This window comes from Nycticebus coucang, chromosome 7 (genome assembly GCF_027406575.1).
Source record: "Nycticebus coucang isolate mNycCou1 chromosome 7, mNycCou1.pri, whole genome shotgun sequence".
Lineage (NCBI taxonomy): Eukaryota > Metazoa > Chordata > Mammalia > Primates > Lorisidae > Nycticebus > Nycticebus coucang.
The window spans coordinates 8,608,405-8,752,583 of NC_069786.1; the positions used below are offsets into that span (position 1 = coordinate 8,608,405).

General features: G+C 42.4%; 1 protein-coding gene and 1 non-coding gene across 12 annotated transcripts; one reads left to right on the forward strand and one right to left on the reverse strand.

Moving 5' to 3' along the window:
* The first annotated feature begins 4,041 nt into the window (after window positions 1-4,041).
* Window positions 4,042-95,224, forward strand: SAP130 (Sin3A associated protein 130). 11 transcript variants are annotated; one of them, XM_053596797.1, is made up of 21 exons: window positions 4,042-4,215; window positions 5,857-5,974; window positions 15,121-15,356; window positions 16,257-16,415; window positions 17,596-17,707; window positions 19,564-19,688; window positions 21,542-21,666; window positions 38,672-38,819; window positions 38,976-39,063; window positions 39,257-39,361; window positions 42,731-42,872; window positions 47,788-47,909; window positions 49,737-50,039; window positions 51,539-51,716; window positions 68,853-68,957; window positions 81,403-81,761; window positions 87,806-88,054; window positions 88,460-88,585; window positions 91,148-91,251; window positions 93,933-94,046; window positions 94,298-95,224. In XM_053596797.1, the coding sequence occupies exons 2-21, from the start codon at window positions 5,863-5,865 to the stop codon at window positions 94,454-94,456; spliced, it is 3,171 nt and encodes a 1,056-aa protein (XP_053452772.1). In that variant the 5' UTR covers window positions 4,042-4,215; window positions 5,857-5,862; the 3' UTR covers window positions 94,457-95,224. The 11 variants fall into 11 exon arrangements, with proteins under 11 accessions (XP_053452772.1, XP_053452774.1, XP_053452773.1 ...); XM_053596799.1 differs by having other exon boundaries at window positions 4,077-4,215; window positions 51,542-51,716; XM_053596798.1 differs by having other exon boundaries at window positions 4,077-4,215; window positions 38,675-38,819.
* On the reverse strand, window positions 37,172-37,274 carry LOC128591007 (U6 spliceosomal RNA). Its single transcript, XR_008381460.1, has one exon. It is a non-coding gene; the product is annotated as a U6 spliceosomal RNA (small nuclear RNA).
* Window positions 95,225-144,179: the final 48,955 nt, after the last annotated feature.

A 144,179-nucleotide genomic window follows, 5' to 3' on the forward strand; every position in this document is an offset into this window, starting at 1 on the left:
CCAGCAGTCTCTGGCCAGGAGAAGGACTCCACGCAGAGGCAGGGAGGGCTATGGAAGGCATGCGGCTACCAGAGTCCCTGACCAGAGGAGCGGCCAGTGTGGAGGCAGGGAGGGTACAGGCCAGAGGACGCGGGGTTGCACGTGCCCATAGCTTAGTGGTTAGGGTGCTGGCCATAGGCTGGAGGTGCTGGCCATAGGTTGGAACCCAGCCCGGGCCTTCTAAACAACAACGATAACTACAACAACAATAGCTGGGCATTGTGGTGGGCACCTGTAGTCCCAGTTACTTGGGAGGCTGACATAAAAGAATTGCTTAAGCCCAAGAGTTTGAGGTTGCTGTGATGCCAAGGCACTCTACTAAGGGTGACATAGTGAGAATCTGTCTCAAAAAACCCCCTATGAGCACCGAGCCCCATGCCACAGTTTTTGTTTCTTCTGGGATATCTTCATCTTCTGCACAACCTCTTCTTCTGGTTTAGGAACAATTTGGTCCATATCAGTAAGGGTCATCTCCGTGTGATCAGGAGAGCTTGTGTATGGGTTAATCCAATCATGAGCTCTGTAAGTGTGGCATTGCTTTTTTCACCCAGATATGCTCAATGACCCTAGAGTATCTACTTTTAAACCATTAAGCTGAACATTGCTCTCTGAATTTTTAAGCATATGCAGCAAAAATTCAGCACTTGTTTTGGCAATTGACCCCGGACCCAGCTCCACTGTTTGGTCTGAACCCACCTACCAACTCTGCCACTATAACATCAGAATGGTACACTTCATTTCTGTAAAGTGACATCTTTCAGATATTTGGCCCTTTTCATGTATGCATACGCTTGATAACCTGGACAGTTTCACAGGTGTTCTTCAAATGAGCATGAAAATTTGAACCTCATGATGTGCATAATTTTGTGGAGGTTTCTGGGTTAAGTGAATAGCCAACCATTTTCAGATCACTTCAGGCTGCTTTTTCTCTAGAAAATTTGATTTTCTTTAGGAAATCAACCAGCAGATATGGTACCTGTTCATATCTTTGCTTAATGCATGTAAAGTATCTTGGGTGGACAGCATCATTTTTGAGAACCTAGAATACTGGCTGTGCAGTGGCTGACACTTGTAATCTCAGTACTTGGGGAGGCCAAGATGGGAGGATTGCTTGAGCTCAGGAGTTTGAGACCAACCTGAATCCATCACTACTAAAAATAAAAAAATTAGCTGTATTGGATGGGGCACCTGCATTCCCAGCTACCTGGGAGGCTGAGGGAAGATTGCTTGGCCCCTGGAGTTTGAGGTTTCTGTGTGCTAGGCAGACACCATGGCACTTTAGCCTCAGTGACAGAGTAAGATTATCTCAAAAAAAAAAAAAAAAAAAAAAGAAAGAAAAGAAAAGAAAGAAAAAGAACCCATAATACTAATAAGCTCTTGAATCTGGCAAAGGACTAGAATACTTGAGGAATGTGGAAGGTTTAGCCTAGGCAGGGCACAAGTGTGTCATCAGCACACTAAGCTCAGTGGATGAGCATTCTAAACCCTAGCAAGACAAAGATGAGTCAAGCATCTGCTTTCCTTTAGGTGTCCACTATGTGAAGGAATGGAGACATGGAGGAATAAAGCAGCAGTGTCTGTCTCTAGTAAATAAAGAAAACTCAATTTCACTCATGCACTATGGATGTATTTGCGATTACATGTAGCAAACATTTATTAAATGCTTTCTGTATATAAACCCCTACTGAAAGGAGATACAAAGATGAGTATTTTTTCTCTCCACCTGCTCCAGGATGATACAGGTAGACACAGATCAGTCATATAATAGAGGTAGGAGGAAGTTCCATGGAAGCATGCTAGAGGGTTGGGGAAGGAGAGGAATTCGAGGAAGGCTTCTTGGAAGAGAGAAATGATTTTCTTTCCAGTGAGGCATTATAGACTTGACAGAAATCTGTTAGATAATTGCTGAGGATCAAAGTCCTATAGAAGGAACTCATGTCAGAACAAAACTGTAGAAGCCAAAACTGGGCAGAGAACTGGTAAATAACTGTTGTTGATAGAGTATCCAGTTTTTAAAGAAGAAGAAAGGACTAAATTATTAAGGCCTTTGACTACGGGCTTAGGGATTTGGAATATATTCTGAAGTTACATTGGATCATTGTGGATGGGAAGAGCAGACTTAGATTCGTGACTCAGAAAAAGAACTCTGTGGAGGGCAGATTGGAGGTAAGAAGAGATTTGAGTGGAGGCAGCATTGAGCCACTACTATGGAAGTGATTGGAAGGGAGGTACAGAGGTACTTATCAATGTATTATGGTGGCTTTGAGCAATAGAAGAGTGTGAAACCACAATTAGGAAGGCAGAAAGGTTGGTGATATCACTAACCAAACGCATGAATCAAAAGGAATACAGAGGTAAAGCAAATCAATAAAGTTGTTCAATGTTAAGTTTGAGGGACTTGTAAGACATTTATGTGGATTGGTTCGGCAGGAACTGGAACCATAGGTGTACAACTCAGAGGTTAGTGTGTAGTTAACATTTTCGAGGACAGTATTTGAAACTATCCTGTGAGTACATGAAACCATTTAAGAAGGTAGTATAGCATTAAAAGATCACTGGGGCCTTTGAGAATGCTGTATTTATGACAAAGAGGAGGAATACAACCAGAAGAGAGCTTTTAAAGGAGGAATTACTATAGGTCAGTAAGCTAAGGAAGATGAGATCTAAGCAAGGACGGCAGGGTTTTGAGTGGAGTAGGTACTGGCAACTTTGGGGTGCAGGCTGAGAAGAGTGGCAAGAGAAGAAGCCTACAAGGAATGGAGACTGTCTAGAAGAGGAGGCCAAAGTATGTCAGTTACTTGAAAAAGTTTGAGAACGAAGGGAAGAATGTGAGAAACCAAAGGGGCTTGAAGAAGGAGAAGTATTTGAAACTTACCTTTGTAGCCAGGACTCTTTTTTTTTGTAGAGACAGAGTCTCACTTTATCGCCCTCGGTAGAGTGCCGTGGCATCACACAGCTCACAGCAACCTCCAAATCCTTGGGCTTAGGCAATTCTCTTGACTCAGCCTCCCAAGTAGCTGGGACTACAGGCGCCCGCCACAACGCCCGGCTATTTTGTTGTTGTTGTTGCAGTTTGGCCGGGGCTGGGTTTGAACCCGCCACCCTCGGCACATGGGGCCGGCGCCCCACCCGCTGAGCCACAGGCGCCGCCCCTGTAGCCAAGACTCTTAACCAAGCTGTCGTCTTACACAGGTATTTGAGTTTCAGTTTGTTTCTAAATTCATCACAAATACCAGACCTAAATAAGTGAAGAGGGGAACGTAATTCCTCATCAGCTGCAAGTTTTGCCAAGCAGATTTGGCTAAGACTTCTACAGGTGTATAAACTCCAACCCTTAACCCCAAAGAAAACTAACCCCTTTTGCTTTCTTATAATCCAGAAAACTTAAGCAGGTGTGCTTAGCTGCCTGCCAGAGCTGGGTGTCCGGGGCCCCTTTCCGAGCCGGCCTAATTTAAGGGGCGGGTGGGGACTCCAGGGCAGGCCCGGCGCAATCCCGACAGGGCCGCTCGCGCGCAGCGCGCCTGATTCACCCACCGTGTTGAGGCTTGCAGATCGTGGCCTTAGATGGTGACCAAGTCCGACACGCAGCGCGGGGAAACCGGCACAGTCAGGACACAGTCGGCCCCGCCGCTGCCCTGCCGGGCTGCCGCACTCGGCCTCCATTACTCTTTCCCGCGCTGCACCGCTCCTCCTCGCCTGGGGAAAATGAAACCTAGTTCCCTCAGGCTGAGGGAAACTGTGGGTTCCACTATCTTCTCTCTTTGCAAAGAGAAAAGGCACAATCTACTCTGGACAGTAAAGGGGTGTGTTGCCCCAGCCCGGTCCCCTAGAGGCCCCGCCCCGGCACTCTCCACCTCTTTTTCGGCCCGCCCTCCTGGCACCCAGGACTACATTTCCCAGAGGTCTCCGCTGTGCTGGGGGGCGGATCCATCCACTCTCCCGCGCACGACGAGAAGCGAGTGGCTATCCCTGAGAAGGGCGGGGCCTACTCCAGCCAATAGACGGGAGGCTCGTTACGGCGGCGGAAGCAGCGGCGCTGAAGTGAGGGGTGGGGGGCAGAGTGCTAGCGCCCCGGCGGCGGCTGCGGGTCCGGAACCCGAGGACGTCGCACCACAGGCTGAGAGCGCACGGGAAAGAGCTCGAGGCGGCGCGGCGGCCACTCGGCGTAGCACCCAGGTAATGGCGGGACAGGCACCCGGGAGGGGAGGGGAGGAGACGAGGGGGCGGGGCGGCCGAGCCGGGCTGCAGCGTTCGTCCCGCTGCGCGTCCCCGGGGAAGGGCAGGGGTGCCAGTCTCCTGCGGCTCGGACCCCGGCTCTTTCGCGAGCTGGGCACGGCGGTTAAGCCGGCGACAGGGGCCGGGTGTCCTATGGCTAGGAAGGGAGAGGCATCGGGAGGGGTGGGCTGACCCGGGCGTGGGGGCGTGGCAGACGTGGGCCTTGGCGGGGAAGCGGAGCGGCCGGGGGAGCGCGGGCGGGCGGGTGGCCCAGGGAGCTTGGCTCTTGAGCAGTTTAAAGTGACTCTCCACATCCGGGCCCTGCGCCCGCCGCTTTCAGACCCTGACCGAGGCGGGGCCTCCCAGCTCCCCGCCCCCCTCACCGGGAGCGCCTGTCTTTCTCTACCATTGGCTCAGCCTCGAGGGGTTTGGGCTGCCCCGGCGAGCCTCGCGCCTTATTGGCTGGCGATCGGCGGGAGGGTGGGGCGGGCCCAGAACGCGCAGGTTGCTGTGGATTGGTTCTGGGTCTCCAGTGACGCGCCGGGCGTGGGGCCAATGGGCGGGCGGGGGAGGCAGGGGCAGGTTCGGGGGAAGAGGTCTGTGAGCAGATCCACGGCCGGGCGACTGGAGCGAGGCTGGCTAGCAGGGCTGGACAGCGGTGGGCCCAGGACGCCGTCCAGCTCGATTCTTCTCCACGTCCTCGGAGCTCAGCACTGCCACAGAGATGGGCCCTCCGCGGCACCCCCAGGCGGGAGAGATGGAAGCGGGAGGTGCGGGTGGCGGGCGGCGGCCACAGGTAAAGAGGCACGGTGCCTGTCTGGTCGTGGGGGGGTCCCCAAAACGCTTACCCCACCTCTGAGACAGAGTCTCAGACACCGAAGTGTCTGGAAACCTCTGTCTACTGATCTCAGCGGGGAGTTCGGGGTCGTGTGGGATTATGGACGATTCGGGGGAGATAGCAGAGCTTGGCCCATGAGGGAAAAGTCTGGGACGCTTTTAGGGAAGATGGAGATTTAGGGTCCCTCTGGCTCTTCGGGGATCTGTGAAAGAGAGGGAAAAAAGGAAATCCGTAAATGGAGGCCTCTGCAGAAAAGGATGTGAGATTCACTTTGCATTAGGTCTTGATGTAAGATCTGATCCTTTCTTGGGGCTGGGCATCTCCCCTCTAAAGGTTCCTTTGACATACTAATCACAGTTCTGTTCACTTTGGTGTGAGGTTTTTGAATCTTTCAAAGAGACAGGACATTTTCCATAAAACTTTACACAGAAATGCATATGCATCATGGCAATACCTATCATGTATCTTTTGTACAGAATTCAGTGTTGATTTTTTTAGCATAGCAATCCACAAGTATTTATGGGGAGTCATAGTATTCTCCAGCACCATGTTGACAATGTTATTGTTCATTGAGCTGATGCACCTAAAAAACTTACGTAGTTTGGATAATGTCTGCATTTACATTGATCACAAGTTATTAGATAAATGATGCTGCAATTGTTTTTCCAGAGGGACATGTCATAGATACTAAAGATGCTTTAATTTCTCAAAATTGTTTATAATCTCAGAATTTGGTAATAACCATGTGGCTGTTTGTACTGCAGGTGGAAATGAGTTCTCAACAGTTTCCTCGATTAGGAGCCCCTTCCACTGGGTTGAGCCAAGCCCCTTCTCAAATTGCAAACAGTGGTTCTGCAGGGTTGATAAACCCAGCTGCTACAGGTAAAATAGTAATATTCTTCTATATTTCTTTCTGCTTGAAGAATTTAGCCAGTTTTCAGACTTAAATTAGTAAATTCTTTCTAGGATTTTAGTAAATACTAGTTTATTGGATAGAAATTGAGTTACTATTCTAATTTAAACAAGTCTTTTTCCCTCCTGTATTAACCACTTCATTTACTTATACTATAATACTCATATAACTTATAGCAGCGGTTCTCAACCTGTGGGTCGTGATCCCTTTGTAACAATGAAAATACATCCTGGCATTAGGAAGGTTGAGAACAACTGACTTAAGTAAAGCATGCTTATAAGAAGTATTTTTTTTTGGGGGGGGGGCAGTTTTTGGTCGGGGCTGGGTTTGAACCCGCCACCTCCAGTATATGGGGCCAGCGCTCTACCCCTTTGAATAAGAAGTATTTTTGAAATGCATTAATGTGTTCTTGTTTGATTAATGCCCAGGGTTATGGTATAGTAGATTGTTATGAGAAATCCCAAAGGTGCATCTAGGAAAAGAAGTTTTTAAAAAGTACATGTAGTTGTTCTTTGGTATCCATGGGAGACTGGTTCCCGGACCCTTGTTGGATACCAAACTCCACTGATGCTCAAGCCCCTTATAAGAAATGGTGTATTTGCATATAAGCTATGCACATCCTCTGGTATACTTTAAATCATCTTTAGATAACTTATTTACCTGTTACAGTGTAAGTGCTATGTAAAGATGTCATTGCACTGTATTGCTAAAGGAATAATGACAAGGACAAAAGACTACATATTCAGTATGGAGGCAGCCATCTTTTTTTCCCAAATACTTTCCATCCATAATTGATCGAATCCACAGATGCACAACCCAGGGATATGGAGAGTCAACTATACACACATATGTGCAATTTGATTTTTAGTCTTATACCTTTTGAATGCTGTATATCAATGGTTCTCAGTGGGGGATGGTTTTTGTCTCCAGGGGAATATTTGACAATGTCTAGAGACATCTTTGGTTGTCACAGCTAGAGAGTGTTATTAGCATTTGATAGGTGGAGGGTAGGGATGCTGCCGAACATCCTATAAGATCTGGGAAACCCTCTCATCCTAAAGAGGTATCCAGCCAGCAGTGCTGAAGTTGAGTAAGTTCTTCAAATACTCCCTTCCCCTCCACCCCGCCCCATGGCATTGCAAAGTGAAATAAACTCATTTTTCTTCACCAGTTGATCCTTGTGTTCCTTGTGGTAAATGGCACCACTATCTAATCATCATTCAAACTAGTTGCTGAGGCATCATTGATTGTTCTTTGTCTCTTTGACCCTTGTCTAATATTTCAGCCTATTTCTTTTTTTGTTTGTTCGTTTTTTGAGACGGAGTCTCACTTTGTCGCCCCCAGTAGAGTGCTATGGCATCATAGCTCACAGCAACCTCAAACTCTTGGGCTCAAATGATTCTCTTTCCTTCCCAGAGTAGCTGGGACTACAGGTGTCTGCCACAATGCCCAGATATTTTTAGAGATAGAGTCTCATACTAGCTCAAATTGGTCTTGAACTCGTGAGCTGAGGTTATCCACCCACCTCAGCCTCCCAGAGTGTTGGGATTACAGGTGTGAACCACCTCTCCTGGCCTTTTTTTTTTTTTTTTTTTTTGTCCGCGAGACTCTGTAACCCTGGGTAGAATGCCATGGCTCATAGCTCATGCAACCTCAGACTCTTGGGCTTGAGCAATCCCCTTGCCTCAGCCTCCTGAGTAGCTGGGACTACAGGCATGTGTTGCTATGCCTAGCTAGTTTATTTAGTTTTTCTGTTTTTAGTAGAGATGGTGTCTCTTGTTCACTCTGGTCTTGAACTCCTGAGGTCAAGCAGTCCGCCCACCTGGGCCTCATAGAGTGCTAGGATTACAGGCATGGTGTGGCCCAGCCTCATTTCTTATTGCTTTATCTTGCTCCCACTAATTTAGTTTTTGTTAAAAATTTATTTTAATTCTTTTGAGACTTGAAGTTACTTTAAGCTGCTTTAATGCTTCCTGCCTGATGATATATCCTCGGGTTTTCTGAATGAATGATGAAAAGTTCTCGGTTTTCATGGCCGTGGGACTTTGCACATTCTTTTCCTTTCGCCACAGTTTTCCTTCTTTTCTTTCAACTTGGTTATTCAGCTATTTCTTGTTCTTCTTGAGTTTTCATCTTAGATGTTATTTTCTTCTGGATACCTTTCCTGACTCTGTCTTCCATGAGAATTCAGGTGGAGAATCCAGACACAAATTGTCAATTGATTTTTTTATTTTTGGAGACAATCTATGTTACCCTGGGCAGAGTGCTGTGGCATCACAGCTTACAGCAACCTCAAACTCTTGGGCTTACGCTATTCTCTTGCCTTGGCCTCCTAAGTAGCTGGGACTACAGGCCCCCACCCAACACCCGGCTATTTTTTGGTTGCAGTTGTCATTGTTGTTTGGCAGGCCCGGACTAGATTCGAACCTGCCGGCTCCGGTGCATGTGGCAGGCGCCGAGCCTCTCAATTGATTTTTAAGAAGTGATTAAGTAATTGGGAACTTTTCAATAAAGTAGTGCTGGAACAGCAGAATATCCATATGGGGGAAAAACAAACTTCGAACTTGACCTTCTCCATAAATAGAGATTAACTGAAAATGTGTCATAGACCTAAATCTAAAATTTAAAATTTCTAAAAGAAAATAAGAAGTTATGTGCAACTTTGGAGTGAAATTGCTTAGTTCACAAAATAAACTAATCATAAAAGAAGCAATCGATATTATGTACTTAATCAAAATTTTGTATGACTTTTAATAAAAAACACCATTAAAATAGAAGGGCAGCCACAAATTCAGAAAACATGTACAATCAATGTATCCATAAAGGACTTATATTCTGAAAGTATAAAGAACTCCTATTTAATTCAGTATTAGAAAGATGCCTGATTTTTTTTTTTTTTTATTTCCACAAAAAGACATCAAAAACTTTTCTTTTTTTGAGACAGAGTCTCACTATGTCACCCTTGGTAGAGTGCTGTGGTGTCACAACTCACAGCAACCTCTAACTCTTTGGCTTAAGTGATTTTCTTGCTAGCCCAGCCTCCCAAGTAGCTGGGACTACAGGCGCCACCACATCGCCTGGCTAGTTTTTGTTGTAGTTGTCGTTGTTCTTCAGCAGGCCTGGACACAATGGCCCGTGCCCTACCCACTGAGCTATGGGTGCCAAGCCCAACCTGATTATTTGTGAATGGACAAAATATTTGAATGGACGCGTCACCAAAACTATATGAATGCCAAGTAAGTGCATGAAAAAATGTTCAATATTATTAATCCTCAGGGCAGTATAAATTAAAACCACTGTTAGAAACTACTACATATCCACTGGAAAGACTAAATTTATAAAGACTGACAATACCGAGTATTGGTATGATTGTGTAGCAAATAGAACTCATACAAAACGGTCTAGCCACTTTAGGAAGCAGTTTGAAAATATCTTTTGTTGTTATTATTGTTGTTGTATGAGATAGAATCTCACTCTGTTGCCCTGAGTAGAGTGCCATGCCATCATAGCTCACAGCAACCTCAAACTCTTGGGCTTGAATGATCCTCTTGCCTCAGCCTCCCAAGTAGCTGGGAGGACAGGTGTCTGCCACAACAAAAGCTATTTTTAGAGATGAGGGGGAGTCTTACTCTTGCTAAGGCTGGTCTTGAACTCCTGAGCTCAGGCAGTCCACCTGCCTTGGCCTCCCAAAGTGCTAGGATTACAAGTGTGCGCCATCATGCCCAGCCTGAAAATATCTTATAAAATTAAATATACACATACCACACAACTGATCAGTCTTATTCCTTAGGTATTTATCTTGGATAAATGAAAATGTATACGTTAGTAAAAATATATCTAATTTTACACAAAGAATTAGTGAATTGTATATATTGATTGTGCCTCAGTAAAGCTAATTGATTAAAAATGGACAAAGGAACACAGACTTCACAAAAGAAGATACATGAATGGCCTATAATCACATAAAAAAATGTTCAACGTTGCTATTCATCATGAAATGCTAATTAAAACCACAATGATATGCACACTATGCACCCATTCCAATGGCTGTATGTATATCAAACAGTGGTGAGGGTGAGGAGTGTCTAGAGCTCCCATACACTGCTGGCGGCAACTTTGGAAAGTACTTAGGCAAAGTTAAACGTGTCCTTGCCATTCAACCCAACCATTCCACTCTTTGCTGTTGCTGAGGATGTTTGTAAAAAATTATTGGACTTTCTACTCTTAGAATAGCCATATTACTGCATATAAATTATACTTCAGTAACGTTTTATAAATCAGAATTTTTTAAATTCTGAAGGGGAAATGGGCTTAGTAAGCTTCTACCTATTGGGTGCATTATAGGGGTATATGGCACACCTCCTGTGTAAAGGACCCAAATACAACTTGGACTTTCCTTAGCAAAAGCAAACAATGTAACCTAATCATATGTACCCTTATATTAATCCAAAATAGAAAATATTCTGAATGACCTAGGAGAAAAGCCAGTATGTAACAAAAAAAGAAAATATATATCATCTTTTTACCCAGCATTTTTCCTCGTAGGAATTTTTTTCTGAAGAGATCACTGGATGAGGTTGTTGATAATAGCAAAATTTTTGAGATAACCTAAAAGTCCATCAATAATATAGTGGTTAAAAAAAAGCTATAGTACATGTATGCAGTAGAATCTGATTTAGCTTTTAAAAATGATACAGTATTGGGTGGCACCTTTGGCTCAGTGGGTAGGGCACCAGCCCCATATACTGAGGGTGGCGGGTTCAAACCCAGCCCCGGCCAAATTGCAAGAAAAAAAAAAAAAGATACAGTATTTCATATTATTCAGTAGTTCCACTCCTAGGAATATATTCAATAGAAATGGTACATGTGTTCACCAGAAGACATGTACAGGAATATTACTAGGACTACTCAACATAGCAAAAAGTTGAAAACTATTTAACATGCCTTTTAACCGTAAAATGGATACCTTGTGCTTTATTCATACAATGTCATCATATATCCAGAATTGAGAATGAAAGAGCTACAGCTATGTGTGGTAATATGGTAAATCTCATACCTGTAAGTGAAAGAAACAGGATACAATAGATATAAATTCGTTATGAGTCTGTTTATGTGAAGTACAAAAACAGGCAACGCTTGTCTATAGTGTTATGTGTCAGGCTGTTTGGCTTGTTTGGAGGACCAGTGAGGTTTTGTATCTTGAGCTGGGTGCTGGTTACTCAGTTTGTGAAAATCCACTGAGCTGCACAATTAACATTTGTGCGCTTAATTTATGAAGATTATACATTTTTTTTTTTTTTGAGACAGAGTCTCACTATGTCACCCTTGGTAGAGCGCTGTGGTGTCACAGCTCACAGCAACTGTAAACTCTTGGGCTTAAGCAATTCTCTTGCCTCAGCCTCAATGCCCGCCACAATGCCCAGCTATTTTTTGGGACTACAGGGCGCCCGCCACAATGCCCAGCTATTTTTTCTTTTTTTTTTTTTTGTCATTGTTGTTTAGCAGACCCTGGCCAGGTTCGAACCCACCAGCCCCGGTGCATGTAGCCAGTGCCCTAACCACTGAGCCATGGGCATCAAGCCAATGAAGGTTATACTTTAATAGAAAAAGTTAAATGAATAAAAACCCATCCAGGGCTGTGCCTGTGGCTCAAAGGAGTAGGGCGCTGGCCCCATATGCCGGAGGTAGTGGATTCAACCCAGCCCTGGCTAAAAACTGCAAAAAAAAAAAACCCATCCAAGATTTTAAAAAGGTAAGAAGTATCTGGAAGTTTTGCCAAAATATTAACTGTTGGTACCTTTGAGGGATAGATTTTGGGACAACTTTATAATTTTCCAAATAACTTAAATTCCCTACATAAGTAAATATTATCTTTATGTTCAGAAAAATAAGAATGTTCATAGGATTTTGGAAAAATGATGGATGAGTACAAGTTAATATTTTCACAGATGCTTCCATTATTAGTATTGATTCTTTGATTTTTTGTTTGTTTCGGTTCTGGGTTCTGAAAGAAGGCACAATTTATTCAGCCAGATTATTTTACAACATTGTTTCCATTGTCAGCTGTCAGCTTAACACTTAATATAGTTTTAAAAAGTCAACAATTATCTGCAAAATTACATGTATATTTTAATGTCTAAAAAATATATTGCATATATAAAGCAGTAAAGTCTGCACAAGGGAAAGATGGGTTATTCTTTCCAGTATTAACTTAATTTTTAAATAGGTTGTGTGTTCTGTTGATTCAGACTTCCAAAAGAAAAAAAACATGCACTATAAAGTATCTTCCATCTCTTTCCCTCAGTTTTGAAAAATTATATGTCATGGAGTTAGGAACTGTACTTTAATATATCTTTCGTTTTTGTTTTTTCCTTTTAAGACAATGGCTTACTCTGTCTCTGGAGGCTAGAGTGCAGTGGTATCATCATAGCTTATTGTAACCTCATACTCCTGGGCTCAAGTGATCCTTTTGCCTCACTCTCTCAAAGTAGTTGGGACTATAGATGTGTACTACCACGCCCAGCTAATTTTTCTTTTCTTGTAGAGATGGGATCATGTATTGCTGAGGCTGGTCTTGAACTCCTGGCCTCAAGCCGTCCTCCCACCTCAACTTTCCAAAGTGCTAGGATGATGTGCATGAGCCACCCTGCACCTGGCCAAAGTATCTTTTTTGTTTGTGTTTGTTTTTGTTTTTTGAGACAGAGTCTCACTTTGTCACCCCGGCTAGAGTGTTGTGGTATCATTGTTCACAGCAACCTCAAACTCATGGGCTCAAGCAATCCTCTTGCCTTAGTCTCCCTGGTAGCTGGGACTACAGGCACCCACCACAACACCTGGCTACTTTTTAGAGACGTGGTCTTGCTCTTGCTCAGTCTGGTCTCAAACTTGTGAGCTGAAGTAATCCACGTGCCTTGGCCTCCCCGAGTGCTAGGATTATAGGTGTGAGCCACTGTGCCCAGCCCAAAATATCTTTTTTTTTTTAGGGACAGAGTCTTAGTTTGTTGCCCTCGGTAGGGTGCAGTGGTGTCACAGCTCACAGCAACTTCCAGTTCTTGGGCGTAGGCGATTCTCTTGCCTCAGCCTCCCAAGTAGCTGGGACTACAGGCGCCCTCCACACGCCTGGCTATTTTTTGTTGCATTTTGGCCAGGGTTGGGTTCGAACCTGCCACCCTCGGTATATGGGGCCGGTGCCTATTCACTGAGCCACAGGCGCCACCCCCAAAATATCTTTTTAATGCTATGTTTTTATAACTTTTTAGGAAAATACTTTATTTTATTTATGTATTTATTTATTTATTTTGAGACAGAGTCTCACTATGTCGCCCTCAGTAGAGTGCCATGGTGTCACATCTCACAGCAACCTCAAACTCTTGGGCTTAAGCAATTCTCTTGCCTCAGCCTCCCAAGTAGCTGGGACTATAGGCACCCACCACAACGCCCGGCTATTTTTGTTGCAGTTGTTTAACAGGCCCAGGCCAGGTTCGAACCTGCCACCCTTGGTGTATGTGGCTGGCACCATAACCACTGTGCTATGGGCGCTGAGCCTTTATTTATTCTTGAGACAGAGTTTCACTCTGTGCCCTGGGTAGAGTGCCCTGGCACCATAGCTCAAAGCTACCGCAAACTCCTGGGTTCAAGCAATCCTCTTGCCTCAGCCTCCCTAGTAGCTGGGAACACAGGCACCTGCCACAGCACCCTTCTGCTTTTCCTACTTTTATTTTATTTTATTTTTTTTACTATTTTTTTCTTGAGACTGAGGCTCAACTTTGTCATCCTTGGGAGAGTGCTATAGTGGCATAGTTCACAGCCTTCCCAAACTCTAGGGCCTCAAGTGATCCTTTTGCCGCAGTTTTTCATTTTTAGTAGAGAGAGGGTCTTGCGCTTGCTTGGGGTGGTCTTGAACTCGTGAGCTCAGGCAATCCACCCATCTCAGCCTCCTAAAGTGCTAGAATTATAGGCGTGAGCCACTGCACCCAGCCTAGTTTTTCTATTTTTAGTAGATAGAAAGGGTCTTGCTCTTCCTCAGGCTGATGTCAAACTCCTGAGCTCAAGCAGTCCACCCGCCTTGGCCTCCCGGAGTGCTAGGATTATAGGCGTGAGCCATGGTGCCTGACCTGGGAAAACATTTTTTTTTTTTTTTTTTGCAGTTTTTGGCCGGGGCTGGGTTTGAACCTGCCACCTCCAACATATGGGGCCGGCACCCTACCCCTTTGAGCCACAGGTACCACCCGGGAAAACATTTTAAATAAAATAGTATTATGTCTTATATTGTACTTTCAGCTATTTCAACTCTTTTTTTTTTTTTTTTGGAGACAGAGTCTTACTATGTCACTCACCATAGAGTGCCATGGCGTCATAGCTCACAGCAACTTCAAACTCTTGGGCTTAAGCAATTTTCTTGCCTCAGCCTCCCAAGCAGCTGGAACTCCACTGCCTGCCACAGTGCCCGGCTGTTTTTTTGTTGTAGTTGTCATTGTTGTTTGGCAAACCCAGGCTGGCTTTGAACCCACCAGCTCCTGTGTATGTGGCTGGTGCCCTATTCAATGAGGTATGGGCGCCAAGCCAGCTTATTTTATTTTATTTTTATTTTTGAGACAGAGTCTCATTCTGTAGCCCTGGGTAGAGTGCCCTGGTATCATCATAGCTCACAGCAACTTCAATCTCTTGTGCTTAAGCCATCCTCTTGCCTCAGCCTCCCGAGTATGTGGGTCTGTAGGTGCCTTCCATGATATCTGGCTATTTTTTCTATTTTTAGTAGATTTAAGGGGTCTCATTCTTGTCAGCCTCGTCTTGAACTCATGAGCTTAAGCAGTCCACCCACCTTGGCCTTGTAGGGTGCTAGGATTACAGGCATGAGCCAGCACTCCTGGCCTATTTCAGCTCATTTTAGATAGCTACCAGGCTCTTTGTTCATGAGGATGGAAAAACAACAATATTCAGAATAAATCCTTTGTTCCACAGTTGTGGGTCTGAAGTCCCTCAGGAGAATTCAGTGTCCAAATCCTTGTCAATCAGTTAATCCTAAAAGTTAATCTCAGGTGCCACTCTTGTCTGTGCTGCTATGTTAACATTGGGAGACTGTGATATACCATCTCACCCTTTATGTCTTTCCTAGTCAATGATGAATCTGGTCGAGATTCTGAAGTGAATGCCAGGGAGCACATGGGTTCTAGCAGCTCCCTCCAGTCCCGAGAGGAGAAGCAAGAGCCTGTTGTGGTGAGGCCCTATCCACAGGTACAGATGCTGCCTACACACCATACTGTCCCTTCAGCCACACCTGTTGCAGTGACAGCCCCGCCAGCACACCTGACGCCAGCAGTGCCACTTTCATTTTCGGAGGGACTTATGAAGGTAATGGGGAGGTTTAAAATTCCACACTGAACCACAGCTCAAGGCTGGCTAGTATTTGTAACAATTTTCACAAAATGATAGGCCGTATCCTAGGACCATACTTAATTTTTTCATTTTGACCTGTGAGTTTATCTCCTTTGTGTAACTCCAAGATCTGCTGTTCGGTAGTGCATAGTGTTATGCTGCTGAGCAGTTGGCAGCATAGGATATTTTCAGATACCCATTATGACATTAATATTCAACTTATGAAAAATAAAAATAAAAAATATATAATAAATATTCAACTTATGGACATGCTAAGTTAGTTTCTATCTTGAAGTAGCACTAATCTCCAATGTTTATTTTAATAACTGAATAATTTGGGGCTATCGAAGAATATCACCTATGTATTATATTGTGGTTATGTTTCAGTTACTGAGAGTTTTGTTTACTTCTACCCAAACTTGAGAAGGAAGCATCATTTAGAAGAAAGGGCATAGGCTGTGTGCCATTCAGCATTGTTTTTTATTCCTAGTTACACTTTTACTGTGTGTGTGGCTTTGAGCAAGTCACTTAGCTTCGCTTTGAACATTTTCTCATCTGTGAAGTGGGAATGCTAATACTTCTATGAAAAGGTTATGATGCTAATAGATAAAGTATATAAAGCTTATGGCATCTTTCCTGGCACTTACTGGGTTTGATTTGTGTATTGTTAATTTTTTTTAGATTCATTTATTTAAAAAATGATTTTCATTAAATCATAACTTTGTACATTGATGCATTTATGGGGTTCAGGGTACTACTTCGATATACAATGTGAAATGTTTACATTGAACTAAGTAACACATCCATCACAATTACCTGATTTGTGTGTTCTGAATTGTAGAGTGAGTGACATGTCTCATGTTTTTCTTTTTGCAGCCGCCCCCGAAGCCCACCATGCCTAGCCGTCCCATTGCTCCTGCTCCACCTTCTACCTTGTCACTTCCCCCCAAAGTTCCAGGGCAGGTTACTGTCACCATGGAGAGTAACATCCCTCAAGCTTCAGCCATTCCTGTGGCAACAATCAGTGGACAACAGGTTTTTTTCCTCTTAATTTGCTGACTTTCAAACTGAGATGCCAAACTAGTGATCATTATTTATTGAAGCCAGTAGTACATTAGGTACTGTACTAAAAAAACTAAACTATCATTTTTATCTACAAGGGGAAGATTGTAGGTTTGAGAGAGAATAGCGGTCTCTCAATAGTGTTCACAGTGGTCCATCACACTGGAATTCATTGAGCGTCTGCTGTATCCAGACGCTACCCTCAGCATGAGTTAGAACTCAGAATACTGAGTGCTCCATGCTCTTGAGGACTCTGAGCCCAGTTTATCTTTGGTTTTAGGTAGACAACTGTGATGGGTTGAGAACTTCCTAGCAGTAGTGGTGGACTTTGCTTCTCTGTGTTTTCTCCATGGAGAGCAGATGTGTACTTCTTGGGATGCTGCTGGGTTCTCTAAGCAGCTATCTAGTTGTGAACATTGATTTTCTAGTCTCTAGTTTTTACTTAAATTTTAGTTTTGAAAATTTGCAGTCCTTCACTATGTGTATTTGATTTATGAAATATTTTAAATTCTTTACCTATGTAAAAAGCAAAATCTCAAAACTCTTTTCCTTCATGTTTTCGAGAAAATTTGACGTTCTAAAAAGGTGCACTGTGTTATATTCTTTCTGTCATATTGCAAACAACTTCCAGAAGTACAGGAACCCCTACCTGAGAAGCGCTGATTCAGAGGGCTGGGAGAATACGAGGAAGGGATATTTCAGGGGTGAGCTGAAGGACTAATAGGGGATACCCTGGGGGATGCTAACTGACATTGACTTAGAAATCCTGTATAGCTTAAAGGATGGCTGGATGCAGCGGCATGTGAAGGAAATAATGAGCATGGGGAAAAATAAGCATTTAGTCATGTCAGAGAAAAGTACGAAAGGCTAATAGTGCAGGCGAGAATTTCTAAAAGCAGACCCAAAATGTCTTGTGTTACTAGGATGTAGAGGCTAAGTGGGCCTGGAGCAGTCACTGCTCATATGCCTGTTGGCATGACCCATTATACAGTATGCTGTATAAAAAAACTAAAGCTAAATAGCCTTAGCCTTTTCCCTTGAGGTACTCACTATCTAAAAGGAACAACTTGACCCACATTTTGAGGCAACTACTTTCCTAGAGGCAACAGCTAAGACTAAGCACAAAAAATACCCTTATATTCTGTTTCATCAGGGACATCCCAGTAACCTGCATCACATCATGACCACAAACGTGCAGATGTCTATCATCCGCAGCAATGCTCCTGGGCCCCCTCTGCACATTGGAGCTTCTCATTTACCTCGAGGTAAAGATTGCACGTTTTGTTCAGACTCTCAAAATGTAATTGTTTACATGGATGGAGCTGGAATATATTCTTCTTAGTAAAGTATCTCAAGGATGGAAGAAAAAGTATCCAATGTACTCAGCCCTACTATGAAACTAATTTATGGCTTTCATATGAAAGCTATAGCCCAGTTAGAACCTAAGAATATGGGATAGGCGGGGAGAGAGGAGAGGGAGGGAGGAAGATGGGCAGAGAGAAGGTGATTGGTGGGATTACACCTGCAGTGCATCTTACAAGGGCACATGTGAAACTTAGTAAATGTAGAATATAAATGTCTTAACACAATATAACTAAGAAAATGCCAGGAAGGCTGTGTTAACCAGTGTGATGAAAATATGTCAGATGGTCTATAAAACCAGTGTATGGTGCCCCATGATCACATTAATGTACACAGCTATGATTTAATGGAAAAAAAAAGTAATGGCAGATATACATTTGGGGGAAGATATGGTAAAACAGAATGTATTCAGAATCAGCTTATGAAAGTTCCAGAACAACCTATAGACCTGTGAACCAAATGAACCTATTTTCTTTAAAAAGAAAAAAAAAAATTCAGGACAGTAGAAATAAACTTAGAGTAATACACGTTCTTAGCATGGTCTAAAATGTGCTTATTATAGTTGCATTATAACAAGTGTATGTGTCAACTTAAAGCAATTCAAATTTTTAGTATGATCTAAAAATTATATGGAGGAACTCCTTAAAGCTTTAATAGTCTAAACATCATCTTGATTTTTAATAAATCACAAATATTAATACTGAATAATCTAGTGATAATGGTTACTTATTTTTTTTTTTAACTTACATAGCAATAAGATTTTTGTTTTTTGTGAGACAGGGACTCACTGTATTGCCCAGGCTGGACTGAAACTCCTAGGCTCAAGTGATTGTCCTGCCTTAGCCTCCTGAGTAGTTGAAACTATAGGTGTGTACCACTGCACTCAACTAACAATAATTTATTTTTATAATTAGTTCTAATAGGTTGTAAGGTAATAAATTTAATGAGCTTTGACCAGAGATTGTTACTGGAGAATATGAAACAATTGAAGATTGTTGGTGAAATCAGGTTAACAAACAAAACCAGGTTTACTTGGCCATAGCATAATTCAGTGGTTCCCAAAGTGTGGACCCTTTTAGGGGATCTACAGGGTAAAAATTATTTCCATACAAAATATTCCTTGACACAGTGTTAACCTCTGCACTGACGGTGCAAAGGCAGTGTTGACTAAAGTGCCTGAGCCCTGGCTGGAACCGAGGCAGCAACTCCACGCTGTGCTGCTCGTTGTGTGCTTCCCCAGCACCCGCATGCAGTTAAAAAAAAAACAAGAACAGCTGGTTTCATTGAACACTGTCTTTGAAGAATCAATATAAATGATTAATGTTATTAAATCTCTTAAATACATCTTTTCTTAATTTCCTATGTGATGAAATGAGAAGTCTACATAACATACTTGAACTGAATACTGACATTTTATCTGAATTTTAGAGATTATTTTGATTACTTTCCTAGGGAATATAATTGTGAGCCCACCGAGCACGATGGCTCATGCTGTATTCCCAGCACTTGGGAGGCTGAGGTGGATGGATTGCCTGAGCTCACAGGTTCAAGACCAGCCTGAGCAAGAGCAAGACCCCATCTCAAAAAAAAAAAAAAAAATAGCCGGACGTTGTGGCGGGCACCTGTAGTCCCAGCTACGTGGGAGGCTGAAGCGAGAGAATTGCTTGAGCCCAAGAGTTTGAGGTTGCTGTGAGCAGTGACGCCACGGCACGGAGACTCTGTTACCAAAAAAAAAAAAAAAAATAACACTTTTTTTCAGGTGCAGCAGCTGCTGCTGTGATGTCAAGTTCTAAAGTAACCACAGTCCTGAGGCCTACTTCGCAGCTGCCAAATGCTGCTACAGCTCAACCAGCAGTTCAGCACATCATTCACCAACCAATTCAGGTAAGTCAAGCGTGGGGGCACTCAGCAAGTATGAAGTACCTGATCAGTTATTCATTCTGCCAAGCACTAGGAGAGTCCTGGACCTCAGGGGCTTTCACTGTTACCAAGACATTAGAAATTTGAGAGATACCCAACACTGTATGGCAGATTGTAAGAATGTGGAGGAGTAGTGAGGGAAAGCTTTGTGTTAGGGTGAAGGTGGTAATGAGGATTCAGAAAATAGAACGTGACCAATGACAAGGAAGAGCGTGGTGGTTGTAGACAGTGATTAGTAAGGGCTAGCTGGGACTGAAAAGGATTTTAATTTGTATGGGGTTGGTCTGTGAACCCCTAAAAGGTGTATGTACTTTATGCATATATATCTATGCTTTTCCAGGAAGTTGGTCCATGCCTTTTAACTTTAATTGAAGGAAGTGTATGATCTAAGTAATACTGAAGTATTAGTAGGAAATAATTGTGGTAGCTGCAAACTGAGGACTGTAGGATATGGAGTATAAACTTGATTTTGTTGACAGAGTTCCTGAGGGAGTTTTTTTTGTTTGTTTGTTTTTACCATGGTGTCTTTGTGTATGATTGAAGAGATGTCTTTTTTTTTTTTAATTTTTATTTATTTATTTTTTTGAGACAGAGCTTCAAGCTGTCACGCTGGGCAGAGTGCTGTGGCATCACAGCTCACAGCAACCTCAAATTATTGGGCTCAAGCGATTCTCTTGCCTCAGCCTCCCAAGTAGTTGGGACTACAGGCGCCCGCCACAGTGCCCAGCTATTTTTTGGTTGCAGCTGTCATTTTTTGGTTCATTTGGCATGCCCGGCCTGGATTCGAACCCACCAGCTCCTGCGTATGTGGCTGGTGCAGCCAGAGATGTCTAAAAGATAAGATTAATCTAGCTTAATAATATACAGAGGTCAGAGGTCAGACAGGTAATATGTGTGATGCAGCTGATTTAAGATAATAAAGAATCTTGATTAGGACACTGGGTAATACATGTGCAGCCCACGGCTTTCCAGCTAAATAAAGACCTCACTGGCCAACAGAACATAGTAGGAGGCTGATGGGCCCCAAGAAGTATATATGACAACTCCCTAGTGAAGAAGATGGTGTAGTAAACCTAATGAGACGCACGGCTGTGTAGAGCAAGAACTGCAGGTAAGGGCTGCAGGCGAAGAGCAAGGACGAGGAGTGGGCAGAGCTTAGTGACTCCACCGCATCTCTCAGGGTCAAGAAAGAGAGAAGAATCAGAAAAACTCAGGTGATTGGACAAGCGGATGAAGCCCAGTGTGGGGCTCGTTTGTCAGGTGAAGATTGCACATCCAGATATAGCGATAGGTGCTCTCCGTCCACATGCAAACATCCAGAAAGCATCCGGCACCCCGACTCCTGAATCAGGAACGAGCACTGGGACCCTGTGTATTTACCTTTTGTTATAGATGGCTTGAGAGCCAGCAGCTGTATTCAGTAGCTGAGTAGGCCCTCTGCGGAAGGCACTGGGGTGTGTGGTCTTATAAATATGTGCAGCAGGACCAACGGCAGGTCTTTAGGAGCTCTAGGTCTCTGAAGGGTCAGATCTCAGGTTGTACTAATAGAAGGCTGGAATTTTGACTTCCAATGATATTTGCAAAGGAAGGATGCATGTACTATCCTACAAAAATAGAATTTTTTAATAATTCTAACTTGCAGTCTTAGAGATTCCTATCTAAAAAGAGAATTCTTTAATAAGAATGGTGAGAATTCAATTTGGGCAGAAAAATACTTATCTAGGGGCCTGAGGTTCAAATTATACTATTAGTGTTGGCTAACTATATTTTATTTTGCTTCTTACTTAAATGAAATATTCTTTCTTTTCATTTGATAGTCTCGTCCACCTGTGACCACCTCCAATGCCATCCCTCCTGCCGTGGTGGCAACTGTCTCAGCCACCAGAGCTCAATCTCCAGTCATTACCACGACAGCAGCACATGCTACCGACTCAGCACTGAGGTATATTTGGGGATATGAAGATTGAGCCATCTTGCCACCTTCCCTCCCTTTTTCCTTTCCTTCTTTCATTTGTTCATTTAACTCAGTATTTGTTGAGTGCTTTTTAATAAGCCTATGTAGGCTCGGCGCCTAAAACTCAGTGGTTAGGGCGCCAGCCACATACACCAAGGCTGGCAGGTTCGACCCTGGCCCAGGCCTGCTAAACAACAATGATAAGTACAACAACAAAAAATAATTGAGCATTGTGGCAGGCATCTGTAGTCTCAACTACTTGGGAGGCTGAGGCAAGAGAATCACTTAAGTCCAAGAGTTAGAGGTTGCTATGAGCTGTGACACCAGGACACTCTACTGAGGGTGACATAGTGAAACTCTGTCTCAAATAAATAAATTAAATTAAATAAAAATAATGAACTATGTAGTGTTGTACATACTGCAGCTAAAGCAATGAACAAAGAAAGAAATTCTCATCCTCATAGAGCTTCTATTTTTAGGGGCTGGAGACAAAAATCTATAAATACATATATGTAGCTATTTATATATTGATTGATTGAGATAGCGTGTCACTGTGTTGCCCAGGCTGGACTACAGTGGCATCATCATAGCTAATTGCAACCTTAAACTCCTGGGCTCAAGTGATCCTCTTTCCTCAGCCTCCTACATAGCTGAGACTAGAAGTGTCTGCCACCATGCTTTCCTAATTCTTTGTAGAGACAAGGTCTTGCTGTGTGGTTTAGGTTGGTCTTGAATTTCTGAGTTCAAGTGTTCCCCCCACTTCGTTCTCCCAAACTACTGGAATTACCGGTGCAATTCACCACCTAACTATGTAGCTTTTTAGATGGTAAAAAGTGCTTTGGAGGAAAATTAGGGTAAAGAATTGGGAGTAACAGGATGGGTGGTATAGGGGGCTTACTACTTCATACATTTGGATAAAAAATTCAAAGATGTAAGGAAATGAATGACCTATATGGTTATCAGGGAGAAGAGCATTGTGAGCAGTGGAGAGAGTAAGTACAAAGACTGTGAGACAGGTGTATGTTCGCCACCTGTAAGGAGCAGCAAGGAGACCAGTAGTAGGAAAGTGGCAAGAAATTACTTGAGGAGGTGGCATAGTCTGCAGGTCATGTAGGCTCTTAGGAACCACTCTGAGGACTTGGGTTTTGCTGGGGTGTGATGGGAAGCTGTAACAGTTTTTCGAGTAGAACAGTGACATGATTAGAAGTTCCATTTTGATCAGCCTGGTTGCTTGATAGAATAGTCTATGGGAGGCAGAGTTGAAAGTGGAGAGGTTGTGTGTAAGGGGCTAGCCAGAATTTAGGAGAGATAATAAGGGAGATGGAAACACATGGTTGGATTCTGGGAAGATTTTGAAGATAGAGTTAAGAAAATTTCTAAGGAATTATGTGGGGGTATAAGCAAAGGAGAGGAGTCAGGATTATGCTAGTGGTAGTTGGTTTGTGTGCGTAGCAAGGTAGAGAATAGTGGGAGGTTTTGGTTTTAGGAATTTTTTTTTTTTTTTTGTAGAGACAGAGTCTCACTGTACCACCTTTGGGTAGAGTGCCGTGGCGTCACACGGCTCACAGCAACCTCTAACTCTTGGGCTTACGCGATTCTCTTGCCTCAGCCTCCCGAGCAGCTGGGACTACAGGCGTCTGCCACAACGCCCAGCTATTTTTTTTTTTTGTTAGTTTGGCTGGGGCTGGGTTTGAACCCACCACCCTCGGCATATGGGGCCAGTGCCCTACTCACTGAGCCACAGGCGCTGCCCAGTTTTAGGAATTTTTAAGGTGACAACTTCTGAGCACCCAAGTGGAAGAGGGAGATAGGTTGGTAAATGAGTCTGGAGTCCAGGACAGATCTGAAAGATATAATCCAGAGACAGTGTGGAAGGGGATGAGGGTTCTGAGAGAGAAGATGGCTCCCACTGGAGAGGGTGGAGGGGATAGGGTTCTCAGTGGAGAGCCAAGATCCATTATGGCAGGAAAGGAAAGGATATCTTCAGAGAAGAGGTTAGAGGATATGGGGTTTTGCTAAAAATTGCCAGTCCAGTGAATACAGAGAAAATGTTAAGTGTTTGTAAGGAGGCTTACTGTAGTACAATTAAGAGATTTACAGAGCCATACAGGGATAAAGTCTGTTTGGTGAGGAATCATCTTGGAGGCTTTTACTAAGTAATTAGGGATGAAAACATGAGGTGTTTGTCCTCATGATCCAACCCATATGGTGGTGACAGCAGGAGTGAAGAGCCTGTGGCTTTGGGGCCACATGTGGCCTTCTGGATCCTTGAGTATGGCTTTTTGACCAAATCCACATTTTACGGAAGAAATCCTTTTTAATAAAGGTATTTGTTCTGGACTGGGCACCTATAGCTCAGCGGCTAGGGCACAAGCCACACACAACAGAGCTGGTGGGTTTGAATCCAGCCCAGGCCTGCTAAACAACAATGACATCTCCAACTAAAAAATAGCCAGGCGTTGTGGCGGGCGCCCGTAGTCGCAGCTACTTGGGAGGCTGAGGCAAGAGAATCGCCTAAGCCCAAGAGTTTGAGGTTGCTGTGAGCTATGACACCATGGCACTCTACCGAGGGCAACATGGTGAAACTCTGTCTCAAAAAAAAAAAAAAGTATTCATTCTGTGAAGTTTGGATTTGGATGGGCCCCCTAGGTGGGGATGTCAGGAAAGGGACCATTGGTAATAATGCAAACAAGAAGTGACTTGTTGAATAAAAGCAACGGTAGTAGGCCTGGAGAGTGAAGCTGGTAGAAACCAGAGGCCACCCCTTGGATTTGATTATCATTGTGGAGAGGGAAGACTCTGAGGTGCCTCTTTGGTTTCTTCCTTGCTTGACCTTGTAAATGAAAAGGAAATAAGAAGTAGAAGGCTGAATTTTGGGATGCTGGGTTAACCTCTGGAACAACTGAGTGACTATTATCAGTAGGTGGTTGAAGAGATGACTGTGCTGGAGGTAACGGGTTTAGGAGCGATCAACATGTGGGCCACAGTTAAAGCTTTGAAATAGCTTGATTCTGTCCAAGGGCAATAGAGAGAAAAGAGGGTCTAAAACAGAACTCTGAGGAAAGTAACATTTAAATGAAGAATGGTGCCTAAGACTTGACTTTAACTGTTAGCTCTATCAACTAGCAAATTTCTCTGCTCCTTTGCCCCTTACGTTCCTCTTCAATAAAATGGGAATACTTTGTAGTAATTTTATATATTATCTGAGGCATAGACAATTGCCCAACATAAAATGTGTTTTGCTTATTTCAAGTTTATATTAACTTTTAAAAGTTACTATAAAGAGCTTTTTTTTTTTCTTTTTTTTTAAGAGACAGAGTCTCACTTTATCGCTTTATCTCCTTGGGTAGAGTGCCGTGGTCACAGCTCACAGCAACCTCCAACTCCTGGGCTTAGGCGATTCTCTTGCCTCAGTCTACCAAGTAGCTGGGACTACAGGCGCCCATCACAACGCCCGGCTATTTGTTGTTGTTGCAGTTTTGCCAGGGCCGGGTTCAATCCCGCCACCCCCAGTATATGGGGCCGGCACCCTACTCACTCAGCTGCAGGTACCACCTTTTTTTTTGAGACAGAGTCTCACTTTATTGCCCTTGGTAGAGTTTCGTGGTCAGAGCTCACAGCAACTTCCATCTCCTGGGCTCAGGCAATTCTCTTGCCTCAGCCTCCCGGGTAGCTGGTAGTATAGGTGCCCACCACAACGCCCAGCTATTTTTTGTTCGAACCTGCCACCCTCGGTATATGGGGCTGGCGCCCTACCCACTGAGCCACAGGCTCTGCCCCCAAAAGTTACTATATTTTTAAGGTATTATGAAAATCAAAAGCTATATGGATTTATAGTGGTCCCTCAGTATCCTTGGGAATGGGCTCCAGGAACTCCCATGGATACCCAGATACGTAGGTGCTCAGGGACTTTATATGAAATGGTGTAGCATTTGCACATGCCCCCCATCCTCCTGCTGCCTTAAATCTTCTCTAGATTACTTACAAAACCTGACATAGTGCCTGCACATTGCTGCTTTACTGTGGTTTCAGTGTAGTACTTAGTGTTCACACAGCTCAAGGTTTGCTTTTTGGAACTTTGTGAAATTTTTTTTCTAAGCATTTTTTTTTTTTTTTTCCAGAAGTAGATTTGAAGTGGTATCAAAACAATTGGATTTCACTTCTTGAATGGTGCAGATACATATATGGAAAGTTGAGATGATCTTTCTATGTTCCAGTCATGTAGAGTTAATTTTATGCAAATATCACTCTGTACTCCCATATCTTTTGTGAAGAGAAAACTAGACAAGAGCCCCTAATTTCATAGTCTCCCAATAGCATCAATTATCATCATAATAACGGCTGACATTTTTATTTATTTATTTTTTTATTGTTGGGGATTCATTGAGGGTACAATAAGCCAGGTTAGACTGATTGCAATTGTTAGGTAAAGTCCTTCTTGCAATCATGTCTTGCGGAAATGGGTGTAAGTGAACTTTTTTTTTTTTTTTGGTTTTTGGCCAGGGCTGGGTTTGAACCCGCCACCTCCGGCATATGGGACCGGCGCCCTCCTCCTTGAGCCACAGGCACCGCCCTTTTCTAAGCATTTTTAATCTAGTTTTGGTTGAACCCATGGATATGGAACACACAGATGCAGGGGGCTGATTATACAATGAAAACTAGAGTTACGATTTTTTAAAAATCACTTTATCAAAATATCTTTTCCATTGTATTGAATGTTTTAATTAAAAATTGCTTTTGATATCAGTGTGATTTCTTGTGACAAGAAAGTGAAACACAGACTTTCTTGGGACAAGATTCAGTGTAGTAAAGATAGTTGTATCTTTTTGCTGGTATTTCTGAATGAAATTCAATACCCTTACTTTCTAAGATTTTATGCAGCCACACTTTGCTTAACAATGAGGATATGTTCTGAGAATTGCATAATTAGGCGATTTTGACTTTGTGCAAAGATCATAGAGTGTACTTAAACCTACCTGGTGTAGCCTAGGGAATATGGTATGGCCTCTTGCTCCTAGGCTACAAACCCGTACAGTGTACTACCATATTGAATACTGTGCGCAGTTGTAACATAATAAATATTTATGTGTGTAACTACATCTAAACATAGAAAAGAGAGAGCAAAAATGTGGTATAAAAGATTAAAATAATGGTATGTGGCCAGGCGCAGTGGCTTACACCTGTAATCCTAGCACTCTGGGAGGCCGAGGGCGGTGGATTGCTTGAGCGCATGCATTCTACTAAAAATAGAGAAAAAAACAAACAAACTGAGGCAAAGTTGGAGGCTGGTATGAGCTGCAACACCGCAACACTCTACCCAGGACAACAGCTTGAGACTCTGTTTCAGAAAATAAATAAATAATAAAATAAAATGACGGTATGCCTTACAGGCCACTTACTACGAATTGAACGTGCTGGGCTGGAAATTGCTCTAGGTGAGTCAGTGAGTGAGTGGTAAGTGAATGCAAAAGCCTAGGACATTACTATACACTACTGTAGACTTTCTGAACTTAACACACTTAGGCTCACTGAATTGACTTTTAAATTAAAGTAATTATGCTATGACTTCATTAGGTGATAGGAATTTAACTCTGGAATAATCTATGGGACCACCATTTTATGTGCGATCTGTCATTGACTATAATGTCATTATTCAGTACATGACTGTGTTTGTGTATTTTTTCTTCACACTGAAAAATTTATTTTCTAAAGACATTTATATAACAACTTGCCTTTTTTATCCTGTAATATACAAAAAATACTTTGAGAGTAACAATTTAAAGTCATATATGTCCACTTCTCATAAATTAACCCCTTATTTTCTTTAGATTACTGCTCAAAATAAAATTACTGAGTGGACTAACTTCACAGCTTTTTCTCTGTTTAGATCTTGCTAAACAGATTAGGAATGTATTCAAAAATTACATAAAATGATTCTTTTTTTTTTTTTTTTTTTTTGTGGTTTTTGGCCAGGGCTGGGTTTGAACCCACCACCTCTGGCATATGGGACCAGAGCCCTAGCCCTTTGAGCCACAGGCGCTGCCCCATATAATGATTCTTTTCCTAATTTTTTTTGATGTCACTTTTTTCTTTATTAAATCATAGCTGTGTACATTAGTGCAATCAAGGGATACAATGTGCTGATTTCATATATAATCTGAAATATTTTTATCAAACTGTTTAATATATAGCCTTCATGGCATTTTCTTAGTCATTGTATGAAGACATTTGTATTCTGCATTTACTAAGTTTCACCTGTACCCATTCTAAGATGCACGGTAAGTGTGGCCCCACCAGTTACCCTCCCTCCACCCCACCCTCCCCCCTTCCCTCCCCTCCCTTGGCCCTTTCCCCATATTCTTGTGCTATGGTTGGATTATAGCCTTCATATGAAAGCTATAAATTAGCTTCATAGTACGGCTGAGTAAATTGGAAATTTTTTTTTAATTTATTTATTTTTATTGTTAAATCATAGCTGTGTACATTAGTGCAATCAAGGGGTACAATGTGCTGGTTTCATATACAATCTGAAATATTCTCATCAAACTGTTCAACGTAGCCTTCATGGCATTTTCTTAGTTACTGTATGTGGGCATTTGTATTCTGCATTTAGTAAGTTTCACCTGTACCCATTCTAAGATGCACCGTAGGTGTAGCCCCACCATTTACCCTCCCTCCACCCCACCCTCCCCCCTTCCCTGCCCTCCCTTGGCCCTTTCTCCATATTCTTGTGCTATGGTTGGGTTATATCCTTCATGTGAAAGCTATAAATTAGCTTCATAGTACAGCTGAGTACATTGCATACTTTTTCTTCCATTCTTGAGATACTTTGCTAAGAAGAATATGTTCCAGCTCCATCCATGTAAACATGAAAGAGGTAAAGTCTCCATCTTTCTTTAAGGCTGCATAATATTCCATGGTATACATGTACCACAATTTATTAATCCATTTGTGGGTTGATGGGCACTTGGGCTTCTTCCATGACTTAGCACTTATGAATTGGGCTGCAATAAACATTCTGGTACAGATGTCTTTGTTATATTGTAATTTTTGGTCTTCTGGGTATATACCTAGTAAAGGAATTATAGGATCAAATGGCAGGTCTATTTTTAGATTTCTAAGTGTTCTCCAAACATCCTTCCAGACGGAACATATTAGTGTGCATTCCCACCAGCAGTGTAGAAGTGTGCCCTTTTCTCCACATCCACGCCAACATCTCTGGTTTTGGAATTTTGTTATGTGGGCTAATCTTACTGGAGTTAGGTGATATCTCAAAGTAGTTTTGATTTGCATTTCACTGGTGATTAAGGATGATGAGCATTTTTTCATATCTCTGTAGGCCGTGCACCTGTCTTTAGAGAAGTTTCTCTTCAAGTCCTTTGCCCACCCTGAGATGGGATCACTTGTTCTTTTCTTGCTAATATGTTTGAGTTCTCTGTGTATTCTGGTTATTAAAACTTCATCAGAGGTATAACCTGCAAATATTTTCTCCCATTCTGAGGGCTGTCTGCTTGCTATATTTACTATGTTCTTGGCTGTGCAGAATCTTTTTAGTTTGATCAGGTGCCAGTAGTGTATTTTTGATACTGCTTCAATTGCCCAGGGGGTCCTCCTCATAAAATACTTGCCCAGACCGATTTCTTCAAGGGTTTTCCCTGCCCTCTCTTCTAGTATTTTTATAGTTTCATGTCTTAAGTTTCAATCTTTAATCCAGTGAGAGTCTATCTTAGTTAATGGTGAAAAGTGTGGCCAATTACAGGTTGCCAGCCAGTTCACCCAGCACCATTTGTTAAATAGGGAATCTTTTCCCCACTGAATGTTTTTAATTGTCTTGTCAAAGATCAAATAACGGTAAGTATCTGGATTTTGGTTCTCTATTCTGTTTCAGACATCTACCTCTCTGTTTTTGTGCCAGTACCATGCTGTTTTGATCACCATCGATTTATAGTACAGTCTCAGGTCTGGTAGCGTGATTTCCTCCTGCTTTGTTTTTGTTTCTGAGTAATGTCTTGGCTATTCGAGGTTTTTTCTGATTCCATATAAAACAAAGTATTATTTTTTCAGGATCTTTAAAATATGACAGTGGAGCTTTAATAGGAATTGCATTAAAATTATATATTGCTTTGGGTAGTACAGACATTTTAACAGCGTTGATTTTTTCCTAGCCATGAGCATGGTATGTTTTTCCATTTGTTAACATCTTCAGCTATTTCTTTCTTAAAGTTTCATAGTTCTTTTTATAGAGATCTTTCACGTCCTTTGTTAGGTAAACTCCCAAATATTTCATCTTCTTTGGCACTATTGTGAAAGGAATAGAGTCCTTGACTGTTTTTTCAGCTTGGCTTTTGTTGGTATATATAAAGGCTACAGATTTATGGGTGTTGATTTTGTACCCTGAGACATTGCTGTATTCCTTGATCACTTCTAAAAGTTTTATAATAGAATCCCTGGTGTTTTCCAGATATATAATCATATCATCTGCGAAGAGTGAAAGTTTGATCTCTTCTGACCCTATGTGAATACCTTGATCACCTTTTCTTCCCTAATTGCAATGGCTAAAACTTCCATCACAATGTTAAAGAGCAGTGGAGACAATGGGCAACCTTGTCTGGTTCCTGATCTAAGTGGAAAATTATTTCAGTTTAACTCCATTCAATATGATATTGGCTGTGGGTTTGCTGTAGATGGGCTCTATCAGTTTAAGAAATGTCCCTTCTGTACCAGTTTTCTTAAGTGTTCTGATCGTGAAGGGATGCTGGATATTATCAAAAGCTTTTTCTGCATCAATTGAGAGAATCATATGGTCTTTATTTTTTAGTTTGTTTATCTGCTGAATTACATTTATAGATTTACATATATTGAACCAGCCTTGAGATCCTGGGATAAAGCCCACTTGGTCGTGGTGTATAATTTTTTTGATATGTTGTTGGATTTTGTTTGTTAGGATCTTAGTCTATAATTTTCTTTTCTTGTTGGGTCTTTCTCTGGTTTAGGGATCAAGGTGATGTTTGCTTCATAGAATGTGTTAGGTAGTATTTCTTCTTTTTCTATATTTTGGAAGAGGTTTAGTAATATAGGTACTAGTTCTTCTTTAAAGGTTTGGTAGAATTCTGATGTGAAGCCATTTGGTCCCAGGCTTTTCTTTGTAGGGAGATTTTGTATAATTGATGCTATTTCGGAACTTGATGTAGGCCTGTTCAACATTTCCACTTTGTTCTGGCTACATCTTGGTAGGTGGCGTCCTTCCAAGTATTGGTCAGTTTCCTTCAGATTTTCAGATTTCTGAGAGTAAAGTTTCTTGTAATATTTTTTAAGGAGTTTTTGAATTTCTGAAGGGTCTGTTGTTATTTCGTCTTTACCATTTCTGATTGATGAAATTAGAGATTTTACTTTTTTTTTCTGGTTAGGTTGGCCAAAGTTTTATCTATTTTATTGATGTTTTCAAAAAACCAATTTTTGGATTTATTGATCTGTTGTATAATTCTTTTATTTTCGATTTCATTTCATTCTGCTCTGATTTTGGTTATTTCTTTTCTTCTTCTGGGTTTAGGGTTGGAATATTTTTCCTTCTCCAGTTGCTTGAGATGTCCCACAAAGTTATTAACTTCGTCAATTTCCGTTTTCTTGAGGAAGGGTTGCAGTGCTATAAATTTCCCTCTTAGGACTGCCTTTGCAGTATCCCAGAAGTTCTGATAATTCGTGTCTTCATTGTCGTTTTGTTCCAGAAATTTGGTAATTTCCTTCTTAATCTCGTCTACAACCCATCTATCCTTCAGCATAAGGTTATTTAGCTTCCATGTTCTTGTATGGGTATGCAGATTCCTGTTGTTATTGAGTTCAACTTTTATTCCATGGTGGTCTGAGAAGATGCAAGGAATAATTTCTATTTTTTTAAATTTGCTGAGGTTAGACTTGTGACCTAGGATGTGATAGATTTTGGAGTATGTTCCGTGGGCTGAGAAGAATGTGTATTCAGTTTTCTTTGGATGAAATGTTCTGTAGATGTCTGTTAAATTCAGATGTTGAATGGTTAAGTTTAAATCTAAAATTTCTTTGTTTAGCTTCTTTTTGGAGGATTTATCCAACACTCCTAAAGGGGTGTTAAAATCTCCGACTACTATGGAACTGGAGGAAATCAAGTTGATCGTGTCTGTTAGAGTTTCTTTTATAAATTGAGGCGCATTCTGATTGGGTGCATAAATATTAATAATTGAAATCTCATCATATTAACTATTACCTTTAATAAATATGAAGTGTCCATCCTTATCCTTCCTTATTTTGGTTGGTTTAAAGCCTATTGTATCTGCGAATAGGATTGCAACGCCTGCTTTTTTCTGCTTTCCATTTGCCTGGAATATAGATGACCATCTATATTTTCCTAATTTTTAATCATATATTCCAAAATATAAACAAAAAAGGTATATAATGAGGAATATCACTGTCCCACAAATAACAATTTTCCATATTATTCTAAGGTAACCTTTTGGTTATCCATTCAGTAATTTAATATAGTGAGGATAATTTATTTGGTTTTTCTGCTTTTTTTTTCTCTTTTAGGCAGTCTTACTCTGTTGCCCAGACGAGAGTGCTATGGTATCAGCCTAGCTCACCGCAACATCAAACTCCTAGGCTCAAGCAATCTTCCTGCCTTGGCCTCCCAGAGTGCTAGGATGTTAGGTGCACACCGTCATGCCTAGCTAATTTTTCCTTTTTTTTTTATAGAAGAGTCTCAAGCTGTTGTTGGTAGAGTGCCGTAGCGTCACAGGTCACAGCAACTCTTGGGCTTAAGTGATTCTCTTGCCTCAGCCTCCCAAGTAGCTGGGACTGCAGGAGCCCACCACAATACCCGGCTATTTTTTGGTTGGAGTTGTCATTGTTGCTTAGCAGACCCGGGCTGGGTTCAAACATGCCACCCTAGGTATATGTGGCCGGCGCCCTTGCCGACTGAGCTTTAGGCGCGACCTAATTTTTCCTGTTTTCAGTAGAAGCAGGGTCCTGCTGTTGCTTTTGCTAGTCTTGATCTCCTAAGCCAGTGGTTCTCAACCTGCCTAAAGCTGCGGCTCTTTAATATAGTTCCTGTGGGGCGGCGCCTGTGGCTCAGTCGGTAAGGCGCCGGCCCTATATACCGAGGGTGGTGGGTTCAAACCCGGCCCGGCTGAACTGCAACCAAAAAAAAAAAAATTAGCTGGGCGTTGTGGCGGGCGCCTGTAGTCCCAGCTACTCGGGAGGCTGAGGCAAGAGAATTGCTTAAGCCCAGGAGTTGGAGGTTGCTGTGAGCTGTGTGACACCACGGCACTCTACTAAGGGCCATAAAGTGAGACTCTGTCTCTACAAAAAAAAAATAATAATAATAAAAAAAATATATAGTTCCTGTGGGTCTCGACTCACAGGTTGAGAACTGCTGTCCTAAGCTCAAGGGGTCCTCCTGTGTCTGCTTCGTAGATTGCTAGTGTTATCCGTGTGCCTGGCCTGTTTGTCTCATTTTTTTTAACTTTACTATTTGCTTTACTTCTTTTAATTTAACTTTTTATTATTATTTTTTTCTTTTAATTTAACTTTTTTTTTTTTTGTTTGTAGAGACAGAGTCTCGCTGTATGGCCCTCAGTAGAGTGCCATGTCATCACACAGCTCACAGCAACCTCCAACTCCTGGGCTTAAGCGATTCTCTTGCCTCAGCCTCCCGAGTAGCTGGGACTACAGGCACCCGCCACAACGCCCAGCTATTTTTTGGTTGCAGTTCAGCTGGGGCCGGGTTTGAACCCACTGCCTTCGGTATATGGGGCTGGCGCCTTACTGATTGAGCCACAGGCGTCGCCCCTTCTTTTAATTTAACTTTTTAAAACATGTAAAATGTATTCGGTTCAGAAGGAAGTTGATTTTGTGAGTTTCTCTGTCCTGGCCATCTTCCTGTCTGCTCTTGCTCTGTCTCCCTTTTGTTATTCTTGTGTGTGTGTTCTCAGAGTTCCTTTTTGCAAAAGCACGTATGTATAAACACATTTTCCTTGTTTCTGCTCCCTTACTACAAAAAATGGAGCATATTTATATGTACAGAGGGTGCCAAAAAATGTGTACATCTTTTAAGAAAGAAAAACACTATTAAAATTACAATAACATACACCGATAACATTTGTTATCTTGTATATTATATTTTGTATCTCTTATAACCGCAGAAGTCAAAGGTAACTTGAGTATTACAATTTTTTTTTTTTTTTTGTAGAGACAGAGTCTCTCTTTATGGCCCTTGGTAGAGTGCCATGGCCTCACACAGCTCACAGCAACCTCCAACTCCTGGGCTTAAGCGATTCTCTTGCCTCAGCCTCCCGAGTAGCTGGGACTACTGGCGCCCGCTACAAGAGTATTACAATTTTAATTTGGCATCCTCTGTACTGTTCTATCCCTTGCCTTTTTTTTTGATATGTAGGTCACTACAAAAGCTTTGAGACAGATTGTGTTATGGTCCATTATTTCGCTTCCAAGAAACACGGTCAACAGTGTCCTTTCTGATTCATCCATGCAAATTTCAGCTTGCTCAGGTTATTGGTATTGCTGGGAAGACTTCATTTGTTTCCTTCTTCACAGATTTTATGTTTCCTGACTTCTGTGTATCTCAAAAATTTTATAATGAACCGTGATATTCTGGAAATGACTCCACATTAATACATAGTGCTCTTAACTCATTCTTTTATTGTGGCTGCATTATGCCCCAGTGTTGGGACGTACTGTATTTTGGCACATGCTGTTACATGTTTGTGATGATGTACCCTGAATATTTGTGGATGTGTGCTGTGTCAGATAGTAAATGCCTCAATTTCCTCATCTAAAAAGTGGCCGTATAATACCTACCACATATGTAAAGCATTTAAATTGTGCTAAGCATGTAATCAGCATTATATAAATATTAATGTTTGTTATTTTTCATTAAATGAAAAGCAATGACTGCTATTGTCTATGCTTTAAAAATTTTTGAAAGCATTCTTCATGTTTAATATGAAATTTTTGAGGGATGTAATTTTGTATGCACTAGACCTTTTTTTTTTTTTTTTTGAGACAGAGTGTATATTGCCCTTGGTAGAGTGCCATGGCGTCAGAGCTCACAGCACCCTCAAACTATTGGGCTTTAAGCGATTCTCTTGCCTCAGCCTCGCAAGTAGTTGGGAATACAGGCTGCACTAGACCTTTTAAAAATTGAGTGTATTGTCTTGGCTAGGGCACCAGCCACATACACCTGAGCTGGCGGGTTCAAATCCAGCCCGGGCCCACCAAACAACAATAACGGCTGCAACCAAAAAATAGCCAGGCATTGTGGCGGGTGCCTGTAGTCCCAGCTACTTGGGAGGCGGAGGCAGGAGAATCGCTTGAACCCAAGAGTTGGAGATTGCTGTGAGCTGTGATGCCATGGCACTCTACCCAGGGTGACAGCTTGAGGCTCTGTCTCAAAAAGAAAAAAAAAGAGGGTGCATTTAATTGATTTGAGATCCTTTCCAGGTGATTCTATAAGCATTCTTTGTTACGAGGATCTTCAAAATTGTTTTTATATTAGGTTCATCAGTCTTGAAATTTGTCATTAGTATAATCATGTATATGTTTATCTCTCTGAATGTTTTTGTTTTGTTTTTTAAGACAGAGTTTTTGTCGCCCTCGGTAGAGTGTCTGGCGTCATTGTAGCTTGGAGTAACCTCAAACTCTTGGACTCAAATGATACTCTTGCCTTAGCCTCCCGAGTACCTGGGACTGTGGGCACGTACCACACCACCACACCTGGCTAGTTTTTTAGTAGAGATGGAGTTTTATTCTTGCTCAGACTGGTCTTGAACTCCCGAGCTCAGGGGTCCACCAGCCTCAGCCTCCCAGTATTAGAGGGTAGCTTTCATAATAGTGTACTTAGTGACCTATTTGAACAGCTATTAAAAGTCTAGTCTCTATGGCGGCGCCTATGGCTCTGTGAGTGGGGCGCCAGCCCCATATACTGAGGGTGGCAGGTTCAAACTGGGCCCTGGCCACACTGCAACAAAAAATAGCCAGGTGTTGTGGCAGGTGCCTGTAGTCCCAGCTACTCGGGAGGCTGAGGCAAGAGAATCACCTAAGCCCAAGAGCTGGAAGTTGCTGTGAGCTGTGACATCATGGCACTCTACCGAGGGTGATAAAATAAGACTCTGTCTCTAAAAAAAAAGAGAAAAAGTCCAGTCTCTACTAGTCCGTTTTCTCCCAAGTTCCACCAAATTCCATCGCTATTTTTGTGGTAGCTTTCCTGTAAACTAGAATGATAACCCATTTCGTTCTCTTTCTGTGGGGGAGTAGATCATCTTTTTATTAGATTGTAAGCTTTTTTTATTGATATCCTACCAGGTCTGATTTGCTAAAGCTCTTTGAGAAAGGCTTTTTATCATGAAATATTGGTTAGCTAGAGACATACCGTCTCAATCAAGTTGTCACCTTACAGCTCAGTTTACCATATTTTCTTCTGATTTATAGCCACATGGTTCCAAAATATAAAAGCATGAAAATGCTTACAATAGGGAGTACACTTCTCTGTGCCTCATCTATGAGGCCACATTGCCCTTCGAAGGTAACCTGCTAAGAAATTTAGACTATGCTTGTAGCATTTCTTTATGTAAATATAATCAAATTCAGATATCGTTCTCTTACCTTTCTGTTCAAAAGAATAGTTTATATATTTCTCTTTTTTAAAATACAGCAACATAGGGTGGCGCCTGTGGCTCAGTCGGTAGGGCACCGGCCCCATATGCCGAGGGTGGCGGGTTCAAACCCAGCCCCGGCCAAACTGCAACCAAAAAAAAAAAAAATAGCCAGGCGTTGTGGCGGGCGCCTGTAGTCCCAGCTGCTCAGGAGGCTGAGGCAGGAGAATCGCTTAAGCCCAGGAGTTGGAGGTTGCTGTGAGCTATGTGATGCCATGGCACTCTACCGAGGGCCATATGTGAGACTTTGTCTCTGCAAAAAAAAAAAAAATTACAGCAACATATATTGATACTGATTATCTAGTTATAAAAAACAAATAAATAAGATACAGCACATTGTTTCATTGCTCTTATAGTGGGAATATAGCAGTATATTGTGTGAGTAGACTTGAGCTTGTTCCTAGTCCATACGATCAGAGAAAATATCACAGTGAATAAACTGGTACTTTTGTCATTGTGCATGTGTCCAAGAATATGTGAAGGGTCTTTTCCCCATAGTGATCAAAGGAGATGATCGATTGTACTTTTGATATCTACCATCTAATCACTTGCCTTAGGGTTTATACCAGTTTTTACAGATTTTTTTCAATCTGATAGACGAACACTATTTCAGTGTATCTTAAATTGCGTTTCTGTTCTTAAGAGTGAGGGTGAGCATCTTTTCTTGTCCTTTTCTTTTTTTTTTTTTCCAGTTTTTGGCTGGGGCTGGGTTTGAACCCACCACCTCCGGCATATGGGGCTGGTGCCCTACCCGTTTGAGCCACAGGCACTGCCCTTCTTGTCCTTTTCTTAAAAATAAATATATAGAATGCTCTGTGAATTTGTGTGTCATCCTCACATAGGGGCCATGCCAGTCTTCTGTGTATCGTTTGAGTTTTAGGATATGTGCTGCCAAAGCAAGCAGGAAGCATCTTTTTTGTTTTGTTAAGGGACCATTTGTGTTTTCATTTCCTTTGCCCAGTTTTTATTGGGCTACCATTTTTCTCAATTTCTGGGAGTTCTTAGCAAAATAGGAAGATTATATTTTTGTCTTTGAGTCTTTTGAATTTACTTACAATGTGAATTTACTTATAGTATAGATTTATTTGTTCATATAGTCAAATATATCAGTGTTCTCTTTTATAGCTTTCGGATTTTAAAATAGAAAGTGCTCCCCCACTCCAAGGTTACAAGAGAATTTCCCCATTGTTTCTTCATATACATTTTTGTTGCCTTAAATCTTTGATCACTTTAGTGTTTATCTAGTGTACTATATGCAGTATGGATCCAATTTGATTTTTTCCAAATAGTTGCATAGTCTTCTCAACACCATTATTAGGTAGATTATTTTCCTGCCTCTGATTTGAAAGCCAACTTTGTTATATCATCAAGTTTTTTTGCCCTTAATGTAATTTCAGTAGCTTGTTACCAATTTATTTAATATCCTGTATTGATATCCCTGTGAATCATTAACCAGTCATACCTGTGTAACTTTTTATCATTTGAAGAGCATTCTTCTTCTTTTGTTTTGTTTTGCTTTTTTGAGACAGAGTCTTACTATGTCACCCTCGGTAGAGTACCATGGTGTCGCAGCTCACAGCAACCTTAAACTCTTGGGCTTAAGCGATTCTCTTGCCTCAGCCTCCCAAGTAGCTGGGACTACAGACACCCACCAAAATGCCTGGCTATTTTTTTTGTTGCAATTGTCATTGTTGTTTAGCAGGCCTAGGTCAGGTTCAAAGCCACCTGCCTCGGTATGTGTGCCTGGCGCCCTAACCACTGAGCTATGGGTGCCCAGCCTGAAGAACATTCTGCTATCTGGTAAGGAATGATAATAACATTGGGGGAAAGCTGGTGCTTCAAGGATCACAAATGAAGCTCCTCTTGATCGAGGTTTTCTGTAATTTTCCCTTGGGAAATTTATGAAAATTACAATGTGAGAATCTTATTGTGTATCTTCGGATTTTTCCACAGAGTGAAATGCAACTGTTGTAATAATGCCTACCCAGGATTGTCATGGAGTGTGGATTATGTTAAAGATACTGAGAACAACTAAGGATTAATTTTTTCAGTTTGTAGTATAAATTGATACCTTATAAAATGAAACTTTAGGCAGTTTTAGGAGAGAAACTCACTGGGCCGTTTTCTTCATTGGTGAGATTAAAGACCAATTGTTGGCTTAACTGTGACTTTACAGACCTATGAAAATATACAACTTGGATGGCTGTGATCTAGCAACAAGATAATAAATGTCCTTGACTGCCTGCATTGTGCCTGTGGACAAGTTATAAATCATAATGTCTTTGTTATCTTTTCAGTAGGCCAACTTTGTCTATCCAGCATCCACCCTCTGCAGCAATTAGTATTCAGCGTCCTGCCCAGTCACGAGATGTAACAACAAGAATCACCCTACCATCTCACCCTGCATTAGGGACACCAAAACAGCAGCTTCATACGATGGCTCAGGTAAAATGAGAGGTGAAAAACCGTCTCTGTTCTTGGTGGGGTTGGAACCAGAATTGTGCAGAACTTGCTAAGTATGTGGCAGCACTGAAGGCAGTGGTAGCTTTTGGACTGGAGTGGGACATGTTCTTTATAACTGCTGTGGGATTCTCCCCACAGAAAACTATCTTCAGTACTGGTACACCAGTGGCTGCAGCAACAGTAGCACCTATTCTGGCGACCAACACCATGCCTTCAACCACAGCCGGTAAGTCTGCACCATTGCTTCTCTTCCTGCTGCAGAAAAATGAGGTATAAAGGCTAAATTAATCTTTCATTTCTCACCTCAGTCAGAGAAAAACAAATAGGCTGTAAAAGAAACAGAGTTTTTCCCTGGTTTTTGAGAATCTGTAGCATGTAGAGAAGTCATTTTTAAGAGTTTCCTTTTTACCCCATTTCAGGGTCTGTGTCACACACTCAAGCTCCCACGAGTACAATTGTTACCATGACAATGCCCTCCCACTCATCCCATGCTACTGCTGTGACCACCTCAAACATCCCAGTTGGTAAGTGTCATGCAGCTTTCAGACACAGTTGACAAGAATGTTGTACTCACTGACCAGGCCTCCACGCTGATGACTAGAATTGGGGGGGGGGTTTTGTTGTTGATTTTCAAAGGAACACTGAATGCAGCTTTTAATATTATTTATCATATAGATTTGGCATTAACCATAGAGAATAAAAGAGGACAACAATCTCTGAGTACTCAAACTTTAACTCACACTTATAATCCCAGTACTCTGGGAGACTGAGGTGAGTAAATGCTTGAACTCAGGAGTTGGAGACCAGCCTGAGCAAGAGCGAGACCCCATCTCTACTAAAAATAGAAAAATTAGCTGGGGGTTGTGACGGTGCCTATAGTCCCAGCTACTCAGGAGGCTGAGGTAGATCGCTTGAACCCAGCAGTTTGAGATTGCTGTCAAGTAGGCTGATGCTATGGCCCGCTAGCCTGGGTGACAGACGGAGACTCTGTCTCAAAAAAAATAGATTGTTCAGGAAAAATCTGTTGGTGACACAATAGTGGGAAGAACATTAGAACTCAGGTTGGTGCCCCGGTTCTCATCTGAGTGCTACCCTGTGGCACTCATTGCCATTTTATCATTTCTTTTTTGTTTTGGTTTTTTTTTTTTGTGGTTTTTTGGCCGGGGCTGGGTTTGAACCCGCCACCTCCGGCATATGGGATTGGCGCCCTACTCCTTGAGCCACAGGCGCTGCCCCCATTTTATCATTTCTTCCAGGCTTTGTTTACTCTTTTTATGTGTGTGCATACTTTCACTTTAAGCTTAAGTCATCCAGAGCAAAGGTTGGCAAACATTTTCTATAAGGCCAGATAGATTTAAATATTTTAGGCTTTGTAGGCCACATAGGTCTACACAACTCTGCTTTTATATTTTGAAAGGAGCCGTGGACAGCATCTAAACAGACGGGTGTGTGACTGTGTGCCAATGAGGCGTTACTTATAGACAGAGAAGTTTGAATTTCATATCATTTTCGTGGGTCCTGAATGAGTTGCCCTTTTTTCCCCCCACCCCCAACCATTTAAAAGCGTAAACCTATTCTTAGCTCCCTGCTGCTGGTTTGGCCTGTAGGCTGTAGATTGCCAACACCAGCACGAGGGGCCGATGTCTCACCGCTGCAGCTCCCAGACCCACAGCAGCCATAGGTTTTCGTTTGTAGGGTTGCCTCTGCCTTGATGAGCATGTCACTCCCAAAAATGTGAGACAGCTGCCAGACTTTTAATATAGTGTACTTAAGGCGACTTTTTGTATCTTTGAGAAATCTGGTGACCAGATGTAGAGGTGTGGCTTCCCTACCTGCTGGTTCTCTTCTTCCCTTCCTACACACGTGAGACGGGCTACAGATTCCCAGCCCCCTCAGCAAACTCTAGGGACCCTTTTCCTGAATTAATGGCAGGAGCCAGGAAGTTCTACTCCTCCTCCTCTAACTGACCAGGCCACACAGCCCTTAAATAAGTGCTCAGCCCCACAGAAGGCTTTTGGCAGAGAGGGCACTGCTGCTGGGTCTTTCTTGTGTTACTTCTCTGTTACTTACCATGGGAAAGACCAAACTTCTGTTATCTTTCTCAGTTCAATTCACTTTTTTAATAAAAAGTTTGTTTCCTTTGTATATGCATTGTTTTTAACGTTAATGCACGTTTGTTGGGAGAGATAGTGGACTGTACATACCATCATTTCAAACCACTTTGTTTCTCTACCCAGCAGTGTCATTAACGATCTTCAATGCTGTCATGATAGAGCCAAACCCATTCTCTTACCTTTTATAGTCAGGAACCCCACTAGGGTCTCTGTGTTGAAAATCAGACCAGTCAAGAGGGGTATTCTTCCCTAGAGTGAGCATACTTTACTCCTGAGTCTTGTTTCCTCCTGAGTCTCCTCAACCTTTGAAGGTTGGTGTTTATTTGTGTTCTCCTATCTTTCTAAGATAGTCACTGACAGTACCCAGAGACATGAGTATGTTCATTCCTCAGTTCTATCAGATTTTTGCATTGGTTTTGTTTATGTCTTAGATACTTGCCCAAATATTTCTTTGTTAAATTCTAATAGGATAGAACCCTAGAGTATTGATTTTCAAGTTGGGGTATAGGAGTTATATTAAATTTAACTAAGTGGCTTTTTATAAATTGGTTTCTCAAGGTGAGATTAAATTTTGAATTCAACCACTGTTATTAATCAGAATATGTTGGGTTAGAGAAAAAAACCCACTAAAGCATAAAGTTTTTGCCTTTAATGAATATTCATTTCCAATGGAATACCGTCTTTATTCTCTCCATGGCCTGCCCTACACGTGAATTATAGAAAGGCTGGGTGTGGTTGCTCACTTCTATAATCCTAACACAGTAGGAGGCTGAGATAGAAGGATCTCTTGAGGATAGGAGTTCAAGACCAGCCTAAGAAACATAGCAAGATCCTATTTCTACAAAAATAGAAAAATTAGGTGGTACACATTTGTAGTCCTATCTACGCAGCAGGCTGAAGCACTTGAGTCCAGGAGTTGGAGGGTGCAGTGATCTATGATGATGCCACTTGCACTCCAGCCCAGGCAATGGAGCAAGACCCTGTTTCCAAAAAAATTAATAAATAAAAGAATTATTGATGATCATATTTAGAAAATAGGGACTACAAGTGTGTGCCACCATGCCGGGCTATTTTTAGAGACAGGGTCTCACTTTTGCTCAGATTGGTCTCAGACTCCTGAACTCAAGCAAGTTACCTTCCTCGGCCTCCCAGAGTGCTAGGATTACAGGCATGAGCCACTGCACCTGGCCCAGCAATTTTTTCTTTCAAAAAAAAAAAATCTCGGCTTGGCGCCTGTAGCTCAAGCGGCTAAGGCCCCAACCACATCAGAGCTGGTGGGTTCAAATGCGTCTCAGGCCTGCCAAACAATGACAACTACAACCAAAAAATAGCCAGGCGTTGTGGCTATTTTTGTAGTCCCAGCTACTTGGGAGGCTGAGGCAAGAGAATCACTTGAGCCCAGGAGTTTGGAGTTTGCTGTAAGCTGTGATGCCACGGCACTCTACCCAGGGTGATAGCTTAAGGCTCTATCTCAAACAAAAAAAAAAAAAGATCTCCAAGAAGCCAGGTAGAAAGAAAAGGGCCTGGTTACTGATACCTTAAAATATTAATGTTGAACTGTTTTAACAAATAACCGTAGGATTGTATCTGTGGATGATTGGATTAAAATAATTCATTTGAACCTTATATACTCATTTTCCATTTTTTATTTTGATTAAACCTAAAATTCCAGGTTTATTTTAATTGTTTGCATTCGTAATATTGCTGCTAGCCAAGAATGTTCTGGCATGCTAGTAAGAGTGTATGAATGCTAATATAATTGAATTTTACTGTTTGTAGCTAAGGTGGTGCCTCAGCAAATCACACACACTTCTCCTCGGATCCAGCCTGATTATCCTGCGGAGCGGAGTAGCCTGATTCCCATATCAGGACATCGGGCCTCTCCAAATCCTGTGGCTATGGAAACCCGAAGTGACAACAGGTAGAAGGCAATGTGCTGGTTACTGTGCCCCATTGTGTCATTAATTATTTTTCTTTTTCAATAAAACAAATGTCCTGGGCAGCGCCTGTGGCTCAATGGGTAGGGTGCCAGCCCCATATACTGAGGGTGGCAGGTTTGAACCTGGCCCTGACCAGCTAAAACAACAGTGGCAACTGCAACAAAAAATAGCCAGGCGTTGTGGTGAGCGCCTGTAGTCCCCGCTACTCGGGAGGCTGAGGCAAGAGAATCGCTTAAGCCCAAGACTTGGAGGTTGCTATGAGCGGTGACGCCACGGCACTCTACCGAGGGCAACAAAGTGAGACTCTGTCTCAAAAAAAAAAATAAATAAATAATTTTAAAATGTCCTACAAATAATGGCATATGTTTATTAATTCATATTTTCAAATTTCCCCCTGGAAATAACACATTGTGTAATTTCTTTTGTAGTGTTATGGAAAAGTATTTTTATTAAGGCATTCTCCTTTTGATGACTGTTCTGTCCATTGTTTCATTTTAATTTTTTTTTTTTTTTGAGTAAAGGTTGCAGCATTGGGGCTTTATCCAAAAGTACCTCTATTTGTAACTCCCAAGAACAAAGACATTCCCCTAACTTCACCATAGTGAAGATATCTAAAATGATTCTTTAGCTTTTCATTTTCCTTCACATAATGGTCTTTTCGAAGAGTATATTAGGCTAATTTTTTTTTAAATAATCTTTCAAGTTGGTTTTGTCACATTGGTCTCCTCGTAATAAGATTCAGTTATACATTTTTAGAGGGACTACCACTCACATGGTAGTTCTTCTCACTGTTGCATCAGAGAGCTCATGCTGTCTTTTTGTACCATTATTGGTTGTGGTAATTATTTAGAAGGTGATGTTTACCAGTTTGTTGTTGTTGTTGTTTTGAGACAGAGTCTCACTCAGTCACCCTAGGATTGAGTGCCATTGCATCATAGCTCACAGCAACTTCAAAGTCCTGGGCTCAAGCAATGCTCTTGCATCACCCTCCCAAGTAGCTGGGATGACAGGCCCCCACCACAGCACCCAGCTACTTTTAAAGATGGGGTATTGCTCTTGCTCAGGCCGGTCTCTTGAATGCAACCTGAGCTTAAGCAATCCACCTACCTCAGCCTCCCATAGTGCTGTGACTGCAGGCATGAGCCACCGCGCCTGGCATACCAGTTTTTCTACTATATGTTTTTCTCCTTTGTAAAAAACTAATCTGTATGGAAATATTTTGAGACTATTAAGTATTCTGTTTCCCAATAAACATTTACTCAATAGCTTTTTTTTGTTGTTGATTTGGGGGGATTTTTTTGAGACAGAGTCTCACTTTTTTGCCCATGGTAAAGTGCTGTGACATCATAACTTACAGCAACCTCAAATTCTTGGGCTCAAGAGATTGTCTTGCCTCAACCTTTCAAATAGCTGGGACTACAGGCACAATGCCCAGCTATTTTTAGAGACAGGGTCTTGCTCTTGCTCAGGTTGATCTCCAACTCCTGAGCTCAGGCAATGCACCCACTTAGCCTCCCAGAGTGCTAGGACTACAGGTGTGAACCACTGCGCCCAGCCTCGCTCAATACTTTTCCCATCTGTTGATAATTCTTTGCTGAATCCATAAGATAATTTGCAAAATAGTGACTTTTTCTGTCATTTTTTATTATTTTTTTGTTGTTGTTGCAGTTTGGCCGGGGCTGGGTTTGAACCCGCCACCCTCGGCATATGGGTCTGGCGCCCTACTCACTGAGCCACAGGCGCCGCCCTCTGTCATTTCTTTCACATTTATTAATTAACATTCTGATTTAAAGAGACTTTCTCTGCCCTCATTTTTTATTTTGTTAAATACGTTTTTTTTTTTTTTTTTTTTTTTTTTGGAGAGACAGAGTTTCAGTTTATGGCCCTCGGGTAGAGTGCCATGGCATCATACAGCTCACAGCAACCTCCAACTCCTGGGCTTAAGCGATTCTCTTGCCTCAGTCTCCCGAGTAGCTGGGACTACAGGCACCTGCCACAGCGCCCGGCTATTTTTTGGTTGCAGTTCAGCTGGGGCTGGGTTTGAACCCGCCACGCTCAGTATATGGGGCCGGTGCCTTACCGACTGAGCCACAGGAGCCGCCCTTGTTAAATATTTTTAAAAATCAACCTGGATTTTTTTTTTTTTTTTGAGACAGTCTCACCCTTGGTAGAGTGCTATGGCGTCATAGCTCACAGCAACTTCAAACTCTTGGGCTTAAGTGATCCTCTTGCTTCAGCCTCCCAAGTAGCTGGGACTACAGGCACCTGCCACAACGCCCAGCTATTTTTTTGGTTGTAGTTGTCATTGTTATTTAGCAGGCCTGGGCTGGGTTCCAACTGCCTGCCTCAATGTATATGGCCAGCACCCTAACCACTGAGGTATCAACCTGGATTATTGAATTTGCTTTTATTCTTTGATGGTGCTCAGGGTATCATTTGGTTGTTGAGGACCTTTCAGACTGCTTCAGTGGGTTTTGCCAAGTTCTCTTTATTCTAGCCCTTATTTTCAACAAGATAACTCCAGGATCCTCTTGAACTTTATTTGAGCCCTGGAGTATGTTGTTTTTCCAGGGAACCCTTTCACTGCTCAGAAACCAACATGTAGACGTTAGTTGTGCTTATTACCACAGCTTGTTATTCTAGGCCCTTTCAGCTGGTGGAGGGAGGAGGTATGTAACATTATTACATACTGATCCTCGAGTATAACCTCTCATTTCCCCCGTCCATGTTAGTATCCGCCTTTTCCACAGTGAGAACCCTGTATAGTGTATATGCAGTAGCCCTAAAATTAGATGATTTTTAAATGCTGTAATTTGACCGTTAGTGTGTATAAGAATGCTTACAGATTTTAATATATTGATCTTGTGTCCATCCACTTTGTTAAATACAAACTCTTAAGTGGTGAATTAGCTCTAAATGTTTATAGATCAGTGGTTCTCAACCTGTGAATCGCGACCCTTTCACAGGGGTCACCTAAGACCATCCTCCATGTCAGATATTTACATTGCAATTCATAACAGTAGCAAAATTACAGTTATGAAGTAGCAACAAAATGTTATGGTTAGGGGTCACCACAACATGAGGCACTGTAGTAAAGGGTCGCGGCATTAGGAAAGTTATAGATTCCCTTGGATTTCCTATGTAGATATTTACTTTATCTATGAATAAGGACAATTTTGAGGGTAGACAAGAGAGTCTTTACATTTTCATTTTTTTTTTTTCTTTTTCATTTTTTTATACTTTTTTTTTTGTCTTATGTTGGCTGGGACTTCCCAGGCAGTGTTAGTAGAGCAGAGATGGGGCCTCCTTGTTTTATTCATGATCTGAATGGGAATTCTGAAATTTCATTATAAATTTTGATAGATAACCATTTTCAGTTTGAGGACCAAAGTTTCTATCTTCTTGAGCATTTATATCATGAATATATTGAATGCTATATATTTCAAATGATTGTTCTCTTTTAATTTTCTAAGATGATCTAAAAACACAAATAGAAATTCTGATATTGAAATATTCCTATATTCCTGTGATACTTAATTTTATATGATAATTAATTCAGTTTTATTTAGGAATTTTTTCAAATTTTATTTTTTTTTATTTAGGAATTTTTTGTCATTGTGGGCAATGAGATTTATTTATAATCTTTTCTAATACTCTCCCTCTTGGGAGCCATGTGTGGTAGCATGTGCCTATAGTTCAGGTACTCAGAGACTAAGGAGGAGGATTGCTTGAGCCTAGGAATTTGAGGCTGTACTGTGTCATGATTGCATCTATGATTAGCCACTACACTCAGCCTGGGCAACATAAAAAAACACTGTCTATAAGAAACTAGAAATTAAAGGTGGATCTCAATCTCATTTCTTTTTCTGGTCTCTGATTCATTTGCATGAGGTTGGTATTATCTGTTTTATGTATGTTTGATAAAATTGGCCAGCAAGGCTCGGCGTCTGTGGCTCAAGAGGCTAAGGCGCCAGCCACATACACCTGAGCTGGCACGTTCAAATCCAGCCCAGGCTGCCAAACAACAATGACGGCTGCAACTAAAAAAAAAAAATAGCCGGGTGTTGTGGCAGATGACTGTAGTCCCACCTACTTGGGAAGCAGAGGCAGGAGATTAAGTTGAGCCCAGGTGTTAGAGGTTGCTGTGAGCTGTGATGCCACGGCACTCTTCCACAGTGAGAACCCTGTACAGTGTATACGCAGTAGCCCTTTTTTTTTTTTTTTTTGAGACAGTAGGCTCTGTCTCAAAAAAAAAAAAAAGGCCAGCAAAATCAGTTTGAGTTTTAGTGTATTTCAAGTGGGATTTAATGGGAAAGTTTTGATTACTGAGTTTTTGTCAGTCGGTTTTGGTAATTGTTGTTCTCAAAGGTCATCAATAAGCCCGGGCACTGTGGATTATACCTATAATCCCACCATTTGGGAAGCCAATGTGGGCGTTCAAGACCAGCCCGGGGAGCATAGCAAGACCCCTTGCCATAGCAAGACCACTTTTCTCTACAAAAAGTGAAAAATTAGCCGAGTGTAGTGCTGCCTACTTATTGTCCCAACTACTTGGGAGGCTGAAACAGCAGAAAGGAGAATTACTTCATCCCAGAAATTTGAGGACCACTGTACTCTTATCTGGGTGACAGAACAAAGAATCTACAGAAAAAGAATCACCTGTAGAATATTGTTTATGTTTTTACTATACACGTTAGCAGTATAGTACCCACTAATTTTTAATAATTTTGTACTTTCTCAGTCTTTGTCCTGTGATCTGATAGTTTTAGGGGGACACAATTTGGGAGAAGCTGGTCTGGCAGTTATGAAAGGTTATGCAGAGTATCCAGGGGATAGGATAATTTCAAGGTAAAGAAAAGAATAACCATTTGGCTATCATCTGTGTTCCATCTCTAGACCATCTGTTCCTGTTCAGTTCCAATACTTTTTGCCAACTTATCCCCCTTCTGCATACCCACTGGCGGCACATACATACACCCCAATCACCAGTTCTGTGTCTACCATTCGACAATATCCAGGTATGAGCTCTGCTTTTAAGATGACTTTTCACATTTTAATTTTTGCCAGCAGTGAGATTGAAATTGATCAGGGAATATTTCTGGTATGGGATTTAATTACTCCAGCTTCAGATTCAGGTAAGGCTAAAATGTGAAACTTTAAGGTCCTTAATCATCATCATTGTGATCGGTAAAAAGTTGTTACTAATTCATGATATTTGCATAATTTTATCCCACCTTGAAGATGATCATGTTAACAATTTTTGTTACTTCTTGAAACAATAGTAGTTACAATGGGACTTCCATGTGTTGTTACTACCCTATACTCTCAGGCTCTTCCACTGTGTTATTTTAGTACAGTCGGGTTTACCTGTCACTATCCTGACTTGTAAATAGTGTTCTTTTTGCTAATCCAGGAAAAATAATCATATCTCTTGTTTGTGTGTTCTTTTCCTGGAGGACCCTTTGGTCACTCTGGGCATCAGAAAGCCTTATTGTCCAGATTGTGGACCTTGCCCTCCTGCCACATGGTGCACTATGTCGGCTGGAGCCACACATGGCCATTGAGCACTTGAAGAGGGCTAGTACTTGTGAAAAACTGGATTTTTAATTCAGTTTTTAATCTGTTTGGAACAACTGAGAGATTTAAAAACTGCTTTTTCAGTTGTATGCGTTATAGGATCAAAATAAAGATTAAGTATTTAGGATAAGAATGAAGTATCTGAATTGATAAGTACTTTAAGAGTAAAATGCCTGGATTGTGAAGATACAGTATAGAAAAGAGAATGTAAAATGTCTTACTAATAACTTGTTAGTGATTATGTAAAGAAATGATAATAATTTGACTATATCGGATTAAATAATATTATCAAGATTAATTTGACCTGTTACATTTTGCTTTTTAATGTGGCTACTAGAAAATTGAAAGTTGCATGTGTGACTTTGTATTCCATTGGACAGCGGTGGTCTAAAATCAAACATTAGAAGTATTAAAATAACTTTGGAAACAGGTTCTTCCATCTCTGTATTGTTTGGATGACTGAAGGAGAAAAAGAAGTCTTTGTTTGTTTTCTTTCCACAAGCAGTAAGGAATCTTTCCTTTTTGTTGCATTTTGTGAATGTTTTTGTTTTCATTCTTTTTGTTTATCTTTAACCCACTTAGTAGACAGGGTATTTGCTTTGTAGGAAAAAGGAAACTTGGCTCGGCACCTGTAGCTCAGCGGCTAGGGCACCAGCCACATACACTGAAGGTGGTGGGTTCGGGCCCAGGCCGGGCCTGCCAAACAACAATGACAACCACAACCAAAAAATAGCCGGGCTTTGTGGTGGTTGCCTGTAGTCTCAACTACTTGGGAGGCTGAGGCAAGAGAATTGCTTAAGCCCAAGAGTTTGAGGTTGCTGTGAGCTGTGACGCCATGGTACTCTACCTGAGGCAACATAGCGAGACTCTGTCTCAAAAAAAAAAAAGAAAGAAAAAGGAAACTTGCTTGTTCTCTCTATACGGTAGATATATGCCATTTGAAATTTAAAACTATTGTATCTATTGTATTATTTATTTAGCAGAGTCGCCTGGGTAATATTTGGACTTTAATAGATAATTGCTTTTTTCTTGTTTTAATCATATCTAGTAATCTGTAGAAAACCCACATTATACTGGTAGGAAATGAAAGGAAAAACAACCCTAGTATACAGAATTTCAAGTAGTTGTGTTTTGTGGAGGGAGGGTGTTTAAACTGGGGATTTAGATCTTATACAATGGAAAACTTGTGTTCTCATTTTAGTGTTTTTCTCCTTTCATGAACTGTCTTATAAAGCTAACCTTATAGTCATCTTTTGCATAATTTTTAGTTTCAGCTCAGGCTCCGAACTCGGCAATCACAGCTCAGACTGGTGTTGGAATGCCACCTACAGTTCACCTAAACTCCATGCAGCTGATGACAGTAGATGCATCACATGCTCGACATATCCAGGGGATCCAGCCGGCACCCATCAGTACGCAGGGCATCCAGCCAGCCCCCATTGGCACACCAGGGATACAGCCTGCACCAATCGGCACCCAGGGAATTCACTCAGCAACCCCAATCAACACTCAAGGGCTTCAGCCTGCCCCAGTGGGTACTCAGCAGCCACAGCCTGAAGGAAAGACGTCAGGTAATTTTAACTTTTTTCATGGATGTGGGTATGAGGAAAAGAGAGATCTGGGTTTAAATCCTGGCTCTGCCACTGGCTTTGGGGTCTTAGGCAATTTCTCTAGGCCTTACTTTTCCTCTTTGTAATATGAGTTCCTTAGAACTTACCTTTGAGGGTCATTGTAAACATTAGAAATAATTTTCATAAATACCCTGATAAGCATCGGCAAGGCTGAGAGCATTTTCGTTTTATGTAAAGCTCTTGGTTGAGGGAGTAAATTCAACTTATAAGTAGTAATATCATTAGTTTAAGATTTTCTTCAGAGGAATATTTAAAGCTATAACATCTTACGCTAATGTTAGCTAATATCAGCGCTTCAAAAGAAGTACTAACTAATGGAATAGGCATTTTGAAAAATAGAATAAGTCACTATGCTTGGATTATTAATTAGCTATTTCTCTGATGTAGTTAAAGAAGTGGCTGTTTCTCAGCCAGGGTATTAATTTTAAAGATTATCTTTTGCATTAACTTTAGCATGAAGAGATGGACTTAGAACTGATCATTTTAATTGCCACGTATATCTTGAATTAAAGTCCCTCAGACTCCTCATCACTGACTGACTGTCAGAGAAAGCAGTTTACCCATGGTGAACTACCTAGAAGGATGAATGTACCTATATCTTTAAGAACCTGCTGTAAAACTCATCATATTAGGTTAATTCCTGAAATTGTCATTTTGTAGATCAAAAACTTTGAGACATGGGTAATTTCTGATTGTGATCATATGCTGACCAGTATATTGATGCTAACTTTAAACATATAAAGTATGTTTAAAGTATATAAAAATTATGCAAAACATATACTCAACATATCAGTTGAGTATCTTTCTAAAGATAGACCAGGGATGGTACCACTATTGGAGTTGATGGAGATTGATATTTTACAAAAACTATATAAGGACTTTTTTCTTTTTTGTAGTTTTTTCCAGGGCTGGGTTTGAACCCACCACCTCCGGTATATGGGGCCGGCGCCCTACTCCTTTGAGCCACAGGCGCCACCCTATAAGCACATTTTTTGAAGTGTGCTTTTGAGCATGCCATCAAGCCAGCAGATTATGTTTTCTGTTTGTGGTTCTTCCTTTTATTAGCCTTTCCTGACTCTCAGTTCTTCTCTAAAATGGGTATAATGCTGAGGAAATAGGAATTACCTAGTAAAATGAGAAACTATGCTAGCTACTTCGTACTTTGTGTATATTATATCATTTATTACTGTTGTTATACAACAAAGAAAAAATAATGGTATTGATTACACATTGGTAGAGTCACTAACTTCTCCTACTTAGCTCTCTGCTTTTAGGCAGATAAACATTGTGCTCCTATCCTTTGTATTCTTAAAGTTGGACAGGTAAAACATGGATACCTAATCCCATTGGTCTCTTTTTTATTTATGGCTTATGAAACATTTTGTTTCTTCTCTTTTCTTCTCTTCATTGTTCTTTTCTGTCACCTCTCTTTCTTTTAGCAGTGGTATTGGCAGATGGAGCCACAATTGTAGCCAACCCTATTAGCAATCCATTCAGTGCTGCTCCAGCAGCAACAACCGTGGTGCAGACCCACAGCCAGAGTGCCAGCACCAACGCTCCCGCGCAGGGGTCGTCACCCCGGCCGAGCATACTGCGGAAGAAACCTGCCACAGATGGGTGAGTAGGCGCAGCACTGCCAAATGACACCTCTGGTTCTGGACACAAGTGGTATAAACAATAGGAACTTACGTCCAATGCTGGTAACAAACTAATCTCTAATTTTTTGTGGCATTTTTGAATTTCCTCCAAAACAACTTGACCATAAGGCATTTAGTAGAGCTGTGCCCAGCCCAGACTGTGGGACATAAGGAATCCTTGAGTCAGTGGGATGTCAGTTTCTGAGTATCTGTTGCACATTACTTTAGTTCTCTCCAATTTGGGAAGTTCAATCTTAATAACTTTATTTTTTTTTTTTGGAGACAGAGACTCAAGCTGTTGACATTGATAGAGTGCCATAGCATCACAGCAACCCCAAACTCTTGGGCTTAAGTGATTCTCTTGCCTCAGCCTCCCAAGTATCTGGGACTACAGGTGCCTGCCACAACGCCTGGCTGTTTTTTGTTGCAGTTGTCATTATTGTTTAGCTGGCCTGGGCTGGGTTCGAACCCGCCAACCTGGGTGTATGTGACTGGCGCCGTAACCACTGCGTACAGGCACTGAGCTAAATCTTACAACTTAAAGTAGCTTATAATTAACTCTTTGGGCTTGTTTAGGTAGTTACATGAACTGATGCCATTTTTGTTTCCTCATTATTCAGCAGCATTCAGCATAATTCAGCATGAAACATTGCTCACGGCAATTTCTGAAGTGTATTAGACTCATGTTAAAGAATAAAAAGACTAAAGTTTATTAGCGTAGTGTTTTGTGTTACCATGTAAGCCTCTCAGACAGTGAACCATAGGAAGGGATGTATGTGTTCTGCTGTTAAATATAAATTTTCTGAAGGTAGAAAAGCAGTTTCTCTCGCTCAGCTGAGCTGATAACATTAGTATCACAAGATTAAAACATAGTGCAGGCTTGGTGCTTGTAGCACAGTGGTCATGGCGCCAACCACATGCACTGAATCTGGCCGGTTCGAGCCTGGCCTGGGCCAGCTAAACAACAGTGACAACTGCAACAACAAAAACAACAAAAAAATAGCCAGTCATTGTGGCGGGCACCTGTAGTTCCAGCTACTTGGGAGGCTGAGGCAAGAGAATCGCTTAATCCCAGGAGTTTGAGGTTGCTATGAGCTGTCACGCCACGGCACTCTACCCAGGGTGATATAGTGAGACTCTGTCTCAAAAAAAAAAAAAAAAAAAACATAGTGCAGGCTTCAGTTGTACTAGAGTTCATACAGGGCTTTCACACAGAGCTTTGCATGACTGGAATCTTTATCTTTGCTTATTATGAATACTTTGTAAAGAGGGCTTCTTTAAAAGATAAAGTGTGTCCATGGCAACATAATCTATTAATAAAAATATGAGGCAAAGTTTGTGGTTAAGATGGCAGATTGGAATAAGTGGGGTCAAGATGGCAGACTAGAAATAGCCTACACAAACCACTCTCATGCTGAGCTCTGAAGGTGGCAAGTGGATATTCACCTACAGGTCAATTGTCAAAAAGAGCATTATGAATCAAACGAGAGATGATAGACACCCAACGTGATGAGAAGGAAGAGAGGCAACCTGCTCTGCCATTTGGAGTACACATGGGAAAGGCACAGAGGGGAGAGTCCTGGGGTTCCACACTCCCTCCTCCCCTCGTGTTCATTGCTGTCCTACCTGCAGGGACCCTCCTTTGCAGAAGGCTTGAGCTATTTAGATACTATGCAGAGCCGTTGCTCCAAAAAGAAGGTACAGTGGTAATCCACTGGCTTGCAAACCTTGGATGTTGTAGCGCTATTTTAAAACCCTATACCTGGAGCACTGCCTTTACCCAGGGGTGAGATCCATCACCCCTGCCAGTTCGGAGTAGGGGCTGGGGAACAGGAGACTGGGCAATCTTGTGAATCTCACGGGCAGATGCAACACAGGGACCTGGCTATCTGACAGACACCGCAGCCTGTCAGCATGGATGGGGCTCAGCCCAACCTGGCACCCAGCCACAAATACTGCAGCCAGAGGATCCAAACAGGGCAGCTCTCAAGCTGACAGTCACCAGCACCTACAAGCTTTGGAGGAGTTGCACTCTGTCTGGAGTTCCACCAGCAAATGCTGCACTAGGGAATCTGAATGGGGTAGCTCTCAGTCGGAAATAGGCCAACAAATACTGCTGCTAAAGGATGTGGGCGTGTTTGCATCCAATCCAGAACCCAGCAGACAAATGCCACTGCAGCCAGAAGATCCAAAGGGGGCTGACAAGTATAAGCTGACAAGTCCGCCACCCACAGAAATAGGTGGGGTTATGGTTAAGACAAAAGGACCAACAGACAAAGTTGTCTGCAGCTTTAGCCCAGGCAGCTCTCAACCTGGCATTGGCTGATAGTCACCACTGCCTGTAGGCTGGTGGATAGCTGAAACAGTTATCTGCAGATCTGAACAGGCAGTCCTCAAATTGGCACAGGCTGTCAGTTGCTGCTGCCAGAGGGCGTGAGTGGGACTACATTCAAGCCACATAGGGCAACAAATTCCATTGCCTATGGGTATGTGTGGGGCAGCTGGTAAGCCAGCATGGGCAGGCAGTCGCTGCCACCCACAGGCATGGGCAGGGTGGCACTCAAGCTGACACAGATTGACAGATGCCTCCTCCTATAGATCTGAATGGAGCAGCTGAGAGCTCAAGCTGGCTTGGGGGAACAGTTGCCACTGCTGATAGGACTAGGTAGAGCGTTCATTCACTTTGCAAAGCTTGTACTGCCAGTGACAACCACAACGGAACAGTGAGGCAGGAGGTGCTAGAGAACAACGGTGTGGAATGCGCACAGGACATGCACTGTCTCTGACCAGGTCAGCACGCCACAGTAGGACATAGATGCACCATCCAGGGTCCTTTTGTTGGTCCTTTTGTTTTGACAATAACCCCACCTATGTCTGTGGGTGGCGGACCTGTCAGCTTGTACTTGTCAGCACACTGTAGTTTGAGAGCAGCCTGTTTGGATCTTCTGGCTGCAGTGACATTCATCTGCTGGGCTCCAGATTGAATGCAAACACGCCCACATCCCTTAGCAGCAGTACTCATCAGCCCATTTCAGACTGAGAGCTACCCCATTCAGATCCCCTGGTGCAGCATTTGCTGGTGGAACTCCGGACTGAATGTACCTCCTCCAAAGCCCTTAGGCCAGCAGTTCTCAACCTGTGGGTTGTGACCCTTTTGGGGGTCGAATGACCCTTTCACAGGAGTTGCCTAAGACCATCTTGCATATCAGATATTTACATTACAATTCATAACAGTAGCAAAATTATAGTTATGAAGTAGCAACGAAAATGATTTTATGGTTGGGGGTCACCACAACATGAAGAACTGTATTAAAGGGTCACGGCGTTAGGACGGTTGAGAACCACTGCCTTAGGCGCTGGTGACTTTGTACTAAGTAGGAGAGTTCCCAACAGAGGGCAACAGGTTCACTAAAAGCTTATCTATTTTGATCTGAGAGAAGAGATTTCAGATGAGAAAGAAACAGTAAGAACTCTGGCAACATGATAAAGCAAACTGTTTTGACACCCCAAAAGGATCATAATAGATTTCCAACAACGTACCCCAACCTACAGAAAATTGTTGAAATGTCAGAGAAAGAATTCTAAATATGAATGACAAATATGATGGATGGGATTGAAGAGACAGTTGAAAAGTAAAATGAAGCCAAAAAAATGTTTCAGGACATGAATTTTTAAAAAATTTGGGCGGCGCCTTTGGCTCAAGGAGTAGGGTGCCAGTCCCATATGCTGGAGGTGGCGGGTTCAAACCCAGCCCCGGCCAAAAACCACAAAAAAAAAAAAAAAATTTTAAAACTAATTAAAGAGATAGCATTAAATAGATAAGACAGAGCTTAAAAAAAGTCATTTAGGGAATTTCAAAATATAGCAGAAAGGTTTAATAATGGCCAGGGGTGTCCATCCTGTGGCCCATTGGCCATATCATGATTATTTGAGGACTGTTTCCTTATCCGTGGTGTTAAATGTTGCGAAAAGTGTATTTTTTTTTTTTTTTGAGACAGAGTCTCACTATGTCACCCTTGATAGAATACCATGGCATCACTGCTCACAGCAACCTCAAATTCTTCAGCTCATGCAATTCTCCTGCCTCCTAAGTAGCTGGGACTACAGGCGCCCACCACAACACCTGGCCATTTTCTTGTTGCATTTGTTACTGTTGTTTAGCCAGGCCAGGGCCGGGCTCGAGCCCTCCAGCCTCGGTGCATGTGGCTGGCACTGTAACCACTGTGCTATGGGCCATGAGCCAACCTTTGTTGAGTGGGTGGGACCTTTTGTTAGTGCTTGTGTATTTAATGTGTGGCCTGGGGCAACTCTTACACTCTTCTAATTTGCGGCAGAGAAGAAAAAAGGTTGGACATCCCTGGCTGGATCAAACAGAAGAATTTCAGAGCTTAAAGATAAGGCAGAACTAACCCAGGCAGTCAAAGATGCAGAAAAAAGAAAGACAAGTGAGAACTATGGGACTATATGAAATGAGTCAGTAACCAAATTACAAGTATCTGACAGGAAAAAGTAAAAAAAAAGCAAAAGGCATGGAAAACCTATCTGAGGAAATTATTGAGGAAACCTTCCCTGGTGATTCAAATACACAGATTCAGGATGGTCATTGAACACAATGAAGATTAATAGCAAATAGGACACAGTCATCAACCTGACCTGACCAAAATCACAGTGAAAGAGAAAATTCTACAGGCATCAAGATGGAAAGAACAACTAACCTACAAAGAATCCATCAGGCTAACACTAGATTTCTCAGGTAAAACCTTATAAACCACAAGGGCGTGAGGCCTGATTTTTAGTCTTTCTAAACAGAAAAACTGCCAGCCAAGAATTTTCACACTTGATGGAAAAAAAAACACTTTCCAAGACAAGCAAACATTAAGGGAATTTGTCACTACTAGACTTGCACTACAGTAAATATCCAAAACTGCATTATGTATGGGACAGTACAATAGGTCCCGTTAGTATAAAGACACCTGAAATTAAAGCTCATAGCTCTAACAAAACAACAACACAAGAGGGGAAACAAGTCAACAAAGCAAACAGCTATATCCTACATCTCAATACTAACACTTGAAAGAACATACCCCAAGTATATGCTGTCTCCAAGACCATATCTAAATCCCAAGGACTCACACAGTCTCAAGGTAAAGGTATGAAAAAGAATATTCCACAGAACTTGAAACCAGAAGCAAGCAGGTGTAGCCATTCTCGTATCAGATAAAATAGATTTTACATAAAAAATGGTTTATAGGGCGGCGCCTGTGGCTCAAAAAAGTAGGGCACTGTCCCCATACACTGAAGGTGGCGGGTTTCAAACCCACCCCCAGCCAAAAAAAAAAAAAATGTTTTTTAAAAAGATTATTATTTTATAATGGTAAAGGGAACAATTCGGCAAGAAGACATAATAATCCTTGGGCGGCACCTGTGGCTCAGTCGGTAAGGCGCTGGCCCCATATACCGAGGGTGGCGGGTTCAAACCCGGCCCCGGCCAAACTGCAACAAAAAAATAGCCGGGTGTTGTGGTGGGTGCCTGTAGTCCCAGCTGCTTGGGAGGCTGAGGCAAGAGAATTGCTTAAGCCCAGGAGTTGGAGGTTGCTGTGAGCTGTGTGATGCCACGGCTCTCTACCCAGGGCCATAAAGTGAAACTCTGTCTCTACAAAAAAAAAAAAAAAAAAGAAGACATAATAATCCTAAAGATATGTGCACCTAACACCGGAGATCCCAGACTCATAAAGCTAAGCAAAGAAATACAATACAGTAGCATTGTAATTGCCAAGTACTTCAACAACCCTCTGACAGATTGGACAGATTATCAAAGCTGAAAATAAATAAACACCTGGCTTGGCGCCCATAGCTCAAGTGGCCAGGGAACCAGCCACACACACCGGAGCTGGTGGATTCAAACTCAGCCCGGGCCTACCAAAGGACAATGACAGCTACAGCCCCCCAAAAATATATAAACAAACAAACACTAGACTTAAGTGGAATTCTAGAACAAGTGGAGCTAGCAGAGATTTACAAAACATTCTACCCCAAAACAACTGAATTTACATTATTCTCAGTAACACATGGGACATTTTCCAAGACTGATCCTATCTTAGCCCATAAAACAATTGTCAACAAATAAAAAGAAAATTAAAATCATACCATCTAAATCAATTCCAAGAGAAACCTTCGAATGTATACAAAGTTAAGGAAATGTAGCAATTTGCTGCCAAATGATCCTTGTGTCAACAGTGAAATTAAAATGGAAATCAAAAGATGCCTCCAACTGATCAATGAAGGAGACACAAGCTTTCAAAATCAGTGGGATACAGTAAAATCAATCATAAGAGGAAAATTCATAGTCTTAAATGCCTACCTCAAAAGGACAGATCACAAATTATCAACCTAATGTTACATCTTCAGAAAGTAGAAAGGTAAGAGCAAACCAAACCCAAAGCCAGCAGAAGAAGAAATAACAAAGCTCAAAGCAAAACTAGGTGAAATGGAAACAAACAAAAACACAAAGAATCAACAAAACAAAAAGATTCTTTGAAAAGATAAAATCAATAGACCACTAGCCGGATTAACCAGAAATAGGAGGAGAAAGGATTCAAGTAAACTCAATCAGAAAGGAAAAAGGAGACATTACTTCTGATATCCGAGAAATATAAAATACCATCTGTGAAGACCACCAACACCTCTACACAGACAAACTAAAAGACACAGAGCAAATGGACAAATTACTGGAAGCTTGCAACCTCCCAATTCTGAATTAGGAAGAAATAGAAATCCTGAACAGACGAATAATAAGTAGTGAGACTGAAGCAATAATAAAAAAAAAAGCTCCCAATAAAACAAAGCCCTGGATCAGATAGATTCATAGCTTGCTTACAAGATTCAATCATACTTATAAAGAACTGGTATCTATTGCTACAAAAATTATTCCATAGCATCAAGACGAGAAGGAGGGGGTTCTTTCCTAACTTATTCTATGAAGCCAGTATCACTTTGATACCAAGGCCAAGAAAAAACACAGCAACAACAATAAAAAGAAAACTATAAACCAATATCCCTTATGAACATAGATCCACCAAAAAGTCTTCAACAAAGCATAACAAGCCAAATTCAACTGCACATCAAAAGTAATTCACTATTGATCAAGTGGATTTCATCCACGTGATAAATGGATGCAAGGATGGTGTAACATATACAAATTAATAAACATGAATTGCCACAAAAACAGAAGTAAAAACAAAGATCACCTGATCACGTCAATAGATGCAGAAAAAACTCTCATATATAATAAAATCTAGCATCCTTTAGCAATAAAAACCTTGAACAAACTAGTCATAGAAGAAACCTACCGAATGATGCCCCATGATCATATCAATGTACGCAGCTATGATTTAATAAAAAAAAAAAGAAAGAAATAATAATAATAAAAAAAAGAAACCTACCTGAAAATTTTAAAACCTATTCATGACAGAGTCACAGCCAATATCATTCTGAAGCGGGGAAGTTTATAGCATACTCCCTAAGAACTCCAATACGACAAGGGTGCCCTATATCACCACTACTGGAAGTCCTAGGCAGAGCAATCCGGCAAGAGAAAGAAATAGGAAAGGGGAGGTCAAACTATCCCTGTGTTGACAGTATAATTTTATATCTAAAATGCCTTAAAGACTCTACCAAAAGACTTCTAGAATTGAAAAATGAATTTAGTAAAGAACATCATTTTGAACATCAATGTTCAAAAGTCAGCATTTCTGTATACTAACAATAGTCAAGCTAAAAGTCAAATCAAAGACTCAATACCACTTACAATGGCTACAAAGAAAATAAAATACCTGGGACAGTGCTTGTAGCTCAGTGAGTAGGGCGCTACCACATACACCAAGACTGGCAGGTTCGAACCTGGCCCAGACCAGCTAAAAACAATGAGAACAACAACAACAACAAAAAAAGCTGGGCTTGGTGCCCGTAGCGCAGTGGTTATGGCGCCAGCCACATACACCATGGGGCTTGCGGGTTCAGACCTGGCCCAGGCCTGCTAATCAACAATGACAACTGCAACAAAAAATAGCTGGATGTTGTGGTGGGCACCTGTAGTCCCAGCTATTTGGGAAGCTGAAGAAAGAGAATCACTTAAGCCCAAGAGTTTGAGGTTGCTGTGAGCTGTGACGCCCCCGGCACTCTACCAAAGGTGATGTAGTGAGACTCTGTCTCAGAAAAAAAAAGCTGGGTGTTGTGGCGGGCACATGTGGTCCCACCTGCTTGGGAAGCTGTGGCAAGAGAATCGCTTAAGCCCAAGAGTTTGAGGTTGCTGTGAGCTGTGACGCCACAGTACTCTGCCCAGGGCTACAGCTTGAGACTCTGTCTCAAAAAAAAAAAAAAAAAACCTGGGAACATACTTAACCAAGGAGGTGAAAGATCTCTACATGGAGCCCTACAAAATGTTGATGAAAGAAATCATAGATGAAACAAATAGATGGGAAAATATACCACACTCATGGATTGGTAGAATCAAGATTATTAAAATGTCTGTACTGCCAAAAGTCATTTACAGACTCAGCATAATTCCCATCAAAATGCCAACATCATATTTCACAGATCTAGAAAAACTAATCCTAAGCTTAATTTGAACCTGAATAACCAAAGCAATCTACAACAAAAAGAACAAATCTAGAAGTATCACATTACTTGACTTCAAATTATAATACAATTATAAGGCTTTCTCTGTTTTTAGTAGAGACAAGGTCTCACTCTTGCTCAGGGTGGTCTCAAACTCCTGAGCTCAAGCAATCCACATGCCTCAGCATCCCAGAGTGCTAGGATTACAGGCGAGAGCCACTGCACCTGGCCGATAAAAGACTTAAATATAAGGCATTACACCATAAAAATTCTGGGAGAAAATGCTTCTAGACTTTACTTCAAGGTAGGAATTTATAGGTAACGACCTCAAAGGCAAATACAGAAACAACACAAATACATGGGACTTAATTAAATGAAAAAGCTTCTGCACAGCAAAGAAAATATTCAGCAGATCTAATAATCTACAGAATGGTAGAAAATACTCGCAAACTATACATTTGACAAATGGCTAATGAGTTAGAATCTACAAAGATCTCCCCAAAAATCAAAAAAAAATCCCCATTAAAAGTGGCCAAAGAGATGAACAGAAATTTTCAAATGGCCAGCAAATGTTGGCTCAGCATCACTAATCATCAGAGAAATGCTAATTAATACTACAATGAAATGCCACTTTACACCTGTCAGAATGTTTTTTATTAAAAAGTCAAAATACAGTAGATGCTTGCATGGATGCAGAGAGGAAATCTTACATGCTGTGGGGGGGATTGCAAGTTGGTTCAGCCTCTATAGAAACAGTATGGAGATTCCTAAAGAAATGAGAAGTATACTTACCATTTGATCTGGCAAAATCCCATTGCTGGGTATCTACCTAAAGAAAAAGAAGTTATTTTATGAAAAAAATACCTACACTCAAATGTTCATCACAGCGCAACTCATTACAAAGATTTGGAATCAGCCCAAGTGCCCATCAGTTCATGAGTGGAGAAAGAAAATGTGTGTGTGTCTATAGGTATCAAGGAATAATACTCAGCCATAAAAAGCAATGAAGTTATGTCTTTTGTAGCTACTTGGATGTAACTGGAGACCATTATCCTAAGTGAAGTATCTCAACAATGGAAAAACAAACACCACATGTACTCCATAAAGGAAGCTAAAACAGTGGGCACACATGGTCACAAAGAAGTGTAAAAGACATGGGAGATCAAGAAGTGGGGAGGGTGGAAGGCAGTGAGGGGTGAAAACTTAACCTATCAGATGTAGTGAACGAACACTGTTCTGGTGTACAAGGTATCCATGTATAATAATAAGAACATGTATACCCCCTTAATATTTTGAATTTTTTTTTAATTAAAAGAAAAAAAGATGGCAGCTTGATCATACAGCTACATTTCTCTCCCTCTCAAAACCCTACAAAACTTTAACAAAAAGGTTTAAAAATAGCTGGGCCCCTTAGGGTGGCGCCTGTGGCTCAAAGGGGTAGGGCGCCGGCCCCATATGCCAGAGGTGGTGGGTTCAAACCCAGCCCCGGCCAAAAAACGCAAAAATAAATAAAATAAAATAAAATAAAATAAAAATAGCCAGGCCCTACATGGCTCACACCTGTAATTCTAGCACTCTGGGAGGCCGAGGTGGGTGGATTGCCTGAGTTTACAGGTTCAAGACAAGCCTGAGCCAGAGTAAGACCCAGTCTCTAAAAGTAGCCAGGTGTTGTGGCAGGTGCCTATAAGTCCCAGCTACACAGGAAGCTGAGGCAAGAGAATCGCTTGAGCCCAAGAGTCTGAGGTTTCTACCGATGGCACAAAGTGAGATTATGTCTCAAAAATAAATAAATACCTGTAATCCCAGCACAGTGGGAGGCTGAGGGGGGAGAACTGCTTGAGCTCAAGAGTTCGAGACTCCCCTGAGTGAGAGTGAGACCCCAACTCATAAGAAAAAACCCAGCCAGGCGCTGCAGCAAGTGCCTGTAATCCCAGCAGCTTCTGGAGACTGAGGCCGCGGGATGCCCACAGCCTAAGTTTGAGGTTCCGGTGAGCTATGACTCCATTGCACTCTGCTCAGGGCATAGGGTGGGGCTCTGTCTCAACGATAAATAAATAAATAAAGTAAAATAAAAGATTGTAAACACACAAGCATAGGGAGAACAGAAGATCCAATAGCAACAGGACTTCGAGACTGTAAAGCGGATGGGCTGATGGTCCCTTGGCTGTCATAAGTGTGAAGCCTGCATAGGAGAAAGTGGAGAAGCATTCTCATTTAAGTTGGAGAATCATCAAAAGGACCAAGAGCAAGAAAGATCAGGCAAAGGTAAAGGAAGAGGCTCGATGTTTTAAAAAGGGCAAGCTAAATTCTGAGAAGTAATTAAAGCCCAACATCCCATTCTTCACCCACATTCTAGGTGTACTGCCTCTTTCCAACCCTAGCAATAACTTGGAAGTTAAAACTCTGCAGGTGGATCAACCAGCGTTATGGATGCTACAAGTATTATTTATTTATTATTATTATTATTATTTTTGAGACAGATTGTCAAGCTGTTGCTCTGGCTATAGTGCTGTGGCATCATAGCTCACAGCAACCTCCAACTCAGTTTTTCTATTTTTAGTAGAGATGGGGTCTCGCTTTTTTGCTCAGGCTGGTCTCGAACCCTTGAGCTCTAACTATCCACTCGCCTCAGCCTTCCAGAGTGCTAGGATTACAGGCGTGAGCCACCACACCCAGCCCAGTCTGCCCTTTTAGCTGACAGAATTCTGGCAGCTGAACTTAACTATCTAGATGGGTAGTCTGTCTAGTTCCAGTGGAAAGCTCTAAAGATACTAACACAAAGGGTACCTGCCAAAGGCTTCCACTGTCCCATCTGGGGTGCCACTTGTCGGGGCCCAGGACTGGCCAGGTCTCTGGCCCTGGCCGCAGACGGCTGTGTTATCTTGCTCGGGAACAATTAGCCTTAGGTGTCTGAGGGCTATTCGCCTCAGCAGAAGAGAGAGAGAAACAATCTTCCAGGGAGATAAATAGTCTTAGTAAGAAAGTAAATCTTAGCAGTCTTCTTGGAGGGACTCTGAGCAGATGCCCTGAGGGCAGGAAAAGCAAATAAATCAGAGTAAGTCCATGAAATAAAAACAAGTAAACAAAGACAAAAACCATCTATGATATCTTCAGAAAGACAAAGAAAAAGTTGTTTCTGTGAAACAGGAACACGATGCTATGCAAAAGGAACATTCAGAGGATGAAAGAACTTGTCTTGAAATTTAAAATATACCAGAAACTGAAAACTCCGTGGAACAGGTAAAAGATAAAAGTTGAAGAAATCTCAAAAGTAGAGAAAAAATGGAAGAAAAAGAACCGGTTCAGGGGATCCGCTGCTAGATAATGGGATTTCAGGAAGAGCTATCAGAGAAGAGGAAGAGGGATTGTTTACAAAGTAACTGACAGAAATTACCAAAACTAGATGACAGGAGTTTTCTAATTTAAGGAAAATGCTCACCACAGTAGATGCAATGGCTACAGTAAGCCCACACCAATATTTTGAAATTTGATAAGACTAGAGATAGTAGTCTCTAGGCAAAGGCCCTTGCGTGTGCCTGTAATTTCCCCCATTGTGGTACTCCACCCTTGCAGCTTCATCTACCCTCATTGCTTTCAACGTGGCTCTTCCTCTGGACTCACCTGCTCCCGCAGCTCCCGAGAGTGGTGCTGCCTCTCTTCCACATCCCTCCTGTCAGTCAAGGTGGGGTAGGTGTCCTTATCCTTCACTGCCACTTCCAGGCCATTTCTGCTTCTCAGAAGCACTTGATTTGCAGTTGTAAAAGTAGTTTCACACAGCCAAGTTATTCCAGACACAATGGGAAGTTTTTTAATACCTGGAACAAGTATGTGTTTTTAAGTTCAAATTCTTGGTTGCACTTGCCACATTTCTTCACATCCTCAGTAGTGCCAGATGTCCCTCAATTTGGGACAAAACTGCTCTTAAGGGCTGAGTCAGATTCAGGCTTGATTTTGCAGATATGCTTGTATGCCCCACAGAAGTACTGTCTGGCCCTCTTCTGTTTTCACCTGTAATAAACAGGAGTGGCTTTCCAGCTCTCTGTCCCCTCAGGTGCTTGATTGCTTCTCCCACCGCTGCCCTCCCCAGCAGTGTGCACACACAGCAAGCACTCAGGCCACCTTACCTGACCTTGTCTCTGCACTCGGTGTCCCACAGCCCACCTTCCCAGCAGTACTGCAGCTCCAGCAGGACCCCCCAGTGGCCTTCAGTCTTGTGTTTTCGTATTCCTCACTGCCTCCATGGCCTCTTCTCTGCTTTCCCTGATTCAGAGTCTTATGGTCACTTCTAGTCATTTCCTTGCATATACCCTAAACTTCCTTGCCCCACTCTGCTTAGTCCAAACAAAAGTCAAATCCAATTTTCTGCGTAAAGTATGCTGACGTGTGTGCAGCAGGTTGTGGCAGGGAAAGCACTCCACCGATTGCTGTTAATTAGCCTCAGAGATCTCACTGTGATCTTAGACTAGACCAAGAAAGTGTACACTCCTTTTATAGTTTCTCCTCTCAAAATTTCTAGACCTCTTCTCCCGTCTTCACCGTTAGCTAATAAACTTGCTCCTTATATTTTTGAGAAGTTGGAAATGATCAAAAGAAACTTTCCTGGACTACAGCTGCCGCCTCCTTCATGTCAGCGCCCCCTGTGCTGCTTCTGTTCCTGCAGAAGAGCTCTCCGTGCGCCTCCCCGGCCTACTCAGAGCAGTGCTGTGGCACTCAGCCCTTCTCTCCTACGTTACTGCTTTATCTTGCTGGTGGGTCATTCACATGGAAAATATAAACATGCTGTCATCTCTTTCATCTTAAAAAACAGAGAAGAAGCCTTCTATTGAGCCCACTTGCTCTGCTATCTACCACCTCATTTTTTGGCTCCTTCTAGCAAAAAAGAATTTTTTTGTATCTGCTACCTCTGCTTCTGTCAGTCCTTTCCACGTCTTTTTCAAAATACAGAAAAATACGAAATACAGTCTAACAAACTAGCACAAAGTAAACATATCCAGCTACTGCACAGGTCAAGAAATAGAACACTACCCCCACCTTTTCCCAAAGAGTTCCAGTTTTTCTAAGTTACCCACATAGAATCATATATTATGAATTTTATGTAAATCTGACTTCCGTCATCTGGTTTTGTGTAATTCACACTTTTGCATGTGATTATAATTTTTGCATTACTATGTAAAATATCATAGTGTTACAATGCCATAGTTTACCCGTGGATATTTGTATTTCCAGACTGTGCCTAAGGTATCCTGCACATTTTCGTGTATGACTTCTGATTCCTGTGTGACTGTATTTCTGTTACATGCCTAGGAGGAATTGGCTAGGTCACAGGTTGTATTTGTGTCAATTCTAGTAGATGATCCCAGTGGTTGTCCAAGTTAATATCCACGTACACTCTCAACAACAGTGCAGATCATTGCTTCATCCTCAGCACTTGTTATTGACACTAAGTTTGGTCATTCTCTGGGTTTATAGCAGTGGAGCTCACTTTTCGTTAAATTTATTCTTGGATATGGTGTTTTTCTGCTAGTTGGGGGGGTAGTAGAGAGATTGGTCTTTTTTTGTTTTTTTCATTACTTTTCGTTATGGAAAAGGTTAAACACAATATAATTTTGAACGTATGGATATATACTTACCACCCAACTTCAATCATCAGCTTTTTAGTTCATAGCCGATTTTTGTTGCATCTATATGCCTGCCCACTACCTTCTGCCATATTATTTTGAAGCAAATCTTGGACATCACCATGTGTCTATCAAGAGATGCATGCTTTGAAAACCAGTAATCCCTTAATATCAAATATGCAATCATTGTTCAGATTGCCAATGATCTCAAATGTCATTAATTTTGTTTCGTTATTAGTTATTTGAATCGGTATTCTGATAATATGCACAAATTCAGCTTTGTCAATATGACTTTCAAGATCTTTTGGGGTTTTCTTGGGTTTTTTTGAGACAGAGTCTTACTATGTCACCCTCGGTAGAGTGCCTTGGCATCACAGCTCACAGCAACTTCAAACTCTTGGGCTCAAGTGATTCTCTTGCCCCAACCTCCCAAGTAGCTGGGACTACAGGCACCCACCACAGTGCCTGGCTATTTTTTGTTGCAGGTGTCATTGTTTAGCTGGTCCAGGCTGGGTTTGAACCTGCTGCCTCCAGTGTATGTGGCTGGCACCGTAACCACTATGCTACAGACGCTGAGCCCCAAGACCATTTTAGTATATGTTTCCTCCATTCTTTCTTTTGCAGTTTATTTGTTGAAGAGCCTTGATCTCTTGTACTATAGAGTTTCTCTTTCTGGATTTCATCAGTGAGATTTCCATGGTATTAGTTTCCTAGTACTGTTGCAACAAATTGCCACAAAGTTGGTGGCTTAGCTGGGCACGGTGGCTCATGTCTGTAATCCTAGCGCTTGGGAGGCCGAGGAGGGTGGACAGCCTGAGCTCAAGGGTTCAAGACCAGCCTGAGCCAGAGTGAGACCTCATCTCTAAAAATATTTTTGAGACATTGTGGTGGGTGCCTATATCCCAGCTACTCGGGAGGCTGAGGCAGAGAATCGCTTAAGCCCATGAGTTTGAGGTTGCTGTGAGCTGTGATGCCAGGGCAACAAAGTTAGACACTGTCTCAAAAAAAAAAAACAAAAAACTTAGTGGCTTAAAGCAACAGAAATTTATGATCTTATATTTCTGGTGGCTAATAGTCTGAGATCCAGGCATCAGCAGGGTGGATTTCCTCTGAGGTCTCTCCTAGAGAATCGATTCCTGCCCCGTTGTAACTGCTGGTGGTTGTCAACAGTCCTTTGTGTTCCATGGGTTACAGACCCGGCACTCCAGTCTGTGCTTCACACTTCCATGGCCTTCCCTTTGTATATGTGTGTCTCAAATCTCCTGTTCCTTTCTGTAGTTGGATTTAGGGACTTACCTTAATCTTTAAAGCCTTTACTTATTTACCTTTTTTCAAGAAAGGGCGCATTTATAGTTAACAGAGCTTTGGAATTCAACTAAAGGTTTCATCAAATTTTCTTTGTTGATTTTGTTCTTGTGGCAGGATTGGTGATTTAGTCTTTACGAGGAGAGAGACGATGTCTGGTGGTCACCCTTTTTGATATGTTAGCAGCTATTATGATCTATACCTGGATCTATTAATGATTCATTTTTATAAACTGGTGTATTCTGGTTTTAGCTATTTTCTCTCAAATCTATTCTCATCTGGCATTTGTTCCTTTCACTCTACTAAACTAAACATGTCAGGACTTAACTTCTACGTTATTAGCCCAAAGGGTAATTCTCCAGCAGAGCCTTATGTGGCCTCTATTGCATTGACACAGTTGACCTCTAACTCTTCCTTGATAAACTTTTTCCACTGGGCTTCCAGGAACTGGCTCAGCTCTTTATACATATGAACTTACTCAGGTCCATATAAATAGCATAGGCATAAAGCCAGGCTCAGTGGCTCACCTGTAATCCTGCACTCTGGGAGGATGAGGCTGGAGGATGATGTGAGCTCAGGAGTCCAAAACCAGGCTGAGCAGGAGCAGAGTCACTACAAAAATAAAAAAAAAAATTAGTTGAGTGTGGGTGGTGGGTACCTGTAGTCCCAGCTACTAGGGAGGCTGAGGCAGGAGGATTGACCCTAGGAGTTGGAAGTTGTAGTGAACCATGATGACACCACTGCACTCTAGTCCAGGCAACAGAAAAAAGAATGGCATAATGATGATTGTATAAACGGCGGCGCCTGTGGCTGAAAGGAGTGGGGTGCCGGCCCCATATGCCAGAGGTGGCGGGTTCAGGCCCACCCCCGGCGAAAAAGTACAAAAAAAATTAAATTTAATTAAATTTTAAAAAATAAAAATAATAATGATTGTATAAATACTTGATATGGATTTCAATTTTAATAACATCAAGTAGAAAGGAGATAACCACGTGCTGTAAGCAGCAGCTTAAAAGAGTGACAGTGGTTGCTTCCTGGAGGGAGACTGCCAGGAGGCAGGCAGGGATGGGGAAGGGACATGCTGTACTTTGTTAAAAGCTTTTTTAGTACGATTTGGTTTTTTCCAAAATGTACCTTTGTTATTTGATAAAATAAAAACCCATTTAAAAAATACATAGCTTGGCGCCTATGGCTCAAGCGGCTAAGGCGCCAGCCACATACACCTGAGCTGGCAGGTTTGAATCCAACCCGGGCCCGCCAAACAGCAGTGATGGCTACAATAACAACAACAAAAATAGCCGGGTGTTGTGGCAGGCGCCTGTAGTCCCAGCTACTGGGGAGGCGGAGGCAGGAGAATCGCTTGAGCCCAGAAGTTGGAGGTTGCCGTGAGCTATGATGCCACAGCACTCTTCCCAGGGCGACAGCTTGAGGCTCTGTCTCAAAAAAAAAAAAAAATGCATAGTCTATGTAGCGCCTTTATTTTGTCATAAGTATGCCTGACAAATGTGTATTGTGTATTTCTTATCCTTTAATGCCCTTGACTGCTATTTCCTGGGTTTATCTCTTATCTCTTTCAGAATGGCAGTTCGGAAAACCCTCATTCCCCCTCAGCCTCCTGATGTGGCTAGTCCTCGCGTGGAGAGCTCCATGCGGAGTACAGCTGGGTCACCTAGGCCTGCAGGGTGAGCACAAAAGTGTTCTTACTGCTCTTCATTGTGATTACCCATCACTGCAGATGGAGGAGCATAATAAGCATTATCTGTTGAATGTACTTTCTACCCTTTCCACCCTCTCTTATCCCTATGTGCCTCGTTGATGAAGTGGGAAGGCACACGTCTAACATCTGCTTCGTAGACTTCTCGTGTATTTAAATGAGATGCTGTTTAAAGCACTTAGAACAGAGCCTGCCTCATAGCAAACACCAGTTGTTACAGCTGTCAAAAATGGCACCATGACAGTAATTTACGGATGCTTTTTCTTTATCTTCTTAATTTCAAAGGTAATACTATAATGAGAAAAGTAGAGAATATAAAAATATTTAAGATATAAAGTGAAAGTCATTGTCTTTTTCTTCCACCTACCTTGCCAGTCCTACTTCGCAGAAGGATATCAACCAGTAACACTTTTGACAAGTACCTTTTTACATCTTTTTCTACACATGCAGTAGATATGTCAATAGATTGTTGAAAATGAGGCTTACTGGGCGGCGCCTGTGGCTCAGTCGGTAAGGCGCCGGCCCCATATACCGAGGGTGGCGGGTTCAAACCCAGCCCCAGCCAAACTGCAACAAAAAAATAGCCGGGCATTGTGGCGGGCGCCTGTAGTCCCAGCTGCTCCGGAGGCTGAGGCAAGAGAATCGCTTAAGCCCAGGAGTTGGAGGTTGCTGTGAGCTGTATGATGCCACGGCACTCTACCCAGGGCCATAAAGTGAAACTCTGTCTCTACAAAAAAAAAAAAAAAAAAGAAAGAAAATGAGGCTTACTGATTAGATTGTTTTAGGCCTTATTCATATCAGTAATAGCTTACCATGTTAATTAGTGATACTTAGATCTACTTCTCCAGGAAACTGCTTTCAAGAAAAGAATTATGAATGTCTTGTTTGTGCCAGGTATTTTTTAGAATCTGGGGATATACAGTAGTACGATAGACGCAAAGTTTCCATTCCCTTTAAGCTTACTTCCTTGTGAGTATTGTCTGCTAACAGTTGCACCACTGGAGCTACCCTCTAAACTGACTTTCTAATGACATAGAGAAATAATAGGTGCATGAGGACAAAGGAACTTTAAAGGGAATAAAAAGTGATGGGAGGAAGAGGGTTATGACATACAGAAATGCTTCTCTGAGCAGAGTATGAAGGAATAGGCCATGTGCTTCCCAATATGGGAATGTGTCCGGTAGAGGGTCTTTACAGGGCCCAAGACTTCTTTTTTTTTTTTTGAGACAGAGCCTCACTGTGTCGCCCTCAGTAGAGTCCCATGGTGTCACAGCTCACACTAACCTCAAACTCTTGGGCTCAAGCGATTCTCTTGCCTGAGCCTCCCAAGCAGCTTGGCACCACAGGCGCCTGCCACAATGCCCGGCTAAGGGCCGACGATTTTGATATAGGGGATACTTGTAGTTGTCACTTTGCACAATAGTGCAGAAATGTAAATATAACTCTGCAAGCTGAAAATGAAAGTGATTTTAATCAATGGAGAAAATTACTATTACTCTGTGACTAAAACCTTACAGTTGGTTATAGTATATAGGAATGAAAAAATAATGACACTAATGTTTACTTAGTCCAATATAACTTAAAGCATTAGAAATACGAGAGTGGTTGGAATGGTGCTTGCCTTCTCATTCTCTGACTTGGAAGGGCACAGAAATCCTTGTAAGCATTGGCACGTGGCCGTGCTCCTCTCTAAGTCTGGATCCACTTCTGTCAGCTTACCCTTTGCATTTTCAATATTGTGCGATATCTGCAAGAGTTCCTTTAATGTCAAGTTTTTTGCCAGGATCACTTCCAGGGACCTTTTTGTGCATTTAGTGAGAACCCCTTGTTGTCACCACTGCTTGGACACAGTGCACTTGTCACAGCAGCGCTCTTCTCGGTGCCGGCGCTTTACCACTTCACCCAACAGCAGTCAGATTCACGGTGACTTCTGAAATGACCAAACCAGCCTTTCCTGGCAGTAAAAGATTTTTCTTCTTTTTCCTAATTACCCTTTTTTGTGTGGCACAGTAATACTATTTCCAGAAACACATCCTTCAACACTTGGCATTGAATGATTATGACTTTTTTAAATTACTGTCTTCAATCCAGAGTAGAGGTCAGCACTCCATTTCTGTTATAAATGACTTTTTATTCCTAGTGCAATTTAAACTAAAAGAGTGCAATATCAAATGAAAAGATGATATTAAATTGTCTCTACCTTCCTTTTTGTATTTATTGGATTTTTTTTCAATATGGTTCATACCACAGCTGTGTGCAAGCCTAAGTCTCATCTTTTCTTCTCTTTGTTGGGCCACTTTAAAATCCGATACAATTCTGCTTCTAGCATTATACCTTTGGTTTTTTGTAGCATTTTCATCTTCATTGGCCAGCTGTCTCTTTTAACCTTCCATTTTTGTAAGATGTCATAATTGGTTTATTGGTGGGAAACCAGAACAACACAACTGCATGCTTTACTGTCTTTGTGAACTGTTATTCAGACGTGCATTGACTGATCACCACCAGACTTCAGTCACTTAGAGAATGCTGCCTATCTTTCACATAATGATATAATAATTTAGGAACTGTAGTGCTAACAGCAGAGGTTGAACTTTATACTCATAGTATACACCGAGTACTGAAATTTGGATAGTGTTGTTGGGGGACTGGGGTAACACAGCTACACATACAGTAAGCATTACATAACAGTGGAGATACGTTCTGAGAAATACATCATTAGGTGATTTCATCATTGTGGAAACATCCTAATGGGTACTTGCACGAATCCACATGGCACAGCCTACTACACCCCTAGTGTGTTGTACGGAGGCTACAAACCCATCCAGCAAGAGACTGTACTGAATACTATAGGCAATTGTAGCACAATAGTATTTGTGTATCTAAAGATAGAAAAGGCATGGTAGAAATAGCTTAAGGGACTACCTTTGTATATATGCTCCATTGTTTTTTGTTTTTGTTTTTTTGAGACAGAGCTTCAAGCTGTCGCACTGGGTAGAGTGCTGTGGCATCACAGCTCACAGCAACTTCCAACTCCTGGGCTTAAGTGATTCTATTGCCTCAGCCTCCCAAGTAGCTGGGACTATAGGCGCCGCCACAATGCCCGGCTATTTTGTTGTTGTTGTTGTTGTTGTTGTTGTAGTTGTCATTGTTGTTTGACAGGCCCAGACTGGATTCGAACCCCCCAGCTCTGGTGTATGTGGCTAGCACCTTAGCCGCTTGAGCTTCAGGGGCCGAGCCATGTGCTCCATTGTTTACTGGACCATCCTATGCAGAGCATGACTGTACATGAGAGAGCATGACAGCATCGTGCTCTGTGAGGACTGAAACAGCCCAGAGTACCAGAGAGAGTTGTCAAAGATGGTTTAGAAATGTATTTTTGTTTGTTTGTTTTTTTCTTGCAGTTTTTAGCCAGAGCTGGGTTTGAACCCACCACCTCTGGTATATAGGACCGGCGCCCTACTCCTTGAGTCACAGGCGCCGCCTGGAAATGTATTTTTGTAAGGATTACTATGGCTACCAAGCTGAGAATAAATTGCAAGAGGGCAAGGGTAAGAGCAGGGAAACCAAGTAAGAAGTAATACAGCCTTCGACAGTATTAGTGGCTTGAACCAGCATGAGGAATTGTTTCTTAGCAAATGTCTGGATTCTGGGTATGTTTTGAAGGTACAGCTGACAGAATATTTTGATGGAATAGAGAGAAAGGAGTCAAGGACAGCTCCTAGATTTTGTCTGAACAACTAGAATTACCCTTTCTAAAATGAGGAAACTATGGGAAGAGCAGGGGAAAGGTCAGCAGGTTAGTTTTAACACTTTAATTTTGCTATATCCAAGTGATTGGACACTTACACAGAGATACCAGGTAGACAGCTGTGTATAAAATTCTGAAGTTAGGGATGGCGCCTGTGGCTCAGTGAGTAGGGCACCAGCCCCATATACCGAGGGTGGTGGGTTCAAACCCGGCCCCGGCCAAACTGCAACAAAAACAGCCGGACATTGTGGTGGGTGCCTGTAGTCCCAGCTACTTGGGAGGCTGAGGCAAGAAAATCGCCTACGCCCAAGAGCTGGAGGTTGCTGTGAGCTGTGACACCACGGCACTCTACCAAGGGCAATGAAGTAAGACTCTGTCTCTAAAAAAAATATTCTGAAGTCAGAATTCTAGAAGTGAAGGTAGAGTCCATGCTAGCGATACAGATTTGGGAATTACAAGAGTTATATGTTCTTTAGGCTTGGCACCTCTAGCTCAGTGGTTAAGGCGCTGGCCACATACACTGGGGTTGGCAGGTTCGAACCCAGCCTGGGCCTGCTAAACAATGACCACTACAACAAAAAAATGCCCAGGCGTTGTGGTGGGTGCCTGTAGTCCCAGCTACTTAGGAGGTTGAGGCAAGAGAATTGCTTGAGCCCAAGAGTTTGAGGTTGCTGTGAGCTGTGATGCTAGAGCATTCTACGGAGGGTGACATAGTAAGACTGTCTCAAAAAAAAAAAATAAATAACATGTTCTTTAAAACCATCAGAATGGAAGGGAGTATAAACAGAAAAGAAGTGGTGCAAGGACCTTGCCTTAGGATATAGCAACTTTAGAGATGAGGAAAACAAAAAATCATAAAGCAAACACTATTTCTACACAATGTGATGTTCTGAGATGTGTTGGTGCCATATAATTAGTCCTCAGCTAGTGAACACTTAGGGTATTTTCACTTATCACTGCCATAAAACTGCAGTGACTCTCTTTATTCTTTTATCATTGAGCCCCTTTGTAGTCATTTTTGGGGCATGTGTTTCTGGAAGTAGTATTACTGTGTCAAAATAATGTGCTGTTTAAATTCTGGTTTCCAGTCACTATACCCATTTATATCTTCATTAAATATGGGTTCCTAATTTTTCCTTATTCTTGGCCAACACTAGATACTAAGTTTTTAAAATGTAATACATTCTTTTTCATTGTTTAAAATGTTTTTTTTTTCTTTTTTCAAAACAAGTTAACATGGACTTGGTTTTAAAGCATTAGTCATGAAGGTGAAGAGCACGCCATGAAATAACAAAAGTCTATCCCTGTGAGCGAAAGCAGGTGCAGAAACTGGAGGGAGCGGTGTTATTTGTGGAATCCTTGGATTTAATACGATTCAGGGATGTTGGGCCCCACATAGGCACCCAGACTGGTCTTATTTGCATAGTCTGTTTTTATGGCACCTGAAAGAAAAGAGCATTTGGATTGTGAGAAAATATCTGGAAGAGCAGGCTCCCCACACTCCCACACTCAGATACAAGGAATCTCTGGTAAATGGCATTTTTAGGAACAGCCCAGCTCCTTTTATAGATAAATAATAATAAAAGGATTGATATGAAGATAACTGAAATTAAAACATAGGGAAGAAGCAGCGAAATATACTAATTTGTTCACTAAGAACACTGGCCAGAAAAATGTCGACAGGGGATAGATGAAATTTATAACCAACATTCCACTGTGAATTTAAGTATCTTAACACAAAGACAAAATGCGAAGACTCCAAGAGTAAATGGCAGAACGTAAAGAGATGTCACGAGTTGACAGAACGTAGTAGAGAACCAGAAGACACCACAGAGTGAAGGCAGAGAACAGTGTAGGTCATAGAGAATAGAAATGAAAAGTGAACAAAGTAAAAAGAAGCAGAAGAAAAAACGTACAGGATATACTGTCACAGAAGTAGGATGAAATGTGTCCTATCACAACATAAATGCCTTGTTATGGGGTGAATTGTGTCCCCCCAAATTTCTATATTGAAGTCTTACCGCCCAGTCCCTCAGAATGCGACCTTATTTGGGTCGTTGTAGAGGTGATTATTACAGTTAAGATGAGGTCATACTGGATTAGGGTAGGCCCCCTATTATTATGGTTATTCTTATTAAAAGGGGAATTAGGGGGTGAGCCTGTGGCTCAATAGAGTAGGGTGCTGGCCCCATATGCCAGAGGTGGTAGGTTCAAACCCAGCCCCGGCCAAAAACTGCAAAAAACAAAAAAAAAACCCACCCCTTTAATAGAAAAGGGGTGGGGGTGAATTAGGATATAGACACATGTAATGCTGTGTGAGCACGAAGGCAGACGTTGGAATGGTGCAAAGGGACAACAGAATTCGCCAGCACACCACCAGAAGCTAGGTGAGGCAGGGAATGAACAGTCTCTTCCTCACTACTCTCAATAATCAGCCCTGCTGTCACCTGGTTCAGTCCACTAGCCTCTGTAACTGTGGGACAGTGCGCTTCTATTGTTTAAACCACACAGTTTGTGATAATTTGTTATGGCAGCCTTACAAACTAATACAGGCCTTAACTCACCTGTTGAAGTAAACCTTTTTCCAGGTTGAATTACAAAACAAAACCCAACTCTTCATTGTATACAAAGACATACGTAAAACAGAGTAATTCAGAAAAGTTGGTGAAATACAAGTGGTCCCTGCATTACAGACAACAGCATTCCATACTTGGGAACAGGCTCCCAAGGCTCCGCATATGGATAACTATAGTTAATAATTCGGGAACTCGTTTCTTGTGCACATGAAACACACACCCATGGTGTAAGCAGTTTCTTAGCACAGTATCTTAACTCTAGCTGCTAGTCTCAGAGAAGCAGCTGATGGAAACACAAGAACACAAAGAATTAAGATCTAGAGCCAAGAAAGTTCATGACAGAAGATATAGCGGAAGTCTTTTGTTGCATCGAAACAGGATTTGCTAAGCTTAAGGAACAGGATCCTATCATTGAGCGATTTACAAAGGTTCTCCATGGAGTTAGTGAAAATGTCAGCTACTACAAGGCCATTTATGATGAAAAAAAGAAAAAAGCTGTACACAGCCTTAGATACCTTTTTCAAGAAACCCACTTTAGTGGTGAGCTCCCTCCTCCGACAACAGAATCAAACCCCAGTTCTCCAGCACCATCTATGTTGTCATCATCTGATCGTCAGCCTTCCTTTGTGCCTCAAAAATGCCCCTTCCAATAAGCAAGACATTATGCAGTGTTAGGTGTGTCAACCTTTAATTTTTTTTTTTTAAATTTCTTCTATCTCCTTTCTAAATTTTTTGTGTGAGTTTATTTTTTACGTTCTGTTTTAATCAAAAGAAAGAGCATAATAGTTTCTGTCAGTCATTAGTACAGTAGAGGAGAATTATTTTATTACAGCTTTACACTATATTACTGTTACCACATATGAGCCATTATAGTATTATTTCCATATATGTGCTGTTCATCAAGGATCTGAGTTGCATACAAATCCAACCTTAAAATGTTCTCAGGAACATATCTCATTTGTAACCCAGGAACCGTAGCATGCTATGCCTGACTTGTACTGACTTACAAGAGTAGATTATTAAATTATAAGAAATTATATGAGCCAGTTGTGAAAGACAGCCATTGTAAAAAATTGTGTTACTGGGCGGCGCCTGTGGCTCAGTCAGTAAGGCGCCGGCCCCATATACCGAGGGTGGCGGGTTCAAACCTGGCCCCGGCTGAACTGCAACCAAAAAAAAAAAAAAAAAAAATAGCCGAGTGTTGTGGCAGGCGCCTGTAGTCCCAGCTACTTGGGAGGCTGAGGCAAGAGAATCGCTTAGGCCCAGGAGTTGGAGGTTGCTGTGAGCTGTGTGATGCCATGGCACTCTACCAAGGGCCATAAAGTGAAACTCTGTCTCTACAAAAAAAAAATTGTGTTACTGTTGGGCAGCACCCATAGCTCAGTGGGTAGAGCGCCATTCACATGCACCAAGGGCAGGTTCAAACCCCACCCGGGCCAGCTAAAACAACGACGACGACAACAACAACAACAAAAATAGCCGGGTGTTGTGGCCGGTGCCTGTAGTCCCAGCTACTTGGGAGACTGAGGCAAGAGAATGCTTAAGCCCAAGAGTTTGAGATTGCTGTGAGCTGTGATGCCATAACACTTTACCTCGCCAATTGTATTACTGTCTATATACTCATAACTAAAAAAATAATGTTAAAACAAATGTAGTTAATATTGTAAACTCATCGTATCCTAATCATTCTCGAGTACATTTTATTATTATGATGGTGGAAATAATGTATAATTGTGTGCTAATTATTTTTATTATTATTTACATATATGTTGTATTCATCAAGTATCCGAGATGCTTCACATCTCTACACTTAGTGCTTTAGCACTGGTAGCTTGAAAGTGGTGTTGGTCAGAGTATTTATCCCACAGAAATTGTCATTAGTGCTTCATTAACTATTTTATTCATCTTCTAAGCAGAGGTTGGAAGCTTTTCCAGTAAAGGCCCAAATCCAAGTCATTTTAGGTTTTGTGGGTCATACGGTCTCTGTTTTAGCAGGAAAGGAGCCATAGACAACATGTATACAAATGAGAGTGGCTACATTCCAAAAAAATTCATTTGCAAAACATGGTGGACTGGGATACAGTTTGTCAACCCCTGATTTAAGAAAATGATGAGAAAATGATAATCAGAATGATTAAACATAAAATTATGTTTTCTCTGTAGCTGTTAAATTGTTGAGAAACCAAAAATGTAAGGCAATATTCCTCACGTATTCAAAAACCATCATCTGCTTAGAGAAGAAGTCTCACATGTCATTGTGAATTTTCCAGTTTTCCCTTGTTTTTTGATTTTTAGCTCCATTTTGTTGTGGTTGGAGAAGATATTTTGTGTGATTTCAGCCTTTCTAGTTTATTGAAATTTCAATTTTGACTAAACATATGGTCTGCCCTAGAATCTTCCATGTACACTTGAGAGGAGTGTGTATTCTGCTGTTCGTGGGTGGAGTCTTTCTATATATGTCTGTTAGGTCTAGTAGGTTTAGTGTTCAGCTCCCCTCTTTCCTTGCTGAGCTCTGTGTGGATGTCCTAGCGATGACTGAAACTGGGGTGTTGAATGAAATCTCTTACTATTCTTGTAGGACTATATTTTTTCCTTTAATTTTATCATTGGTTGCTCCATATGTATATTCTGGAGCTCTCTGTTCCTGGGTATGTGAAGGTTTATAATTGCTAGATGTTTTTTCTTTTATTGTGGTGAGAACATTTAATGTGAGATGTACCCTCTTATAAAGAAATTTCAGTGTACATTACAGTATTGTTTATTGTAGGTATGATGTTGTGTAGCAAATCTCTAGCACTTCTTCATCTTGCTTAAGTGAAACTTTATACGCTTTTCTTAGTAACTCCGTTTCTCCATCCCCATTACATTTTTTTTTTTTTCAGACAGAATCTCACTTGTTTGCCCTTGATAAAGTGCCATGGCATTATACCCTACAGTGACCTCAATCTCTTAGGCTCAAGCAATCCTCTTGCCTCAGCCTCCCAAGTAGCTGGGACTACAGGCTAGATATGGGGGTCTCGATCTTGCTGGCTCTTGCTCAGGCTGGTCCTGAGCTCAAGCAATCCACCTACCTCAGCCTCCCAGAGTGCTAGGATTACAGGCGTGAGCCACCACACCCACCCACCCCCATTATCTTTTTGATGAATCTCTTATGAAAATACAATGTCTTTTGTAACAGTTTTTGATTTAAAGTCTGTTTCACCTGATGAAGGTATAGGTTCCTCCCCTGACTTTCTTTTAGTTACTGTTTGCGTGAATATCTTTTACCATCCTTTCATGGAAAGCTAATTTGGTGTTAATTAAAACTGGATTGAAATAAATTTAGGATGTTAATTGTAATCCCATGGCAACCAATAAAAAAATAACACTAAAAGAAGATAATGTCACCTGAGGACTTAAATTACTTACACATATTTTTCCGAAAGATATATCAGGCAAAGACAAATTGAAATTGTAATTATCAGGAAAGATGGAATTGATCTTTTTGTTGTTGTTGCAGTTGTTTAGCTGGCCCCGAGCCGGGTTCAAACCCACCACTCTTGCGGTGTATGTGGCTGGCACCCAGCCAGATGAAATTCATCTTAAAAACAAAACACAGACAGTACATTGCAATCTCGAAGAAAAAGATTTATAAAGCAGAATTTACCAGAAGTATAAAGGGGGTTTAAAAGAACAAATTACAAGTAAAAAGGCTTTAATTCATTTTCAACTACATCTATTCAAGTAGACAACAAATAAATATGGATATAATTAACCTAAACAATAATAAGGTAAATTTATATTAATTCAGTGTGTTAATTCTACTTTTTCTGGTAACCACAGAACATTTGCACAAATAGTTTCTTTGTTATGCACAAGAAAAGTCTAAATAAATTACGGAAAATTATTTCATCTCAGTGCAAACTAGAAATAGTATTGAAAGCAGAAAATGGAAAGCCCTTTTTACCCATTTTTAAATCCTCTAAAACAGTCAAAAAAATATGAAAGTTGCAGTATATTTTAAAAATGTCATAATGAAAGCAGTATCAATGGCTACAACTGAGGCAGTATTCAGACGAAAATGTATAGCCTTAAATATTTTTATGTCAATTTAAAAATATTGAAAGTTATCAGGATAAAAAAGAGCAAAAAGTAAAATAAAGGAATACATGTAAGCAGTTAAAATTAATGACTAAGAAAACACATTAGCCAACCAATCAGGGTTAACAGTAAAAAAGCACAAGTTCAATGGTACATGCCTGTAATCCCAGCACTTCAGGATGCTTAACCAGGAGAATTGCTTGAACCTGGGAATTTAAGACCAGCCACAGCAACATAGTGAGACCCCCCATAGTGCAGCAACATAGCTAAAAATTAGCTAGTGATGGTGGTGCTGGCCTGTCATCCCAGCTGCTTGGTCAGCTAAGGCAGGAAGATCCCTTGAGCCCAAGAGTGTGAAATTTCAGTTTGCTGTGATTGTACCACTGCACTCATCCTGGGCAACAGAATGAGACCGTATCTCTTTAAAAAATGAAAATGAAATAAGTAAATAAATGGGAAAATGGCAGAAGAATTTTAGGTTAGAAATCATTCCTTAGAAATATTAAGGTGTTGGGCGGCGCCTGTGGCTCAGTCGGCAGGGCGCCGGCCCCATATACCGAGGGTGGCGGGTTCAAACCCAGCCCCGGCTGAACTGCAAACCAAAAAATAGCTGGGTGTTGTGGCGGGTGCCTGTAGTCCCAGCTACTCGGGAGGCTGAGGCAAGAGAATCGCTTAAGCCCAGGAGTTGGAGGTTGCTGTGGGCTGTGTGATGCCATGGCACTCTACCGAGGGTGATAAAGTGAGACTCTGTCTCTACAAAAAAAAAAGAAATATTAAGGTGTTGGGCAGCGCCTGTGGCTCAGTGGGTAGGGCGCCAGCCCCACATACCAAGGGTGGCGGGTTCAAACCTGTCCCCAGCCAGCTAAAACAGCTGTGGCAACTGCAACAAAAAATAGCCGGGCATTGTGATGGGTGCCTGTGGTCCCAGCTACTCGGGAGGGTTAGGCAAGAGAATCGCTTAAGCCCACGCATTGGAGGTTGACTGTGAGCTACGATGCCATGGCACCTACCGAGGGCAACATAGTGAGACTCTGTCTCAGGAAAAAAAAAAAAAATGGTACTCTTGAAAGGCCTGATGACTTTGAATCCTGGTTTCTAATACCTTTGTTTCTGAAAGCTTTGATGATCTTTATTCCCGATGGCCTTTTGCCTCTAAAAACTCCTGGTCAGTACAAAGAAATCAGTAGTTCCCTACTGCTCAGTTTCCATCTTGGCCCTTTTGGAAGGGTAAGGGAGACTCCAATGTGTCAGATGAACTTTTGGAATGACTTTTAATTTTTTTTTTTTTTTTTTTTTTTTGAGACAGAGTCTCCCTATGTCGCCCTTGGTAGAGTACTGTGGCATCACAGCTCACAGCAACCTCCAACTCAGGGAAACATAAAGGTGTACTGGCTTTTTCTAAAAGATAATACAAAGGCTGCAGATGAAGAGACACATAGGGCAGGGCATAAGGGGCTGAGCACGGAGCATCCATGCTCTCCCAGACATGCCAGCTTCCAGGAACCTCGGGTTCAGCTGTCTGGAAGCTGCTGAACCCAGTCATTTTGGCTTTTCCTGGGAGCTTTGTCATGCAGGCATGATTGAGTAAATCATGGGCCATTAGTGATTGCCTCAACTTTTAGCCCTCCTCTCCTCTCAACTACAATTTCAGTTAAAAGCCAACAACTACTTCAAAGATAACATAAATATTAAGAAATTTTAAGAGAAAAAATACATGAATGTAATGAAAATTGGTTGTCCTATGATGACAGGACTGAGTGATCTCTTTAAAACACCATTTTATTACTGGTTATAAAAACTTTGTGGGGGTAGGGCATACAGAACATTTTTAAAACTTAAATTTCCTTTAGAAGTTGGCTTAATGTTGAACTTTTAGGTTCAAGGAATAGAGTGTCACTTGTGCTATATTTTGTATTAAAAAATTGAACAAAGATACCATTTCTCTCACAAGTTGTGGTTTAAGGCACTTTTCTCTTATTTGTTCCGAATGCTTTGCTTTTGTGTTTCAGTGCCAAACCCAAGTCTGAAATTCACGTGTCTATGGCTTCTCCAGTCACCATGTCCATGGAGACTGTATCTAATCAAAATAATGATCAGCCTACCATTGCCGTCCCTCCAACCGCCCAGCAGCCTCCACCAACCATTCCAACAATGATTGCAGCAGCCAGTCCCCCATCACAGCCAGCAGTTGCCCTTTCAACCATTCCTGGAGCAGTCCCCATCACTCCACCCATCACCACAATTGCAGCCGCACCGCCACCATCAGCCACGGTGGGTGGCGGTCTCTCCTCTGTCTTGGGCCCTCCTGTACCTGAAGTTAAAGTAAAGGAAGAAGTAGAACCTATGGACATCATGAGGCCAGTTTCTGGTAAGTTCATTCACAGAACACTCTGCATTAGGAAACACTGCTTCCCTTTTCCTTACTGAGCTAGAGCTCTCTTTCCTGACTCTTGTGCAACCTCCACCAGGAAGCCATACTGCCTGATGCCTAATTTAGATTTCAGTAATTTTTAATAAGTGGAAGAAAATATTAAACTCCTGTGAAAACTAAAGCCATTTTGCTGCCTGTTTGTAATTAAGTTTAATTTCTGACCATATCTTCAGAATAGTCTCCTTGCCTTCATTAAGAAAATATGACCACGTAAAATGGGTCACAATATGGTCATAGGCAAGTATTATTTATTTACAGTTTTATTCCCTGTCAATTTTTGTTGCCTCATTAATATAGTAAAGATTTATCAGGTCTGACAATTAAGTTCATGAACTTACCACCATGTGCTTACGTAGAGGACCCTGTAATAACAACTCTTTAAGGTTTCATAACCTTGGTGTGTTAGTGTCCCAGCTGTGTTCATGTCAATTGCATGGCAGTGTCTTGCTGAATCGTATTCATAATCGTTGCGTGTTTTTGTATGCTGCCACAAGAATGTGGAGCTTGAATCAGAGCAACAAACATTAAATAAATTTCTTGTTAAACTTGGCAAAGAGTGGCCAGCCATGGTGGCTCATGCCGGTAATCTGACACTCACAGAGACCAAGGTAGGTGGACTGCTTGAGCTCATGAGTTCGAGAGCAGCCTAAGCAAAAGCCAGGCATTGTGGCGGGCACGTGTAGTCTCAGCTACTGGGGAGGCTGAGGCAAGAGGATTGCTTAAGCCCAGGAGTTTGAGGTTACTGAGACCTGTGACACCATGGCACTCTACTGAGGGTGACAAAGTGAAACTCTTATCTCAAAACAAAAATATACATGGCAAGAGTGGAAGTGAAATCAGAGATATGTTGGTCCAAGTTTATGAGGGTAATGCCACGAAAGAAAACCACAGTGTTCAAATGAAAAAGAAAAGAAAAAAAAATTTTTTTTTTTTTTTCTGAGACAGAGTCTCACCATGTCACTCTCGGTAGAGTGCTATGGCATCACAGCTCACAGCAACTCTTGGGCTTAAGCAGTTCTCTTGCCTCAGCCTCCCAGTAGCTAGGACTACAGGTGCCCGCCACAATGCCTGGCTATTTTTTTGTTGCAGTTGTCACTGTTGTTTAGCTGGCCTGGGTGGGGTTTGAACCTGCCAGCCTGGGTTGTAGGAGGCCGGCGCCCTACCCACTGAGCTATGGGTACAAATGAATTAAACGGTTTTCTGAGGAGAAAAAATCATCACTGAAGAAAAGAAGTCAGGGCAGCCAATAGCAAGCAGAACTATTAAAAACATCGCAAAAAGTTTGTCAAATTGTGTGTCCAAATCATCAGCTGACTGAGAAGCATAGTAGATGAAGTAAACATCAACAGAGAAACAGGAAAATTTTAACTGAAAATCTTGGCATGAGAAAGATGTGTACAAAAATGGTCCCTAAGGAGCTCACCAATGAACAAGAACAAAGGAGAATCAAAGTTTGCCAAGACATTTTGGAGAAGCAAGATGATGTTTGGGGCCGTGTTATCACTGGTGATGAAACAGGGCTGTGTTGTATCCTGAATCAAAGTATCAAAGTAGGCAACGGAAGTCAGCCAATTCTCCACAACCAAAAAGTTCCCTCAGTCCAAATCAAAAGTCAAAATGATGTTGCAGAACTTTTTGATACAAGAGGGATTGCTCATTATGAATTTCTACCAACTGGACAGACAGTTAAACAAGTTTACCATTTGGAAGTACTGAAAAGGCTGCATACAAACATCAGAGGAGAGCTACTTGAACTTTTTGCCAACAACTCGTGGATCTTGCGTCGCAATAATGCACTAGCTCACGCGGCACTGTCTGCAAGGGAGATTTTAACCACTAAACAAATAACTTTCTACTCACCTGATCTGGCACCCAATGACTTTTTTCTTTACCCAAAGGTAAAATAAATACCAAAAGGAAGACATTTTGATGACAGGACATCAAGGGTAATATGACAACAGCTCTGATGGCCATTCCAGAAAAAGAGTTTCAGAATTGCTTTGAAGGGTGGACTAGGTGCTGGAATCGGTGTGTAGCTTTTCCAGGTAACTGTAGTGGTGTTCAGCAGTGAGGTATGTAGCACTTTTTCGGGGATGAGTTCATGAACTTAATTGTCAGACCTTGTATGCTGCTGGTAAATATGATTAGTAAAATCTTAAAACTATTTGTTATCCCTTTTCCCTCTTTATCTTTACTCTAAACTTCCTGTTTGTGATGGTCAAATCACTCTGTAGGTTTTCTTTTTTTTTTAAACGTATTTTTTTTATTTTGTTTTTTTTCTGGTTGCAGTTCAGCCGGGGCCGGGTTTGAACCCGCCACCCTCGATATATGGGGCTGGCGCCTTACCGACTGAGCCACAGGTGCCGCCCCACTCTGTAGGTTTTCTTTATTATTTTGTATGGTTTTGTTTTTTCTAATAATTCATTATGGAATTTTGTTTTTCCTGATTACAAAAGTAGCATATTCAATGCATAAAATTTTTGAAACGTAGACAAATCTAAAGTGGAAAGCAAGTTATTTTGTGCTCCAGTTACCCGATGGTCATTCCCTACCATTGCGGCATGAAGGCCTGTATTCCCCGTGTCACTTATTCAATAAGAGTGTGACTGTGCTGTTTATAATTTTTTAAAGCTGCCATTTATTTACTTATCTATTATGCCATGAAACATCCTCCCATGGGTGTACTTAGCCTTGACACTTTTTGGAAAGTTACCTTGGACAACCCAAGAAGAGAAATTAAATGTTGTCCGTTTTGCTCAGCGTCTGCTCTCTGCTGGGATAGTTTGCCTCACCTCTCCACACTGGGAAGCGGACCGGCGCCCTGCCTCTGCCTGGAGGGTCTGCACCAGGAAGTGCTCTGGGCACTGACGGTAGAACCTCGCACAAAATGAGTGCGTCTTCATCCTCTTAGATCTCACATTCTAGTGAGAGGAACGAATAGCAAAAAGATAATTGAATTATATATATTTGGGGAATAAGTGCCAAAATAAAAGGATAAGTTGGAGCTGAGGTTGAACTTGTAAAGAAGGTTTTAAAAGAAAGCCTCATTGAGAAAGTGCCCTTTGGTAGAGGCATTAAAGAGATGGAGTGCTAGACTTGAGGATATCTAGGAATAGAACATTCCAGGCCAAGAGAGCAGTGAGTGCAAAAGTCTTAAGGCAGGAGCATACCTGATGGACTCAAAAGTAAGTGAGGGAAGTGGCAGATGACAAGGGCACAGAAACAAAGCCATAGAGAAGCAGGCCTCTGGGTCATTGCAAGGACTTTGGGTTTGTTGGGGTTGGCAGGGAGCTGCTGGGGCTTCAGCAGAGTGCCATGAGCTCACTTAGGATTGAAGCAAAACACTGCAGCTGCTGGGTAGAAAACAGACTGCGGGAGCAAAGGTGGAATCAAGGAGATTTGTCTAGCAGGTTGGTTTTTTTTTTTTTTTTAGAGACAGAGTCTCACTTTGTTGCCCTCAGTTGAGTGCTGTGGCGTCACAGCTCACAGCAACCTCAAACTCTTGGGCTTAAGCAATTCTCTTGCCTTAGCCTCCCAAGTAGCTGGGACTACAGGCACCCACCACAGCACCCAACTATTTTTTTGTTGCAGTTGTCATTGTTGCTTAGCTGGCCCAGGCTGGGCTCGAACCTGCCAGCCACAGTGTATGTGGCTGGCGCCCTACTCACTGAGCTACAGGTGCCAAGCCAGAGTTTAATTTTTGATATAGCAAGTTTCAGATATCTGTTGGACATCCAAATATAGACATTGAATAGTTAGTTGGATCTATGATGCTAGCTTTTAGAATAGAAAATGAAGTTGTGGATATAAATTGGGGAATTGTCAGTGTGTACATAATTTATGCTTAAAACCATGAGCCTGGATGAATGGATGAGGTCAGGAATGAATACTGACTAAAAACAGAAGCAGCCCGTCACCTATGCCAGGACACTGCGCCATTGTGAGGTGAGAGAGGAAGTGGAGTCCAGCAAGGGAGACTGAACACACAGGCCAGAGTAGTAGGGATACCACTTGAAGTCTGTGCTGTTCTGGAAGATCATGATAGATCTGTTTAGAGAGGTGATTGGCTGGATCACATACTGTTGAGAGATCAAGCACAGTAAGGACTGAGCTTTGGACTTGGCAACACAGAGTTACTGAGATCTTGAGAAAAACAGTTTCTGTGTAATGATGGGGTAAAAGCATGATTAAGAAGGCACTCAAGAGAAAGCGGCAAGGTGAATAGACACATATGGAAACACTTTTGAGGAGTTAGTTCTAAAGGGGTAGACGAAAGAAGGTAATATCTGAAGGGAAATGATGTCAAGAGGAAGGGTTTTTTTAGGATGGATAAATAGAGTTTTGTATGTTAATAGGAATGATGGAATAGAGTGGGAAGAACCAGTGATGCTGGAGAAAGCCATGTGAATGCTCCTGGAGCGTTGTCTGAGGAGGCAAGGGTAGGTGGGGTCCAGCGTGTACCTGCAGGGGTTGGCCTTGCTGCAAATGCAGGAGGAGGAAAATGCAGGGTCACGGTGCAAGCGGGGCGGTGGGACTCGATGGACATTTCCTTCTGATTGCATCTCTTTTCAGTGAAATAGATAGCAGGGTCATCCTCTGAGAGTGTCATCTGGAGAGAGGCTAGACTTCGCAGATAGGGTAGGATTGTCTAGGTGAGGCCGGTCAGCATTACTGTGTGTCTCTAGATACATTCAGCTGCTGCATGGGTACAGACTAGCTGCAGAATTAGATTCAACCTCTTGTGCTTTGGGTGAGTGAGTATATGGAGCAGGAAAAGGGACAGTGAAGGAAGAAAATGAATAAAGTGATTGTAGGATTTCAACCAGGGACAGGGGAGGACAGACATGAGAAGGACAAGTGGCGTCAGAATCCGGGTCAGGTGAATAAGTCTAAAGAGTGCTGGACGCTGAGAGCTGAGGAAAGTGACCTGGAAGGAGAGTTGGGTTTGCCTGGAGAACTAGCTGCTGGAAATTGAGGTGGGGGAATGGGGCTGTTTGCAGTTACTGGTGATGACAGAGTTTGGGATTTGACTATTGGGAGTGGGTAGCTGAGGTTGGGTGGAGGAAGAGAATGGGGCAAATATGTGGCAGAGCGAAAATAAGAGCTAAGGTGAGCCTTGAACATGATTTTTTAAGTCACTAGATGTGTGATTCATATAAGCAGAAACAAATGTTTACTTCCTCACTGAAGGCTTTTCATCTGAAGGCCAAGAACTCTGGTAGTTAAAGAGAGACTGCCTCTGTCCACTCCCAGCTCTGCCACTTTGTAAGTGCCAAATGTTCTCATCTGTAAATTGGAGAATAATACTTGTTCAGATTAGTTTTAAGATTGAGTCAATTGGTTGCCCACTAGGAATTTATGTTTAAAGGTCTAAATAGTGGCTTAAACATGCAAGATTTTATTATCTCCTTTGGAGCAGGTCCTGATGCATACAGTCCAAGCATGATAGGTATATTCTGTCGAATCCTGGGGGATACAGGCTCTTTCTGCTGCTTTATCACCTACCTCTAGGATTGTACCTTCATGCTCTAGATTTGAGATAGCTGCTGGAGCTCTAGTCATCGGTAGCAGAAGGAAGACAAAAAGTAGAAAATCACACTTTCTTTCTCTCTATTTGTTCTTTTCTTTATACCTTCTTTTAAGGAAACTCGCCAAAGGTGCTATAAAACACTTTTACTTTCATCTTATCACCATACCTCTAAGAGGCTGGGAAATATATTCTTTGAGCTAAACAGCACTGGGCCCATGTCAAAAATGAGGGTCCTACAACTAAGGAAGATAAAGATATGGGATATCAGGGAGCAGCTGGCAGCCTTTGCCAAGATCAGAGTGCTTAGCATGGTGCCAGGTGCTCGGGAAGACCTGCAATAGATGTTAGCTGTCTGTGCCGTCTGCTCGGTCACTGTCACTGCTGGAAATCAAGGGAAGCTTTCCGTAGTACTTGGGTTCTTATACATGTGTGTGCTCCTTTCCTATGACAGCAGTTCCTCCACTGGCTACCAACACTATGTCACCATCTCTCTCGTTGCTGGCAAACAACCTGTCTATGCCTACAAGTGACCTACCGCCTGGTGCCTCCCCAAGGAAAAAGCCTCGAAAGCAACAGCACGTGATCTCAACAGAGGAAGGTGATATGATGGAGACAAACAGCACTGATGATGAGAAGTCCACTGCCAAGAGTCTTTTGGTGAAGGCTGAGAAGCGCAAGTCTCCTCCCAAGGAGTATATTGGTAATGATTGCTTAAGCTAACTGTTGTCTCCTGACACTTCCCACTTAAGTCAGGAGTCTGTTCCAGAGGCTGTTTACATAGCCAGTTTCACTTACAGCTCACTTTATTGGAATTGAACTTTGAGGATTGTTGAAAATACATAAGAAGTTACTTAATGCCAGCCTGAGCAAGACCAAGACCCTGTCTCTACTAAAAATAGAAAACTTAGCTGGGCATGGTGGTGGGCCCCTGTGGTCCCAGCTACTCAGGAAGCTGAGGCAAAAGGATCGTTTAAACCCAGGAGTTTGAGTTTGAGGTTGCTGTGAGCTAGGCTAATGCCAAAGCACTCTAGCCTGGGCAGTAGAGTGAGACTCTGTCTCAAAAAAAATAAAAATTAACATCTTCCTTTCTTCCCTGATTGTACAGATGAAGAAGGTGTGAGGTATGTCCCTGTGCGTCCAAGACCTCCTATTACTTTGCTCCGTCACTATCGGAACCCCTGGAAAGCTGCTTACCACCACTTCCAGAGGTACAGTGACGTCCGGGTTAAAGGTTAGTTTTCCCAGAAACATCCAGTATTAATATTAGTATAACACTTGGCTGTATTGTAATCACAATAGGAGAAAAGTATAGAATCACAATTTTCTAGTTTCTTACACAGGTAAAAAATACAAATTTTTGTAATGATATCTTGAGACTTGAATTTTCTAGTTTTTTACACTGGTAAAAAATATAAATTTTTGTTACAAAATTTTCAGACTTTAATGTTTAAGGAGCATTAAACTTAGAAAATTATCCTTTGCCCTAAAAAGCTGTTTGCACTTATTATAATTCCAGTGTGATGGTTAAGTGATATCCTCGGCTTTAGTAAAATGCATTATGTTAACAGCTCCCAGTGTCCTGATAGGATGACCTCCTTAGCCGCCAGAGTAGTTGTGGGGGAGCTGTACTAGATTGCTGTGTAACATAGTGCATAGGGGTTCTGGGATGCTAAAGTGTATGTGTATCATAAGACCCTTTTGTTTAACATGCATATGAAGCTCTTGGAATGGTCTAGGGCAAGCCCTCAATAAGTGGTTTGATGTTGTTGTTGAACCAGGGAATAACACTTTAATAAACCCACATATAAGGAAAGTGGCTGATAATGCTTTGAACATACCCTGCAAATATTTCTATCCATGGACTTTGTGTGGTTGTTAATCTCAAATATAATAAACACACAGAAAGCTGTGAGTTTCCAGAGAATTGGTTGCATTTCCCTTTCTGCTACATAAATTCCACTTGGAAACTTTTCAAGATGACGCTGACTGGTGTCTGAGAGCAGGGATGGGGCGTGGACAGTTGATTCTCCGCAAGGACATGAGGTGGTGGTACTTCCCAGCTTTTTTGCCTGTGGCTCAGTGAGTAGGGCGCCAGCCCCATATGCTGAGGGTGGTGGGTTCAAACCCAGCCCTGGCCAAACTGCAACAAAAAAAAATAGCCGGGCGTTGTGGCGGGTGCCTGTAGTCCCAGCTGCTCGGGAGGCTGAGGCAAGAGAATCGCTTAAGCCCAAGAGTTAGAGGTTGCTGTGAGCCGTGTGACGCCACAGCACTCTACCCGAGGGCGGTACAGTGAGACTCTGTCCCTACAAAAAAAAAAAGAAAAGGTGAAATTTCCAGAGGTCAGAGAGTGCCGACCATTAGTGGAAACAGGACGTTAGCCACTAAACATCTCTTTGTGTCACAAGAATTTCATAGAAATTACCTCACAATGGCTAATAGGTCGATGTACTATCTTAAGCCTAGAGATGTAAGCTAATAGATGTTATATGTAAAACTGTAAGACTTTAAAGAAACCTTAGGAGAAAATCTAAAAATTTTTCTTTACCAATTGAGATCTGTTGAGCCCCTCTAGTGAATTTTTGCATTTCAGTTACTATACTTTCCAACTCCAGAATTTTTTTAAAGGCCCTATCTTCCAATACCATCTCACAACTCCAGAGTATTGATTTGGTTCTTTTTAATAATTTCTGTTTCTCTGTTGTCTATGCGCCGCAGTCATCCTAGCTTCCCTTACTTTTTTAGTCTTATGCTTTCCTCAGTGTTGTGGACGTGTTTGTTATAAGTGTTTTAATCTCTTTTTGTTATATTTGACACTTGGCAGTGCTCATGGGCACTTGCTATTGCCTATATTCTTTTCAGAAGTATGGGCCACACTTTCCTGTTTCTTTGCATACCTCATAATTTATTGTTGGAAATTGGACCAGATAATGTATTAAAGCGACTCAGACTGGTCTTGCAACCATTGTGAATGGCCTGAATGAATTGGTAACATCTAACCACGACCCTGCCAAGCCCACACTAGTGTTCTAGTTTCTCCTCAGGGAGTCCTGGCTTTAGGCATGCCCGCCATCACTGTCACCCTGAGATGACAATGGCTTTGTAAGGGCTCTCTCCTCTACTCTTCCCCGGATCTAACCTAAATAAAAAAGCCACTAATTGCTGGCTGTTTTCTCTACAGAAATTTGTGCTTTGGAGCACAAATTCCCCTATAGAACTAATCCAATCACATTGTAGTTTCTTACGCAAAATAGTTCCTATGTTCAGTATTCCATGTTATATTGTTCTGCCCTCAGGCAGGCTCTGTCAGCTATCTTATTCTGTCTTATTCTTAGCTCTCCCACGCAAACTAGCCTGCACACGGTCTAGGCTGGATCTTCACTTGAAACACAGATCTCTTCCCAATTCCCTCTACCACCCCTTCCGCTGTTCTTGGGAGCACGTGAGGTTTAAACTTCTTCCCATACTTGCAAATGGAATCAGTTCCTTTAGGAAAAAATTAGAAGTTGTCTGTTTTACAGCCTCCTTCTTCTGGCAAAATTTCTAAGCCGGGGCATTGGAGGTGGGGGTGGTGACACAGCAAGCTTCTCTCTGGATAGATAGCCATACTGGAGGAGGTCAGCACTCAGGGAGGTGGTAGAGGGGAGTGAGTTCTCTTGGCTTATCTAGTCTGTGAAACCACTGCCTCAAGTAAAGAAATTCTTGATAAAATATTGGCATTTACATTGTGTAAACACAAATGATTAAGCTTTTTAAAAATTGAGATATACTTATTTTTACTTTCATATAATTGCAGAGGAGAAGAAAGCTATGCTGCAGGAGATAGCTAATCAGAAAGGAGTATCATGCCGTGCCCAAGGCTGGAAAGTCCACCTCTGTGCTGCCCAGTTACTACAGCTGGTAGGTAGAGTTCCCGCAGTTGCCATATCATGCTGAAGAAGGTGCCAGAGATGTCTGAGTTCACAGAACATTCTCATTGAAGTAATTCTGAAGCATTCCAACTACCATGCATCTTGCTAGAATATGTGTGTGCTATATATTACTTTAATCCCTGTGTCAACTACATATGATGATAATCGAAGTATATCTGAGTTCTGGTATCCAGATCAAAAATATTTGGAACAACTGTAACACATAAAATTAAAGCTTCAGCATCATATGTGGTCATGACATCTAAAACAGGGAGCCTCAAGCAGCCTAACCATAAGCCTCTCCTCTCCACTCTGCTCCCTCAGATAAGGTCTCCTAGTCATGGGGACCAGGCATAGATCCTGCTTCTGAGTATTGTACTTGAGTCCCCTGCTAGCTTCCAGTATTACTCAAGGAAGCCAATCACATCCTCACTCAGAGAGTGCACTCCAGGAGGACGAGGCAACTGGATTGCCTGAACTCAACAGACCAGCCTGAGCAAGAGCGAGACTCCATCTCTAAAAATATCGGGGCATTGTGGCAGGGGCCTATAGTCCCAGCTACTTGGGAAGCTGAGGCAAGAGGATCCCTTGAGCCCAAGAGTTTGGGGTTGCTGTGAATGACAATGCCACAGCACTCTGCAAAGGGTGACAAAATAAAACTATCTCAAAGAAAAAAAGTTAAAAATAGAAAAAAGCTTAAAGAATAGGGATATAGGCTCGGTGCCTGTGGCTCAAGCAGCTAAGGCGCCAGCCACATACACCTGAGCTGGCAGGTTCGAATCCAGCCTGGGCCCGCTGAACAATGATGGCTGCAACCAAAAAATAGCCAGGCATTTTGGCAGGCGCCTGTAATCCCAGCTACTTGGGAAGCGGAGGCAGGAGAATCACTTGAGCCCCAGGAGTTGGAGGTTGCTGTGAGCTGTGATGCCACTGTTTTAAGGTGACAGCTTGAAGTTCTGTCTCAAAAAAAAAAATAGGGAATAAAGAAAGATTTTTATACAGCTAAATATGTTTGTGCTTTAAGTATTAAAAAAGAATCAGAGTCGGGCGGCACCTGTGGCTCAGTGAGTAGGGCGCCGGCCCCATATGCCGAGGGTGGCGGGTTCAAGCCCAGCCCTGGCCACACTGCAACAAAAAAATAGCTGGGTGTTGTGGCGGGTGCCTGTAGTCCCAGCTGCTCGGGAGGCTGAGGCAAGAGAATCATGTAAGCCCAAGAGCTAGAGGTTGCTGTGAGCTGTTTGACACCATGGCACTCTACCAAGGTCAGTAAAGTGAGACTCTGTCTCTACAAAAAAAAAAAAAAGAATCGGAGTCAAAAAACATTAAAAGTTTATAAACTAAAATAATTATAGTAAGCTAAGGTTAATCTGTTACTAAAGAAGGAAAATTTGGATTTGGGGGGGTTTTTTTTGTTTGTCTGTTTGTTTTGAGACACTTGGTCACCCTGGGTAGAGTGCCTTGCCATCATTGCTCACAGCAACCTCAAACTCTTGGTCTCAAGTGATTCTCTTTGCCTCAGCCTCCCAAGTAGCTGAGACTACAGGCGCCCGCCACCACACCTGGCTATTTTGTTTGTTTTTTTTGTTTTTTTTTTTTTTTTTGAGAGACAGAGTCGTGCTCTGGCTCAGGCTGGTCTCGATCCCGTCAGCTCAGGCAGTCCACCCACTTTGGCCTCCTAGAGTGCTAGCATTACAAGCATGAGCCACTGTGCCCAGCCAGAAAATTTTGTTTTATAAAATAGTATAGCCTAAGTGTACAGTGTTTACAAAGTGTGCGGTAATGTACAGTAACGTCCCAGAGCTTCACATTTACTCACCACTCCCTCACTGCACCTAGAGCAACTTCCATTCCTGAAAACTCCATCCATGATAAGTCCCCTATATATGAGTACCACTTTTTTTTTTTACCTTTTATGCCATATGTTTACTGTGTATTTTCTATGTATAATATTTAGACACAAAAATACTTAATCATTGTGTTAGAATTGCCTACAGTGTTGAGTCCAGTGACCTGCTGGTACAGGTTTGTAGCCTAGAAGCACACTAGGCCATACCCTATAGCCCAAGTGTGTGTCTGGCTGTGCCATCTAGGTCTGTGTAAATACACTATGATAGTCCCTCAATGAAATTGCCTGTGACACATATCTCAGATGAATCCCCTTTGTTAAGAGATGTATGACTGTATTTATGACTCATTAACTGTCAATCTCACCTGTGCAATATTCAACTACTTTCCGTAGCAAAGGGCAAGAATCCCTCCTTCACCAACTAGGTGAAGGGATACAACCTCATAAAATTTTTTCTTCCTTTGAGTAGCAGTGATTAGAAGAAATTTGTGGGTGGCGCCTGTGGCTCAGTGATATACTGAGGGTGGCAGGTTCAATCCTGGTCACGGCCAAACTGCAACCAAAAAAACACAGCTAGGTGTTGTGGTGGGCTCCTGTAGTCCCAACTACTCGGGAGGCTGAGGCAAGAGAATTGCCTAAGCCCAAGAGATGGATGTTGCTGTGAGCTGTGATGTCACAGCACTTTACCAAGAGTGACAAAATAAGACTCTGTCTCTTAAAAAAAAAGAAAGAAATTTGTCTTTTGTTAGTATCCAAAAAATGTAGTGCCTTGGCTAACTTTGTTATCTCTAAGGTCACAATGTCCTCCCTTTTGTGTATTGCAGACAAATCTAGAACATGATGTCTATGAAAGACTTACCAACTTACAAGAAGGGATTATCCCAAAGAAAAAAGCTGCAACTGATGACGATCTACACCGTATAAATGAACTCATACAGGTTTGAATGAGCCTTTTCTTATCTAATCTCCACTTGATGAAGTTGTTTACTCGGAATCCTGCTTCTCCCCTTTCCCTCCTACATCCATAGTATCTTTAGTAAAATGCTGTTGTTTGCTTCAGCTGTCATTACTGAGAAACACTAAGACATTTTCTGTATATGAAAGCCTCAAAATGCATAAAGATGAGCAGCTCCTTAAAAGCCATCCTCTTCATGATCACCGGTTGATGATGTGATGTCTTCTTTTTCAGGGAAACATGCAGAGGTGTAAACTTGTGATGGATCAAATCAGTGAGGCCAGAGACTCCATGCTTAAAGTTTTAGATCATAAAGATCGTGTCCTGAAGCTTCTTAACAAGAATGGGACTGTCAAGAAAGTGTCAAAATTGAAGCGAAAGGAAAAAGTCTAAACCCAGAAGAATCAGGAGTTTGGAAACGAAATTTGTGAAGAATGTTGGTGGGGGTGGGGGGAGGGTTTTGGTTATTTCCAAAGTGGAACTTTGAAATAAAGGAAGTATTCCTTAATTCACACATGAAAGCAGAGGGACCTATGGCATCCAGTGGCACGAAAGGATCAGAGCTGACCAGACACAATGGGCCCCTTTTGTTCAGACGTGTCCCAGTTGAGCCTGCCAGGCGTCATAAGTGATTCCTGATGCATCAGCGTCTACCAGTTGGAAACAGTGACAAGGTTGGGTGGCTGGTGTTCTTCAGCCATCCGGTTTATAGACTATATCTGGTGGATTCCTGCAGGCCCCATTCTGAGGCTGGACTGAAAGTATCCACTCAGACCATCTGTTATTTCTCTACACTGAAAATAAAACTTCTACTCATCCCATTTGGTTCTCCTGCCTGACCTACAAATGCCCAAATTGGCCTTTAACAGCAGTGCCACAGCACCAAGCAAGCTGCCACATCTTACACTCTAACGGAGTTCTCGTCTTTTTTTTTTTTTAAAAAGAACCATTTCCAAGTGAAATTGTTATATTGTCTGTCCTGCGTGTGTCAGAGTTGGGTTTTTGTGGAGGTTCAGAGCAGGCAACATCGTAGGTTGCTCTCAGATCCTTGTTCTGAAGTACGTTCTTGGTTATCTGTACTTCTGTAGCTGGTGTGATGCTGTTAATTGTATGTACCACACATCTCCAAACATTAATAAAGGAATCAAAGAGGTTTTTGTACATGCGCAGTTTGCGTCCTTTTGTAAAGCGAATCAGTGCTATACTCTGGACTTAGTTGGTGTGTCTACCCTGCTGTAATTTCTCACACATTGCTGAAAGTCTGCTTTGTTAAAGTTGTGTTAGTCCACATAGAGTACCCCTTATCTCATTAATTTGAAGACGTTACAGGGGTGAAGCCTGTTGGATCATGGTTATCTTAAATAGAAGCATGTGTTGTGGCCCATTACAGATAGAAATTGGTCACATTATGGGACTGTTGAGGCTGCAGTACGGGAGGTGGAGCTTTCAGGTAGGTGGATTCTCTTCATCAGGTTGCTCTTCTTCAGAACTAACCTGAGTGGTGAGGTAACTCAGGCTTGCTTCCTTTGGGCACAAGACCAGCAATCTTTCTCCCTTTTATCTGGCCTGCAGGTGACAGGCTAGGAAAGACTGTCTTAGAGGGTGCTGCCCTGGGAACTGAACTATACCACCCTCCCTCCTTAGGACACTTACTTCCAGCTACCAGGTTGGGGTTGGAACTCTTCTCTTTGCCTTTATCTGAGCAGTTTGGGGGTTTTTTGTTTTGTTTTGTTTTGTTTCAGAATCTCTGTCACCCTGGGTAGTGCTATGGCATTGTAGCTCACAGCAACCTCAAACTCCAGCTTGAGCAATCCTTTTGGCTCAGCCTCCCAAGTAGCTGGGACTACAGGTGTGTACCACTATGCATGGCTAGTTTTTTTATTTTTAGTAGAGACGGGGGTCTTCCTCTTGCTCAGGGTGGTCTCAAACTCGTGGGCTCTGAGCAGTTTTTGAGATAGGGAATGTATGCCTGCACCTTTGGGACCAATGCTCTGGCTTGCTGTAGACAGTCTTCCTTGTATTCAAACGGTAAGCTGTCATCTACTGTAAGATTGGGGTGGGAAGATGCAAAGCCTACTTTCAGCCTTCTTAGGGTGAGTCCATGAAGGCCTACATAGCCTAAAGACATCCTGGGAGCAGTAGAGTTTGTGTCACCAGAAGCATTAGGATATGGAGCCAACTTGGATATTGCCAATTATTCAGGGTTTTTTGCCCAAGTTTCTCATCGGCATGCACATTGCCCCAAAGGTCACATGTGGCCCTCCGGCTAGTGTAGGACAGCTATTTGGGATCTTAGGTTATAAATGTGTTCTCCGAAAGTATTGTCACCATTTAAACAAAACCTAGATAACCTTCCTTTTCAAAGGAAGTTTGTCACTATAACTTTGAAGCCAGTGCAGGTTAGAACTGTTTTCACTAGTAGTTCACCTTTGAGGACGGTATCGTCAAAGTGGAGAGGTGGAGGAGAAGAATCCTGACTACAGACACAATGCTTTTCACAATCTTTTCAAAATAGCTTTAGTGAAGAATAGTCGACACAATGAACATTTTATACAATTTGATAATCTTTGACCTGTATACTCATGAAACTGTCACCACAGTGAAGATAGGTTATGTCTACCAGCCCAAACGTTTGCTTGTGCCTCTGATTTCTTGCCATCTGCCCATACCCACGCAGATGCTGATCTGCTTTCTGTCACTCTAGTTTAGTATGGATTTCCCAGGATTTTAAATGAATGAAATTAGACAGCATATACGATTTGTGGGGAGGGAGTCTGGCTTCTGTTACTCAGTATGGTGGAGATAAACACTGAGATCTATTCTTGTGGCTTGTTTCAGTAGTTCATTGCTTTCTACTGCTGAGGAGCACTCTGTCGTATGGATGTTCCACAGTTGTTCATTCACCGGTAGAAGGACGTTTGGGTTTTTAGCAGGTTCCGAATATTACAGATGTTTGTACATTTGTTTGCTTTATATGGGCATATACTTATACACAAGTTTTTTTCTACTTTATTTTTTGTTTGGCTGGGTTTTTGGAGACAGGGTCTCCCTCTGGTGCCCAGGCTGAAGTACAGTGAGTCCTAACTCACTGCAGCCTTGAACTCCAGGACTCAGGTAATCCTCCCACTTTAGCCTCCTGTGTAGTTGGGAATACGGACAGGCACCACATACCCTGCTGATTTTTTTAATTCTTTGGAGAGATGAGATCTTGCTATTCTGCCAGGCTTGTCTTGAACTCCTGGACTCAAGCAGTCCTCCCATCTCAGCTTCCCAAAAGTGCTGGAATTAGATATGAGCCACCACACCTAGCCTACAACTTTTTTTCTTTTTTTTTTTTTTTTTGAGACAGAGTCCCACTTTGTCAACCTCGGTAGAGTGCTGGGGCATCACAGCTCACAGCAACCTCCAACTCATGGGCTTAGGTGACTCTTGCCTCAGCTTCCAGAGTAGCCGGGACTATAGGCACCTGCCACAACACCCAGCTATTTTTTGTTGCAGTTGTCACTGCTATTTTAGCTGGCCAGGCCGGGTTTGAACCCCCCACCCTCAGTATATGGGGCTGGGGCCCTACGCACTGAGCCACAGGCACCGCCCCCAGCTTACAACTTTTTAATTAGTGATTCTGTGTTAGGTTGTGCTTACCAGGGATTTCTGAGCAGGAGGTAGTGCTGAGAAGTCCAGAGACGTAAGTTACTCTTACTCCAGGAAAATACCATTCACATACTTAAAGATTTGAAAATATGGGTGGTGCCAAACAAAAGAAAAGAAAAGAAAATATTAAAAATGTATTTGAGGCTTGGCACCTGTAGCTCAGCAGCTAGGGTGCCAGCCACATACACCAGGGCTGGTGGGTTCGAACCCGGCCTAGGCCTGCCAAACAGTAATGACAACTACAATAGCTGGGTAGTCCCAGCTACTTGGGAGTCTGAGGCAAGAGAATCGCTTAAGTGCAAGAGTTTGAGGTTGCTGTGATCTGTGACACCACAGCACACCACCCAGGGCAACATAGTGAGACTCTGTCTCAAAAAATATATATACATATATTTGAAATAAGACTTAGATTTGGGGCTCAGCACCAGCTACGTACACTGAAGGTGGTGGGTTCAAACTCAGCCCGGGCCAACTAAACAACCACAACAAAAAAATAGCTGGGTGTTGTGGCAGGTGCCTGTAGTCCCAGCTACTTGGGAGGCAAGACAATCGCTTAAGCAGAAGAGTTTAAGGTTGCTGTGAGCTGTGATGCCATAGCACTCTACTGAGGGTGACATAGTGAGACTCTCAAAAAAAAAAAAAATGTTCTTTACAGTGACAAATCAGAGAAACAGATCTGGTAAAAACTTTCATACTATTTTTAAAAGTATATAACACTTTTATTGGATATTGGCTTGGCGCCTGTGGCTCAAGCGGCTAAGGCACCAGCCACATACACCTGAGCTGGCGGGTTCGTATCCAGCCTGGGCCCGCCAAAAAACAATGACAGCTGCAACCAAAAAATAGCCAGGCGTTGTGGCGGATGCCTGTAGTCCCAGCTACTTGGGAAGCTGAGGCAAGAGAATAGCTTTAGCCCAAGAGTTGGAGGTTGCTGTGAACTGTGAAGCCACGGTACTCTACCCAGGGCAACAGCCTGAGGCTCTGTCTCAAAAAAAAAAAAAAAGCCTGGGTATTTCAAAAGATCATTAAATAGATCCTTATAGCACATGTATTTCTGGTGATTCTAACATAGTAATAATGCAGAGTCTCACTATTTTAGGGTTGAAAAGTTATTTTCAGATTATATAGTCTAATCCAAGCTGAGAAGAAGGATACCTTAAGAAGGATGTATTTTTTCTTTTTAAATTGTAAAATACCATGAAGAACCAGAAAACTACTATGTGAAGCAAATGTATGTCTTCATAATTTGTTTTTTTTGTTTGTTTGTTTGTTTTTTGTTTTTTGCAGTTTTTGGCCAGGGCTGGGTTTGAACCTGCCACCTCCAGCATATGGGGCCAGCGCCCTACTCCTTGCCACAGGCACCACCCCTAAATTGTTTTTTTAATTGCAGACTTGTTCTGTGTTTTTTTTCTCAAAGGAAGAAAAGCTTCCAAATGAACACCCAGAGTAAGAAATAGCACCCGTCGGTCACCTCCAGCCCTGCAACTGTGGCATTTGAGTCACAACTTTTTGCTTCCCCCTAAAATAGCCATTCTCTCCACCAATTTTTTTCAATAACCATTTTTATTGTGGCATGAATACAAAGTAAAATGACCAAATACTAATATAATTTCTCAAGATCTCATGTCTTTTGGCAAATATATACACACATAAAGATTCATGACATTTCTGTGACCCCGGAAAAAGTGCGTCTTTGTAAAAAGTACACTCCTGCCCCCACCTCCACAGAAGGTAAACACCGACGGTAATCTGTTAAAATAGATTAAATTTGTCTCTTTAACTTTATATAAATAGATGCATACCATCTATACTTATTTTTGTCTGGCTTCTTTTACTCAATTTGAGATCCGTTTGTAGTATGTTTCAGTGAGTTCTTTCTTTTTATTGCTAAGACTTTACTTTGCTGTGAATATGCAAGTTTGTCTATCCATTGCCCCATTAAAGGACATACTGGTTGCTTTCAGTTTGAAGCTATTATGACTAAAGCTGCTATAAACATTTGTGCACAGGTTTTGTATATAAATAACTTGTCAAATCAGGTAAAAACCCAGGAATGTGATTGCTAGATCATAAGGTAAAACTATGTTTAGATTTGTAAGAAACCGCCAAACTGTTTTCCACTGTGGCCGTATCGTGTGCATTCCTGCCTACAGTGAGAGTTCCTGTTGCTCCACATCCTTGTCAGCATTTGGTATTGTCAGCGTTTTGGATTGTAGCCATTCTAAAAGATGGTATCTCATTGTTTTCGCTGGCAGTTCCCTAATGACATATGGTGCTGAATATTTTCTTTCTTTTTTTTTTTTTTTGGTAGAGACAGAGTTTTACTTTATTGCCCTCGTAGAGTGCCGTGGCGTCACACAGCTCACAGCAACCTCCAACTCCTGGGCTTAGGCGATTCTCCTGCCTCAGCCTCCTGAGTAGCTGGGACTACAGGCGCCCGTCACAACGCCCGGCTATTTTTTCGTTGCAGTTTGGCCGGGGCCGGGTTTGAACCCACCACCCTCCGTATATGGGGCCGGCGCCCTGCTTGCTGAGCCACAGGTGCCGCCTGGTGCTGAATATTTTCATAGGCTCGTTTGCCATTGTTAATATCTTTTTGGTGAAGTATCTGCTTAGGTTTTTCCTCATATTTTAATTAGGTTGATTTCTGATTGAGTTTTAAGAGGGTTTTTTTTTTTTTTGTATATTTTGGATATAAGTCCTTTATTGGATGCATGTTTTGCAATTATTTTTTCACATCTCACAGTGGCTTATCTTTCCATTCTCTTAATAGTGCCTTTTGAATAGCAGATGTTTTTAATTTCAATAAATGTCGATTTAGGGCCAGGCACAGTGGCTCATGCCTGTAATCCCAACACTCTGTGCCTGAGCTCACAGGTTTGAGACCAGCCTGAGCCAGAGCGAGACCCCCATCTCTAAAAAAAAAAAAAGCCAGGCATTGTGGCGGGTACCTTTAGTCCTAGCTACTCAGGAGGCTAAGGCAAGAGAATGGCTTGAGCCCAAGAGTCTGAGGTTGCTATGAGCTATGATGCCACAGCACTCTACCAAGAGCAACAAAGTGAGACTTTGTCTCAAAAATAAATGAATTATCAACTTAATTTTTTCTTTCAGGAATCATGCTTTGGACATTATATCTATATACTTATTGCCAATAAAATTAATTAATTTTTTAAAACGGAAAAAAGAAGACATTGCCAAATCCAGGTTCATCTAGATTTTCTCAGTTTTGTTCTTATGGATTTTATAGTTTTATGTTTTACATTTATGTTTATGATACCTTTTGTGGTGGGTTTTTATTTTTTTGTGAAGGTCTGTCAAGCTTTTTTTCTTTTTCATTCTACAGCATCCGGCTGTGTTCCACCACCACTCGTTGAACAGATGACCCCTTTCTCCATTGAATTGCTGTTGCTCCATTGTCAAAGGTCAGTGGACTATATTTGTGGAGCCCTCTATCCTGTTCCATTGCTCTATTTCTTTCTTTTTTTTTTTTTGGCAGTTTTTGGCCAGGGCTGGGTTTGAACCCACCACCTCCGGCATATGGGGCTGGCACCCTAATCCTTTGAGCCACAGGTGCCGCCCCATTGCTCTAATTCTTTATTCTTTCACTAAGAGGATCGCTTCTACTCAGGACTTTGACGCTGCAATGAGCTGTGATAGCTATGATTGCACTACTACACTCCAGTCCGGGCAACAGAGGGAGACCTTGCCTCTTAAAAAAAAAAGAAAGTATATATGGCTTTTGTATTCATATTCATTTCTCTGTTGTTGAGGAACATAAGTTTTTTTACCTTTTTGCTATCACAGGTAGTGCTGCAATGAACATTGTCATCCAAATATCTGCTCAAGTGCCTGACTTCTATTCCCTTAAATGGAATGGAATTGTTGCATCATATGGTAATTTCAGCACCAAACTATGGTCCATGGTAGTGGTGGTACCCTTTCACATTCCTTAAGTATTCTTTTTCATGCTCTCGTAAATGGAATTTTTTTAAATTTGCTTTCGAATTATTCCCTGCAAAAATATAAATACAACTGAGTTTGGCGGTGTTAATTTGTATCTTACAGATTTGCTGAATTTATTATCTCCAGTAGTTTTTGTGGGTTTGTTAGGTTTTTCTACATATAAGATTCCCTCAAACATAAAAAAAAGATTCTATCCTGTGCATACAAAAATAACTTCTTCCAGTTTGGGTGCATTTTCCTTTTCTTGACTAATTATTCTTAGAATTTCCACTACTGTGTTGAATGGAAGTGGTGAAAGTGGTGACTATTGCTTTGATCCTAATACTGTTGTAGGTTTTTCATATATGGTCTTCACCATGTTCAGAAAGTTTCCTACTATTCCTAGTTTATTGAGTATTTTTATAATGAAAGGATGGGCGGCGCCTGTGGCTCAGTCGGTAGGGCGCCGGCCCCATATACTGAGGGTGGCGGGTTCAAACCCGGCCCCAGCCAGACTGCAACCAAAAATAGCCGGGCGTTGTGGCGGGCGCCTGTAGTCCCAGCTACTCGGGAGGCTGAGGCAAGAGAGTCGCTTAAGCCCAGGAGATGGAGGTTGCTGTGAGCTGTGTGAGGCCACGGCACTATACTGAGGGCCATAAAGTGAGACTCTGTCTCTACAAAAAAATATATATATATATAATGACAGGATGTTGAGTTTTGTCAGATGTTTTTTCTATATCAATTGAGATGGTCACTAGTTTTATTTCTTCTATTAATATGATCTGTTGCACTAATTATAGTAAGCCAAGCCATCTTTGCATTGCAAGAATAAATCTTGGTTAGTCATGGTGTATATAAATCCTTTTTATATGCCACTGAGCTGGGCATGGTGGCTGACGCCTCTCATCCTAGCACTTTAGGAGGCTGAGGTGTTGTGCCCAGATCCCGAAATCCCCCACAAAGACCACCAGGGAGCCGAGTCCGATGCAAAAGCAAAAGGGCCATTTATTGCAAGTTTGAACTTGGGCTCCCAGGCACTCGGCTACAACGGATCCGAGCCAGGAGCCCTGAGCTCTGTAACAGGGGTGTTTTTATAGTATAGCACAGCAAAGTAGTATACAAGTTAAACAAAGGGACTGCTTCTGGATTGGCTGCCCCGGGTCCTGCCATATGGCCCACTCCAGAAGGCAGTTTCTGATTGGACACTGATGACTCAAGGTGGAAAACCGACTCATCAGTTTTGAACAAAATGGCTGACAGAAGCCAAAATGGCTGAACCTTTAAGATGGCGTCAGTCTGGTTCTCTCAGAGGCGGGTATATTGCTTGACCTCAGGTGTTCAAGACCAGCGTGAGGAAGAGTTAGACCCCATCTCTACCAAAACCAGAAAAACTAACCAGGCATTGTAGTGGGTGACTGTAGTCCTGGGGTACTGAAACAAGAGGACTGCTGAAGCCCAAGAGTTTGAGGTTGCTATGAGCTATGACACCAAGCTTTGTCTACCGAGGATGACAAAGTAAGACTCGTCCCCCCCAAAAAAATGTTTTTTATACCAGACACACACACACAGAGTGTCCATAAAGGCTACACGAACTTTATGGCCACCCTGTATACATGTACCACTGAATTTATTTTGCTAGGACCTTGTTGAGTATTTGCATCTATACTCATCAAGGATATCGTTCTATACTTTTCGTGTATTTTTGTCTAATTTGGGTATCAGGATAATAATAGTGGCCTTTTAGAGTAATATAGGAAGTGTTTCTTCTTTAGTTTGCTGGAAGTTTATAAATAATAGATTTTGATTCTCCTTTTTTTTTGGTAGAGAGAAGCTCTTGCTCTGTCTTCCAGGCTGGTCACTGCAGCCTCCAACTCCTGGGCTCAAGCAGTCCTTGTGCCCAGCCTCCCTAGTACCTGGGACTATAGGTGCTTGCCATCATACCTGGCTAATTTTTCAGTCTTTTTTTGTTTTTTGTTTTTTTTTGGTAGAAACAGGGTCTCACTATGTTGCCCAAGCTGGTCTCAAACTCCCAGGCTTAAGCAGTCCTCCTGCCTCAGCTTCCCAAAGTGTTGGGATTACAGGCACGAGCTACCACACCCAGCTAGATTTTTTTTTTTTTTGAGACAGAGTCTCACTATGTTGCCCTCGGTAGAGTGCTGTGGCGTCACAGCTCACAGCAACCTCAAACTCGTGGGCTTAAGCAATTCTCTTGCCTCGGCCTCTCAAGTAGCTGGGACTACAGGCACCCACCACAACGCCCAGCTATTTTCTTATTGCTGTTGTCATTGTTGTTTAGCTGGCCTGGGCTGGGCTCGAACCTGCCAGCTTTGGAGCATGTGACTGGTGCCATAACCACTGTGCTACAAGCCCCGAGCCCAGCTTGAATTTTCTTGAAATGTTTGGTAGAATTCACTGGAGTAGCTATCTGATTCTGGCCTTTTGTTTAAGAGGTTTGTCATGGGCGGCGCCTGTGGCTCAGTCAGTAAGGCGCTGGCCCCATATACCGAGGGTGGCGGGTTCAAACCCAGCCCCGGCTGAACTGCAACCAAAAAATAGCCAGGCGTTGTGGCGGGCGCCTATAGTCCCAGCTACTCGGGAGGCTGAGGCAAGAGAATCGCTGAAACCCAGGAGTTGGAAGTTGCTGTGAGCTGTGTGATGCCACGGCACTCTACCCAGAGCCATAAAGTGAAACTCTGTCTCTACAAAAAAAAAAAAAAAAAAGAGGTTTGTCATTACTGATTGATTCTCCTTACTAGCTATAGATCTACAGTCATTCATCCCTCAATGACAGGGATACATTCTGAGAAATGTTTTGTTGGGCAATTTCTTTGCTGTACAAACACCAGAGTGCACTTACTCAAACCTAGATGGCATGGCCTACTAGACGCCTAGGCTGTAGGGTATGGCCTCTTGCTCCTGGGCTAAAATCCTGTACAGCAAGTTGCTGTACTAATACTGTGGGCAATTGTAATACAATGCTGAGTATTTTTGTATCTAAAATATCTACACATAGAAAACGTTCAGTAAAAATGTGGCATAAAAGATAAAAACAGTACTTCTATATAGGACACTTAACCATGAATGGAACTTGCAGGACTGGAAGCTGCTTTGGGTGTCAGTTAATAGTGAGTGAATGTGAAAGCCTTAGGCATTCCTGCACACTACGGTAAATTTTATCAACACTGCACACTTAGGCTACCCTGAATTCATTAAAAATCTTTCTTTAGGCTCCGTGCCTGTAGTTCAAGCAGTGAGGGTGCCAGCCACATACACCGGAGCTGGCAGGTTCAAATCCAGCCCAGGCCCACCAAACAACTATGACAACTACAATCAAAAAATAGCTGGGTGTTGTGGTGGTTGCCTGTAGTCTCATCTACTTGAGAAGCTGAGGCAGGAGAATCACATAAGCCCAAGAGTTGGAGGTTGCTATGAGCTGTGATGCTACAGCACTCTACTCTGTCTCAAAAAAAAAAAAATCTTTCTTTCTTTAATAATAAATTAACCTTAGATTGCAGTAACTTTTAAATTTTTTTTATTTTAGAGATAGTGTCTTGCTATGTTGCCCAGGCTCGAGTACAATGGCATGATCATAGCTCACTAACCTGGAACTCCCGGGCTCAAGTGATTCTCCTGCCTCAGGCTCCCAAGTAGCTGGGACTACAGCCACCTGTCACAACACCTGGCTAATTTTTTTTTTATTTACTGTAGAGATGGGATCTCAGTATTGCCTAGTCTCCTCCCAAACTCCTGGCCTCGAGCTACCCACCTCAACCTGGCAAAGAATAGGTGTGAGCCATGGTGCCTGGCTATAAACTTTTTATTTTTATTTTTTTAACTTTTTGACTCTTTTGTAATAATACTTAGCTCAAAGCACAAATACATTATACAGTTGTACAAAAATATATTTCTTTTTTTCTTTTTTTTTTTTGCAATTTTTGGCCGGGGCAGGGTTTGAACCTGCCACCTCCAGCATACGGGGCCGGCACCCTACTCCTTTGAGCCACAGGCGTTGCCCAAATCTATTTCTTTATATCCTTATTCTATAAGCTTTTTTCTATTTAATTTCTTCTTTTTTGACTTTTTAAACTTTCTTATTAAAGACTAAGAGACAAACACACATATTATTCTAGGACTACACAGGGGCAGGATCAATATCGGTGTCCTCCACATTCACATCTTATCTTGCTAGGTCTTCAGAGGCCCGGACACACATGGAGCTGGCACCTCCTAGGACAACCGTGCTGCCTTCTGGGATGTCTCCCGGTAGACCTTCCTGAGGCTGCTTTGCATTAACATGTGTTTATACGTAGTGGGAGTATACTGTAAAATAACAAAAGCGTAGTACAGTGAATACTGGTAGCCCAGTTGTTCATTGTCATTTTCATGTATTATATACTGTACGTAATTGTGTGTGCTTTGCTTTTATATGACAGGCAGTATGGTAGGTTGTGCATACCAGCATCACCATACACATGTGACACGTTGCTCTGCACCAGCTGTGACATTCCTCGGTGACTGGAATGTTTCAGTTCCGTCATAATCTTAGGGGCTCACAGTTTTTTTAGGAGCTCCATCTTGACCAAAATGTTGCTAAGCAGTGCGTGACTGTGTTCAGTTTTCCACTTCTTTTTTCTTTTCTGAAATAAGGTCTTTCACTCCTACTTAAAGACCTTATTATTTACCTGCTTTGTTCCTTCATGGTTTCCACAGGTTTTGGCAAATCCACGCTATCTTCACGACTGTGTTTCTGAATGAGTCCAGAAGTATCTGCAGACTACTCATCAATCTGCCTCGCCAGCACTTTGCCCCTTCCTGTCGTGCTGAAGCCATAGCACCCTGCAACTGTGTCAATAGGCAGGCAAAGGGTTTGGGGCAACAGCTTTCTCCAAGTGGTTGGAGTCTTGCACAAGGCATGTGAACCCCCGCTGGTGTTGCAGTCCAAGAATGTGCTCAGTCCTATGACTGAAGTCTTACCTGCACTGCTGATTGAGGCTGCAAAATACTAGTCACTCCAGGAATGTAATAGTTATCAAACATTAAGTAGCCTCTTGAAGGTGTTTTCTGCAGCCCCTTCACTTTGCTTTCATATTATAAACTATAAAAAAATCACTCTCATACTTGGCAAAGCTGCATGTTGCCACACCATCTGTCAAAGAAGCCTGTCCAAATACAAAATTCCAGATGTCTTTTGGGTAAAGATCAATTGTTGTTATCCCTGCAATAGAGAATTCACCTTCAGGTTTCTTCTTTTTTAAAACTTGAGGTTTAGAGTGAGTGTGCCCTGCATGAGTTGGTAGGTTTTGTGCATTATCCTTGCCTCTTAAAAAAAATCCCATTGCAGGCTCGGCACCTGTGGCTCAGGCAGCTAGGGCGCCAGCCACATACACCTGAGCTGGCAGGTTCGAATCCAGCCCAGGCCCGCCAAACAACAAAGATGGCTGCAACCAAAAAATAGCCGGGCGCCTGTAGTCGCAGCTGCTTGGGAGGCTGAGGCAGGAGAATCACTTGAGCCCGGGAGTTTGAGGTTGTTGTGAGCTGTGATGCCACAACACTCTACCCAGGGCAACAGCTTGAGGCTCTGTCTCAAAAAAAAAAAAAATCCCGTTGCAGAAATAGGAACTAATTCTATTGGGAATTTTACTGTTGAACCATAGGATAATGCTTTATATTAGCCCTTAAACCTTTTAATATGTTCTCCACTGATAATTCTGGTGTTATCTGGAGCTCCAATATATATCAATGGACTATCTGTAGATACTACATTTGTTTGCACTGTCAAAAGCCATTAGAAGCCTCATTATGGAGCATAATCCAGTCTGATTGCAAATGCAGGGTAATGGGTCCAAAGAGATCACTGCTTGCAGGTAGTGCCTGTGGCTCAGGGAATAGGGCACCAGTCCCGTATAGTGAGGATGGCAGGTTCAAACCTGGCCCCAGCCAAACTGCAAAAAAAATAGATAAAAATTAAATTTAGTTTTTTAAAAAAAAGAGATCACTGCTTGGTTGGAAGGCTTCTTTCATCTGTCACTGTTCTAAGTTCTCATACACATGCTGGGCTCTTTGAAATGGGAACTGGTTTCAGTGTCTACTACTGGACTGTGCATCTTTACAGAAGGAGACTCCCACCCACTTTATAAGGACATGTTTGCCTGGGGCTGTTGTAGAATATTGTATTGGGTGACTTTATCTTCAATAGCCCTGGACACTATTGATTTGCCTCCTATGGCAGCCCTTGTCCACCTTTGTCTCTTGAGTCAGTTTTGGTAAATGTGTTTCTAAGAATTTGTTCATTTCATTCAAGTACCTTTTCCAAGGTGTTGCTAGGTTAGATTATTTAATTTATGGCTATATAGTGACTCAGTAATCTCTTATAAGCCTTTTCATTTCTATAAAATTGGTAGTAATATCCCCACTTTTATTTTCATATTTTGGTAATTGAAGTATTTTTTCCTTAGTCCAAAGGTTTGTCAATTACGTTGATCTTTTTAAAGAATCAACATTACTTTCATTGATTTTCTCTAATGTTTTTTGGTTCTCTATTTTATTTGTCTCTGCACTACAATATTGTCCTTTCTGCCAGCTTTAGGTTTAGTCCACTCTTCTTACTAGTTCCTTAAGTGTAGAAATAATTTACTGATTTAAGGTAGTCTTTCTTTTCCAACATGTAAATTTATACCTATAATTTTCCCTTTTAGCACTGCTATGTTGTATTTTTATTTTCATTCATCTCAATGTACTTCTTTTTTTTTTTTTCTTGAGACAGAGTCTCAAGCTGTTGCCCTCGGTAGAGTGCTGTGGTGTCACAGCTCACAGCAACCTTAAACTCTTGGGCTCAAGCAATTCTCTTGCCTCAACCTCCCAAGCAGCTGGGACTACAGGTGCCCACCATAACACCTGTCTATCTTCTTTCTTTCTTTTTTTTTTAATGTGATTCTTTACTCCAGAATGATGTTCTCTAACTCTAAGAAACTGTAACCCAGAATCGTGAGGAGACACACAATTTTTTTTCTTTTTTTTTTTTTGCTTCGGCCGGGGTCGGGTTTGAACTAGTCACCCTCGGTATATGGGGCCAGCGCCCTACTCACTGAGCTACAGGCACCGCCCCCGGCTATTTTCTTGTTGCAGTTTGGCCAGGGTTGGGTTTGAACCTGCCACCCTGGGTATATGGGACCGGTGCCCTACCCACTGAGCCACAGGCACCGCCCAATCTAACTGTATGTTTATACCCATTAATCAACCTGCCTTCATCTGCTGCCATGTCTGTCATTAAATTTTATCAATTTCCATTGAATGTGATTATTGATAAAGAATTTACTAATATTATTTAGCTATTTGTTTTCTGTGCTGATTCTACATTTTTTGTTCCTTAATTCCTCCATTACCACCCTTTCATTGAGGCTGGTTGATTTTTATGATACCATTATGTTTATGATTCTCTTCTTTCCTTTCCCATATATTTTTAAAGTTATTTTCTTAGGAGTTACTTTGGGGATTATAATTCATATCCTAAACTGATGACCATATACTTCAAATAATATCAACCTGATTTCAATAATATATGTTAAATTGGGCTGTGCAGTTGGTTTCGAGAGCTGTGTCTGCGGTGCTCCTGCGCTGCTGCTCATTGGCCCACTTTCCCCCGGACTCTTGCACGACTCCTGGGACTGAAAGCGAGTTGTTTCTAGCTTTTTCTCCTCGAGGATCCAGAGGCCTCCCAGAAGCAGAAGTTTAAAACAATAATAATAATAATATATTAAATAAAATGTGTAAGAAGTCACTGGTCTGGACTGAACTACTGAACCAGGGTCTAATATACCAAACCAAAATGGAGTTACTCTGGCCGGGCGCGGTAGCTCACACCCATAATCCTAGCACTCTAGGAGACCAAGGCAGGTGGATTGCTTGAGCTCACGAGTTCAAGACCAGCCTCAGCAAAAGCGAGACCCTGTCTCTACTAAAAATAAAAAAACTGAGGCAAGAGGAATGCTTGAGCCCAAGTTGGAGGTTGTGGAGAGCTATGACGCCACAGCACTCTACACGGGGTGAGAGCTTGAGACTCTGTCTCAAAAAACAGCAACAAAATGGAGTCTCTCATGCTAAAGTTCCATGTTACCAAACTGAAACTAAGTTGATTATCTGACATTCCAGGAAACCAGGAGAGATAAACATAATAACCACATCTCCAAACGAGCCAGTTTTAGCCTTCTTGCTAAGGAAGTCCTCTCTGCTTTAACTCTTACCAGGAAAGTAACCTGCCGTAACCTGACGCTAACCAGCTTTTTTTTCTGTTTCTGTTTTCTTTAACCTTTGTACTACCTATAAAGCTGACCTCTTATGTTCAGCGTAGCAGGGCACCTTTCCTAAATTTTAGGATAGTTGCTTCCCTTATTCATGAATTGTGGTAAAAGCCAATTAGATCATTTGGCCAACTTTTTTTATAATTTTGGCTTTTAACAGTTCCCTGTAAACCAGAGGGACCTAACAGAGGCTGCTGATAACCCCTGAGGCCCCTGAGAAACTCAGTAAAGCACCCCCGGCTCCTCTCTGTGTCCTTTGTCTTCTCTTGGAGCCGGCTCCAGAGGGCGGGAGGAAGTCCCTCTCAGGTTCAGGTAGTGTTTCTGCATGGAGCCCAGTCTTGGGCTTTTGCATCCATTGTCCATTTGTGCTATGTAAGAACACGTGACCTTTGATGAGCAATGGTTCCTTTGTGCCTTGAGAGGTCATGGGTTCTTTTTATTTATTTATTTATTTATTTTGAGACGGAGTCTCACTTTGTTGCCTTTACTAGAGTGCTCTGGCACCATAGCTCACAGCAACCTCTAGCTCTTGGGCTCAGCCTCCCAAGTAGCTGGCACTACAGGTGCCCACCACAACCCCTGGCTATTTTTAGAGATGGGGTCTCGCTCTGGTTCAGGCTGGTCTCGAACCTGTCAGCTCAGGCAATCCACCCACCTCAGCCTCCCAGAGTACTGGGATTACAGGTGTGAGCCACTGCGCCCGGCCCAGGTCATGTTCTCTTTAAAGGTTTACAGCCACTGAGGTGTCCCTGACAAAGGTCAGTGTTTAAAGGTGACTGATGCTGGTTGCAGTAAGCGACAGTTACTGCTAAATGGTGATTCTGCCTTTAAAAGCTCCTGGAGATTCGGGATTTCTCCTCTGAAGTGGCAGTCTCCAACTTTTTGGCACCAGGGACTGGTTTCATATAATTTTTTCATGTATAATGGGGCTTAGGAGGCAGAGCTCAGGTGGTGATGTGAGCAATGGGTAGCGTATGTAAATATAGATGAAGCTTTACTAGCTTACCAGCTGCTCGCCTCTTGCTGTGTGGCCCTGTTCCTAACAGCCCACAAACTGGAAACTTTCTGTCACAAGGGACCAGTTTCATGTAAGACGATTACTCCACGGATGGGAGTCAGGGGATGGGACAGGAGGCAGAGCTCAGGAAGGGATGCCGTGCAGCCTGGTCTCTGACAGACCACAGATGGGTACTGGTCCGTGGCCCAGGGACTGTGGACCCAGCTCTAAGGAAAGGAAAAGACATTGCCTAAGTTGTTTGAGAGAATCTCAAAACTAAGCTACAACTTGACTGGTAAGCATGGGAAGAGCTCCTAAAAGCTGTGAGAGTACCTGCTATCTAAAAGTAATAGCCCAGTGAAAGAATAAGGTGATCATAGGATTGGAAGAGTTTGACGCCAGGTCACCCCAGCCTCAAGAAAATTTCTGGGCAATGAGAAAGACTGTGAAAACATCAGACAACCCGACCCCATGTCATTGCCTCTTAGGCTTTTCTCTTGGCTCCGAGAGACCCAAGATTCAGTATAAAAGTGAGATCCTCAATGTCTGAAGAAGAGGGTATTCCACCTTCCTGCTATGCCTGCCTTTGACGCATGTAATAGGTATTGCCCCAGAAGCTGAAAATACTTATAAAAATGGTGACCTCTTACCATAGATAAGATGACACTGGTCATTATATAGATTTTATAAGTGGGCAAGATCATCCATCTATGAAGTACATTTAAAAATGAGGACTTCTCTCAAATTAGACCCACCCTGAAACACCTATTTCACTTGTGCAGGACCTTCAACAGAGTTCAGGTTTTGTCTTAGTCCATTTTGTGTTGCTATAACAGAATATCTAGGGCTGAGTAATTTATAAAGAAAACATGTTCATTTGGCTCATGATTCTTGTGGCTGGAAAATCCAAGAGAATGGGGCCGGCATCTGTTTGGCTTCTGGCACGAGTCTCGTGCTATGTCATAACAGAGCAAAAAGTCAGAGGGGAAGCAGGCTTTTATCATGTGTGAAGGTGTCGCGCGGTGCTGGCCTGGCTTGGACACAGCCTTCTCATGCCTCACACCAGAGCACTGCCAGGATTGTGGCCCAACAGGCTCTCAGTGCTCCAGCAACACCACCACTGCCACAGCCAGTCACGACCTGTCCTGCCCTCCGTGACTGCCATGCAGTCCCCACCTCTCCTTAGGGGGACAGACATTCTATCTCAGACCCCAGCTTCTCTCTTTCTGCCTTGCTAAGGGAGACTTGCTGTCTTGGCCACCAGCTTCTCCCCTGGACAGGGCAGGAGCGGTGTTAGGACTGGAGACGAAGGGGAATGGCTATGTGCAGAGAGTACGAACCAAGTTAAGGCTGGGGACCCATTATCATGTAATTAAAGTGACATATTTTGATCCCCATGGGTACTTTAGGAAGCGTGGGTACTGAGAAGTTTGTTATGTGACCCAACCTGCCAAGAGAAAGGTGGAACAAACTAGTTAGCTTAGTTAGCTGGTGGGGGCTCAGACTTGGGGTCTCTTCTCCACTTACAGAGAGGGACCTGTCTCACCCTTTAAGATGTATTTTCTCATAGTCTTTGTGCCTTTGCTCTATAATAAATGTATGTTGATAGTGATTGCTTTGTGTTTCTGATCACTCCTTCGTCAGCTAGGCACCAGTGCTCATTCTCGACGCTGGGAGCCAAGAAAAAACATCCTCCTTCGGAAGGGCCTAGCAAAGGAGCCAAGCACAATGTGCATCCTTGCTTCATAATAGGCTTGGGCGGTGCTGGCCCGGCTTGGACACTACCTTCTTGTGCCTCACACCAGGCATGGATTTCTTGAACCATAAGGAGTTCAAGAAATAATCCAGTCTGTCCAAAGCAAGAACTCACCAACTATTGTGATAAGCTACAACATGAAGGTGGACCCTCCATGACCCAAACACCTCCTAAAGATTCCACCTCCCAACATTGCTGCACAGGGAATGAAGGTTCTGACATACTTTATTTTATTTTATTTATTTTATCTTATTTTATTTTTAAGAGACAAGGTCTTGCTTTATTGCCCAGGCTGGAGTGCAGTGGCATGATTGTAGCTCATTGTAATTTCAAACTCCTAGGCTTGAGCAATTTTCCCATCTCAGTCTCCTGAGTACCTGGGACTACGAACTATAGACACTTAAGCAATAGCAAGATTCAAAAAAATAGGCTAGGCATAGTGGCTCACACCTGTAAACCTAGCACTCTGGAAGGCAAAAGCAGGAGGATCATTTGACCTTAGGAGTTCAAGACCAGCCTGAGCAAGAACAAGATCCTATTTCTACTAAAAAATTAGAAAAATTAGCTAGGTATGGTGGCAGGTGTCTGTCGTCTCAGCTAACTTGGGAGGCTAAGGCAGGAGGATCGCTTGAGCCCAGGAGTTTGAAGCGGCCGTGAGTATGACTGTCCCATTTCACCGGAGCCACAGTGACAGAACAAGACCCGGTTGAAATGACAGTTGGTGTTGATAGCAAATTAACAAAAAAAAACAATTTTTTTAACTCATAGTTTTTCAGTAAAGGCTAAAAACTGTGCTCTCTGCTATTTCTGTGCCCAGCAGACTAGTAGGCAGCCTGTGGAATTCCGTTTTCACAAACCGCTGAAAAGAGCAGACAGAAAGGAAATGTAAATTCTTCTCTTTTTACAATCCCCAGTTCCTTGTCTTTTAGAATTTATTTTAATAGCCTCAAGAGTTCCTGAGCCACCCCTGAATGAACGGTAGGGCATGAGCATCTGGCCTCAGACCCTGCCCAAAATCATACCTCCAAATCATATTTTGAGAATCAACAACAGGATCAAAAACATCTGTGAAGGCTCAGCGCCTGTGGGTCAAGTGGCTAGGGCACCAGCCACATATATCTGAGCTGGCGGGTTCAAATCCAGCCCAGGCCGCCAAACAAACAACAATGATGGCTGCAACCAAAAAATAGCCAGGCTTTGTGGCCGGCGCCTGTAGCCCCAGCTACTTGGGAGGCAGAGGCAGGAGAATCGCTTGAGCCCAGGAGTTGGAGGTTGCTGTCTGCTGTGATGCCACAGTACTCTACCCACGGCGACAGCTTGAGGCTCTGTCTAAAAAAAAAAACAAAAACAGCTGCTTATCATCCTGCCAGAGGAAAAATGAATATAACGTTCACTATACCTTGAGAATTTGGCTGCAATTACTTTATTTCTCTTTGCCTCCCTTAAATTCAATAGCTACTTGATCTTGCAGCTGGCATATCTCCTTTTTTTGTTTTTGTTTTGTTTTGTCTCTCTCTGCTTTTTTCTCTCTCTTTCTCCACTCTTTCTCTCTCTCACTCCCTCTCCCATTCTAGGAAGATAAAATAAACTTCATAGTTTTAAATCCTAATCTTGCTCTAGAACAGTGTTTTTATTTCAACCTTTTTTTTTTAATCTCACAGCACACTTGAACCAATAGTTAAACTTTCATGAGACACTGAAATTATATTGGTTAAAAAAGTAAAAAAAAAAAAAAAAAGAATATACTTACTGTACTTTGAATCTCTTTTGAAAATAGTTTCATTAACAATCTTTAAATATTTTAATAGCACACCTAAAATCCTCTCACAACAAAGTGGTTGTAAATCACTGGTCTAGGCTGGGCACCCGTAGCACAGTGGTTACGGGGCTGGCCATAGACACTGAGGCTGATGAGTTCAAACCCAGCCAGGGCCTGCTAAACAGCAATGACAACTGCAACCAAAAAAAAATACCCAGGCTTTGTGGTGGGCGCTAGTAATCCCAGCTACTTGGGAGGATGAGACAAGAGAATCATTTAAGCCTAAGAGTTGGAGGTTGCTGTGAGCTGTAACACTACAGCACTCTACCAAGGGCGACATAGTGAGATTCTGTCTCAGAAAAAAAAAAAGAAAGAAAAAAAGAAAATCACTGGTTTAGAGAAATCTTTCTCACCTACAGAACTTTCTTGATACCCTAACACTTGTCTCCAAAGGAAAAAAACTTAAATTAAAAAATAATAGAATTGCCAAAGGGAGGTCTCTAAATAGAAAGGAAACAGAGTCTCAAGCTGCCACCCTGGGTAGAGTGCCATGATGTCATCATAGCTCACAGCAACCTCCAACTCTTGGGCTCAAGTGATCCTCTTGCCTTAGTTTTTCTATTTTTTTAGAGATGGGGTCTCGCTCTTGCTCAGGCTGGTCTCAAACCAGTGAGCTCAGGCAAGCCATCCTCCTGGGCATCCCAGAGAGCTAGGATTACAGGCATGAGCCCCCAGGCCTGGCCCAAAAAGGAAACAATAAAAGAAAGAATTTGAAAACGGCAGGCCCGGTGGCTCTTGCATATAATTCTAGCACTCTGGGAGGTCGAGGTGGGTGAGCCAGAGCTAGACCTCCTCTCTAAAAATAGCCAGGCGATCTACAGTCCCAGCTACTTGGGAGGCTGAGGAAAGAGGATTGTTCAAGCCCAAGAGTTTGAGGTTGCTATGAGCTGTGATGTCAGGGCATTTTACCCAGGGCCCTGATAAGTGAGACTCTGTCTCAAAAACAAAACAACCTGAAACACCAAGAAAGAGGAAAGACCGTGGCAAGAAAAATATGGGTGAATACAATAGGCCTTCCTTCTCTTCTTGAGTTTTCTAAATTATATCTGATTGTTAATGCAAAAATTATAACACTGATATGGTTCTGGGGCGGCGCCTGTAGCTCAGTGAGTAGGACACGGGCCTCATATACTGAGGTGGCGAGTTCAAACATGGCCCCGGCCAAACTGCAACACTGATATGGTTCTAAGTGTAGAGGAAATGTGGAAGAAATATTTATCAAGACAGTTATATTATAAATGGAGGAGGGAAAGGGACTTCAAGAGAGGCCAATAGTTGGAGACGAGCCCAAGCTAGAGAGAGGCCTCCTCTCTACACAAAATAGAAAAATTAATCAAACATGGTTTCATGCCCCTATAGTTCTAGTTGAGGCAGGCGAATCGCTTGAGCCAAGGAGCTTGAGGCTTCTGTAGGCTATGACGGCATTACCACACTCCAGTCTGTCTCTAGTTGGAGACAAGACTTTTCACAGGTGTTTTTGATCCTGTTCTTGACTCTGTCTCAAAATATTTTGAAATATGGTTTGGGGCAGGATCTGAGGCCAGATGCTCACACCCCTGTTCTCTACAAGAAATAAAAAAATTAGCCAAGCTTGGTTATCTGCCCTGTAGTAACAGTACTCAAGAGGCTGAGATGGAAGGATCACTAAGCCAGAATACAAGGTTGCTGTGATCAGGCAGCTGCACTCAAGACTGAGCAACAGCAAGACACCCTGTCTTTTTTGTTTTTTTTTTTTTGACACCCTGTCTTAAAAAAAAAAAAAATCCAAAACTGGTAGAGACGATGAGGGAAAGAACTCTGTGTATGAGGAAAGCAAAACATGTTTTTAGGAAAGAATAATTTTTAACCTAAAGTATAATGACTGGTTGTCCCGCAGTGGGAAAGAGGAAGTATATAAAACACACTAAATAGAGCGGCGCCTGTGGCTCAGTGAGTAGGGCGCTGGCCCCATATACTGAGGGTGGCGGGTTCAAACCCAGCCCCGGCCAAACTGCAACCAAAAAATAGCCAGGGGTTGTGGCGGGCGCCTGTAGTCCCAGCTGCTCAGGAGGCTGAGGCAAGAGAATCGTTTAATCCCAGGAGTTGGAGGTTGCTATGAACTGTGATGCCACAGCACTCTACCAAGGGCGGTAAAGTGAGACTCTGTCTCTACAAAAAAAAAAAAAAACACAAAATAGATGTAAGAAAATTGTAGAAGGTTTGTGAAAAAGAAGGAATTTCTTTAGATGACTAAAATTAAATGAATTTATTAGAAGGGTTTTTTTTTTTTTGAGACAGAGTCTCACTATGTCATGCTCAGTAGAGTGCTGTAGTGTCACAGCTCACAGCAACCTCCAACTCTTGGGCTTAAGTGATTCTTTTGCCTCAGCCTCCCAAGTAGCTGGAACCTACCCACAACGCCTCGGTATTTTTTTATTGCAGTTGTTGAGCTGGCCTGGGCCAGATTCAAACACACCACCCTCAGCTGTATATGGCTGGCGCTGTATGTTACCACTGCGCTACAGGCGCTGAGCCTATTAGAAGGGTTTTTAAATGAGCCTTAATATCAAAAGGACATTTGTACAAAACTAGAAAGTGATTTTCTCTATAATAAAAGAACAGTGTTTAGCCACTGAAAGGTTTTCTTTCCCTTTTAAGTAACTGGCTTAGGAAACAAATATTCATGTTTAATCAAGATACTTTCTTATGCTTCATATTATTATTTTTTTTTGTGGTTTTTTTTTTGGCTGGGGCTGGGTTTGAACCCACTACCTCCAGCATATGGGACTGGCGCCCTACTCCTTGAGCCACAGGCGCCACCCGCTTCATATTATTTTTTATTAGATCTTTTGATTATCTAGGAAAACTAGATCTTTTTAATAATAAAAGAGCAGAGAATTTTGTCCCTACAATTATGTGTTTGGCTTTGAAATATCCCATGTATTCTAGTGTTCTAATCCTTTTGACGTTTTTGACAACTTCCCAGAATTAAATTCTAAATTAAGTTCTTTTCTCCTTAAACTAACTTTGGAATATACCAGAGAGTCCCTGGAACATCTCAAAGTAATTTTAAAAAAAAAACATTGAACAAATTAGGCTAACTTAATATGTTAAATTTGCATGGAGGCATTCTCAATACAAAAGAAATGATACTTAACTTTCTTTGAGCTACATTTGTACGGATAATTATATTAATGTGTATTCTGAAAATTATATGCAAGTCTTAGAAATCTGCTATGTTCTGGTATAATGTAATTAGTCATAATTCTTGTTATTATGTTAAAAAGTTGTGTGTCACAGAAATAATGGTATTTTATTGTCAATCGCATTATAATTGTAATAAACACATCAAATTTTTAACTATGTCCATTTTAAGACTTGTGGCCCACAGACAGTTAATTCTTCTGCTCTGATGCTTTCCTGAATGATTTTATAAGCAGTTATAAATCCTAAACTGTTTTTATCTTCAAAGCAATTTATGGACAGGACACTGACAACTACAAGTTTCTGATAACTTTAAAATCATGCCATTGGACTGGGTAAGAGGTCCAGAACCCTGGCTCGGGGCCTATGGCTCAGGGAGCTAAGGTGCCAGCCACATACACCTGAGCTAGCAGGTTCGAATCCAGCCTGGGCCCGCCAAACAACGACGGCTGCAACCAAAAAATAGCCGGTGTTGTGGCGGGCGCCTGTAGTCCCAACTACTTGGGAGGCAGAGGCAGGAGAATCACTTGAGCCCAGGCATTGGAGGTTGCTGTGAGCTGTGATGCCACAACGCCCTACCCAGGGTGGCAGCTTGAGGCTCTGTCTCAAAAAAAAAAAAAAAAGAGAGTTCCAGAACCCTAATGAAGGAACTGATTGGTTTATAATCTGCTAACCCAACCAACATCCAGCAAAATGAGAATTAATTACATGGGGCTGAATGAACTAATGAAAAATAACTTATTTTTAATGACCTCTTTAACGTTTTGCTTTCTGGATTTAGAGAAATTTTTATGTTATCTATAGCTTATAGCAATTTGGTAAAGTATATCTTTGTATACAAATATAAAACAATTACTTTTGCTCTCTTCCTGATCCCTCAGAATTTGAAAGCTATTTGCGGATATGCGTATTTTATGACGATATAGTTATTTATATAAATTCAATAAGAATCTGTTCTCTTTATAAACAGATACAGTTGGAAATACTGGTTACATTACCAAGAGTTTGACTGGAATGTCGTATTTGAGAACAAGGATGGAATACTAGGCTTCCAGGGTTCCCAGCCTTACAGTGAGTAAAAACAACACTTCCTGGCAGGCCCAAGAATCTCAATATATTTCTCAAGATATTTGAGGTACCTTAACAAGAGAGGAATTCACACAATTCTGTAGATATAACAGACACAATCTGGTGGTTTCCAGCCGAAGAGGCTTTTAAAACTCTAATCTAAGATTCCTTACAAAAATTCCAGCAAAGCAGACTTAAAAAGGACCTATATAATCAGTCACTATTCTTGCTACACTTAAGTAAATAATCATGCCAAGTTTAATGAAAGTAAACTTATTTAGCAAGTAAAGTAGTATTACTGTGATTGATTATCTATGGCAAAATGGGATGACTGTAGAGAGAAAACCATTATATTTCAGAAGATTATAGTACATGTGTTATGAGATTGTAACCCCATTCATTATTTTCAAGTTTTTAAATTATCTACCTGTAGACTAGACTGGATACTGAATTCTTATAGATACCTCCAATGTCTGGCTATTTCTTCAAACTAGTATTTTCAATTTTCTCCTACTTTTCTGACTTGGAATCACTAAGAACAAGAATTACTCTGTTCATGAAGCCATGCAAATTGGAGTTAAACAGCTCAAATATTAATTTCAAGGAACCCCTCTCTTGCCTGGTGTATAAGCCACTTAGATATTTCAGTGACAAATCTGGTACCATAACCAGAGACATTTGAACTAAAAATCAGGATAAGAACTTGATTTTCACATGGTGGAAAGCTTTTCCTAAGATGTCAGAACACCTTTTCTAAGTTTTTTTGAGATATCTTAATTCACAAATCACTAATAAAAGCCAATTAGATAATTTAATTAAATCTGTTATAATTTTGTCTTTTGACATGAAAGCTATATGTCTCTGTTCCTTTCTCTTTATACTATTAGTGGCACCAATTATATCTTTATGCATTACTACAGGTGTGTACCACAATGCATAGCCAATTAAAAAATTTTTTTGTTTTTGCAATGGGGTCTTGCAATGTTGTCCAGGCTGGTCTCAAACTTCTGGCCTCAAGCAATCCTCCCACCTCAGCCTCCCAGAGTGCTAGGATTAAAGGCATGAACTACTCTTCCCGCCCTCTCTTACACTTTTAAGATTTATCCTGTTTGGAGTTTATTGAGCTCCTTGGATGTATATATTTATGTCTTTCATCAGATTTGAGAAGTTTTTAGCCATTACAGTAGTGCCCCCTTACCTGCTGAGAATACAGTCCAAGCTCCCCAGTGGACGCTTGAAACCACTGACAGTACTGTGCTCTACTCATACTATTTTTTCCTATACTTACACATCTATGATAAAATCTAATATACAAATTAGGCACAATAAGAGATTGACAACAACAAAAAATATATAATAATTATAGCGATATACTATAAAAATTGTAGGCCCTGTGCCTATAGCTCAAGCGGCTAAGGTGCCAGCTACATACACCAGAGCTGGCGGGTTCGAATCCAGCCCAGGCCTGCCAAACAACAATGAGAGCTAGAACCAAAAAATAGCCGGGCATTGTGGGGGGCACCTGTAGTCAGAGCTACTTGGGGGGCTGAGGCAAGAGAATCGCTTAAGCCCAGGAGTTGGAGGTTGCTGTGAGCTGTGATGCCACAGCACTCTATGCAGGGTGACAGCTTGAGACTCTGTCTCATTAAAAAAAAAAATTATTGTGTGAACATGGTCCCTCTCCCAAAGTATATCATTGTAGTGCTGTGGTCCCCACCCCGCTAGACCACAGACCAGTACCAGTTTATGGCCTGTTAGAAACCAGGCCACATAAGAGGAGATGAATAGCCGGTGATGGACCAAAGCTGTATTCACAGCTGCTCCCCACCACATTACTACCTGAGCTCTGCCTCCTGTCACATCAGTCACAACATTGGATTCTCAGAGGTGCACAGACCCTACTGTAATCTGCAAATTTGAGGGATCTCAGTCGCATCCTCCTTATGAGAATCTAAAGCCTGACGATCTAAGGTGGAGATGTGTTTGAATCATCTAGAAACCTGACCTCCCCCGATCCATGGAAAATTTGTTTCCCATGAAACTTGTCCCTGGGGCTGGAAGGGTTGAGGACTGCTGTCACAATGTGCTGCAAGTAACTGAAACCATGGAAAGCAAACCTGTGAGTAGAGGGGGAGGAGGAGGGAACGCTACTGTACTTCTTCAAACATTTTTTCTACTCCTTTTTTTTTTTCTTTTCCTTCTGGGATCTCTATAATGTGCATCTTGGTATGTTTGATGGTGCTCCTTAAGTCTCTAGATTCGATTCTTTTCCTTCATTTTCTTTTCTTTTTGCTTCTCAGATTACACAATTCCTTAATGTCTTATATTTAAGTTTATTGATCCTTTTTTCTACTTGCACGAATTTTTTGAATCATTTCAGTGAGTTTTTCTTATCAGTTATGTTTTTTTCGGCTCCAGAATTTCTTTCTTTTTTTTTTTTTTTTGTAGAGACAGAGTCTCACTGTACCGCCCTCGGTAGAGTGCTGTGGCATCACACAGCTCACAGCAACCTCCAACTCCTGGGCTTACGCGATTCTCTTGCCTCAGTCTCCTGCGCAGCTGGGACTACAGGCGCCCGCCACAACGCCCGGCTATTTTTCTGTTGCAGTTTGGCCGGGGCTGGGTCCGAAACCGCCACCCTCGGCATATGGGGCCGGCGCCCTGCTCACTGAGCCACAGGTGCCGCCCTGGCTCCAGAATTTCTTTTCTGTTGTTCTGTATAATTTCTCTTTATTGATATTCTCATTTTCTTCAGACGCTGTCTTACTGATTGCTTTTAGCTCTTTGTCCATAGTATTCTTTAGCTCACTGAACATACTCAAGACAGTTAATACAATCTCTTTGACTAATAATTTCAACATTGGGGCTTCTATAGGAATAATTTGTCAAAATCTTTATTTTCTGTAAATGGGTTATATTTTCTGCTTCTTTGTATATTTTATAATTTTTTATTGAGAAATGGAAATTCTGAGTATCATGTTATAGTAACTCTGGAAATCTAATTCTCCCACTCCACATGGATTGATGATTGGTGTTTATTAATGTCTGGAATGATCCTTTTGTGACTTTTCCAAACTACTTTTGCAAAGCGTTTGTTCCTTGTGTGTGTTCACTAAAGTTTCTCTTCTGTTGTCTCTGAAGTAAGCGAGTGGCCTGACAAACATTTTCTTAAATATCTGATTCCCAAGAGAGGGTTGAAAAATATATCCTGGGTTGGCACCCGTACCACAGTGGTTACAGCACCAGCCACATACACCACGGGTGACAGGTTTGAACCCAGCCCAGGCCAGCTAAACAACTGCAACAACAACAACAACAACAACAAAATGGCCAGGCATTGTGGCAGGCACCTGTGGTCCCAGCTACTTGGGAGGCTGAGGCAGGCAAAGTGTTTAAGCCCAAGAGTTTGAGGTTGCTGTGAGCTGCAACGCCACAGCACTCTACCAAGGGCGACGTAGTGAGACTCTGTCTCAAAAAAAAAAAAAAGAAAGAAAGAAAGAAAAGAAAAATATATCCTGGGCGGCGCCTGTGGCTCAGTGGGTAGGACACTGGCCCCACATATCAAGGGTGGCGGATTCAAACCCAGCCCCTGCTGAACTGCAACAAAAAAATAGCTGGGCGTTGTGGTGGGCGCCTGTGGTCCCAACTACTCAGGAGGCTGAGGCAAGAGAATCACCTAAGCCCAAGAACTTGAGGTTGCTGTGAGCTGTGACAGTGCAGCACTCTATGGAGGGCGATAAAGTGAGACCCTGTCTCTACAAAAAAAAAAAAAAAGAAAGAAAAATATATCCTGTCTCTTTAAATTATCTTGCAGCTGAGAAATGCTTCAGCCTCTGGGGCTTGAAACAATGACCGAACTTTGTGCCTGCCCCTCAGTGGTCAAGATCAATTATCGGAAGGCACAATCCTAATTTTTAGAGGACAAGGTAGCTATTATTATCAGCTCTGGCTCAAACAAGCCACACTGTGAACAGGGCTCACTGCAACCTCAAACTCTTGGGCTTAAGTGATCCTCTTGCCTCAGCCTCCCGAGTAGCTGGGACTACAGGCTACCACCACAGTGCCTGGCTATTGTTAGAGATGAGGTCTCACTGGTCTTGAACCCATGAACTCAGACGATCCACCTGCCTTGGCCTCACAGACTGCTGGGATTACAGGTATGAGCCACTGCACCCAACCTATAAAGCATTTTTTAAACGATCAGGAACAGTGTCTCACATCTAGAATCCCAACGACTCAGATCACTTGAGCCCAGGAGTTTAAGCCCAGCCTGGGCAATATAGGGAGACTCCTGTCCCTACAAAAAAAAATTTTTAATTAGGTGTGCTGGTAGTGCACCTGTAATCCAAGATACTCTGGAGACTGCGGCAGGAGGATTGCTAAGGGCCAAGAGTTCAAGGCTATAGTAAACTATGATCACACCACTGCACACCAGCCTGGGTAACAGAGCAAGATCCTGTCTCTTAAGAAAAAAAAAACAACACAAAATTTTGCTCAGATTAGGATTTGAACAAGAGTGTTACTCTAATTTTGTTTGTTTGTTTGTCACTCTTGGTAGAGTGCTGTAGCAACACTGCTCACAGCAACCTCAAACCCTTGGGCTCAAGGGATTCCCTGGCCTCAGCCTTCCAAGTAGCTGGGACTACAGGCGCCTGTCACAATGCCCGGCTCTTTTTAGAGATGAGATCTGGCTCTTGCTCAAGCTGGTCTCAAACTCCTGAGTTTAGGCACTGCCTTGGCCTCCCAGAGAGCTAGGATTACAGGCGTGAGCCACCTCCCCAGCCTCCTGTTATTCTAATTTTTAGCTTGTGAACTCTATAATGGCTTAATTTTCTTTTTTTTTTTTTTTTTTTTGTAGAGACAGAGTCTCACTGTACCGCCCTCGGGTAGAGTGCTGTGGGGTCACACGGCGCACAGCAACCTCTAACTCTTGGGCTTACGCGATTCTCTTGCCTCAGCCTCCCAAGCAGCTGGGACTACAGGTGCCCGCCACAACGCCTGGCTATTTTTTTTTGTTGTTGTTGTTGTTGCAGTTTGGCTGGGGCTGGGTTTGAACCCGCCACCTTCGGCATATGGGGCGGGCGCCCTACTCACTGAGCCACAGGCGCTGCCCTAATGGCTTAATTTTCAAGTGAAAAGAAGAATCTAACCGCTCTCACTTTGAATAAAAAGCTAGAAATTATTAATGCTAGTGAGGAAGGCCTGTTAAAAGCTGAGATAGGCCAAAAGCTAGTCCTCTGGAACAAAACAGGCAAGTTGTGAATGCAAAGGAGAAGTTCTTGAAAGAAATTACAACTACTCCTTTCGTGAGCATATGAATAAGAAAGCAAAATGGCTGGGAGGCCGAGGCAGGCAGGCGAGCCAGAGTGAAACCTGAGACCTAGTCTCTAAAAAAACAAACAAACAGGGTGGCGCCTGTGGCTCAGTCGGTAAGGCGCCGGCCCCATATACCAAGGGTGGCGGGTTCAAACCCGGCCCTGGCCCAACTGCAACAACAACAACAACAAAAAATAGCCGGGCATTGTGGCAGGCGCCTGTAGTCCCAGCTGCTCGGGAGGCTGAGGCAAGAGAATCGCTTAAGCCCAGGAGTTGGAGATTGCTGTGAGCTGTGTGATGCCATAAAGTGAAACTCTGTCTCTACAAAAACAAACAAACAAAAAATAGCCATGCATTTTGGTAGGCCCTGTAGTCCCAGCTCTGAGGTTGAGGCAAGAGAATCACTTGAGCCCAAGAGTTTGAGGTTGCTGTGAGCTATGATGCCATAGTACTCTACTGAAGGCAACAAAGTGAAACTCTGTCTCCCCAAAAAATTAAAAAATAAAAGCATAGAAACAAACAAACAAAAATGGGCCTATTGCTGATATAGAGAAAGTTTTAGAGGTCTGGATAGAAGATCAAACCAGGCTTGGCGCCTGTAGCTCAGCAGCTAGGACACCAGCCACATACACAAGGACTGGCAGGTTCAAACCCGGCCCGGGCCTACCAAACAGCAAAGATAACTGCAACAAAAAATAGCCAGGCATCGTGGTGGGCGCCTGCAGTCCCAGCTACTTAGGAGGCTGAGGCAAGAGGATCACTTAAGCCCAAGAGTTTGAGGTTGCTGTGAGCTGTGTGACATCATACTCTACCAAGGGCAATAAAATGAGACTCTGTCTCTACAAAAAGATAAATAAATAAATAAAATTAGAAAAACCAGCCAGGAATTGTAGTGGGTGCCTGTAGTCCGAGCTACTCAGGAGGCTAAGGCAACAGGATTGCTTGAGCCCAAGGGTTTGAGGCTGCTGTGAGCTATGATGCCACAGTACTCTCTAGCTAGGATGAGATTCTGCCTCAAAAAAATAATTTTTGTGACACTGAAAATAACATGAAATTCAAATTTCAGGCTGGGCACAGTGGCTCATGCCTGTAATCCCAGGGCTCTGGGAGGCGGAGGCAGGTGGATTGCCCTGAGTTTATGTGTTCGAGACCAGCCTGAGCAAGAGCAAGACCCCCGTCTCAAAAAATAGCTGGCCGTTGTGGCAGGTGCCTGTAGTCCCAGCTATTTAGGAGGCTGAGGCAAGAGGATCACAGGAGCACAAGAGTTTGAGGTTGCTGTGAGCTATGATGCCACAGCGCTCTTCCCAGGGTGACAGAGTGAGACTGTCTAGAAAGAAAGAAAGGAGGGAGGGAAGGGAAGGGAAGGGAAGTGAGAAGGAAAGAAAGGAAGAAAGAATTTCAAATTTAGCATTTGTCAATAAAGTTTTTTTAATTTCAGATTAATATTGAGGTATATATGATTAGGTTACATAGTTTGCTTTTGTAAGGTTAAAGCCTGTGCCCTTCATCGGGGAAGTGAAGTGTACATTATACCCGTGCAGTGTACCCATTGGGTGGGAATGTATCCAACCCCTTCCCCTCTTCCCTCTTGAACTTAATTAAGTTTTTGTCTTCTGTGAGCAAGCAGTTGTTAATCTACTGTTCTAATTAAGTATTGAGTATATGTAATGCTTGTTTTTCCATTCTTATGATACTTTGCTTAGGAGAATGTTCTCTAAATCCATCCAGGTTGTTACAAAAAACATGAAATCTCTATCTTTTTTTATGGAATAGTATTTCACAGTTTATAAGCTCCACGGTTTATTAATCCACTCATGTGTTGAAGGGCTCCTGGGCTGTTTCCACATCTTTGCAATTGTGAATTGTGCTGCTATAAACATTCCAGTGCAAATCTCCTTGTCATGGGATTTCAGGCTCAAGTGGAAGGTTTAATTTTAGTTTCTGAGGACTCTCCATACTTATTTCCACAGAGGCTGTATTACTTTGCAGTCTCCCAGTAGTATATGAGCGTTCCATCCTTCTACACCCACATCAGCTTCTGTTGCTTTGGGACTTTGTGATGTGGGCCATTCTCATGGTGACAGCTTAAAGTGGTTTTGATTTTCATTTCTCTGATGATTAAGGACCAGGAGCACTTTTTAATGTGTTTGTTGGCCATCTGTCCTCATGAGAAATATCTGCTCATGTCTCTTACCCAGTTTTTAATGGGATTGTTTGATCTTTTCTTGCTGATTTGCTTGAGTTCTTTGTAGATTTTGGTTATCAGCCCTTTGTAAGATTCCTAGCATGTAAATATCTGCTCCTGTTCTGCAAGATCTCTCTTTACTTTGTTGATGGTGTCCTTAGCAGTGCAGAGGCTTTTTAACTTGATGAAGTCCCATTTATCTATATTAATTTTTGCCACAACTTCCAGTGGGGTCTTCATAAATTCTTTCCCTAGGCCCTTAAGATTAAGAGTTTTTCCCACACTTTCCTCTACTGTTTTTGTTTGTTTATTTGTTTTGAGACAGAGTCTTACTCTGTTGCCACAGGCTAAGTGCCATGGCATCAGCCTAGCTCACAGCAACTTCAAACTCCTGGGCTCAAGTGATCCTCCTGCTTCAACTTCCTGACCATAATACCAGGTTAATTGTTCTATTTTTAGTAGAAACAAGGTCTGCCTCTTGCTCAGGCTGGTCTTGAACTCCTGGCCTCAAGTGATCCTCCCCACTCAGTCTCCCAGATTGCTAGGATTATAGACATGAGCCACCGTGCTTAGTCTTTTCTAGTATTTTTAGGATTTCATGTGTTCAATTTAAATCTTTTATCTGTCACGAGTTAGTTTTTGTAAGTGGTGAGAGGTGAGGGTCCAGTTTCAGTCTTACGTGTGGCTAACCAGTTCTCCCAGCACTATTTGTTGATTAGGGATTCTTTTCTCCAGCATATGCTTTTGTTTGCTTTGTCAAAGATCAGATGGAAATATGAGACTCGTTTCTACTCTAGATTCTCTGTCTAGATCTATGTATCTATTTTAGGCCGATATCATGCCATTTTCATCACTATAGACTTGTAGTATATCCTAAAGTCTAGTAAAGTGGTGCCTCCAGATTGATTCTTATTTCCTAGAATTGTGCTAACTATTCAGGGTTTTTTCTGGTTCCATATGAAATGTAGAACTTTTTTTCCCAAGATTTTTAAAGTATGACACTGGCATTTTAATGGGTATTGCAATTTGTAGATTGCTTTGGGTAGTGTAGACATTTTGCAGTGTTGATTCTCTCAGTCCATCTGTTAACATCCACGGCAATTTCTTTTCTCGGTGTTTCATAGTTTTCTTTTCTTTCTTTTTTTTTTTGTCGAGACAGAGTTCTACCCTATGCCCTGAGCAGAGGGCAATGGCATCATAGCTCGCTGCAACCTGAGACTCCGGCTGTGGGCATCCTGCTGCCTCAGCCTACGAAGCCGCTGGGATTACAGGCGCTCGCTGCGGCGCCCGGCTGGGTTTTTCCACTTTTTTCCATGAGTTGGGGTCTCACTCTCGCTCAGACAAGCCTCGAACTCCTGAGCTCAAGCAATCCTCCCTCCTCAGCCTCCCACAGTGCTGGGATTACAGGCGTGAGCCACCGCGCCCGGCTGCTGTTTTTGTTTTTTTTTTTTTTTGCAGTTTTTGGCCACGGCTGGGTTTGAACCTGCCACTTCCGGCATATGGGGCCAGCGCCCTACTTCTCTGAGCCACAGGCGCCACCCCATAGTTTTCTTTCTGTAGAGATCCTTCACATCCTTTGTTAAGTATATTTCGAGGTATTTATTTTCTTTGGGTATTAAGTCTTTAATTTGATTCTCTGTCTGACTGTATGTGAAAGCTACTGATTCATTGACATTGATTTTATGACCATAGATTTTGATGTATTTCCTTATGAATTCCAGGAGTCTCACAGTTGAGTCCTTGGGGTGTCATCAGCGAAGGGCAATAGTTTGACCTCCTCTGTCCCCATTTAAAGATAACCTCAATATCTTTCTCTTATCTGCTTGCATTGGCTGGGACTACAGCTAGGACTAACCACATCCTTGCCTGGTTCCAATTTTAAGCAAGAATGCTTTCAGTTTTTCTCTGTTCAATATGGTATTGGCTGTGAATTTGTTGTAGATGGCGTCTATCAGTTTAAGGAATGTCCCATCTATTCTTAGATGTTCTTATCAAAAAAGGATTGTGAATTTTGTCAAATGCTTTTTCTGCATCTATTGAGAGGTCTTTGTTCTTCTGTTTATGTGGTGAATTATGTTTATAGATTTGCATATGTTGAGCCAGTGTTGCAGTGAAGCCTACCTAGTCATGATGAATTTTTTTGATGTGAAGTGGAATTCTGTTTGCTAAGATTTTTTTGTGTGTGTGTGGTTTTTGGCCAGGGCTGGGTTTGAACCCACCACCTCCGGCATACCTGTGCCCTACTCCTTGAGCCACAGGCGCCGCCATGTTTGCTAAGATTTTCTTGAGTAATTTTGCACCAATGTTCATTAATGATATTGGCCTACAGTTTTCTTTTTTGTTATGTCTTTTCCTGGTTTGGGTATCAGGGTGATATTTGCTTCATAGAAGGTATTGGGATGGGCTCTTTCCTTCTCAATTTTTTTTTTTTTTTGAGAGAGTTTCATTCTGGTATGTAGAGTGTGATGGCATCATAGCTCACAGTAACCTCAAACTCTTCTCTTGGGCTTGAGCAATCTTCTTGCCTCAGCCTCCCAAGTAGCTGGTACTATAGGTGTGCACCATTACACCCAGCTAGTTTTTCTATTTTTAGTAGAGACAGGGTCTTGCTCTTGCTCAGGCTGATCTCAAACTCCTGAGCTCAAGCAATCCACCCTACTCAGCCTCCCAGAGTGCTAGGATTACAGGCATGAGCCACTACACCTGGCTCTTCTCAATTTTTTGAAATAGATTCTGCAGCATAAGTATAAGCTCTTCTTTGAAGGTCTGGTATAATTTTGGTGTGAAACCATCTGGTCCAGGACTTTTTTGTGTGTGGAAACTTTTATATTATTGTTTCTGTCTTTTCTTTCTTTCTTCTTTTTTTTTGAGACAGAATCTCACTGTGCCCTGGATTCTATGCCGTGGTATCCTAGCTCACAGCATTCTCAATCTCTTGGGCTCAGATGATCCCTTTCCTTCAGCCTCCCAAGTAGCTAGGACTACAGATGCCTGCCACAATGCCCTGCTAGTTTTTCTAGTTTTAGTAGAGCTGGGGTCTCACTTTTGCTCAGGCTGGTCTCGAACTCCTGAGCTCAGGTGATCCACCTGCGCCAGCCTCCCAGAGTGCTAGTATTACAGGCATGAGCCACTGCACCTGGCCTTTCATTCTTGTTTCAATATTTCAGTGCTTGGTCTTTCAACAGTTCTACTTTTTCTTGGTTGAGTCTAGAGTAGTAGTGTGATTTGCACTTCCTCCACATTTTCAAATTTCTGGGCTTAGGCTCAGTGCCTATAGCTCAGTGGCTAGGACACCAGCCACATACACTGGAGCTGGAGGGTTCAAACCCAGCCCAGGCCTGCCAAACAACAATGAGAACTACAACAAAAAAATAGCCAGGTATTGTGGCAGGCATCTGTAGTCCAGCTACTTGGGAGGCTGAGGCAGGAGAATTGCTTAAGCCCAAGAGTTGGAGGTTGCTGTGAGCTGTGATGCTACAGTACTCTACTGAGGATGACATAGTAGGACTCAGTCTCAAAAAAATTTTTTTTCTGGGCTTAGAGATTTTTACAGTATTTTGTAATTATACTTTGAATCTCTATGATATCTGTTATTTCCTCTTATTCATTTCTATTTTTTTTTATTTTTATTTATTTATGTTTTGGAGACAGAGTCTGACTTTGTCACCCTTGGTAGAGTGTTGTGATGTCATAGCTCACAGCAACCTCAAATTCTGGGCTTAAGAGATTCTCTTGGGCTCCATGCCTGTGGCTCAAGAGGCTAAGGCACCAGCCACATACACCTGAGCTGGTGGATTCAAATCCAGCCCAGGCCCACCAAACAACAATGACAGCTGCAACCAAAAATAGCCGGGCATTGTGGCGGATGCCTGTAGTCCCAGCTACTTGGGAGGCAGAGGTAGGAGAATCACTTGAGCCCAGGAGTTGAAGGTTGCTGTGAGCTGTGATGCCACAGCACTCTACTCAGGGAAACAGCTTGAGGCTCTGCCTCAAAAAAAAAAAAAAAATAGATTCTCTTGCCTCAGCCTCCCAAGTAGCTGGGACTGCAGGCGCCTGCCACAATACCCAGCCACTTTTTTTTAGAGATGGAGTCTTCATCTGGCTCAGGCTGGTCTTGAACCCATGATCTCAGGCAATTCACCCACTTCAGCCTCTCAGAGTGCTAGGATTATAGGCATGAGCCATGGCACATGGCCTCCTTATTCATTTCTAATTGAGCTTATTCAAAATCTTACTTTTCTGTTTTTGGTTAATCAGGCCAAGGGTTTATTGATTGTATTTATCTTTTCAAACAACCAACTTTTTGTCTCGTTCATCTTCTGGATTTTGTTCTCAATTTCATTTAGTTCTGATCTGATTTTGATTGTTTCTTTACTTCTGCTTCATTTGGGATTAGATTGCTCTTCCTTTTCCAGTTCTTTGAGAGGATTCGTTAGATTGCGTATTTGCACTCTTTATGATTTCCAGATGTGGGCATTTAATGCGATGAACTTCCCTCTTTGGACTGTATTAGTATCCCACAGGTTTTTTTTTTTTTTTTTTTTTGTAGAAACAGAGTCTCACTTTGTCACCCTCAGTAGAGTACTGTGGCATCACAGCTCACAGCAACCTCCAACTCCTGAGTTTAGGCGATTCTCTTGCCTCAGCCTCCCAAGTAGCTGGGACTACAGGCGCCATTTTTGGCCGGGGCTGGGTTTGAACCCACCACTTCTGGCATATGGGGCTGGTGCCCTACTCCTTTGAGCCACAGGTGCCGCCCCCTTTCTTTCTTTTTTTTTTTTTTGAAACGTAGTCTCAAACTGTCACCCTGGGGAGAGTGCTGTGGCATCATAGCTCACAGCAACCTCCAACTTGGGTTCAAGTGATCCTCTTGCCTCAGTTTTTTTATTTTTAGTAGAGATGGGGCCTCACTTTTGCTCAGGCTGGTCTTCATCTCATGAACTCAAGCAATCCACCCACTTCAGCCTCCCAAATTGCTAGGATTACAGGTGTGAGCCACCATGCCCAGCCTATCCCATAGGTTTTGATAGCTGTGGCCTCATTGTCATTTTGTTCAAGGAATCTAATGATTTCCTTTTTTTTTTTTTTTTTTTTGTAGAGTCAGAGTCTCACTTTATTGCCTTTGGTAGAGCGCTGTGCCATCACAGGTCACAGCAACCTCCAGCTCCTGGGCTTAGGCGATTCTCTTGCCTCAGCCTCCCCATTAGCTGGGACCACAGGCGCCCGCCACAGCGCCTGGCTATTTTTTTGTTGCAGTTTGGCTGAGGCCAGGTTTGAACCCACCACCCTCGGTATATGGGGCCAGCGCCCTACCCACTGAGCCACAGGTGCCGCTCATGATTTCCTTTTTTATCTCCTCCTTGATCCAACTATTGCTCAGCAGTAGGTTGTTTAGTGTCTATGACTTAATGTGGAGATGAGTGTTTCTGTTGTAATTGAGTTCTACTTTAATTCTATTGTGGTTTGTAAAGATATAAGTATAATTTCTATTTTATAAAATTTGTTGAGGTTTAACTTGGATATGATCAATCATAGAGAATGATCCATGAGCTGATAAGAAGAACACATATCCAGTAGTATAGGGGTGAAATAGTCTCTATGTGTCTGTTAAACCCATTTATTTTAGAGTTATATGTAATCCATTGTTTCTCTACTTAGTTTCTACTTGGAGGATATGTCCATTTCTATCAATAGTATGTTGAAATCCCTAGCTATTATATTGTTGTTGTTTAGCACATTGTTCAGACCAAATAGGGTTTGCTTTATAAATCTTGGAGCATTTAAGTTGGGTCCATAAATATTTAGAATTGAAATGTGTTCTTTTTGGATTGCTCCTTTGACCAGAATATAATGTTCATTTTTGTCTTATTTTACTTTTGTGGCTTTAAAGTCAATTTTTTTTTTTTTTGAGACAGAGTTTCACTTTATCACCCTCAGTAGAGTGCTGTGGCATCACACAGCTCACAGCAACCTCCAACTCCTGGGCTTAAGCGATTCTCTTGCCTCAGCCTCCCGAGTAGCTGGGACTACAGGCACCCGCCACAAGGCCCAGCTATTTTTCGTTGTTGTTGCAGTTTGGCCGGGGCTGGGTTTGAACCCGCCACCCTCGGTATATGGGGCCGGTGACCTACTCACTGACCCACAGGTGCCGCCTTTAAAGTCAATTTTATCTTCAATAAGAATTGCAGGGTGGCACCTGTGGCTCAAAGGGGTAGGGCACCGGCCCCATATGCTGGAGGTGGTGGGTTCAAACCTAGCCTCGGCTAAAAATTGCAAAAAAAAAAAAAAAGAATTGCAATTCACATTTTCTTTTGGTTTCCATTTGCATGAAATATTATTTTCCAGCCCTTGACCCTGAGTCTTAATTTGTCCTTGGGAGTTAGATGTGTTTCCTAAAAACAGCATATATTTGACTTGTATTTTTTTATCCAAATAGTCTGTGTCTCTTCAGTGGGAAATTCAAACAGTTCACCCTTGTTGAGAGGATTGACAGATAGGCTGGAGTTCACTTTGTCTTGTGTGTGGCTCTGTTGCCTTGTTTTATCATATGGGCTATTGTAGTAGCTAGGCTTTGTCTTTTAGTGCCTGGGTGTCTTTATTTTGTTGGAGGACCCTGTGTTGGTCTGTGTACAGTAATTCCTGCAGAGCAGTTCTTATAGTGGCAGATTCCCTCAGTGTTTGCTTTTCAATAAAAGATTTGATTTCTCCATTGAATATGAAACTTGGTTTTCCAGGATACAGAATACTAGGCTGACGGTTGTTTTATTTAAGAAGATTGAAGGTATTCACCTTTTTCTGTCTTGTGAAGTTTTTGTTGAGAAGTCACTTGTTAACCTGATGGTTTTGCTCTTGTAGGTCAGCTGCTGCTTACCTTGCCTGCTTGCAGAATTTTACCTTTCATTTTGACTTTGGCCTGGGTAAACAGGCCACAGTGTGTCTAGAAGCTCTGTTTGAATTGAGACATCCCTGGGTTCCATATCCATCTGGTAGGTGTACGATCTAAATCTTTGATGATGCTTGGGAAATTTTCTGCTACATAATCATAAACTAGAGATTTTGGAATTCTCTTCTTCTTCTTTGGTGATACCTACAATTTGAATGTTTATATACTTTGTGTAATCCCATAACTCTCTAAGAGATTGTTCTGCTTTTACTCTCTTCTTTCCTGCCCCTTTAAATGACTGCGTTAGCTTGAAAGCCTTGTCTTCAAGCTCTGAGATTCTTTCTTCTCCATGGCTTAATCTGTTGTTGAAACATTTTACTATATTTTAAAAATCCCTGGATGTTTTCTTCAATGCTTTAATCTCACTTATATCTTTTCTAGTTTTGTCCAGATCCTTAGTGACTTTATCGTTCATTTTATTAATTTCTTGGGACTTTTTTTTAACTTCTTTTTTTTTTTTTTTGCAGTTTTGGCGAGGGCTGGGTTTGAACCTGCCACCTCCAGCATATGGGACCGGCGCCCTACTCCTTTGAGCCACAGGCGCCACCCTGAAATTCTTTTTGCTGATTTTTCACTTTCTCTTCAATTCTCTTCATCATATTTGTCATCCATAATCTGAATTCATACAAGTTAGCATAGGCTTGAAGTTAACCAAAAGAGTTCCTCCCATAAATTCGGGCCTATTTATTCTGAACCTACCTATACAACAGCAGAATGCCACTTTTTCTGAGTGCCTTTCATTCCCCCTTTCTGCTTTCCCTTTCATTTTGACTTTGGCCTATTTATTCTGGAGGCACAAGTTATTTTGCACTACCTGTCCTTGGGCCCTCCTCTTTTCCAAGAGTGTGCCTGCAAGGACAGAATGCATGAGTTTGGTCTGTGTTGCATTGAAATGTTACCTGCTCCATGGCATATTTGTGTGGTTCACAGCCTTAGACACTTGTTCAGTTTTGGTCATTTATGTACTTGTATGTCTTCTGTGAGTGTATCATATGGACTTTATAAACCTAGCAAACTATGATGTGTGGCCTCTTAGCCTTTGCAGGGCCTAGGTGACATGGAAGGGACAGGAGCTATCAGAGAGCATGCTTCTTTTCGCCTCTGGTGGCTAAGTAAACATTGGAAATTGTTGTTGAAGTAATGTGGAAACTGCCTACCATTATGTCTGCCTGATAGCAGGGCCTGAGTAAGTGATGGTTGTTATTACTGTGTGCCTTAAGATATACTTAAAGCTGGGTTTCTATGGTACTTAGTTGTACAACTTTACCTCCTAAAATTAACAGTACAATTAAGAGGCGTCTTAATCTGCACATATATGACTTCCTGCTGAATTTCCTGAAATGTTCAGGCTGAGATGTAGACTAAAGAAACTGGTTCAGCTCTTGCTGGCAGTTAGTAGCTAGGAACAGCGCCCATAAGACGTAAAATTGCCATTAGCTTAATTTTTTAAGGTCATCAGGAAGGCTGTATTTGGCACTGCTGTCTTGGCACAGTCATAACTAGCAATAAGCTTAATGTGAGGACATGGCAGCTGGAACTGCAAATGATTTCCTTGAGAGCAGATTGGGAACAGAGCTTCTTGGAAAGTTAGCTTTCTAGAGCAACATTGAAAGCTTCAGGCAACAAATGCCTAAGGGTTAAAAGCCATGGTGGACCTGTCTTCACCGCTGCCTGCCTGATCCTACCTGTCATCTTGGCCACCACAGTCACAGCCATGAATTGGAAATGTGGAGGAGGCTTTTGACAGCAAGAGCATGGGACCTCCACATCATTAGCAGGGCACTGGCTGCTTGCTGAGGTCTACTGAATGTGCGTGGTTTGGGTACCATGTGGGCTTCACAAATGCCACTGAATCAGGACAACCTACCTATTGGATGATCATTAACCAGATAAGAAAGCTGGGCTCCGCCGGGCGTGGTGGCTCATGCCTGTAGTCCCAGCGTTGTGGGAGGCCGAGGCGGGTGGATTGCCTGAGCTCAGAGGTTCGAGAACAGTATGACCAGCAGTGAGCCAGAGCAAGACCCCGTCTCTACTAACATCAAAAACAGCCAGATGTTGTGGTGGGCGTCTATAATCCCAGCTACTGGGGAGGCAACGGGACAGAGCATTGCCAGAGGAAGCATTGAAAAAAAGAAGAAAGAAAATGAACAACAACAACAAAAAGAATACTTCAAACGAAGAAGAATGATGAACAAGCAAGCTGAAAATAAAAATAAAAATAAATTAAAAAGAAAGCTGGACTCCAGAGAGGCTAAGGGATTTGCTCAGGGGCTGGAGGAGCCTAATTACAAACCCCTACTCTGTATGCACCCATGATTCTTTCTCCCCATTGTACACCCATGATTCTTTCTCTACCAAATTTTCTCATTTGCATATTTATTTGTCCTTTCTTCTAACAGGCAGAGGAAATTCGGCAAGTAACTCTAATGCATGTACTGTGCTAAAACCTGTCAGGTGCCTCACATATGTGATCTATTCTTGACAGTTCTAAAAGGTAATTACCTTTGAACTTTTAATGTGAATATATATATTTTAAGTAGTAAGTACATACAGAGAAGAGCACATCCTAATTATATCTGTGTAGTCACACCCAGATCAAGACACAGGTTATTACGAATGTTCCAGAAGTTCCCCTTGAACTTCACTAATCCCAGCTGCCACTCCAAGGATAGCCACATGCTGGCTCTTAGCACCATAGATTTGATATGTTTGGCTTTTGAAGTTTACATGAAGGTCCACTGTGTCTACCTCCTTTGTTCAACATTATGTGAGAGTTGGCCAGGCACTGTGGCTCCCACCTATAATCCTAGCACTCTGGGAGGTTGAGGGAGTGGATGGCTTGAGCTCAGGAGTTTGAGACCCACCTGAGCAAGATCAAGACCCTGTCTCTACTAAAAATAGAAAAACTAGTCAGGCGGTGTGGCAGGTGCCTGTAGTTTGGGAGGCTAAGGTAGGAGAATAGCCCTGGAGTTCGAGGTTGCTGTGAGCTAGGCTAATACCACAGCACTCCATCTGGGTGACAGAGTGACACTGTGCCTCAAAAAAAACATTATGTGACGGTCACCCATATTGTGCATCTTGTTTTAGATTTTGCATTCTCATTGCTTGTTTGCCCTCATGATGCGAATATGCCCCAAATGATTGTGCATTCTACTGTCAGTGGGAATTTGGCTGGTTGTAAGAGGTAGGCTTTTTCTTTTTTGCAGTTTTTTTTTTTTTCGTTTTGGCCAGGGCCAGGTTTGAAAACCGCTACCTCCAATATATGGGGCCGGCGCCCTACTCTTTTGAGCCACAGGCGCCACCCAAGAGGTAGGCATTTATCCTGATGTTATAGCTGAAGAAACCTGATGCCCAAAATGATTAAGCAGTTTGGCCAAGGAACCAGGGTAAAAACACCTACCACTTCCTCCCAAATGAATCAAGAAAGTGCATAGAACTAAAACTCTCTTTATCTCTCAGCTACTCAGATCAGGTGGAAAGGAGTGTAGGATTTTCTGTTTAACTATCTGGACTCCAATAATTTCAAGCCTGGATTCCAACAGGTAAATTATCTCTTTGGGTATGTGCCCTGCTGGGCTTTGGTGGAGTTTGATAGCCTTCCAGCCACCACCTATTCTGACACCAACTGGTATACTGCAGTTCAGTTTTGACACTGACCAAAAACAGTGGTTAAAGTCAGACTCCACAGGTTTAAGGACACAGGCCCCAATGAGCCCGACCCACACGTGGTATCCCCAGGACATCTGCACTTCTCACTGACTGACTACTTATCTGGGAGATGCCCACACCCCACATGAGGTTTGATAATTCTCAAGAATGACTCACAGAACTCCAGAAAGCACTATATATATAGTTACAGTTTTATCATCAAGAATGCAACAAGAGGGCGGCACCTATGGCTCAGTGAGTAGGGCGCCGGCCCCATATGCCAAGGGTGGCGGGTTCAAACCCAGCCCCGGCCAAACTGCAATAAAAAAAAAAGCTGGGTGTTGTGGCGGGCGCCTGTAGTCCCAGCTGCTGAGGAGGCTGAGGCAAGAGAATTGGGTAAGCCCAAGAGTAGAGGTTGCTGTGAGCAGTGTGACGCCATGGCACTCTACCAGAGGACGGTACAGTGAGACTCTGTCTCTACAAAAAAAAAAAAAAAAAAAAGAATGCAACAAGAGGCTTGGTGCCTGTAGCTCAGTGGTTAGGGCGCTGGCCACATATACCAGGGCTGGTGGGTTCGAGCCGGCCTAGGCCAGCTAAACAACAATGACAATTGCAACAAAAAAACAGCTGGACATTGTGGCAGGCAGCTATAGTGCCAGCTACTTGGGAGGCTGAGGCAAGAAGATCGCTTAAGCCCAAGAGTTGGAAGTTGCTGTGAGCTGTGACACCACAGCACTCTACTGAGGGCAACATAGTGAGACTCTGTTTCAAAATAAAGAATACAACAAGAACCGCCAAATAAAGAGACACATGAGCAAGCCCCCGGGGGATCCTGAAGGCAGAGCTTCTATGCCCTCTTCCATGGAGTCAGGATGCATCACCTTTCTGGTATATCCATGTGTTCACTAATCAGGAAGCACTACCAAGCTTCAGTGTCCCAAGTTTTTTTTTTTTTTTTGGCTGGGGCTAGGTTTGAACCCACCACCTCCGGCATATGGGACCGGCGCCCTACTCCTTGAGCCACAGGCGCCGCCCCCAAGTTTTTATTGATGTTTCACCATATTAGCATGATTCATTGAACACTGGCCACCTGATCCTGATTGTATACAATGTCCAATCCCTCCCCTCCACACGGGTCTGTACAGCTCAAACCCTAATCCTCCAATCACATGGTTAGACTTTCTGGTGGTCAGCTCCCATCCTGCATTATTTTGCCTCCTTAGTATAAACTTGGGTGAGATCAAAGGAGCCCATAAATAACAAAGACACTCTTATTACTGAGAAGATGGTGTCTCCTTATGTAACTCAGGCTGATCTTGAATTCCTGGCCTCAAGTGATCCTCCCACCTTGGCCTCCCAAAGTGCTGGCATTACAGGTATGAGCCACTGTCCTGGCCTTTTACCTCCATTTACACTGTACTTTTTTCTTTTCTTTTCTTTTTTTGAAACAGAGTCTTACTTCGTGTCCCTCAGTAGAGTTCTGTGGCTTCATAGCTCACAGCAACCTCAAACAATTGGGCTCAAGTGATCCTCTTGCCTCAGCCTCCAGAGTAACTGGTACTAGAGGTGCTCAACATGACACCCAGCTAGTTTTTCTATTTTTAGTAGAGATGGGGTCTTGCTCTTGCTCAGGCTGGCCTCAAACCCCCGAGCTCAAGCAACTCACCTGCCTCCACCTCCCAGAGTGCTAAGATTGCAGGCATAAGCCACTGCACTCAGCCTGTACATTTTTCTTTTCCTTTTTTTTTTAAATTATCTTTGAACAGCTACTCCCTTCCAGGTAGTTTGAGTCCTCACAATTTGTTTTTACGTGAAGGGAGCAAGCCTAGGTGTTGTTACTGTCATCTGCCCTTGCCAAGTGCATACGCTCTTCCATTCCTGCCTCCAGCTTAGCTCTGAGCCCCAGAATCCACAGGGCCAGCCATTGTCCTCCTTCCAAAAGCCCTGCAGGCTCTGGGTTCCTGAGATCCTGGCAAAAAGTCTGTAGGGTATTTTCATGCGAGCACAGCATTTCTTCTTAAAACAATTCTTTTAACTTCTTTCTTTGGTCCTATTATAATATGTACATACACTTTATTAATTAAGAAAGAATCAGATAAGTCCCTTAAAACCTCATGCAGGGGACGGTGCCTGTGGCTCAGTGGGTGGGGCGCTGGCCCCATATACTGAGGGTGGCTGGTTCAAACCTGGCCCTGGCCAAATTGCGATAAAAAAATAGCCGGGTGTTGTGGCGGGTGCCTGTAGTCCCAGCTATTCAGGAGACGGAGGCAAAAGAATCGCCTAAGCCCAGGAGCTGAAGGTTGCTGTGAGCTGTGTGACGCCAGGGCACTTTACCAAGGGCGATAAAGTAAGACTCTGTCTCTACAAAAGAAAAAAAAAAAGCCCCATGCAGGGGATATGCACAGTGCCTTGCGGCTGTAATTCTAGCACTCTGATGCCATGGCATATAGCCTGGATGACAGAGAGAGACTCTGTCTAAAAAAAAAACCCATGTGAGGATTACCACTGGTAATATTTTACCACCATTCATGACACTATAGCTGCCATTAATCGTATGTGGGCCAGCATGGTTCTGATGTTTTATGTCCATTGTCACCTACAACCCATTTGTCAAGTGAGAACTATGGGACTGAATGAGTGGAATAGACTTGCCCCAAATGACAGTGTCAGTAAAACTGCATAGCTTGGACTTTGATGTCAGGTCTCACAAAGCCCTTGTTCCAGACCACGATTCTATTTCCTTCTGTCTCTTTAAAATGTGTATAGAGGCATTTTTTTCATAGTTAAATCAGACAGTATATAAATTTGCTATTCTTTCTAGACTTAACCTGACACCACAAACACAGTTTTCCGTGTCATGGAAAGATTCTTTCCAAGCAGAATTTCTGATGGCTGCATACGCTGAAGGAGAGAACACTTGTAATATCCTTGAGATTTCTTGCTTTGGGATTCTTTTTCCTTTTTATTTTTTTTTCCTTAAATTATCCTTTTCAGTTAAGGGGAAGCTCAGCCACATAGTTTTTTCTTGAGCTTGAGAGACTATTTGAGGTGTATTACAAGGATTCCCGGGTCAGCTTAGGAAGTGGCTCCCAGACAGAGCCTGGCACACACCTGGCAGCATCCTCTGCTTACACAGTCAGGGTCTTAACCGGGGTGCTTGCAGAGGGACATTTGTGTGATTGCTCACTATTCCAGGACATCAGGTACACGAGAGTCTGCCCTGGCACAGGACATCTGCGCTGGTTTTCAGGAGCCACCCTGTGCAAGACAGCAAGAAGCTTTAGCCTTCTTTTCTACTAATAAAGCTTGATCTTTAGGTGTTCGAATTGGGGATCCACGGATTTTCTTCGAAAAGAGGGTTTTGCTGTTCTAGTTTATTTATTCATTTAAATTTCAGATTAATTTGGGGTGCATACACTTAGGTTACATAGTTTGATTTTGTAAGATTAAAGTTGAGTTGTGCCCTCCACCCAGGAAGTGTGCAGTGTATCTGTGCAGTATTCAGGAGTTTTAAAACCCTAAATTCAGTCCAGTTCCAAGGCAAAGCAGCAGAGCCAGGACACACATCCAGGCCTCTGAGGTGTAGGCTGTACCCACTCTGTGCCAGGATTTCCCAGAGAGGCTTCCACAGAGTGACCAGCATTCCTATACCCTAAAGATAATGTCTAAAATGCAGCCCTGGGGCTTAGCGCCTGTAGCTCAAGCGGCTAAGGCGCCAGCCACATACACCAGAGCTGGCGGGTTTGAATCCAGCCCGGGCCTGACAAACGACAACAACTACAACCAAAAAATAGCAGGGCGTTGTGGTGGGCGCCTGTAGTCCCAGCTACTCGGGAGGCAGAGGCAAGAGAATCGCTTAAGCCCAGGAGTTGGAGATTGCTGTGAGCTGTAATGCCACGGCACTCTACCCAGGGCGACTGCTTGAGGCTCTGCCTCAAAATAAATAAATAAATTAATTAATTAAATAAAATAAAATGCAGCCCTGGGAGACAAACAAGCATGTAGAATTCAAGAGTCACAGGTCTAGAAGGAGGGTCTCTTCTCCATAGCTAACAATGGCATGTCTGGTAATTTTGTCATCTCCAGAGATATGTCAGCCAGTTTAGGCTGCTTTAACAAAATACCACAAGCTGGGTGGCCTAAATAAAAGATATGTATTTCTCATAGTTCTGAAGGCTGGAAGTCACAGGTTAAGGTGTGGCTAGTTCAGTGTCTGGGGAGGACCCTGTTCTTAATTTGCAGATGGTGGACTTTTCCCTGCGTCCTCACATAGCTAATGGGGGAAAGGAGTAAGAAAGGAGGGAGAGATTTCTCTCTTCCTCTTCTTATGAGGACAGAGCCCTGTCGGATTAGACCCCACCCTACAACCTCATTTATTTATTTAGAGACAGTCTCACTTTGTCCCCCTCACTAGAGTGCTGTAGCATCATAGCTCACAGCAACCTCAAACTCTTGGGCTCAAGCGATCCTTTTGCCTTAGCCTCCTGAATACTGGGACTACAGGCGCCCACCACAATGCCCGGCCTTTTTTAGAGACAAAGTCTTGCTCTGGCTCAGGCTGATCTGGAATCTGTGAGCTCAGGCAATTCACACACCTCGGCCTTCCAGAGTGCTGGGATTACAGGTGTGAGCCACCCCGCCTGGCATCCTCATTTAACTTTAATTACCTCCTAAAAATCCTAGCTCCAGATACAGTCCCAGTGGGGGTCAGGGCTTCAACACATGAATTTGAGGGGGGACACAATTCAGTCCATAGTAGCAGCCAATGGTTTTCAAATGTTGGTGGATTTAGGACCCTGGAGATTATATCAACTGAGATTACAGATCCCGTCCAGAGGACACTGATGGATGACGATGTGGGGTTGAAAAGTCTGTTTTGGCGCCCACTCCCTCACAGAGACTTGCCACCTCAGCTGGAAACACCGTTGTCTGGAGACAATAACCCACAAGGGTCTGGGTCTGTCTTGTCTTTCTCATCTTCCTCCTACTTGTCTGCCCTCTGTCGCCGCTACACAATTTCATAACAACTCTGTTGGGTTTTTTTTTTTTTTTTGAGACAGTCTCACTTTTGGTAGAATGCCATGGTGTCATAGGTCACAGCAATCTCAAACTCTTGGGCTCAAGTGATCCCCTTGCCTTAGCCTCCAAGTAACCGGGACTACAGGTGCCTCTCCACAACACCTGGCTATTTTTAGAGACAGGGTCTCACTGTTGCTCAGGCTGGTCTTAAACTCATGAGCTCAGGCCATCCAACAGCCTTGGCTTCCCAGAATGCTGGGATTACAGGCGTGAGCCATTGCACCCGGCAACTTTTTTATCTGATTTGGAGAGAGTTGCAAATAATTGAGGAAACAATTTTAAAAATTGAAAAAAATAATAACAGGTTTTATATTTTATAAACTCAGAATGAAGCCACACGCCATGGCTCATGCCTGTAATTCCAGCACTTTGGGAGGCCAAGGCAGGATTTCTTGAGCCCACACATTTGAGAAAAAATGAGTTGTGAGATCCTGTTTCTTAAAAATATTAAAAAATTAGCTGGGCATGGTGGTATGCACCTGTAGTCCCAGATACTCAGGAGGCTGAGGCAGAAGGATTGCTTAAGCCCCCATTGTTCAAGGCTTACGAGCTATCATCCCACTACTGTAATCCAAACTGGACAACAGAGTATCCAGGTTGTCTATCTCCAAATAATTAAAAATAAAAATAAAATCTATCTAAACGTTTACTGTACCATATGTGCACCCCTATGCTGAGAGCTAGTGGGAATGAGGGGAATGAGCCCCAGTTCGTTTTGGAACAGCTCTCATTCCAGAGGGAGAAACAGACAAGGAAACAAGTAATAGCAAATAACAAATAACAGAGGGACTTCACCCAAGGAGGTGAGCACAGGCTCTAGGTACAGGCACAATAACCACTCAAAGCAACTTGAGTTCCCTCCTCTTCCACCTGGTGGACTGGGCAAGGGGTCGGGAGAGATTGGCGGGAGCCTGCAGAGTGGCCCCAACATTCCCACCAACTCCACTGGGAGCAGCTCTTCCACACAAGCACCATGGATTATGGGGTCCTAGAGACCCAACGTCTCGTTTGATTGGGGTTCTTCAAGTGGTATAATGAAAAATAAATCAATAGAGAACAATTCAGTTCCGACTTGGGGGATTTTTAAGTCAAGCCCTCCTTCTGAGTAGGCATGAGAGAAATATGTAAGGAAGGTCTTGTGTCTAAATTGGGCAGCTGGCAGAAGCAGAGCTATTGTCGTCTCTTCACCATGCTGAGTCAAAAATACCTCTGTGCCTAGAGGCTAGAAGAACCAAATTCATTCCCAGCTCAAGCAGCAGTGGGCCCGGTGCTGCGTGGACACATGCAGGTGTCTGTGATCCTGCCGGCTCTGAGCACAGATGCTGTGCCTGGCACCCTCCTGGGCCCTCCTTCCTACAGCTTGGTGTAGGTTAGAAGAGGAAAGGATGTTGGCCCTAGGAACTCCATTTCTGTAGAAGATCTCTGCCCTGAGAAGTAAGAATATATCCATGACATATTCAGGAAAATATTCACAACACATTCAGCCCTTGGAATTCACCCATTTATTCACTCCTGAACACCTTTGCGCCCGGTGCTTTTGCTCCATGGAGCTTCACACTGTGACATGTTCAACAGGTCAGCTGCACAGCAGGGCAAGCCTTCATGGCCCCTGGTGGTGAGGGAGAGACAGTGAGGCCAGTGAACCAGGAGTCCTAAGTCTGTCAAGCAAGCTAAGTTTCTTTCCTTTGTCTTGGTGTCACCCTCAGTGACTTGATGGGTTCTGTTACTCCATGTCTCTTCAGTGATTTACACTCAAGTGGTTACTTTCTGTTGTCCCTACAAGGCCCCAAAGCCAACTGCAATCTTCCTCTCTACGCATCAGGGTCCATGTGCAGCTGTGCTTCTCACCAGCTTCTTCCTTCTGAGTCACCAGGCCCTGCCTTTCCTTTTGTGGTTAAATGTCAATTGTTTGTTCTGCATCGTCATTGTCCCATCATGTCTGCATATCCGGGTCTCCTAACAGACCAGTGACGGGGAATATGGTCTTTGGCTCTCACTTGTTTCCATCTCTGAGAAATGTAAACTCACTATGTTAAAAGAGTCCTTGCAACTCTTGGAATGTTGCAAGAAAGGGCTTTTTCTTTCCCCTGCTGGGGACCCAATTGCTGCAACTTTAGGAACTACAAGTCTCGGAGCATGGCAAGTCCTAAGCGACCAGACAGCTTTCAGCATTACTGGGAGGCAGCCAGAACTTCTAAGGTTTCAACCAGGACCACAAGGAGCTGCTCTTGG

What these genes read in the sequence shown, in the direction of transcription:
- SAP130 (XM_053596794.1), top strand. Translation starts at nt 4,979, where the DNA reads ATGGGCCCTCCGCGGCACCCCCAGGCGGGAGAGATGGAAGCGGGAGGT. An exon ending in GATAAACCCAGCTGCTACAG is followed by an intron (nt 5,975 to 15,120) that starts GTAAAATAGTAA and finishes TGTCTTTCCTAG; the next exon opens with TCAATGATGAATCTGGTCGA. An exon ending in TCCTCCCAAGGAGTATATTG is followed by an intron (nt 88,055 to 88,459) that starts GTAATGATTGCT and finishes CTGATTGTACAG; the next exon opens with ATGAAGAAGGTGTGAGGTAT.